This window comes from Triturus cristatus, chromosome 8 (assembly GCF_964204655.1).
Source record: "Triturus cristatus chromosome 8, aTriCri1.1, whole genome shotgun sequence".
Taxonomy (NCBI): Eukaryota; Metazoa; Chordata; class Amphibia; order Caudata; family Salamandridae; genus Triturus; species Triturus cristatus.
Window position 1 is genome coordinate 1,414,279,503 of NC_140591.1, and position 144,179 is coordinate 1,414,423,681.

Consider the following 144,179-nt stretch of genomic DNA (forward strand, 5'->3'; position numbering starts at 1 on the left):
CCCTACTCTTTTTTTCCAGTTATCATTCCTCACAATACCACTCCACCCTTTGTCCAACTCATTCAGCCAGGGAATAACTGCTGTGAGGTGTTCTTCCTTTGACCAACTATAAATGAGTTTTCTCAATCATCTGATTTAGAGACAATCAGTATGCTATCAATCTCTGTTGGAACGTGGATTATTAGAAGGGGTAAATATGCATCTACCACTGGAAGTAATACCACTAGCACAAAATAGGACTCAGGATAGGTCTTAGGAAATTATTCCCATGCTGAACCCTTAGTAGCTTGGCTGCGAGCAGGCAGGCTAAATTTCAAAGAATGGTATGTAAAGCATTCAAAAACACAAATTCTGTACATAATTAGGACACAATACACAATAAAAATCCAACACCAATTTATAAAATTAAGAAATATTTTTATCTTTAAAATAACAAAACAAAAATAATCCAATGTAGGGAACCAGAGATATTAATTTTGAAAGATGTAGCACTATATAGCACATAGAAACCAATAGCGCCTATTGAGACATCTGGTCGTTCCAGACCATGACAAAGTCAAAATTTCAGGCCAACTGCAATGGATCCCCTTGCGGTAGGTTTTGGCTAAAGTTATAACCTTCTGACTTTGAAACCTTTCTGGAGCTTTTCTTCCTGGGGTCACTCGAAGCTCTCAGCCACTCCGGATATGGTGAGGGTTCGCCCGATTGCCTTGCAAAGAGCTTCCAGTCAAACCTATGAAAGTCAGACTTCCAGAGCTTTCCAAGGGGATGATCCAGGTCGGCTTGCGGATGAAAGTGGGTTTCTTGACTCTCGTGATTGGTTCCGGTCACCTTTTCTATGTTCTGACTTAGAAACTTTAACAGAGCTTTTTCTCGTGGGGTCCCGCAATGTTTTCACCAGGCCGGATTTGGTGAGGGTTCACCAGCTTGGGTTTCCAGCAACTCCTGGTCAAACTCTGGAAGTCGAACCTCAGGAGCTTTTCAGCAGGACAAACATGGGCGGCAGACCGGCTCGCTGTTGAGGGTCCTCGGCTTGGCTGGTCAGGTCGAGTCAGTCCACTTATGGAGCTTTTTTCAAAAGCTGCTCCAAACTTCTTCAAACTTCAGGACCATCTTCCTGAAGTTACTTTGAGGGTCCCAAAGTGTCCAAAACTTTCCCCAAAAGTCTGGAATCTCCAAGATGGACCTTGAAAATTTGGGACTTCAATTCCCACAATCCACTTGGACAAAACCCCTTGCAAATCTTCTTCTGCAATGGACCCTTCTTCTTCTGTAGATTCAAGCAGCAGATCTGGCACTGCCTCTCTCAGATACTTATTCAGTGTTCTCTGGGGTCATACAGGAGGGACCTCCTGCCAAATGCGGTGCCTGACAACACCTCAGATCATGACCATTTCGTCCAAAGTGTGGCACAATGGTTTCCCAGACAGCACTACTTCTCCAAAATTCAGTATGGCAGAGAGGCAAGAGTTGGCTAAACCAACCTTCAGGATGGCTCATCTCCATATTCTCTCTACCCCTGGCATCCACACATTCCTTCCTTAAGCCTGCCATTTGGCTGGTTACAAAGTGTAGGGGTTTAAATGAAATTGGTTTCTCCTGCCTGTCTCCTCATTCTATTGAAGAATATTGTTTATGACCCCTCACCTGTGCTCTGGCACTCCTGTGTAGCAGGACCCTCTCCACCCAGGATGGCTTCTTCACCCCAGGGCTACTTATCACCTCATCAAAGCAGCCTGGCTAATCCACTTAACTCTGACCAATCACTGTAAGGCTGAGTTTTGGCTTACAGATAAGAAAGTCTAATAACTTCTTGTCTGTACATTTTAGGATAAATCCAAGAATAGTAAATTGTTGGATTTATCAATCCCATTTCAGGAAACCTTGATTTGGGCAATTTATAAGGACCCTGTCTATATCTTAAGGACCTCCAACACTGGAACACATAGGAGAGACTTTAGGAGTTCTAAATATGTAAAAAGAATATTGCCGATACTCACTCCATAGTGCTCGTAGCACAAAAGTTGATTTGGGGATGCACTTTACTACAATGTGGGCAGTGAAATGTGCAATTTCACTAAACCCACGGCATATAAAACCTGTTTTATACCTGACCCCCCCCCCCACCCCCACCACTGGGACTCCTAGGGGAGACCCTGGGGTTACTGAATATGCCAAACTATTGGAGTGTATTCATTTGTAAGTGCTCCAAACTCCAAAGTCGAGTTTGGGCACGATTTACATTTTATAATCAGTCCTGCAACCCAGGACTGCTTTTAAACTAACCTCAGGTCTCAGCAGTGTACACATGCAAGTGCAAAAAGGTCTTCTGGCCTCTAAACTGCCGTGGCCTATTATATACTAGGGACGTAAAGGTAGTTTTGATCCCCCACCTATTATGTATTAGGGCCTTATAGGGGAGGTCATACCAATCATGGGATACCCTAACCCATGGTGTACCTGGGTGGATGTAGATGTTTTCACTGTATTCTAAGGGCGTTTTCTGCAGCATAGCACTGGCCCTGGGCCTGGTTAGGAAGAGTCCAGGGACAGTCAGTTTCCACCAGTACCAGCCTGCAAAGAATCTGAGGGTGCCCAGGGCACAGGATGACCTTGCAACAAAATAAAACAGTTAACCTTTGCTAGCTGAATTCCTCCCTTATCTGTACTTTTAAATCTCCCCACTATACCATTCGATTCAGGAGAATACTGTGTACACTTACGAAAACTTATACCACATAACTTAAAAAATGTATCAAATTCTTTAGAACAGAACTGCACGGCATTGTTTGTCAACACTTCAAGAGGGAAACTCTCGATCTCCCCCTCTCTGAAATGTCTCTTCCAAGACACAAAAGATGCCCTTTAAACTGATTTTATTCACTGCTGGTCATCTGCCTACCGTGAAAAACATCAACAAGGACAAACAACTAAAGGTTGACAATCTCACCCAGCAATGGCCCAATTAATTAATTCACACTTCCTGCAAGGGCCACATGTTACCTTACGCATGTACATTGTTTACAGGTTTTCAAAATCTTATCATTACTTCAGTACTCACCACAATCTCTAATCCTACTCTCCACTTCAAGATCCGAACTGGACCACTGGTAAACTAATCTTAATCTTTTTTTTAGCCTAACCACTACAAGATACCTTTAATGTGCGAACTCCATCAGCGTATTCCTTAAACTCCCAAGAACCACTAATTGTGAATATCTGAAAAACAATCCACTCTGTTCAGACAGCTCATCCCTCATGCACCAATGGTTTTAATGTATCAACCCAACATTTTTCTTTGGGCCAGCCTGCTAAAGTAAACACCACCACCTCATCCAACAAAAGATTACTTACTTGTAAGACCACTCAACCATGACTCCTCCAAAATGCCTCTATGTATAACAGCACACCCTTTTCCATTAGACCTTCCTCACCTCCAAGAGCAGCTTCACCTCTACAGCTGGAACGATCTAATCTCAACGATCAATCAGCTGGCTTGTTCTGTACTCCCAGAATGTAACAAATGTGAAAAGTGTACTGCCTAAAACCACCCTGATGTGAGCCGAGACAGCATCTACCCCTTTTTTGTGAAAGATCGCACACAAAGGCTTCTGATATACTTTTTGCAGTGAAATTACTACCCCAGAGAAAAATCTGGCTCTGATTCAAAGTCCAACTGACAGCTAGTGCTTATTTCTCTGAGTAATTAAAGAGAGTAATTTAACACCTTTAGATGTGAACACAACAGCATTCTCATTACCACTGATGACTTGGGTCAAACAGCCCTCACACACAGAACCTTTGTCCATGCCCACCACAGACTCCTTACCATGTTCAAAGCCTGCAAATCAGGTGTTTTTAAGCCATTCTTTACATCAATAGATTCTTTCCAACAATCATCATCCCACAAAAACTCAACATTTATTTTAATTAACTTCTCATTTTATTTGTTTTTAATTCTTAATGGTCTCAATAGAACCATGTTCAGATTTTACACCTTTACCAGACTCATGCTAATAAGAAATTCCTTCTTTAGCAAAGCAACATTTTTCTGCAGGTTAAGTCAAACCATACTTTGACATTTTTCCAACAAACTCATAACCCATTCATCATGCTCCTTCTTTGTCTAACTGTGCACTAGAACATCATCCTCATGACATTTTACACCTTGGATGCCTTTCAGTAGATAAGTTATGGTTCTCTGAAAAAACACTGCTGCAGACATTAAACTCAAAGGTATGCGCATATATTTTAAAGTGTCCAGGGTAGGTATAAAATCTGTAAGACCTTGGAAATTTCCTTAAAGACAAATCTGGTGGTATTCAGAGGCCAAACCAGAGCAGTAGGGATTGTTTTTGTCCTAATTCACCAAAGTATAGCCGCTCCATCCGTAACGTTGTACAGGTACTGCTCACTCTAGACCTTGTCTGAATTCATCCTGTATCTGAAACCCGGAGTAAGGATCCCTTTTCCTCCCATAAAAGGAGGAGGGAGGGTTATAGAGCTGTTTGTTATGTAATCATCAGACTTTCTCTCCACATTACAAAATGTTTAGAAAATTCCTCCCTTAATTCTCCCTCAGTTTTCTTGTCTAAGTCCATCTTAGAAATTGGGTTTCTGGTCGGCAGAGGTATGTACACTGGCCAATCAGGAGCCACAATGCTAGTGAGGGAAAATCAGATACACACCCTAAATTAACCTGTGCTCACTCTCTGGTAGCTTGGCACAGAGCAGTCAGGCCTGACTTAAGAGGCAATGTGTAAAGTATTTGTGCAACACTTAATTCAGTAAAACAGTAAAAACACCATGCAAAAATAATCCACATCAGGTGTTGGACCAGTCATCCTTAAGGTGGTCTTCCCCCCAACATTCCTGCTTCCCACCACTTTTTGTTATACCTATTTGTTGGCCTTAGTACTCTGAGTCTCTTACCACTGCTAACCAGGGCTAAAGTGCATGTGCTTCTCCCCTAAACATGTTGACATTGGTGTATACCTGATTGGCATATTTAATTTACGTGTAAGTCCCTTCTAAAGTGGTAAACCATGTACCCAGGGCCTGTAATCTAAATGCCGCTAGCGGGCCTGCCGAACTGGTTGTGCCACCCACACAAGTAGGCTTTCAAATCTATGTCAGGCCTCCCATTGCAGGGCCTGTGTGTGCAGTTTACTGTCACTTTGACTTGGTTTTTAAAACTGCTTGCCAAGACTTAAACTCCGCTTTTATTGCACATAAGTCACTCCTAAGGTAGGTCCTAAGTGACAGCCTATGGGCATAGTGCTGTGTAACTAAAAGGCAGGACATGTACTTTTAAGTTTTAAATGTCCTGGCAGTGACAAACAGCTCAAGATATTTTTCACTGCTATGAGGCCTACTCCTTTCATAGGCTAGCATTGGGGATTCCTTAAAAGACCGTTAAATGTGTAATTCCTGATTGCAAAGGAGTAGTTACTTCATGTTTAATATTTTTGGAATGGTGGTGATAAATCCTCTTTAATGGCAACGTTTGATTTGACATTACCATTTTAGAAATGCTACTTTTAGAAAGTGGACATTTCTCTGCTCTTATCTTTGCTCTGTGTGCCTGCAGCCTGTGTCCAATACACATCTGGGCTAGGTGACAGATACACTTTGTGCATTCCCTCTAGACTGCCACAACAAAGGAAGGGCTGGGTGTGACAGGGGATTCCTCTGCATATTGTAAACCTCCCTGGGCAGGAAGGCAGAGAGGTGGCTGACATTAACATCTGACTAGGTTGTGTCCTGCCCTCACACAAAGGGATGATTTACCCCTCACTTGTGGTCTGGAGCCAGGGGTGGACTACAATTGATCCTTGTGCACTTCAGAGAGTTTCTTTGAAGTCACCCCCTACATGAAAGGCACTTTTGGGTATAAGCACCAGTACCCAGGCCCCATTAAATCAGTGCACTACTGGACCTGGGAAGAACTCTGCTGGAGTAAAGACTGCTGTGCTGAAGGATTGCCACTCTGCTGTGACTGACTGCTCTGAGGAACTGCTTCTCTGCTTTGCTGAGCTGCCCTGCTACCTGCTGATCTCTGCCCTGCTGAGGCCAAGGACTGAACCCAGAGTGACTCCAAGTGCTTGCTGTTTTGCCTCCTATTTCAGGGACACAAAAGACCCCCTATAATTCTGCTGCAGCTTCTGAACTCTTCCTTCTGTGACTCCTACCCTTGCCCGAGGGGGCCCCACCAAGTCCTGGGTGTCAGAAGTGGGTTCTGCAGCTGCTTTCATCATCTACAGCTCCTGGGCCCTTTAAATCAAGCTTTTGGGCTTTTTGCGATCACAAACGGGCACGTTCGCTCCACAACCGTGTCGCTCACACGAAGGATCAGCAGCAGCAGGCACGACTTTGTCTCTTCACACAGCATTATCGCCGCCCATGAGGCCCCCACCTGTCTGTCCGTGAAGCCCGGTGGCTGTTCGCCTATTGCGGACCAGTGACACTCACTGTGCTTTCAGTGAACCTCTTCCCGCAAACAGGACTCCTTGCCCAGCTTGGGGAGGTAAATCTTCAGTAGGACCTGTTTGGAACTGTATCCAACCTGAGCTTCATTGCGGTTGCCTTGACATTTCAGATTACCCCTGTCTAGCGCAACCTCAAATAACCTTTTGCGCTATTGACTTCTAAGCATTGTTTTTGTATTTATTCTTTAAAAAATCATATCTCGACTTCTACTGATTGGATTTCTGTTGTTTTGATCTTGTTTTACACAGATACATATTCTCTAGTTTGCTAAACCTGAGTGTAGTCTTTTAGTGGTGTTTTCATTAAGTTACTGTAATATAAGTGTTACACAAATGGTGGAGAAGTGTGGCTCAATGATTAGAGCGGCAGACCCTGATGCAGAGGTCTAGCCCGGGACCAGGGTTCAATTCCCCACCTCGGCGGGTCTTGGGTTCAAAATTCCACGGACCTGATAATTCTCACCTCGGTGCCATTCTAATCATGGAGTCCCACTCTGCAACTCTGGGCAATAGCTTGCTTAATCTCCACAACGGCCCCCACAACGCTAAGGATGCCTGGCCTTCACCTTGGGGGTGCCCAGGAGTGGACGCCTCACAGGAAAAAGCCAGGATGGGTTCCACAGCGGTATTCGTACAAGCGCCGAGAGGCCTCCGGGTAGTCGTGCGCTATACAAGTATCCATACATACATTTACAAATACTTTATGCATTGCCTCTTAAATTAAGCCTGACTGCTCTGTGCCAAGCTACTAGAGGGTGAGCACAGGATAATTTAGGGTGTGTATCTGACTTACCCTGAATAGGGTGGTGGTCCCTAATTGGACAGGATGCAAATCTCTGCCAACTACAGATTCAGAACCCATTTCTAACATCAGGTTAGAAACATAAGAGTTTAATTTGATGAACAAAACAAGAGCAAAATGACAAAAATCCGATTAGTAGTTATGATTTTTTAAAGAATATCTGCAAATATAGTGCTTATAAGCACAAAGCGTCAACAAGGGCTATCTGGTCGCGCTTGACAGGGTCATATCCAAAAGTTCAGGCCTAACACAATGGAACACGAGCTAGATACAGGGACCAACCTTGTCCCGCTGAAAAAGTACCTTGTTGTGCAGTCGATGGGGTCCAATGCGTGGACCAGAGGAGGAGATGTGTAGTTTTCAATCCCACTGGATGCAGGGGATGCTTCAGTTCCGAGCCAGTAGAGCAAAGAAAGTGGTTCTGTTGGGAATAACGTAAACCGATTTTGAAATGTACTTAATACATGTATTCAATGTTTCAATCATCTTTAAATGAAAATACACACACATATAACTACTTGAAAAGTATAAGGAACGCATTCCCTTTTTTTTACTGTATATAGAACAAGCAAATATTGTTTTAGAAAAGTATTTACAGGACTGACCAAAAACAACATAAAACAATTAGTGACTGATCGTGCTTAGTGACGTGACATTTAAACAAAAATTCACATGTATAATCATACACATATTTACAATGACGAACACAGTTTAAACACAATGGTCCAAAATCAAAAGCATAAACCACAACAAATGATATTATTCAATATTCTAATTGTGGATTTGCATGGACAGATTGAACAGGCAACGTCGACGTTTTGACCCTACGAGGAAATGTAGCTTTAGAAGCATCTAACACGGGTCTTCATCAGGACAGACAGGGGGGAAGGCAGCCTGTAAGTACAAAAATTCAATCAGAACTATGTGTGTGTAGTATGATTCAATATGAACTGAAAATTCAAATCAGAAGCAGAAGGCTCACCTGGTAACTAGGAAATATATGATTTAGATTCCTAGGGTCACCTGTGAGACGGTGTCAGCCGACACCTATCTCACTCGTCTATTCTGTAACAGAGACGGAAGATTAGACTAGTACAAAATCTTCCATACAGATCTACTCCGTATAACGTAAAGCAATTGAGACACGTACCTTAAAGATTATTTACTCCAGTCACAACAAACTGTGAAGGGAACAACATGGTTTAGAATCCTTCACATAAACGGAGTATGTTATAAAATTGACTAAGAAAGTCTAGGATAGGAATAGATAATTATCCACAAAGGAAGTATACGCAAATCGTTAGCGCACAGCTAAACATAATAAATAATCTGAGGCCAACGTGATAGTTTGTATGTACACGTTTAAATAATATTTGTTTAAAGCATTAAAGAAAACGGGTATTTAGCCAGAACAATTCCAGCCAAAGTTGAGATTACTTTGACAATGCAACGATCCTCACGATGAATTTTCTTTAAAAAAAGATTACGTGTAGTCACAAGGACACATTAGGTCCTAAAAAAGCCAAACGTCTTAATACACTGAAAGCGGATCAACCAGTTAGCAGGACAAATCATCTAGAACGTATTAGCCGGAAAGTAAGAGTGCGTATGTTACATACTAAATGGTTAATGTCAAGTGAGCGTTATAGCAAGCGGTAACTTGGCTCATCGTTATCTCATACAGCGGTTCCCACGTAGGGATTAGTCAACAAACTTACTTAATGCACTTCAAAAACACGTCCGGGTTCGTCAATTCCTCCGCAACTAATGACAGCGAGCGGGTAGTGAAGGACGCTATTTAACGTAATCACGAGGGGCGTGTACAAACGTGAAACTAAACACGCCTCTAATTGGTGCAAAACCTGGTTAGGATTCTATCCTCCCCCTTATTCGTGGTAAGAAAAACGATAACCACAGTCATTTATTAAAAACCAAGGATGGAGGCTTGGCAGAAGGGGATCATGAGGGGCGTGTGCCCACGTGAAACTAGACACGCCTCTAATTAGTGCAAAACCTGGTTAGAATTCCATCGTCACCCTTATCTGTGGGAAGGAAAACGATAACCACAGTCATTTATTAAAAAACCAGAGAATGAAGGCATGGCAAAAGGGCATCGTGTAGAGGAAAAACCATTTTAGAAACCGTATATAACGGAGATGTCTAATGTTGTTAATTGATCGTGTAGGTCGGGTCCCTTAATGATACAAAGGTGGTATATACAATATATTGTACTTGTATAGTCAGTGTCATACAATAACATGCTAGGAGTCCTTGATTTCACAGTGCAGCATGTAAAACAGTGGTACCTGAATTACAAATGCAGACCATTATTTTTGTATACAAAAACGATTCAACTTGTCATTACCACTAATGTAATACATTGGATTAGTATAGCTGAATACAGAAATGTACAGTAGCCCACACAAGGATATTCATTACACCTTAAAGATATAAGCAGCCAATGAATAATGTGACCATTCAAAGTACAACGAATTATACATATCAATAACACTCCATCATCCAATTGGCAGTATGCATAGGGTACACACACTATTGTATTTTAAACCCAACATTAAGGTGATCACAATTTGCTCATTTGAATGTATGTCTCTTCATGCTCATTGAGGCCATGGCTAACAGCCTCAAGGGCATGAATCCAACGGCATTCTTTATAGTTAAGGGAACTGGCCATATTGCCTCCCCTTCGATGCATTACAATTTTTTCTACGACCCACCATTCTAGCTGTTCATGGGTGTGTCCAGCCTCTATGTAATGTTCTACTAGGGGAGCTCCCTGTGTCTTACATTTAAGTCTACTCTGATGCTGAAGAATCCTGTTGAGGTATTCAGGTCATTATGGTATGATTAGCGCAGTATATCTAATGATGGTATGCTTAGCCATGGTGCATTCAAGGGATCGAAATCCCCGTTACGTTTAGCATGACAAAAGGGCCGAGAACCAAACCGCCTCCATCTTGGATTGCGGCTCTTTCGCTTGGGAGTCACGTGACCCTTTTGCACACCATCTGCCTTCCCCCTTCTTCGGTAATTATTAGGAGACAGACAGAGTTGCTGAGAAGCAAGGTCACATCTGCTAAAAGGGAGTATCAAGCGAATTCCTCTAGACCTGGGACGAGAAGGGAGTCACCCTTCCGACCTTCTCTGTAAAGATAGTAACCCTTTTTATGTGTAACCGAAACTAGAAATAGGCATGAGCTCATTAGGGGTGCCAGGACTAACTGGTACTTTTCCACATATAAGGTTTTGTATGCTATGCTGACAATGTATAAAAGTGTGTTACTGTCAAGGAGCCAGCAGTCTTCCTCGGCGCACCTGATGGGTGAGGATCGACGAGGCTCCTCTATATAGAGATCTATGGTGGCTAATAAACGTTTGAACCTTCCACGTTGCCAACTGCTCCTTATTTTACTCAATATTGCGGGCCAGTGGTAAGTGTGGCCCTTGGAATAATTATTTGGACACAACAGTTGACGACCACGAAGGGACCCCGTGACAGGGTCAACCCCCCCCGTATTCGGGTGGTGGGATTGGGGGCGTCCTGACCGGTCGACGGGAGAGGAGCCTGAGGATTTCTCCCACCCTGCGCGACTTTTAGGTACGTCCCCTGCTGCTAGTCACCCTTCACCGGGGTCCTACGGGCTTAACCCAGAAAATGGACTAAATTGGTCAGGAGGAGTTGGCAGCGGAGAATGAACATTCGTATCTGGATGCACCCGGTGAGTATAGATTGATTTGATTTGACGCATGCGTTGTAAACGCTGCATTATGTTTTGTTGAAGCACGCGTTGAGGACGGTGTGCTATTTGATCGATTTAAGAGCATTCGTTGAGAACGATGCATTTGTTTTGATTTGAACACTGATTGCATTTGTTTGAAGCTCGCGCTGGACAGCGGTTCGTTGACTTGAAGACACGCACCGGAGAGTGGTGTCTTGCATGATTAGGTCCGCATTACAGTGATTTGACTCGAAGTACGTACAGATGGTATTGATTTGATTAGAAAATAGCGCGCCGGAGGAATATAGACGGATTGCACGTGGAGGGACCTGTGACCTGGACTGGGTAGCCACAAGCCATACTCCCGACGGGGCAAGTCCTCGTGGGGGGGGGTGTTGGTCTTAGTGGTGAGCCAGGAGGGTGACAGGAATCCCGCGTGCAGTTTGAAGTCTGGACTGTGAACCAGAGTCGACGGGCTTGGTTCTCTGATACTGATTGTATGTCATGTCTGATTGTTGTTTTATGTGTACATGTCTGAAAACTAACCAAAATGTCCTGTTTCAGTAAATTGAATTGTTTTGGCTGCCGCACAAGTGACTCCAGGTTAGCTGAGAGCCAACCCGCCCCACCGGAGGGCAGTCCGAGCCATTTTATGTATGTCAAACATGGGATCTCTCCTTTATTGTTCTGCACTCTGTGGCATAAGTATACTAAGGGAAATGAGGAGTTACGATGGCCCAAGACAGGTTCGTTTGATGAGAAGAAGATTGCGTTCCTACAGGAACAGTTGTTTTCTAGGCGAAGTAGGCAAGCCATGTTCGATGCTCTAATTGCGTGGCAGAAGGAGGCAAAACAACGGCGAATAAGGGAAGAGAAAGTAGCTAGAGCTAAGGCAGGACAGAACGTTACTCAGAAAGCTATGGCCTATGACCGAGAAAGAGTAGAAGAGGGATTGGATTGCATGAATCGCGAATTTAGATTGAAGGTTGATAAGAGCTATGTGACCCGACCGAATGCGGAAGATGAAATAGAGGATTTGTTGGACACCAGGCCACCACCCCCTTATGTACCACAGAGGATATATCCAGAGGTGTCGGGAGCATCGGCCCCAGCCCCTGATATGTCTCCAGGGGCCTTGGTTTCGGCTCCCCCGGCCACTACTACCCCTCCCTCCCTGCCAAACCTCTCCCGGTTGTCGACATCTGTGTCTGACGTTTTAGCCATACTGCCTAATTTATTGACGGCAGCTGCAGCCGGGACCCCTCAGCTGTTGCCGGGGTCAACGTCTTCCCCTTCTGTTCTGCCCTCCTCCTCCGCGAGAACAACGCCGGTAACAGCTGTGACTACTCCAATACATCCGGCCAGCCTAACGGAGGGTAGAAGGTTGTTCACTCGTTCTGCTTTAGGAACGGAAGAAAGGGAAACTATTGCCACACAAGCATCCCAGTGGATGCGACATCCTATTTATACTCTTGCTGATATCTGGAGTACCATGAGAGACTATGAGCCAGTGATGCAACAGCATGCCCTGGAACATATGGCCAACCGTCTTATTTCTGTATGGGAACAGGTACACCAAGAAGGGAGAGCTCCGGCCATATTGTATGATATCCTTGATCAGATTCACAAATCCCAGTTGACGCCGGAAGAAGTGTATGGGAAGGTGCAGACTCTGGTCTCTTATAGAACTCGTTTGGAGTCCACCCTTCCCGCCGGATCCTCCCAGTTCCCTATGCGGGAAGTACACCCTATCTTCCATCCGGAAGTTGCCGCGGTGGTAGATGCCCACGGTGTTGTTACCCGCCCGGGAATAGACGCCCGGTTCCAGGAACAATGGGTCTATACCCCCTGGAAGCGGAGTGAGGTATTATCCCTAAAAAGTCAGTTGCCGGATCCTAGAAAAAACCCCACTGCATATTACAAGGAACTGACCGAGGCCGCCTCGTCAGCAGTGATGACGTTGGCGGATATTGAATTATTCTTTGCCTTATTAGTGCCGGTGGATATTTGGCGCCAGGTACATGACCAGGACCATGTTACAGAATTCGGTGGGACATGGGACCAACTGAGAAATTGGGATAGAGATCGTAAACCGGGGAACAAGCCCCGACCTGAGATACTGACCTTGCCGGAAAGAATAATAACCTATATGCACTCATTGATCCCACCCAGGAAAGTAGACTGGGATAAATTGACGGCTTGTAAGCAAAAGAAGGATGAGAGTGTATCCGACTTTTTCACAAGGTTTGAGGGAGTATTCATTGATTTCAGCGGACAGGACTTGGCCACTGAAGGGGGTGTGCGTATATTTGTTAATAGATTTGTAACCAATTTGTTACCCGAGGTATCGGCCCGGCTACAGGCAGCTGAGAGTACCTGGACGACCACCACGCCTTCCACAATACTAAGCATGGCTCAGTATTATGAGCATCGGGAAAACGAGAGCAAGGATAAGACAGAAAGAAAGTCGAAAGATTTGAAGACACGAGTGTTGCTACAGCAAGTGGAGAGGGGTAGAGGAAGAGGAAGAGGGTTGCAGAATTTCGTTCCAAGAGGGGCGGGGCCCACGCACACGACTGGGCGAACGGATCTAGGTATAAATCAATGTGCTTTCTGCAAGGAGGAGGGGCATTGGAGAGCTCAGTGCCGTTATTGTATGAGCAGAACACTGCTTCTAGGGGTCGTGGAAGGGGAAGAGTAAGTGGGCATCGAGGCGGATACACGAGACAAGAACAGGCGGTACGAGGTGAGAATAGTCAGAATTATTTCGATCAAAGTCAGGGTAAACAATACTACCATGACGGATGTGTGACGGACGGAGACACCGGGTACACTCAAGCATAGGATAGCCGAGGGCAGAGTAAGGGGCATGTGTCAATCCCGATAGATCAAGCTGGACCTTATGTCCATGCACAATTGCTGGAGGCATCAGGTAAGTTTTTGGTTGACACAGGGGCTATGAACAGTTCTGTTTCACGTGCCTTGGTCCCGGGGGCCGCTCTGTCTGGCCAGACTAATGTGTCCGTGGGGTTCTCTGGAACTCCGGTAGTAAGCCCCATTTCGAAGCCACTTCCCCTTACTGTGGGACCAGTAACAATCGAATCACCTTTCCTCCTCACCTCCCAGTGTGGGGAAAATCTCCTGGGTATGGATATATTAAAAAGATTACATGCCCGCATCTTTTGCTCCCCCGATGGAGTTTACCTGACCATTAGGAATCCCTCTATCCCCTCCATTCAATGTTTTTCAAAGACGGACTCCTTACCCCCTGAGCTTGCAAAACTTCCGAGGGATCTTTGGGCCCTGGGGGACACTGACGTCGGGTACCTACAAATTCCCCCAGTGTCCATCACTTTGAAACAGAATGTTAAATTGCCGAGGATCCCACAATACAAAATAGCCCCCGAGGGTGAACGTGCTTTACTGGCCATTATTTCTGATCTGATTAAAACAGGGGTGGTGGAGGAAACGGCTTCCAATATCTGCAACAGCCCGATTCTTCCGATTCTTAAACGAGCCCCTGTACCCCAGTCCCCTGATTATGCTGATACCTATCGATTTGTGATTGACCTACGAGAAATTAATAAGATTGTGGTACCCCAGTATCCTGTGGTACCCGACATTAATTCCATTTTGACCATGATTCCTCCCACTGCCACATTTTTCTCGGTGATTGATCTGAAGAATGCTTTCTTTAGTATTCCCATCCATCCAGAGAGTAGACATTTGTTCGGTTTCTCATTGGGAGGCCGCAGCTTTAGATTCTGTCGCGCCCCCCAGGGGTACACCGAAAGTCCTAGTATTTACAGCCAAGCCCTGAAGAGGGTATTAGACTCTTTACAATTGCCCCCAGGTAATGTCCTATTGCAGTATGTCGACGACCTCCTTGAGGCTTCTGATACAGAACATGGTTGCCGTGATGCCACGGTTACCCTGCTACGACATCTGGCCACTCACGGTAACAAGGTGTCGCTCTCTAAATTTCAATATTGACGACCGGAGGTGACCTATCTCGGTCATCTCCTGTCGAAGAAGGGAAGACGGTTGACTTCTGAGCGCATTGCAACCATAACTAACATGCCTGTTCCTCGCACGCAACGTGATGTCCGCGCTTTGCTTGGCATAACCTCCTACTGTCGCCAATGGATTGCTAACTATTCTCTCTTGACTAAACCTTTCCTGTATCTAACTACGAAGGATGTGCATGAACCTTTACCCTGGACTGATGAATGCCAGACTGCTTTTTCCGCACTAAAAGCTGCTCTTTGCTCTGCTCCTGTGCTTGGCACCCCTAACTACCGGAAACCTTTTGTGCTCTACGTGCATGAGGTGGACGGTTGTTCTCTTTCAGTGTTGACACAAGACTTTGGTGGTAAGCAAAGGCCTAGTGCATATTTCTCGGCGGTTTTGGACAACGTCGCCAGAGCACTTCCCAGTTGTCTGAGGGCTACAGCGGCAGTTGCCGTAGCAATCAGACAATCGGAAGGGCTAGTCCTGAATACGGATCTAACAGTGATGGTGCCTCATGCTGTGGACGTATTATTAAACAGGACACAGACACAGCACTTAACTAGTGCGCGTCTTACAGGGTACGAATTGACCCTGTTTGCACCTCATATAACGATCAAGAGATGTGTTAATTTGAACCCTGCCACGCTGTTACCCCTCCCTTCGGGAGGCGGTGGACAAGACGTACATGATTGTATCTTTCGAAATGAAGAAGAAACCAAGGGCCGGATAGACCTAACTGACACCCCACTATCTGATGCCCAAGGGGAATTGTATGTAGATGGGTCATGCTTCAGGTTACCGGATGGTACGACAGCTGCGGCTTATGCGATCACTACTCTGCAAACGGTAGTTGAGGCAGCAAAAATACCATACCGGTCGGCCCAGGCGGCGGAATTGATTGCATTATTCAGGGCCTGCGAGTTAGGGAAAGGCATCAGGCTAAATGTCTACACCGACAGCCAGTATGCGTTCGGTGTAGCACATAGCTTCGGGAGGTTATGGGCGGAAAGAGGATTTCTGACATCCCATGGTGAGAAAATAAAGAATGGGCCGTTGGTTGAACGGTTACTAGCCGCATTAACATTGCCCAAGACCCTGGCTATAGTCAAATGCAGTGCACACAAAGTTATAACTGATGATGTGGGGAGGGGAAATTTCTTTGCAGACCGGATCGCCAAGGAAACGGCCCAGTCTGATACCACTTCCATGCTTGTAGTAACCAGAATGATAGAAGCAGGAGTTTTTAACAACACCATAGATAGCGTGAAAGAGCTACAGAAAGAGGTGACCCCGGAAGAACTGACATACTGGCAAGAGCAGGTGGGGAGGCTTGATGAGAATGGATGTTGGACTGATCTGTCAGAGAGGTGTAGATGGTTACTGCCGAACGCATTTGTAAAGCGGTAGTGACCATGGCACACGGACCTTCGCATGTGGGAGTTCAGGCCATCTGTGCCATATTGGATCCTGTCTGGTATAATGTTAATATACATAAGACAGCTAGGAACTTGGTCCAGCATTGTATAATTTGTCTCCAGCATAATCCTGGGGTCAGTATTCCCGTCCTGGCGGGTAGTTTTGCACCACCCACTCTGCCTTTCGAAGTACTCCAAATGGATTACATACAGCTAGAGCGAGTTAACAATCTGAAATACGTGCTAGTGGTGATTTGTACCTTTAGTAAATGGGTGGAGGCGTATCCCACGAAGGAGAATACTGCTCTGGCAACTGCGAAAGCTCTGGTGAAAGAGTTCTTTCCTCGATACGGGTTGCCACGGGTGATTTGGAGTGACAACGGGACACATTTTAATGCTAACCTAGTTAAGTATGTATGCAAGGGTCTGTCCATCCGGCAGAAGTTTCATGCAGCCCGACATCCTCAGTCAGCGGGTTTGGTCGAGAAATATAATGGGATTTTGAAGTTGAGATTGGCTAAGCTTCAGGACACGACCGGATTAAAATGGCCCGATCTCCTGCCTCTGGCCCTGTTGTCTGTAAGAACTACTCCCCATTCACGGAGCGGTATCTCCCCTTATGAAGTAATTTTTGGCAGACCTGCCAACGTATGGGGAGTACCCCGGCCCAAATCTTTCAGGGACATTGACCATCCTATGTTGACTGACTATTTGTATGTTTTGACTAAAGATCTTCGTTCCATTCATTAACAGATATCTGCCGCACTGCAGCCCCTGCCGGAGGGTCCTGGACACAGCATAGAACCGGGACAGTGGGTCCTGGTCCGAAATTACCAACGGAAGTCGAGTTTGGATCCGCGCTGGTCCCGGCCGTACCAGGTGCTCCTGGCCACGCGAACAGCGGTGAAAGTCGAAGGGAAGCAGCACTGGATCCATATCTCCCATCTTAAGCGAGTTCCCCTCCCATTGCCCAGGGAGCAACTTGACCAGGAGGAAGGTCAGCCAACTCAAGGTGAACCCAGCACAGAAGAGTCGCTTTCCCCGGACACCCGCAGAGAGGCTGACGGGCAAGGGGAGAGTGCTGTGAGCGTGGAGACCCCTTTCTGTTGCCACCCAACCGTCCAAAGTGAAGCATCTGGTTGGGAGCCCAGCTCCTCGTCTGACCCCACTGTGCCCACCTTGTTTGTGAATCCCGAAACCCCTGGTCGGGATCGATATCACCTGCGGCCCCGGAAATAGACAATCCCAGGTCTGGCCCCGGCAAGTGCAGCTGGGGGCCGTGGCCGAGACTTGAGGATTATTGGAACACTGGACTGAACTCGTTGAGAGCATGGAACTTTAAGTAGAGCTCTGTTCAGAACGAAGATAGAGACATTGATCGGATGAACGGAGGGGCCCAGGTGGAGGTCTCTTTCCAACACGAGTTGCGTCAAGTGTGACTCCAACGCGAGAAGTTTTTGTCCTTTTTACCTTTTTGTTTTTTCTGAACGATAGGAGTCTGCCTGTGAGGCTCTATACGGACACAGGAAAGAAGCACCCTCCGGCAGGTCGTACTGCTTGTAGACCCCTTTTTCCCGAGATTATATTGGACTTCTAGTGAGGAAATGTACCCTTTTGCTCGTTTTGTCCCTGAAGATGGGCGTCCTATAGTACCCCGTGCCGTTCCCCCGCATTTGCCAATGTTTTCCTCATGGAGCTTGCGTGTTAAAGTTGTTTTTATTTCGATATTGATTGTATCATTTGCACTATGTTTAGGTTTGTTCATATATCTAGAGTTTCGTCATCCTGTACACACCTTGATAATGTCTACTCCTGCCCCTAAGGAACATCATTTCCAGACTTTTGCCCCCCATAAGGAAAGACACCGACAGACATATGTACATAATGCTTTCATTGAAATGCTGCACCAGACTCATAGCTCCACAAATGTTACTGATTGTTGGGTCTGTGGGCTTCTTCCTTCAGTAATGCATAAGCAAGATTTGTTTATATCAGTGCCCTTATCTTATTTAGGTAGTTGCGAAGCTTGGTTTAAAATGTTATCCATGTTGTACGAGCACTACGCTATAGATGGACGTCGATTCTCAGAGAAGGATTATGCTTTGATTCTAGCATATATAGAGAAACACCAAGGTTTTACCCCTAATGCTGAGGGAACGGATGGTAGCCTTGACCCCACCGCCTGCATGAATGTATACACTGATCATGAAAATGATACCTGGTTGAGGGATGAAGTACTGGATTTCATGACTTTTAACTTTACTGAGTATTTCAAATACTTCCAGGAGCGAAACGTCTCAGATGAAAAAATCATTCCGGTCCCGGTGTTGAATACATCCTCCTCTTTCTGCGTGCAGGGTACTGGACATTTGTTCGTCGGGTATAGTAAATGTAATTACATTTATAGACTGCAGACATTCAGTAGTCCCCCAACACTCACCCCTCCCAATGTTTATTTTGTGTGCGGTGAAAACGCATACACTTGGCTACCCAGGGGATGGACGGGTAGGTGTTACTTATCTTTCCTTTACCCACCAGTTTACATAGCTCCTTCTGATTATCATAAGTCTCATTCCTTAAATCGGCGGAGCCTGAAAGCTGTAGCCGCCAGTAATGATGCCACTGACCAGACTGACACTCCAGCCCAACACTTCGTTGATATCATAAAGGGGGCGTTGCCCATATGGGGACCCATCCTCAATAGTAAAGAAGTTAGGAGGTTATCCAGAGTGGTGGAAGGGGTGGTTAATACTACTGCAGGGATATTAACTAATATCACGGTGGAGCTCCAGGCGACCCGGCTTGTGACCCTTCAAAATCGTCTTGTTTTAGATGTTATCTTAGCTGATCGTGGAGGAGCTTGTAGAGTCATCGGCAGTTCCTGTTGTGTATATATACCTGACTCCGCCCCTTCCGTCCACCTAGCCATCCAGAAACTGCATCGACTGGCCTCTGAAATTCACACCGAGACTGGTACTTGGTCCTTGTCCGGGTGGTTTTGGGATCTGGTGACCACCTGGGGATGGAAGTTATTTATGATTCTCCTGAGAGTAGTGGGGTTCCTTTTCACCTGTTGCATTTGTCTACAGTGCGGGCCTGCCTGCTGTGCATATTGTGCTGCTCAGGTTCGCCGATCCATTCCTAAACCCACGCCCGTCCAAACCAGGATAGATGCTCAGCGGACTCAGAAGGAGATGCATGATTTAATTCAGATTGATGAGGGTATTTTTGAAGACTGACTTCGTTATTAGCTATGCTGCGCTAAAAGGGCCGTTCTGAGGTATTCAGGTCATTATGGTATGATTAGCGCAGTATATCTAATGATGGTATGCTTAGCCATGGTGCATTCAAGGGATCGAAATCCCCGTTACGTTTAGCATGACAAAAGGGCTGAGAACCAAACCGCCTCCATCTTGGATTGCGGCTCTTTCGCTTGGGAGTCACGTGACCCTTTTGCACACCATCTGCCTTCCCCCTTCTTCGGTAATTATTAGGAGACAGACAGAGTTGCTGAGAAGCAAGGTCACATCTGCTAAAAGGAAGTATCAAGCGAATTCCTCTAGACCTGGGACGAGAAGGGAGTCACCCTTCCGACCTTCTCTGTAAAGATAGTAACCCTTTTTATGTGTAGCCGAAACTAGAAATAGGCATGAGCTCATTAGGGGCGCCAGGACTAACTGGTACTTTTCCACATATAAGGTTTTGTATGCTATGCTGACAATGTATAAAAGTGTGTTACTGTCAAGGAGCCAGCAGTCTTCCTCGGCGCACCTGATGGGTGAGGATCGACGAGGCTCCTCTATATAGAGATCTATGGTGGCTAATAAACGTTTGAACCTTCCACGTTGCCAACTGCTCCTTATTTTACTTAATATTGCGGGCCAGTGGTAAGTGTGGCCCTTGGAATAATTATTTGGACACAACACTGTTCTTAACTTTCTGAGTCGTCTGACCGACATAGATCAATTGACATGGGCATATAATTGCGTAAATGACATTCTGACTGTTACAATTAGTAAACTGATTAAGGACATATGTCTTTCCCTGGTGTATAAACATAGTTCCAGATATGGTGTATTGACAAGCCTTACAGTGACTGCATCTATGATGTCCAGTAATGGGTGGCATATTGAGGTGTGATCTGATGTCTGGCTCGGGAGAAGGTTCTAAATATGAGGACACTACAAAGTCTTTGATATTCTTTGCACGTTTGAATGAGAACATAGGTGCCTCAGTCATACAGATTTCAGATCCAACCAAATTCCAATATTTTTTAATCACCTTTTTGATCTCATTGCTTCGAGTATTGAAGGTTGTTACACATACCAGTTTGTCCATCTTTTGGTCTCTCGGTTGTACTTCCAGTAGCGTTTCACGTGGTCGATACCAGGCTCTTTTTCTAGCTCTCTTAAGGAGTCCTCTGGGATACCCCCTTTCCTTTAGTTTAGTGATGAGTAAGTCAGTTTCTTTAAAATAATCACTTCTTCTAGTACAATTGCGACACAGTCGCAAGAATTGTCCGTACGGTAAGTTATCCCTAAGATTGCTGGGGTGATGAGAGTTGTATTGTAGCAGGGTGTTCCTGTCTGTAGGCTTTTTATATAGATTCATCACTATTCTTCCGTCCTCCACTTCTAATGTCAGATCCAGGAAGGGAATTGAGTCATTGCTGTGAGCTATGGTAAATTGAATATCCACACTGCGGGAATTCAGCCACGTCAAAAAAGACATCAGTTGTTCAACTGTGCCGGACCAAAGCATAAGAATATCATCGATATATCTCTTCCAAGCAGATATATTATCGATATAAGGGTTTTGGTCAGAGTAGATATTCTTATCCTCAAAGTAATCCATGAATAGATTTGCTAGGCTCGGCGCGAACCCAGCTCCCATGGCTACTCCTCTGCATTGGTAGAAAAAAACATTTTGAAAAATGAAATAATTTTTTGTCATCGCAATTTGTAACAATTGTACAAGAAATTCAGTAGGTATCCAATGAGGTGTGGGACGAGTGTCTAATGTGTTCCTGATGACCTCGATGGCTTCCTCTTGCGGTGTTCCGAGCCATGCATATCAATATGTGTTGTCATTGGCTCCTTCAGATGTAGGTGATGCATTGTCATTTAGCCGTGCAGCCAGCGATGCACTGTCTTCGACCTCAGTGGCAGCAGCAAATGCATGGGCGTCGAGGGGATATGCGTCCGTTCCGACTGGTGTAACGAATGCGATGCATGAATGATGCAGGTACAGCAAAGAAAAACCCAATTAGCAAGCCCCAGGACTGGATTGGAACTACTTGGCAAGGCAAGACTTACAGCTGGCAGAGTCCGGGTGCTGTAGCAGGGTTGCTGGAAGTAGTTGATTGATGTCCCTGAGACTTCAGAAGAAGAGGCAAGCCAGCAAGCCCTTGGAGTCACTTTGGTTCTGGTGATGTAAAGATGCAGGTACAGTCCTTCTCACTCCCAGGCAAGTTGGTCAGCAGGCAACAGGGCAAGCACAGCAGAGCAGGAGTCCTTTCAACAGCACGGCAGTCCTTCTTCCTGGAAGAATGTCCTCAGGTCTAGAAGTGTACTAAAGTGATGTTGTCTGAGTTACAGTACTTATACCTAGTTGTGCCTTTGAAGTGGGGGAGACTACAGACAGAGGCCCTGCAAGTCCCTGCCTTTCCTGCCCTGACTCCAAACTCACTACAGGGGCGTAAGCAGCTCTATGCGTGGAGACAGGCATAGCCCATTTAGGTGAAAGTGTCAGCACCTACCTGCCATCCTGCCCAGGATGACCCATTAGGATCAGTTACACCTAGGCTCCCTTTCTATGTGGCTGCCTGGAAGGAATGCACAAAGCCCAGCTGTCGCCCACTCCAGATATGTATTCAGAGACAGGCAGAAGGCACAGAATGGTTAAAGTAAGAAGATGACATTTTCTAAAAGTGGCATTTTCAGACTTGCAACTTAAAATCCAACTTTACCATAAGTTGTGATTTTAAATTGGGAATCCAGAGACACCAAACTTGAAATGTCCATCTTTTCCCAATTGTAAATTACACTTATAAGATGTATTAAGGTAATGCCAATGTTAACCTATGGGAGAGATATGCCTTGCAGTGGTGAAAAATTAATTTATTGCTTTTTCAATACTAGGGCATGCAAAACTTTTTCAGTACATCTCCTACTTTATAAATATACTGCATCCTGCCCTTAGGGCTGTCAAGGGCCTACCTTAGGAGTGACTTACATGTATTTAAAAGGAAGGTTTGGGCCTGGCAAGAGGGTTTTCTTGCCAGGTTGACATGGCAGTTTAAAATTGTCCACATAGGCTCTGCAACGGAAGGCCTGAGACATGTTTAAAGGGCTACTGAGGTGGGTGGCACAAGCAGCGCTGCAGGCTCACTTGTAGCATTTAATTTATAAGCCCTGGGCACATGTAGTGCACTTTACTAGGGTCTTATAAGTAAATTAAATATGCCAATTGTGGATAGGCCAATATTGCCATGTGTTTAGGGAACGATCATATGCACTTTAGCACTGAATGCCGGAAGAAATGAAGTCAACAAAACTGGAGGTCAGAGGGCAAAAAGTCAGGGGAACCACACCAAGGTTGCCAGGTCTAACATGTCCCACCCAGCTGGAGGTGGGGAGTGCTACCCAACCCTTTGTGAGAGCTCTTCACTAAGGCAGAAGGACCTGTTGGGGCCATCAGAATTGGTGTGGTCTGTTCCAGGACAGTGTGACCGTAAAATCCATTTCCCTGTAGGGAGATAGACCACCTCAACAGTTTGGAAATTTAACCCCTCATCTGCATCATCCACCTGAGGGGCCTGCGGTCTGTCTGAATATGAAAGTGAGTCCCAAACAGGTATGGTCTCAACTTAATCAGTGCCCAGACCACAGCAAAGGTCTTCATAGTCATTAGGCATTCACGCCTCCATTTTAGAGTTGGAGTCTAAAATTACCCCAGCTTCTCTCTGCTGCAACCAATGCAAAATGTCATATCCTCTAAAAGACAAATACACTTTTCTCACATTTATTCTTCTTCTAAATTTGACAGTGGCATGAAAATACCCATACATCTTTACCTGTCCATCATGGCCGCAAGGAGTAACATCTATGTGCATCTCCTTGCACTTAAACTTGAAAAAAGTGTCAAAATTCTCTTAGAAAAAAATGGTCAAATTTGAACATGAATCAAACATCATCATAATATTTTCCATCAATCCACATTCTCTCAGATGGATTTTCTACAATTACAGAACCTATTTGCAGGACAACTTCATCACAAATTACGTTAACATCTCTTTCCCACTAATGCTCCAACAACATTTTATGCAATGCCCTCGCTTCCCACAACCCTGGCAGAATGATTTTAGTGAAGGACACATTTTGGTACTAGCTATATGACATACTAGCCCACACTAGCTGTATTCCCGACTCAACAACCTGTACATTTTTGATAGATCTCACACACACACACATTTTCATATTTATTTATTTATTTTATGAGTTTCATATAGCGCTGGCTAGACCTGGAGGTATCAGAGCGCTTTATATGGCAATTGTTGAGTTACAAGTTATAAATTACATCAGTTACAAGAGCATAGTAAAACACAGGAAAAAGAACAATGTTACGGTAGTTCATCGGAGGGAGGGGGCGGATGGAGAAATATGCGGGCAGACGAGGAGAACTGTGTCTAATGTCCGGCTGGGTAGGTGACGGCTGAGGAGGTGAACCAGGGCCACTCTACTCTATAGCGGTCTAGCAGCTCCACCGGGCATCAGCCATGTTGCTTAGGTTTCCATGGTCAGAGATAACAAGAATACCAGTTTTGCATGGTTACATTAGTTACAGTTGCATAATCAAACATAGGAGAACAAGTCCCCAGTAGAGGATGGAGGGAATATGGGAGGGGCGTAGAAACAGCGGGCTGGGAAGCAGATCAGTTCTGGTAGACTCGCAGTAGAAGAAAAGTACTTTATGGGGGCCAAAAAAAAGTTATAGTAAGTGGGACCAAAACCCAGGTGGGCCCACATAGTTACTCGGTCCATTGCCAATTTCAAACATCATGCTGGGTCATGTTGGCATCTAATTTGAAATTGTTTGAAATGGGTCCCAGGGGGGTAAATCCTTAAGGTGTGGAGGCCATGCGACATACTTTAGGGAGATTGCAGGTAGAGTACAGCCACTTATGAGTCTTGCAGCAGCTCCAGTGCTGATCACGGATGATCACATCGCTCATCAAATACTCCAAGTTCCAAAACACAGGCGCCATCATAAGGTCAGGCTCAGCCCTCAAAAGAAACGTGGTGCCAGGTGAGAACAGCTCAGCAATAGATCGCACCCTACAAACAGGCACCACAACTGAAACACTTGCCCAGGACCATAGGATTCCAATGTGCAGCCCAGCAGGGGAAGGTGAAGCGTTTCCCGCACTTCTCAAATGGTTGCCATCTTAGGGTCAGGCCGTTCAAGCAATGATCACCCGAACGTTAAGATCATACTGTATATCTGCGGCGGAAAACTATACCTTAGCGAAGAAAAGTGAGGTCGCCATGAACCTCCAGCGAGGGGCACTCGGAATGTTAATCAGGCCCTTTGCTGTTTCATCAGTAATGCATATGCACATTCCTTTATGCCAAAAGCCAAATCTTACTCAATAATGGTACATCATTCAACAATAATTCTTCTTTGACTTTCTCCGAATGATAATGCAACCGGAACTGGCCCCTAATTTTCTCTTCAGTCTGAGAACCAGATTTACAAGTTGCCGCAAACTTTCCAACTTTTTTAAGGCAGTAATAATGTCTCCACCCTCAGTTTGAACCCCGTGCCCAAAATGGCAGCATTCCATAATGACGGGGCCCCTTGGATGATAATCATTGTCTAATTTGTTTAAAACAATTTGAAGTTCATTTAAACCCGTAGTAAAGTCTCTCTCTAAATCAGATAAATCATCTAAAATCTCTTGTCCCTCTGCACCTCAACAATGTTACAGTAAGCCCAACTTCCAGTCAACTGCAATGGTGGATTCTCATACATAATAAAGGAAAACCTTTTTCCATTTTCCCCATCTAATGGGTGGTTCTCCCAATGACTAAGGAAAAATGGTGGGGGTAATATTTTACATTTCTTAAATCTCATTGGTGTTTAAAAATATTTAAATACAAAATATAAAACAAGTGACTCTTAGATTAATAGAAATTTGTCCCCCTTTTTACCAACAAACCAACAAAATTACTTTTCTTAAATGAGTTGCCCAATCGGCTCGGCTTAATGACACAAAAGAAGCCAAAAGTTGTGCCAGTCACTATTGAAATATGATTCAAATGATTCAATACAATAGAGCTAGTGTAAAACAAGAATAATACTCCAAATTGCTAGGAAAACTATAATCGCCCCGTGAAGAGAAAAACATCTTGACCAAGAACTGGTGTAGAAGTACACAGCCTAGCTTCAGGATGCTCACTGGAACTGTGCCAAACATAGAATGCTGACTGCGCCTTTTGCTGAAAGACAGCACATTTTTCAAGGACACCATTGAACCTCCTTCTGCAAAGCCTCAAACAGACACTTCCAAAGGGCCAGTTGTATGACCGTCAGGGTTTGCGACTAGCAAATTGCAAATTATACCGACTTGCAATTTGCGAGTCACAAACCTGATGTACAACAGCGTCTGAGACACTGCGATTCCCAAATGGGTTGCAAGAGGCCTGCATCCGATTCATTAGGCAGGTCACAATTTGTGACCCATTGGGAATGTCTGACACTCACAGGGATGGTGGACTTCTGTGGTCAGAAGACCACCATGTCTGTGACTGCTTTTGAAAAAAAGCAATTTTTAAAGAAATGCAGCCAGTTTTCCTTAAAGGAAAACAGGATGCTTTTCAAAAATGAAAATGAAAAGTTTTCTTTTGACATTTTTAGATTGGGCAGTGGTCCGTGGGACCACTGCCTGTTCTGAAGAAATGTTGGTGCCCTGTTCCCAAAGGAGAAGTCCTAGAGGGCTGGAACAAGGTCAGACTTTTGGGATATCCACATATGAGCACCTGACATGAAATGCATTAAAATTGAGCTCACTCACATAGTCAGTAGCAATCCTTAAAATCTGGCCAAGTTCTGACCCCCTTGAAGCCATTTTGGACATCCATACTTTAAATTAAAAGTAATGGCTGGTGAGTTTGGAACCAACTGTTTGAAGTAAGCGCTGACCTTAAACTGGCCCACACAGATGACACAACTATGGGGCTGATTAGGATGGCGGGGAGACCGCCACTGACAGGCTGTCATTGGCGGTCTCCCCACCATCCTCAGCAACTTTTCTGCCTTGCAGATTTGATGGTGGGCGGTGTGCAGGGAGCAGAAAGCCCAACCAACATGCCTCCGACGGGCTCCTTAAGCCTGCCAGTGCTGCGGAGGGCCTCCCAATCCCTAAAATGGTGGCGGTGACTACCAGGCACCGCCATAGGGATTAGGATGGTCTCTCCCTGCCAGCCTTTCCATGGCGGTTCACCCGCCATGGAAAGGCTGGTGGGGATGGACATTGGGGCCCATAGCGGCCCCCCTTTCACTCCGGACCCTTTTCTTTTGGTGTGGGGGTCCCTGTACCAAGTGACAGGCACCGCATGGTACCTGTCATGTAGTACAGGGTTGTGTTACACATCCTTTTTTTCCATTGCAGCAGGTGCTGCAGCCAGCAGCACCCGCCGCAATGGAAAACCTGTACAATGCGACTGCCACGGTGGCGGTCTCACTGTAATTTGGCCTGTGGGACCCCCAATACTATGTTGGCCGGTCTCCGTCTCCGTTAGGGTGGCGGGTGGACGTGAGTCTGCCTGCCATCCTAATCAGGCGGTATGTTTTTTTCTAATGAGGTAATGGTCTCCAATGCATTATAATGAGAAACCAACAAAGACTAAACTGTTAAATTGAGAATTCGGCACAAACAGGACTGAGAGATTTTCTCATTTCTAGAACTACACTTTGTGCACGGATTGCTTAGTCCTTTATTATTGCAGCTGATACTATATTTCTTGTTGGTACTCTGCACACATAAATCACGATCGGAGTGATATGTAATTGAGATCCTACTTCTGAGGCAAAGACCCCTTTGCCACACAAAATATACTTCCACAAAGACCCCTCTCTAAACTAGTGATTAATGCGGATCAACTGGATCACCAGGGCTGAGATCCTGAAAGCCCATAAGCCATGATTAATTGCTCTAATTGTGCCTAATAATTTCTAGGCACTTTCCTTTGCTCACCCACATTTACACCAAAAACATACACCTACGTCTGTCAAGTTCTCTGCTTGAACCTCCCACATAAGAGATAGAAGAGAGGGTATTAAGTGGAAATCTCTACCTCTGCCTTAGTGATAGGCCGTTGTGAGTAATAACTACTGGTGTATCACTTCATCTACTGAAACATACTTTGGTGAACACACCCCTTTCAAATTCCTTTAGTAATAATTACTGCATAAAAAAAGTGTTTTTTGTTTTTTAAATAGAAAGGTTTGTGCTGCAATTGTCTCTACGTCCTATGCACAGACAAGTATTTTGATGTGCTTTCCCACATTTCCTGCAGCACTTACCTCGGGCCGTCCAGGCAAATAATGTGTGGTTGAGTGTGGAAAATACACTTCCAAATGTTTTGGAATACTTAAAAGTTATACTCTTGAGTGATTATTCACCTCACGTTTACTACATTTCCATTACCACTACTGTACCACAATCATTAAAAAATGACCACTTAACTAAAAATGATGTGATAACAGTGGGCCAGATTCACAAAGTTTACTTTTGTAAATCGGGCCCAAAATATTTAATACCCTATTTTGAATTTCTTTTTAAATACAAAATAGGTTATTACATATTCCATAAATCAATCATAAATGTGTCCCCATTTATGTACATTTTAGACTATTTTAACTAATTTAATTTAATTTAAAATTACAAGAGAAAGCACTAGCAAATCAGGTTTGTCTTTGTTATGTAATTGGATATGGTTAGACAATTCTAGAGTCTCTAAGGGGAGGCCCTTCAAGATCTGGGGTCTGCTGTCTTACTCTGACATTGTCACAGACCTGAGCATGGCCAACATTCTTATGTGGAACTATTGAGAGAGGCAAAAGGAAAGGTTCTGAACAGTGACAGTTGGAAGATGGCTGTGACTGGGGTGCTTACCAACAAACCCATCTTCTTCAGGGGAGGATCATCATTTGGGGCACGAGGTTTCTTAGTTCCTGCTTCAACGATTAACACTGTCCTTCCAAAGTAGCTACTGGTACCCCTGGCGTTATACTTCACTCTGGCGACTGCATATCAGAAGAAGGAGCACCTTAATATGCTACAATGACCTAAGTCTTAGTGACATGTGTCGCAAGGGAGGTCACTTGATATAAGTTTCCTCTGATGAGATAGAGGTGTGTTCTGCTGAGAGAGTTAATGTGGCAGAAATGACCTGCTGACGTTGGTGGGATGCATTTCAGCAAAGCTTTCGTATTGACCCTGACAGCAGCTGCAGTGAGATGCATATGTGCCTGTTACCTTTACCTGTGAGCACTTAAATGAAGACTGCTATTTGGTGGAAACAAAGTGCAAGAAAGTCAATCTTCTGTTTTGGTGATGTAGGTGTATGTGCAACTCAGCAGAGTTCGCTGGTGGGCATTGCCAAACGCACTCCACATTTCAGTAACGCGTGTTGGTTGAGGTGACACAGAAGATTAATGTATGAAAAGATCGACATAACAGGAACCTTGGACCAGATAGTCGATGCATTTTAGCAGTTGCAAACGACTCATCGGGCCGTTTGCGACCAGTAAAATGCATTTTGAAATGTGCCAACCCTATTTTGCGAGTCAGTAACTTATTATTGACTCACAAAATAGGGTTTCCAAGTTACTATTAGGAAGGGGTGTGCTGAGGGCATCCCTTTCTAACAGCAAACCGCACTGGTATGTATGAATTGTTTATGACCGTGAATACGGTCGCAAAACATTCACAGTTTACAACCAATTTCACATTGGTATTAGGCGATTCACAAAGGGGAAGGGGTCCCTTGGGGAAACACATCCCTGTAGCAGTAGCAGCACCTCCACACCCTAGTCCCCCTCAGCGCGTTGAGACCCTCACGGGTGAGTAGTGCGCTCTACAAATGCTCTGATTGATTGATTGATTGTATTACATGACAGGCACCACACAGTACCTGTCACTTGCAACAGGGATCTGTTGGGGGGCATCATAGGTGCCCTCCCACACACAAAGAAAAGGGCCCGAAGTCAAGGGGGCCCGCTGTGGGCCCCCAATGTCCACCCCCGCCAGCCTTTCCATGGCGGGTGAACCACCATGGAAAGGCTGGTGGAGAGGGACCATCCTAATCCCTATGGTGGTGCCTGGCAGGCACCGTCACCCTTGTAGGGATTGGGAGGCCCTCCGCAGCACCGGTGGGCTTAAGGAGTCTGTCAGATGCGTGTCGGTCAGGCTTTTTGCCCGCCTGCACACTGCCCACCATCAAAATCTGGCGGACATAAAAGCTGCATAGGATGGCGGGGAGACCGCCACCGACAGCCTGTTCGATGGCGGTCTCCCCGCCATCCTAATCAGCCCCATAATTGCGTCATCTGTGTGGGTCCAGTTTAAGGTCGGCGCTTACTTCAAACATTGGGTTCCAAACTCACCAGCCATTACTTTTAATATAAAGTATGGATGTCCAAAATAGGTTCAAGGGATCAGATCCTGGCCAGATTTTAAGGATTGCTACTGACTATGTGAGTGAGCTCAATTTTATTGCAATTCATGTCAGGTGCTCATATGTGGATATCCTTAAAGTCTGACCCTGTTCCAGCCCTCTAGGACTTCCCCTTTGTGAATAGGATGCCAAAATTCTTTCAGAGCAGGCTGTTGTCCCACGGACCGCTGCCCACTCTAAAAAAATCAAAAGAAAACTTTTAATTTCCATTTTTGGAAAGCATTCCGTTTTCCTTTAACGAAAACGGGCTGCATTTAAAAAAGAAATGTGCTCATATGTGGATTTCCAAAAAGTTTGACCTTGTTCCAGCCCTCTAGAACTAATGATGGACGCAAAGGATTTAAAATGTCTTCCTACATCCATAGTCATTGCAGGGTGGGATGCAAAATCCTCTCAATTTATGTAAAGGTGAAGGTCAACACAGCCTGTCTCCTTATTCTTCCGATCTCATTATTCTTTCAGATTCAAATCACTTTATGAAACGGAATCACTTCTCTTTAAAAAAAATTCAGGCTGCTGGTAAGGATGATTACATTACTCGTATAGTTGCTGCTAAAAGTTACCAAAAAGAAAATGTTTCTGAGCCAAACAGTAGTAAAGCTTAAATAATGATACTTTCTCAGTCATGGCAATTTAGGCGAGAAATGGTAATACAACATTACAACTCCCCCCACTTTTTTCCCCAGTCGACTTGCAAACAAATTGACTAATTATAAAATACAAATAAAATCAATTAGACTATGCAAAGATTAGAGTGAGGCTGGACACGTCACATTTGTGTTGTTTAGGAACAATTTTCTAGCCTACACTAAGATACTTTTAAAACCATTAAGGAATTTCCAAATTCGACAAAATTGGTTCCATTCTGTAATGCCATATCTAATTACTTCACAAAATCTCACAAGTGCTACTATAGTATATTAAGTGTTATTATGTGTCTTTCGATTCCTTACATCGTGTCATCAAGAACTGCCACTCAAGCTCGCCCTTACACCCAATTGCTGTAAACAATTTTCTTGGAGGTATTCCAGAACTAACAAATGTCATTCTTTGGATTGTAAATTTCTCTCTAGAAGTTCGGGCACAATCCCAACTGAACTCAAACAAGTGGCATTCAAACCTCCTCTGAAATGCCTATTTTAACCCTAAAGATATGTCTAATTATGGACCCCTTACCCTACTTCCTGCAGTTTTAGAAATCACTGAAAGCTTGGTGCCTAAGCACCTATCAACCTTTCCTAAAGAACATCATGTTCTTGATGATGCATCAGTGGATTTTTGTGGCAACAGACGCACTAAGTCTGCTGTTGTGTCCGTTATGGATGATCTCTGTATGGCATTAGATTCCAACAGTATGAGTGTCATGATTTCACTTGCTTTATCAATGGCGTTCAATACCATTGACCATAATGCTCTGATCTGCAAACTTGCCTTCCACTGGAACAAAGCAATTGCCATGTAATGAGTCTCCTCTTTTTTGAAAGATAGATCGTGTAGTTTTCCTAGACCAGTTTATGTCTCCTCTATAAACCATAAAGACACACTAGTGGCTCTGGGATCCATCCTCTCGTCCTACTTTTTCAATATTTATGTTGCACCCATTTGTGTATTAAACTAGACGTTTTGGGTAAAAATTCTACACATACGCAACTGATACTCAACTTTTTTCCTGCCTTAAAATAACTAATACAAATCATAACATACTAAAAAGATATTTTTAAAATGGATGGGTAATAACTGGCTGCTGGCCCCTTTCCTCAATCAAGGTCCAATGTTAAAAGCCTCAGACTCAAACTAGACTCTAAACGTAAGATGGACATTCAGGTTTCCTCAGTCGTCTCTTCTTCTATTTTTCAATGGCAAGCTTAAGCCAATTCTTCCTATTCATTCTATGGAGGGCAGAAGACCCACTATAGTCACTCTAACAGGCTCCGGATTGGACTTATCCAATACTCTTTACCACAACATAGCCAAATATTTGATACAAAGACTTCAATTAATTCAAATCCAAGCCTTAAAGCTAGTTATGTCTGTAGCTCATGTTACGAAAGCTAAACCCAGTCGGCCTGATTCACAAAGATAACTTACACTTTTTATTAAATTTGCACTTGAAGGAGCTGGGTTCTGTGTTCCAGATCAACTCTGGAACCCCAGGTCGATGGTACTTTTTGTCAGTATGAAACCGTGGAGGGAAGAGAAATCGTTAGCCAATCAAACATTTGAATTCGAATTTACCATGACTCCTAAGAATCACAGACTCCCAGTTATGTTTAATTAATTTATTACAAAGCCAAGAACAACTGGTCGTACAGGCACCTCAAAGTGAGGGTGTAGAAATACACTGAAACTAATACAAAGCCAAATCTACAGATGAGATTAAGCTGGTGCAGCATACACAGGATGATCAGTTTGAGAATCATGATACAGAAAATAACAGAGCAGACATCGAGATTCCCCTAAATTGTGCGCTAATTGGGGGATGGCTACAGAGAACCACGCCTCCGGATAGCCATAGGTGACCCGCGGCCCCTCCCCCGGTAATGGTGGCTCGTACCTGGCCGGCGTCTATGTGAAGGCTGTGGTCTGGGATACGCGATAAGGCGAAGCAGAGCGCCATGGCTGCGGATATGTTTTATTTTTGAGAGCACTTCCCTACGGCGCCCGAGGTCCGACGATATTGGAAGTAGAAGCCGATTTCGGAGTCAGACAGCGAGGTGTGTCCGCTTTGTAGCTTTGGAGTGCTGACGCCGCATGAAGCTTAGGGAAGCCCTCCGGAGCAGAGAATGACGTATTTTGCCGTCCAGGCGGTGGCGCGGAGGAGGTGAGGCGGACATTAGCTTCCAAGTTTTTTTGTTGTTGTCTGGCAGCTGCCTCGTTCCTGACTCTTGTGATTTTCCCCGCTTGTGGTCTGATTTGCTTGGCTGCAGTAATGGACTGAGGAGGACTGCTACTAATTGCCTTTCGCTTCGGGTTGTGAGGCCGTCGGTGAAACAGAAGGAACATATTAGTTACCGGGCGGAATCTGTAGGGATGGCTTTTGAATATATTGGGGGAACAAATAAACCTAAATAGAATGCTTTGTGGAGCCTTTTTTGCGGGAGAACACCTCTGATGGAGCCGAAGATTTCTAGAGTAATTATCAAATGAGGAAAAGGATTTCTCTCCAACATCAGAAGAGGAATAGATGGCGAGGGCTCATTAAGGCGCATTGAGGCGAGGAGGTTGTGTGTGTCCTCCATGTGTAGGAAGATCATTACGAGCCCGGCTTCTAAGCGCTAAAGTGACTTTGCTGGTTGTTTTTTTTTTGGAAAGGAAAGAAAAGGAAGTGAGGAGGGGTTTCTATCAGGACTTCCATTATGCCTGGGTAAGAGGGGTAGAGGGAGAGGGAAAAAAGAGGAAAGAGCAACAATGGGCAAACCCCAGAAAGACCCAGGTATGGTAAACAAATCCAGTAAAGTAGATGCTGTGGCAACGGCCCGCCTTAAAACTAAAACACGTCAGGCTCGGGCAAAAAAAGCTGCGCTTCTGATTAATAAGGAGAAAGAAAAGGGAAACAACTCTGGTCCCCCTGATCTTAACAGCACCCCCGAGACCTCTGAAGATGAGCCTTCCTTTACCGTCTCCCCACAAAGCGTAGGGTTGCCCGAATCAATGTCTGAACAGGTACGTGATATACCGGAGCAGACTGAGACTGCTGTCGGTATGTCTCTACAAGACAGCCCGACACAGGATGGCTTAAGAAATAGTGCAAAAGGAGTGAGGGATTTTCCATTGTTTATAAAGAAATCCACTCTACAAATGTCACAATCTCCCTCACCAACTGCGTCTTCAGCCCTCAAACCATCAGGTGCTCTGCTGTCGGAGTCAGGACTGGTTTTGATAGGACCACAAGAAGAGCTGACTCCCAAGGATCAGAGCGTAACTATAACTCAACGAAATTTGGAATTGGATCTTATGGGAGCCCGGCATGTTATGTTATGTTATGTTATTGGTTTTTATATAGCGCGACAATTACCCGGAGGCGTCCTGGCGCTGTCTAGCAGATCCTAGGAAGGCTGAGTCAAAGGCAGATGGTGGAGGAAATCAGAGTTATTCATTACGGAACAGCCACGTCTTAAGTTCCCTTCTGAAAGACAGCAGATCCGTTGCCGACCTAAGGTACAGAGGAAGTTCGTTCCATGCCTTGGCGGCCCCGTAGACAAAACTTCTGCCTCCCCAACGAGCTTTCTTAATTCGCGGAACCTTCGCCAAATTTGCTTCTTTGGAGCGTAGGTTTCTGCCTGGCATATACCAGTGTATTCTATTCTTCAGGAAATCTGGGCCTAAGCCATGCAGAGCCTTAAAGGTCAGGGTCAAGGCCTTGAACTGGATGCGGCTATTGACTGGTAACCAGTGCAGACTTTTTCTTCCTGCAGACGCCGAGGCGAACCGAGAAGCGCCCGTGAGGAGGCGGACAGCAGCATTCTGTAAAATTTGAAGCTTGTTCAATGCTCTACTTTGCGCATTTAAATACAGACCGTTACAGTAATCCAGTCTGGCCAGTACCAGCCCCCTGACCACTGTGTGTCTACTGTCCGATGGAAGTAGGGGTAGCACTTTCCTCAGCATCCTAATGGTATACATGGTTTTGGACGTCACCTCTTTAATATGAGATTCAAAGGTCAATTTGTCGTCCAGGATTATGCCAAGGTTTTTTGCTTTGACGACCGGGAGTGGAAGCGTGCCAAGTGAGTCCGGCCAGCAGGAAGGGGTCCAGAAGTTGGTAACATTTCCGAACAGAATAACCTCAGTTTTATCTGAATTTAGTTTGAGACAATTCTTCGCCATCCAGCTCCCCACTGCTAGCATACAGTCCTGTAAGCGCTTCACCGTGTCTAGCTCGCCCTCAGGTGTCAGAGAAACCACAATTTGGGTGTCATCTGCATAGGAAGTAATTCCAAATCCAAACGCACTGATCACCGGGGCCAGAGCACTCACGTAAATATTAAAAAGCGTGGGGCTAAGTGAAGACCCCTGAGGGACGCCACAAGGTGTGGCAAAAGGTCTAGAATGGAACTCCCCCAAGGTAACCACTTGTTCTCTATCTGTGAGAAAAGATCTAATGAGGTCCCATGCTTTTCCGACTATTCCGCACGTTTTTAGGCGATTCAGAAGAATAGAGTGGTGGACGGTGTCGAACGCTGCCGACAGGTCAAGCAGGATCAGCGCTGCTTTCCCTCCCTGGTCCACCGCCTCTCTAATTTCTTCCGTTGCTTTGATCAAGGCAGATTCAGTACTGTGACCTGGCCTAAAACCGTATTGTGTGGGGTCAAATGCTTGAGTTTCGGCTAGGTAGAGACTCAGTTGTTTATTCATGGATTTTTCAACCAATTTGGCCGGAAAGGGGAGTCTGGCGATCGGTCGGAAGCTATTGGGGTCATCTGGAGGCAGGTTGGTTTTTTTTAGAAGAGGTAGGATGGAAGCAAGCTTCCATTGCTTCGGAAATCGACCGGTTTCGAACATAAGGTTAAAAATGCTCGTAAGCTTCAATCCAATCGGAACGGATGCAAGTTTTGCCACTCTGCTGGGGCAGGGATCAAAAGGTGAGCCAGAGTTAATTTCCCTCATGCCAGTTTGAATGTCTAGAAAGGGGATGGTCCGAAATTTATCGAAAGTTGGGCTGGCGGCATCCACAGAATTTAACCGGAAAAACCATGCCAAGGTCAAGTTCCTCCCAGGCTCAATTCCAACCTCAACTTCAATTTCAACTTCAATCTCAGTTGAGATCTCAGGGGCAATTGCCACCAGAACCTGAGCCAGCTCTGCTCGATGTAAGGACGGAGGATACAAGCACTAGAGCTGAGGACCGACTGAGTAATCATGGTTTGGATGTAGAGACTGGGGGGGGGGGGTTCAGCTAGATATCAAAGAAATGCTAAATTTAATCTTGGAAGAGGTCCGCGAAATGAAAAAAACACAACACATGGAAATCGCTGCTCTGCATCTGAGACTGGGGAAAATTGAAGAAGTGATGTTGGGATTTCCGGCCAGGTTGCAGGAAGCAGAAGCTAAAATATCGGTATTGGAGGATCAGATGACCATGGCCATGGGACAGGTAAAGGAAGTAGCCAAAAGGAAGAACTACCTCGAGAATGAACTGGAAGAGCTCGAAAATCACTCACGGAGGTCTAACCTCCGGATTGTTGGAGTTACAGAAGGGATTGAAGGCTCCCAAGCTATCCTATGGGTAAATTCATTCATTAAACAGCATGTCCTTCCCGAGTTTGAAGGCGACCTCACGATCACAAGAGCCCACCGAGTCCCAGCGCAACCCTTTCCAAATTCTTCGATACCAAGAACCATCCTGCTGAACTTTGCGGATTTCCGAATAAAGGAGAGGATTTTATCAAAAGCTATCCAGCAGAGACAGTTCTCCTTAAATGAAACTAATAAGTGTTGCATATTCTCCGACATGACTGCTGTTGCTGCACGCAGGAGAAAAGAATTTGTAAAAATGTTACACTTGTTTAAAGCCCATGGCGCGCAAGCTTCAATCGCACAGCAGTCAAAACTCAGAGTTTTAGTCAAGGGAAAGTTCTTTATGTTTTCAGACCTTGAAGAGGCTCAGGGTCTGTTAAAAGAAATTTCAGCAGGGTCTGGCGGTTGAATATAGAAATGTATGGAGAGTTACTAGAACTAATGATAATATGTAGGGTTCCCTTTCCCCAAAAGATATAAGTTGGTTGGATAGGGAAAATATAATTATCATTATTAATCGAAATGAAGAATACTTTGTTATTAGTTTGTATTAAGATAAATATTTACGGAAATTATAGAGGGGTCTCTCCTATAATCTTTTTTCTGACATGGGAAGTCAGGTAGTATATTTAAAGGGGGAAAAAAGAAAGAAAGAGGGAAGGGAAGAAGGAAAAAAAAAAAGAAAAGAAAATTTCTCTTCTTGATTACTTTGAAACGTTTTTGTGGGGGAGGCTCATGGGTCGGCGGGGATCACCTAGGGTGTAATTTCATGACACCCATGAGGGTAATTGGGTATGGCGAAATGTGGGTAGCGTGGTTGGAAGGGGTTTCTCCACATTTCGGGGTGGGGATTGTTTTTTTTTCTTCAGGGTGGCAGGGTGGGGGGATATAGGGTTCACTGCAGGGGGAAAAAAAAGAAAAAAGAGCAAGAGCAGAAGATACTGAGAATGTACTATTGAAAATGTCGGTAGAAAAATATAATAATGGAAACCAGTAAGTGTAAGATCATATCTGTGAATGTAAATGGAATCTTGAACAAAAAGAAGTATGGTGCACTGATAAAATGGTTGACATCTTTTAACCCTCAAGTTTTATTTTTCCAGGAGACACATCTAAAATCTAATTCTCCTAAACTATTTGTTCCCAGGGTTTTCTCTAATGCTTTTTTTGCATCTGCAGGTTCTGCTATAAAAGGAGTCGCTATTTATTTTTCCAAACAGCTTCCTTGGAAATTTTTACAAGTACATAGGGACAAATATGGCAGATGGATTTGGGTAGTAGTAAGGCTGCAAGGAAAAATTCTAAATTTTATAAATTACTACGGTCCTGTCTCTGATGATACCTCAGCATTGGTCAAGATAAAAGAGCTTATGTTAGGGGCTCCTGGGCAGTTTATTTTTGGTGGGGACTTCAACTTTATACAGGACCTGAGAAAAGACACCTCCAATAAAAATAAAAAACAATTGAAACCTAACACTAAAAAGATAATGGAAGCCGTTAAAACAGAGTATCAATTGATAGATCCATGGCAGGAAATGAATCTTGATAAAGAATATTTCACTTGTTATTCGCACCGTTTTCGAAAAGCATCGCGGATTGATTTTCTTCCTATGTCTAGATCTCTTTAAATTCTTAAGGCAGATATCGGGTGTAATCCTTTTTCAGATCACGCGTATGTTGGCTTGGAAATGGTACTTTGGACTGAACGTAGCGAGCAGCCCAGGTGGCAGCTGGATCGTCTCCTTCTACAGGATCAGGACTGGGTCAAGGAATTCAGGAAGTGGATAATTGAATACTTTGATCTCAATGAGAACACAGCAGAGCCCTTTGCAGTCTGGGGTGGGTTTAAGGCAGCTGCTCGTGGTCAAATAATTGCTTTTACGGCCGCCCAAGCTAAAACCCAGAGGATAAAAATAGCCGAATTACAACTAAAGGTGGAAAAGTAATACGCTCTTCAACTTCAGTTGTTCCCTAACCATCTAAAACCAGCAAGAACAGCACTGAGGGATTTTTTTACTTTGGAGGAGATCTGTAGATCACAAATGTTCCATCAAAGGGTGTATGAGGAAAGCCAGTTAATTAAAAAATTCCTGGCCAACTCAACCAGAAAAAATCAAGAAGCTGCCATTATATCAAAAATGTACGATCCTTTGACAGGTCTGGATGTAGTCAATGGTAGTGAGATTCCCCAGATATTCCTGGAACACTTCCGCCGAGTCTACTCTACTGAATATTTGGTAGAGGAGGAGAAGATCCAGGAGTATTTTTTAAATATGGATATTCCTAAATTGTCAGAAAATAGGAAGGGTTTAGTTGGATCAGATGTGGAATTAGTTGAGATTTCAGCAGCCATTAAAACAACAGCGGGGGCTAAAGCACGTGGACAGGACGGATTCCCTATTGAATTCTATAAGGTTTTTTTAGGAGAGCTGATCACTCCTTTGAAAAAGTTATTTAACTACGTAAAAGGAGGTGGACTGGTTCCAATAAGCTTTAAGGAATCAATCATTGTATCTTTTGTTAAAAAAGATAAAAACCCGGCGGATGTTAATTCATATAGGCCTATTAGTCTTCTGAATTCAGATTATAAGATACTCATGAAAGTCTGGGCTGAGCGTTTTTTATCTGCAGCTCAAGAGACTATTGCTAGTGATCAGACCGGGTTTATAGCGGGTAGACTAATGAAGGCGAATACCCAATTTCTAATACAGGCTTTAGATTTCTTTAATATGAATTCAACCCCGGCCTGCATTGTTATGGTCGATGCAGAGAAAGCATTTGACCTCGTGAACTGGAGAACCTTGTTTCTCATTCTTGAGCAATTTGGTTTTCCGGCTCTGGTGGTCAATATGCTTCGCAATATATACCAGGGAGCCACGGCCCAGGTAGTCATTAATTTAAAACAAGCTGGGACTATAAAAATAAATCACGGGACTAGACAGGGCTGCCCAATTTCGCCTCTGCTTTTTACTTTTTTTATTGAGCCACTTGCAATAAAAATACGTAGTAATATGAGGGGTAGAGGGAGAGGGAAAAAAGAGGAAAGAGCAACAATGGGCAAACCCCAGAAAGACCCAGGTATGGTAAACAAATCCAGTAAAGTAGATGCTGTGGCAACGGCCCGCCTTAAAACTAAAACACGTCAGGCTCGGGCAAAAAAAGCTGCGCTTCTGATTAATAAGGAGAAAGAAAAGGGAAACAACTCTGGTCCCCCTGATCTTAACAGCACCCCCGAGACCTCTGAAGATGAGCCTTCCTTTACCGTCTCCCCACAAAGCGTAGGGTTGCCCGAATCAATGTCTGAACAGGTACGTGATATACCGGAGCAGACTGAGACTGCTGTCGGTATGTCTCTACAAGACAGCCCGACACAGGATGGCTTAAGAAATAGTGCAAAAGGAGTGAGGGATTTTCCATTGTTTATAAAGAAATCCACTCTACAAATGTCACAATCTCCCTCACCAACTGCGTCTTCAGCCCTCAAACCATCAGGTGCTCTGCTGTCGGAGTCAGGACTGGTTTTGATAGGACCACAAGAAGAGCTGACTCCCAAGGATCAGAGCGTAACTATAACTCAACGAAATTTGGAATTGGATCTTATGGGAGCCCGGCATGTTATGTTATGTTATGTTATTGGTTTTTATATAGCGCGACAATTACCCGGAGGCGTCCTGGCGCTGTCTAGCAGATCCTAGGAAGGCTGAGTCAAAGGCAGATGGTGGAGGAAATCAGAGTTATTCATTACGGAACAGCCACGTCTTAAGTTCCCTTCTGAAAGACAGCAGATCCGTTGCCGACCTAAGGTACAGAGGAAGTTCGTTCCATGCCTTGGCGGCCCCGTAGACAAAACTTCTGCCTCCCCAACGAGCTTTCTTAATTCGCGGAACCTTCGCCAAATTTGCTTCTTTGGAGCGTAGGTTTCTGCCTGGCATATACCAGTGTATTCTATTCTTCAGGAAATCTGGGCCTAAGCCATGCAGAGCCTTAAAGGTCAGGGTCAAGGCCTTGAACTGGATGCGGCTATTGACTGGTAACCAGTGCAGACTTTTTCTTCCTGCAGACGCCGAGGCGAACCGAGAAGCGCCCGTGAGGAGGCGGACAGCAGCATTCTGTAAAATTTGAAGCTTGTTCAATGCTCTACTTTGCGCATTTAAATACAGACCGTTACAGTAATCCAGTCTGGCCAGTACCAGCCCCCTGACCACTGTGTGTCTACTGTCCGATGGAAGTAGGGGTAGCACTTTCCTCAGCATCCTAATGGTATACATGGTTTTGGACGTCACCTCTTTAATATGAGAGTCAAAGGTCAATTTGTCGTCCAGGATTATGCCAAGGTTTTTTGCTTTGACGACCGGGAGTGGAAGCGTGCCAAGTGAGTCCGGCCAGCAGGAAGGGGTCCAGAAGTTGGTAACATTTCCGAACAGAATAACCTCAGTTTTATCTGAATTTAGTTTGAGACAATTCTTCGCCATCCAGCTCCCCACTGCTAGCATACAGTCCTGTAAGCGCTTCACCGTGTCTAGCTCGCCCTCAGGTGTCAGAGAAACCACAATTTGGGTGTCATCTGCATAGGAAGTAATTCCAAATCCAAACGCACTGATCACCGGGGCCAGAGCACTCACGTAAATATTAAAAAGCGTGGGGCTAAGTGAAGACCCCTGAGGGACGCCACAAGGTGTGGCAAAAGGTCTAGAATGGAACTCCCCCAAGGTAACCACTTGTTCTCTATCTGTGAGAAAAGATCTAATGAGGTCCCATGCTTTTCCGACTATTCCGCACGTTTTTAGGCGATTCAGAAGAATAGAGTGGTGGACGGTGTCGAACGCTGCCGACAGGTCAAGCAGGATCAGCGCTGCTTTCCCTCCCTGGTCCACCGCCTCTCTAATTTCTTCCGTTGCTTTGATCAAGGCAGATTCAGTACTGTGACCTGGCCTAAAACCGTATTGTGTGGGGTCAAATGCTTGAGTTTCGGCTAGGTAGAGACTCAGTTGTTTATTCATGGATTTTTCAACCAATTTGGCCGGAAAGGGGAGTCTGGCGATCGGTCGGAAGCTATTGGGGTCATCTGGAGGCAGGTTGGGTTTTTTTAGAAGAGGTAGGATGGAAGCAAGCTTCCATTGCTTCGGAAATCGACCGGTTTCGAACATAAGGTTAAAAATGCTCGTAAGCTTCAATCCAATCGGAACGGATGCAAGTTTTGCCACTCTGCTGGGGCAGGGATCAAAAGGTGAGCCAGAGTTAATTTCCCTCATGCCAGTTTGAATGTCTAGAAAGGGGATGGTCCGAAATTTATCGAAAGTTGGGCTGGCGGCATCCACAGAATTTAACCGGAAAAACCATGCCAAGGTCAAGTTCCTCCCAGGCTCAATTCCAACCTCAACTTCAATTTCAACTTCAATCTCAGTTGAGATCTCAGGGGCAATTGCCACCAGAACCTGAGCCAGCTCTGCTCGATGTAAGGACGGAGGATACAAGCACTAGAGCTGAGGACCGACTGAGTAATCATGGTTTGGATGTAGAGACTGGGGGGGGGGGGGGTTCAGCTAGATATCAAAGAAATGCTAAATTTAATCTTGGAAGAGGTCCGCGAAATGAAAAAAACACAACACATGGAAATCGCTGCTCTGCATCTGAGACTGGGGAAAATTGAAGAAGTGATGTTGGGATTTCCGGCCAGGTTGCAGGAAGCAGAAGCTAAAATATCGGTATTGGAGGATCAGATGACCATGGCCATGGGACAGGTAAAGGAAGTAGCCAAAAGGAAGAACTACCTCGAGAATGAACTGGAAGAGCTCGAAAATCACTCACGGAGGTCTAACCTCCGGATTGTTGGAGTTACAGAAGGGATTGAAGGCTCCCAAGCTATCCTATGGGTAAATTCATTCATTAAACAGCATGTCCTTCCCGAGTTTGAAGGCGACCTCACGATCACAAGAGCCCACCGAGTCCCAGCGCAACCCTTTCCAAATTCTTCGATACCAAGAACCATCCTGCTGATAGCTTATAGCAGAACCTCTTTAAATTCTTAAGGCAGATATCGGGTGTAATCCTTTTTCAGATCACGCGTATGTTGGCTTGGAAATGGTACTTTGGACTGAACGTAGCGAGCAGCCCAGGTGGCAGCTGGATCGTCTCCTTCTACAGGATCAGGACTGGGTCAAGGAATTCAGGAAGTGGATAATTGAATACTTTGATCTCAATGAGAACACAGCAGAGCCCTTTGCAGTCTGGGGTGGGTTTAAGGCAGCTGCTCGTGGTCAAATAATTGCTTTTACGGCCGCCCAAGCTAAAACCCAGAGGATAAAAATAGCCGAATTACAACTAAAGGTGGAAAAGTAATACGCTCTTCAACTTCAGTTGTTCCCTAACCATCTAAAACCAGCAAGAACAGCACTGAGGGATTTTTTTACTTTGGAGGAGATCTGTAGATCACAAATGTTCCATCAAAGGGTGTATGAGGAAAGCCAGTTAATTAAAAAATTCCTGGCCAACTCAACCAGAAAAAATCAAGAAGCTGCCATTATATCAAAAATGTACGATCCTTTGACAGGTCTGGATGTAGTCAATGGTAGTGAGATTCCCCAGATATTCCTGGAACACTTCCGCCGAGTCTACTCTACTGAATATTTGGTAGAGGAGGAGAAGATCCAGGAGTATTTTTTAAATATGGATATTCCTAAATTGTCAGAAAATAGGAAGGGTTTAGTTGGATCAGATGTGGAATTAGTTGAGATTTTAGCAGCCATTAAAACAACAGCGGGGGCTAAAGCACGTGGACAGGACGGATTCCCTATTGAATTCTATAAGGTTTTTTTAGGAGAGCTGATCACTCCTTTGAAAAAGTTATTTAACTACGTAAAAGGAGGTGGACTGGTTCCAATAAGCTTTAAGGAATAAATCATTGTATCTTTTGTTAAAAAAGATAAAAACCCGGCGGATGTTAATTCATATAGGCCTATTAGTCTTCTGAATTCAGATTATAAGATACTCATGAAAGTCTGGGCTGAGCGTTTTTTATCTGCAGCTCAAGAGACTATTGCTAGTGATCAGACCGGGTTTATAGCGGGTAGACTAATGAAGGCGAATACCCAATTTCTAATACAGGCTTTAGATTTCTTTAATATGAATTCAACCCCGGCCTGCATTGTTATGGTCGATGCAGAGAAAGCATTTGACCTCGTGAACTGGAGAACCTTGTTTCTCATTCTTGAGCAATTTGGTTTTCCGGCTCTGGTGGTCAATATGCTTCGCAATATATACCAGGGAGCCACGGCCCAGGTAGTCATTAATTTAAAACAAGCTGGGACTATAAAAATAAATCACGGGACTAGACAGGGCTGCCCAATTTCGCCTCTGCTTTTTACTTTTTTTATTGAGCCACTTGCAATAAAAATACGTAGTAATATGGCGATTAAAGCTCCAATTTCTGGCATGGCTAAACTGAAACTCTTTGCAGACGATGTCATCTTATACTTGACCCCAAATAAAGCCAATCTCAAATTGTTTTTAAGGGAATTTAAAAGATTTGAGTTAATTGGTGGCTATAAAATAAACGCTAATAAAATGGAAGTTCTTGCCCTCAATGCAGACTTAAGCTCTTTACCATCTTGCTTGAGGAGGCAAGCAATTAAATCAGACCCAATTAGATATCTTGGGATATATGTCTCTAGCCAATATCATCAGCTATTTAGATTGAACTATTTAAGGATGAAGGAGAAAATTAAGAATCTCTTGGAACAATGGCTTTTATTTCCCTTATCGATAGTAGGAAGAGTTTCGTTAATTAAAATGTCTATACTCCCGTTCCACATATTTCTTTTTACTAATGTTCCAATTAGGATCAATATGTCCTTTTTTAAAGAACTAGAAAGTTTATTTATAGAATTTGTTTGGGGAAAGAAAGTACCAAGGGTCAAAATGACAGTGGTTCAACTATCTACTGCACAAGTGGGCTTAGCTTTGCCTCATTTAAGAACGTATTATGAGGCAGCCTTCATAGATTTAATTTCGGGACTCATGAGATCTAAATGTATTAAAGATAGCTTTTTTTAGATAAAATGATTCAAGAAAGTGACTCGCAAATTCCAGTATTTTTAAAAACTTCTAAGCTTCCCAAAAAAAACAGGTATAAGACTTTGAAAGATGCGGCTGATAGACTCCAGTCATTTTTCAAAAAGGTGGGTTCTTCGGGTTTCCAATACTTAAAATTGAGAGAAATTTCCAGTTGTGTTCTCCAACTTCAACCTCAACATATTAGAAATTGGGAAAGTTGTGGATTACTCGAGTTAAGACATTTTATAATTCAAAATCGGGTGATATCTTGGCAAGAGGTAATGGCCCGGGCAGAAAGCCATCGAAAACCCCCTTTTTTTGAATATTTACAAATCATCCACTTTAAAAAAAAAAAATGAATGGTGTCTTGGACACCCCTGATCAACTGATGGTAGCTTTATATGGCGCCAGAGTGAGCGGGGTGGGGAATTGGTACCGGGTAATACATAAACAGGGCCAAGTGTCCGTGTTGGTGAGTCAATTGGCTAAAATAGATCGTGAGACCGGGTATACCCTTTCCCCGAAGGACTGGGAGACGATATGTCATCTAGGAAATAAATCTTTACGTGCGGCGAACTTTAAAAGGATGGCCTTCCTTTCGCGATGGCTCTCCTATTTAACTCCGGCCACTCTAGAAAAAAGATTTCCAGGAGCTGAGAATAAGTGTTTTCGTTGCCAGGCAGATGGGGAAGGTGGGTGGCTCCATATTTTTTTTGGGTGCCCTGAGACCCTTTTGGGAGGAAATTTTTGCTGATATTGAGTCTTCAATCGGTAAGCATGCTCTATTCGAGGCAGAGGCCGCATTATTCGGAATCTGTCAAGATGGAACAATCTTATCAGCGGCAGAGAAAACTTTTCTATTTATTTCTTGTACTATAGCTCGCTCATTAGTTCTCCAGAATTGGAAATCTAGTGAAGTCCCATCGCATTTGAAATGGTTTAACAAAATGAAAAGGACCCGGGAATTTGAAAAAGCTTATGCCAGACGGGTAGGGGCATCTAGGAAATTTGAAAAGAATTGGAAGTTTTTTATTGATTTAGAAAAATCAAAGGCGGGATTGTAGCATTCACTTTTTATATCGATGCGGTAGCTGTATTATATTGTACTGTAGAAGCACTTGCACTTTATATTGTCGCACTTTATGAATATTTTTTAGGAACATTTTTAAGTCCACTGGTTATTGCACTTAAGAAAAGTTTGAGGAGGGACTGTGGTACTTATTTACTATACTAATGTCCTAGTTATACTGTTTTGCACTTTAGTAGCATTTGCACTTTCTATAGTTACATTTTTTTCGTATTTTAGGAACATCTGTAAGCTTATTGCTTATTTTACTTTGGAAAAATTTAGAGAAGGACTACACTGCTTACTTTTCATATCAATGTTCTAGCTGATTTGTATTGTATTCTAGAAATATCTTGCACTTTATATTGCTGCATTTTTATCTAAATGTATTTATACTTGTAACCATAATGATTATTGTATTTGCATCAGATCAATACTGGACGATGATGATATGTGTCGTTGCCATCGGATATTAATCTTTCTTATATTTTAAGTTTTATTGTTGAAAATGAAAGCTATCAAATTGATTATATATTACTGGATTCTTTACTTTACTTTATGTAATCATGAACCTGTGTATCCTAAGCTCTGCTCAATTAATAAATAGAAAATTAAAAACAAGAGATTCCCCTTCATTGGAAGTTTGTGGGTATAAAGCCTTAATCTGTCACTAGCATGACATCCCTACATAGCGTTTCCCAAGGCAAGATTCATTAAGGTGTCAGTGTGGGAAGCCTTCCTAAGAAGTCTTTTCAGATCAGATGGCTCAAGTAGCATAAAGCTACAGAGCTCATTCTAAGATGCTCTCTCTCTCAAGGCAAGGCAGAAGTCTTCGGACACTTTCCCTAACTTTGATACATCAATACCGCAGATAGTATCCCAAGATGCATTGCAGCATCACACCATCCAGTCAAGTCGCCTCCTCGTAGATGATTTTCCATTAGGCAGCGATGCTCCCAGGCCTTGACGGTATGACCTTGATTACCAGGCCTGCTCCGATGAGAAAGTACAACAGTTCTCCATTATTAGTATCACAGCTCAATGCATCCTCTTCTCCCCGAGCCTAACTTCAAAAACAAAGACATTATTCTAGCTATCAAGGATGCCTTCTCCACCTGCAACAGAAATGTGAGAAAGAACAAATCCATCATGCACATAGAATTTGACTATTAAATCTAATGCGAGAGTTTCCAGGAAAAATGCATTTCAGGCCTACAGAAATAGGCCAACAAAAGAAAAAAGAACACAGGCCTCACGAAATTACATATAAAATGAACACTTTTACTTGAGCATTTTTAAATTAACATGTTACATAAGCCCACCAAATACTTGCCAATAGCATACACAATTTCTGCACGTTAATGTTTTCAGCTAAACATGTATGAATTCAACATATTTTTTTTCACATTTATATGAAATTATCCCTAATACTACGGAATTCACATTACAGTTCATGTTCTACTGTCCCAGGTTAATAAGACAAATGATTATAAGGGGGTGCGAACTATTGGTCATTATGATGCACCCCTAAAAATGAAAAGTGAAATTTGACTAGCAAAGGTGTGCTCTTAGACGTCTTTGAACTGGCCTGATGCATTGCCTTTGGTTTTGATGAGTTAGTACAGCTTTCCAGACAGGAGAAATAGGTTATCCCCTCATGAGATCCTCATGGGGAGGGCGATGTGCTTGCCTGCAGTGCCATCCACAGCATTGATTAACATCATCGATAATTTGGTTCTTGAATACTGCAAAGGATTGGCTGATGTGATTCATTCTGTGTCTCACCAGGTTGAAGCAGCGACTGTACTGACCTCGAAGGACCTCTGCCATGACCTGGGTCCGGGGGACCGGGTCCTGGTCTAGAAACATGTGAGAAAGATCTGTCTTGATGCACGTTGGCGAGGTCCATACCAGGTGATCTTAGTGATGAACACAGCTGTGAAGTGTGGAAGTTTGCATAACTTGATACATGCCTCTCACACCCGAAGAGTATCAGAACCCTTGGAAGAAGCAGCTCCTCTCCCTGAAGTTACTCCAGCTGTGGTTGCAGGACCACCAGAGAGCGCAAGCTAAGCTGTGGGGGTTCCTGAAGAGGCTGGATACCCACCAAGTCGAGCTGAGGAGGTTCACGCTACACAAGGCCCAGGTATGGACTCTGAGGGGGACGGTAACGTTGCGAGCAGTATAGAGTCTGACTCAGCTGAAGAGACTGGGGTGGAAAGTGGTTGTGTGCTGCCAAAGAAAACGGAGGTCGCACGAGAATGATGTGGTGAGACTGAAAAGGCAAAACTTGAGACTTGAGACTTGCGCTAGAAAGAGATCTTACTCCAATTTCCGAAATGTCTGAATCTGATCAACGTGTACCGGAACAAGCTCAAGGGAGCATGAGGAGATCGAGGAGAGCAAGAGTACAATGCCAGAGAAACGCCTCTCTGGAGAGGACTTACCTTGCTGCAAATGCCGGGGAGAGTGAGATCCAGGACGTCGGTACTGATAATTGAGATCAAACTGTTAGTGCCTGTAGTAGAGGCAAATGGAATTCTGACATTGACTGCACCATATCCACCGAGACTTAGTGGTTTACGGAGTTTGATTTTGGGAGAACTCATGTTTTCAACTTTCGAAATCAGCCATCAACTCAGGAGATTGCAGCATTTCGCATCGAACCTTTGCAGCATGTCATTGCTGAATTTGGCTCTGATCTCATAAGGGGTGTAAATAGAACTGTGAACTGTAAACAAGAATCCTTTTACTTAAGAAGATAACCTAGGCCGGAGTGGACGAAGAATAAAATATTAACTTTTCCGTAGAAGAAGAAAGAGGGCTAAGGAAGTCTTTCAAGCTGTGTAAATATTGTGCCAAAGACTGATAATTGATTCTACGATTTCAAGGAACTGTTTACGAACTTTGTTGTGCAACAGTGAGAGGCAGCGAAAGAGACACAGTTTAATCCTCTTACAGCCAAAATCCAAACTCAGTTGAAAATGGAGTCTGGAAATTCGAACCGTAGAGACAAATGTATAATAGGTACACTTCCTGTAGGGGTAATCATAGTAATAGCTGTAGTCATCATTATGTCCACTATAAGTTCACACAACGCGGAAGTAAAGGGAGTTGCAGTACCTGGGACGTCCACACCGACCACTTCTAGCACAAAAGAGGGTACATTAGGAGCTGACAATGCTTTGCTAGAGCAAACTAATCTCATGTTGCATGTAGATTTTTCCAAAGGTGATTATACAATGAATGCTTACACTAAGTTGCTGTATGAGTATGTGAATACCATGGATGTGAGAGACTGCTATGTGTGCATGCAATTGCCTGCCTCAACTGAGGAGGGTATCATCACCTGCTCTTGATGTAAGGCATTAGTTGTAGTTTGCTGCTTAGCATGTTTTATGGAAATGGTCACTATGAGTATTATTTCTCAAATTATGATTTAGTGCTTTTAGAAGTTCCAGTCTACATGCATCTGAACAAAAACGATTATTGCAAACAAGAAGAGAGAATGGGAAAGTATTTTATACCTACATGAGATACAGCTTATGCACATAGGCACAATTTAACATGTACATTAACTGAGATAGAGAAGAAGTTTGTAGATCAAGTAGAAGATAGACATAGGGTGTTAACAGTCAAACTTGATAGCAGGGAGGAGATTTTCAAATGGACCAAGGAAGAATTAGCTTCCAAGGCTAAGGGAAGTGATGGTCTGATAGCTTTAGATTGGGAACAGTGAGGGAAGCTTTTCATTCGACAAGTACAGATACGCTATGACACCATCTTTGTATGACAGAGTGCATGCAAACACACATTCCTGATGGATGCTCCCTCAAAGAAGTTCTTGCAGGATGGCAAGTGGTGCCATTTGTACTTTGTGTGTGGGAAGAATGCATATGTCGGCCATCCAAACAGTTGGTATTTCATGTGTTATTTGGCTGTTGTGTTTCCTAAGATATAACACGTAGAGGATTTGAAGAGTTTGGAAGGGAAGTCACTGCACAGAGAGAAATGTGGTACCAGAGCAGGAGAGATTGTAGGAGATGTGTTCGGAGCAATTATACCTAGTTTGGAAGTGGCCCTAAATTATGTCAAGATTAGAAGTTTGTCTACAATAGTAGATAAGTTGTCAGTCAATACAGCTCAGTCATTGTTACTCGTAGATGGAGAGATGGTTCCTATAAGAGCAATGGTGATGCAAAACCGTCTTTTAGACGTGTTATTAACAAACTAAGGCAGAGTCTGTAAAATGCTGAGGGTCTAGAGCTGAATGGCTTGGCAACTGAGGGAATTTGGGACAAAGTTGGAAAAGGGTTTGAAAAAATTGGAAGTTGTTTTGCGAATCTTCAGAAAGGAATCCTTTGATATAGTTTTAGACCAATAATGATAGCTGTGATCTGGGTCATTTTGTGGTGGGAATAGTGAGGGCCTACAAGTGGCATCAGTCTATACAAGCTGAAAGTGCCATTAGAGAGAGAGAAAGGAGAATGGAAAGACTGAAGGACAGTCATTATGTGAACCTTAAGCGCTTAGAGAGGTTCCGACAGGGAAAGCTGGCTACGGCATCTGTTTAGATCTGTCCTCTCTACAGGGAGTTGAGTAAGGTGTGATGATACTTGTCATCAGAGGGTAGGGACTTATATAGCGCAAATTTCACTTTTAAAGCCCCATTCATCCGTGCCACCAATCGTGACGCCTATGGTCTGTAGCTACAGTGCAGTCACTGATCGACATTTAAGGCAGTGCAAAACTGCTTCATGATCTCACTGTGAAAGTGAGTTCCTCTATCCGACTCCAATGTAGTTGGAAATTCCAAACAGTGGGATATGTTCCCTTAGCAGTAACTTAGCTACTTGAGACTATCACACCTTCCAGTCGGACAAGCTTCCACCCACCGTGAAAAGATGCACACAAGAACCAGAATGTATCTCAACCCATTGCACCTAGGCATGTCTATAAAATCCGGCTGTATTAAGTTGAAAGGCCCTCCTGATCTTCCAATGTGACTCAAAGCAACCACAGTTTTCTTTCCAACATTCATCATTTGGCATGTGACATATCGATGATACACTGCTTCAGCAATCACATGAAACCTTGGATTGAACCACGTTTGCCTGAACACTCGCACCATTGCATCTCTCACAATATGAACTGTTCCATGAATCTGTCTCACCATAGGACTCAGCAAGCCATCTGGCAACACTGCTCTGTCATCAGTCGAAACCCAAATGTCATCTTCCCTCTTTTCTCATCCTGCTCTGATCCAACCAGCCTATTCTTGATCTGATGTTTCTCCCTGCAGATGCCTGACCTCGTCCCAGGTATCTGTGATGGCTAGCATCATGCTGAGCTCGGTTCTCTCTTTGCTCTCACTAGAATACTCCCTATTAAAAATGTGTGCATGGGTAGCACAAAAGTGGGCAACTTCGTCCACATATCGGTTGCCCACAGTCACAAAATATTCCCCCTTTCCATGGGTAGCGCACTTCACGACCGCTACTGCCTTTGGTCACTGCAAGGCATTCAGCAGTTATCTTACATACTCCCCGTTCCTAATGGGAGATCCTGATTAAGTTTAGAACCCCATCTGTGACCATAGCTGTCCGAAGTCATGAACTAAACAGAACCCATACTAGCTATTGGTATAGATGGTGACTCTGATCTGATCAGAAGCAAAGCATGCACTTGTCAATGCAATGATTTCAGCTACTTCTGTGGCATATACTCCCTGTAAACAAGCAGCTTCCACAACTCCAGAAATATTAGAGACTGTGAAAGCTGCTCTCAGGTAACCCTCATTGTCTCTTAAGGATGGACCATCAACAAAAAGGATTTGGTCAGAGTCAGGCAGTGGTTCATTGACAATGTCGGGTCTCGGTTTGGTACAAAGCTCAGTCACATCCAGACAGTCATGGTCCTCACAATCATCCCCATCAATATTTGGAACAGGCAACAAGGTAGCAGGATTTAACAGAGAACACTGAATCAAGGTGACATTCTCAGCGGCCAATAAAATCTGCTTGTATCTTATCAGCCTGTTATTCGTCAAATGCTGTGTTTTGGTTCTCATTATCAGTAGCTCAACTGAGTGTGGAACATCTACAGTAAGTGGATAACCCATCACAATACTTTTCACATCTTTCAATGCTGACACCTGTGGCAGCAGTGGATCTGAGACATCTGGGCAAATCTGAAGCTACAGAATCTAATGCAGCTGAGAAGTAGGCCACTGGTCTACAGACACTGCCATGTGTCTGGGTGAGTACAGATATAGCACAACCCTCCTTCTCACAGCAGAATAGTGAGAATGCTTCATTGTAATCAGGCTTTCCCAGAGCTGGAGCATGACAAAGGCACTCTCTCAAATCCAAGAAGGCAACCAAGCAATCATTATCCCAAGGTACTGGATCGCTCACATCTTGTGTGACAGTCTCTGTAAGGGCTTCGCCTTCAAGGAAAAATTTGGGATCCATTGTTGGCAGTAGCCAAGCATTCCCAAAAACATCCTGACTTCCTTTTGAGTGGTAGGCGCATTCATTTTCATGATCACCTCAATGCCGTCTGGTGACACCTTTCTCTTGCCTTTTTCGATGCGATGACCCAAGTACTGAACTTCAGTAATTCAGTACTGAAGCTTGCTTGGCGACACTTCATGTCCATTCTCAGCTAAATGGTTCAGTAAAGCAATGGTATCTTCTCTCCAAGCTTCTTCTGTCTCCGATGCAATTAGGAGATCATCAATGTACTGCACAAGCACTGAATTCTGTGGCAGCACCAAGCTCTCAAGGTTCTTTTTCAAAATTTGGTTAAAGATAGATGGACTTTCAGTACATCCTTGTGGGATACGACACCATGTTAAAATATGAATCTCCAGTCAGAAACCGAATAAAAATTGGCTTCCTCGTGCAAAGGGATGGAGAAAAATGCTTGACACAGATCAATCACAGTTAAACCACTCAGCTTCGCAAGGGCTCTGAAACAAGATCACAGATGGATTCGATACCATGGGACAACATGAAATCACAATTGCATTAACTTTCCTCAAATCTTGAAATATGCGATATTTGCCACTCAGCTTCCGTAACCCCATGATATGTGAATTGCATTGACTCCCTATTATCTCCTTCAATATACCCTGTAAAATCATGGAATCAATCACAGGTGTAATCCCTGCATCTGTTTGCGGGGTCAGGTTGTCTTGGGGTGTTCTCAGAAATACTGCATTTTTCTTGATTTGTATATGGACTGGCTCAACTCCTCGAATCAACCCTATCTCGTCTCCTGTAAAGTCTCACACCACCAGAGAAATAGTGTCTCTTAAATCCAGCAGCATGTCTTCCACCACCAGTACGGGAAACATGACTACACAGTGTTTCCGATTTGCCAATTTGAATGCAATGTCATCATTATTAGTCTACAATTTAATTCCTTTAGGTGTGCAATAAATAGTACAATTCAGTTTACATAAGAGATCAGGCCCTAACAGACACACTGGACTTGAATCGCACACCACAAACCGGTATCGATCCGGAAAAGCTCCTATTTTCAAGATGTGTATCTCCTCTGTCAGTGGGTTTGTCATTTTCTTATTAGCAACTCCTACAACTTGGATCGCTTGTCCCAAGAGGGGTAGGTTTGGGACTACTGCAGATCTCACAGTAGAATGGGTAGCACCAGTATCAATCAAGAATGTAATGGATTCACCGCCCACATCTGCCTCCACATACAGGCCACTCTGGCCTACCTCTAAGACTGCTCCAAGGTTACAGTCTTCCTCCCCCCTCAGGCACCGTCATTGTGGCAAATCCTAATTGACTCCGTCCAATGCTTCCATAGAGGGCATTTGGTGGTAAGCTTGATTACCCTGCGGTACTCTCGGAGGTTGTGGCACCTGTACTAACTGGTTCTGACTTCCCCCATTGAAGGATCTGAGTCATGTCATGGTGTTTATCACATCCAGCACTTGCACTAACTCTCCCTCTTGCAACTGATTTGCTGGATTTAAACAACACTTCCTCTTCCAATGCCCGATCTTGTGACAATAATGACAAGCAATCGTTTTCTTTAGTGTGGCAATGTCTATACCCGTTTTGGGGTCTAAAGGAACACCTCTCCCTTTTCCCTGTCCTGAATTGTTGGGAGATATTTGAGCCCCTTTGTGGTTGTTTCCCTGATTTGGACCTATTGTTTCCCCATTTGTCTGCACCTGATCTACTATTTGGCCAGTCAGTTAGTCAGTCATAATAACTTTATTTCGCCACTACAAGTGACATAAAAAGTATTCTGCAATAACCAATCAATACTATTTAAAACATATTAAATATCAAATCACATAAAAGTGCATTAAACTCATTAGAAATACAGAAAAGATAAAATAAGTAATCTCGTAAAATCAATAATCCATATATATTACTATTCCTATGATATATACATTCAATCTTATAAAATTAATTTTCTCTTACTTATAGCAGAAAGCAAAAATGAGGCTACATAATAACATATATAAGGGTTGGGCAGTAATTGCAGAGAATATAATGCTGGAAGACATTGTTTAAAAGGGAATTTGCACGAGTGGCAACATAAGATTTTTCTTTCCTCAGCATAGAACTTGCAGAAAATAGAAAATGGAGGTCATTCTGAAAGGATCAGCCGTCACATGAACAAAGTGGCGGTGCATCAACAGAGTATATTTTAACAGGGTAACCTAACATTAATGAGATGTATTTCAATCAGAATCATAACAGACCATATAAATGTTGAGTATTAGAGACAGATGTCAGATATGAATAGGTAGAATTATCTATATGAGGTGTTAGTGAGTATTGCTTAACTATGCTCTTATTGCAATTTCTCTCCCATCTGTCTTTGCTCAATTTATCCAATAACTGGCCTTTCAGATCTTTTCTTGATATTTTTGGGCATACGGTAGGATCTTCAAACAAGTACCCCAGAGATATTGATTCCAAATTTGACTCAATGTATTTTAACCAACATATTTTTGACATACCATCTAGGTTCAAGCAGTCTTTTACAATATCTCTAAGTTCAATGGGGCTCATTTATGAGCCCCTGCGTCACTTTTGCGCCACCGGTGCGTCACTTTTTGTGACGCACCAGTGGCGTAAAACATGCGCCATGATGCGCCATATTTACAAAGTGACGCATCTACCTAGATGCGTCACTTTGTAAACCCCTGCGCTACATTATACCTGCGTCAGGTATAATGTATGCAGGGTGGGCGTTCCCACGTAAGTAAGCATCGTAGAAGTGACGCAGTGAAATCTACGAGATTTCACTGCGCCACTTCTAGGGTGCAAATGCGTCAATATCTTGCGCCTGCCTCAGAGCAGGCGTAAGACTGACGCAGGCCCTTTCACATGAGGCTTGCCCCATGTGAAAGGACACATTGCTGGAGTTGCGTCACTTTTGTGACACACTCCAGCAATGCGTCACTTTTGCGCCTACAGATACGTCAGAAATACTGACGTATCTGTGACTCCTTGCGACATGATGCGTCATACTGTAAATATGACGCATCATTGGAGTCGCAGGGAGGGCGCAGTGAAAAGTGACGCATCACTGTTTTCACACAGTGATGCGTCACTTTTCATAAATGAGGCCCAATGTTTCTTTCCATTAGATTGAGTGCCACATTAAAATAGGGGCTATGGAGAATTTGTCCGTAATGCAAGGGAGGCTAAGTTCAGAGTGACAGTTATATGATGAGCAAGACTGCGGGAGGCAGCCTAGTCTCTGCAGAAAAACATCCTCTGTACTTTAGAGTTTAAATGCCTCTATTAGACCCCCCACGGCTGCCCCATAAGTTGCGACTGAGACTACCTTTGCATGATAGATCTTTTTTTATGGTGTCAATTGGTTTTGATCCAAGTTTTTCTATAAAGTTTAAAAGCCCTCCAATACTTTTTTCTATTTGCCACCCCCTATTAATCACCATACTTTGGCAGTTACTCTCCCTATTGAATCTAACCCCTAAATAGATGAAGGTATCCACGACCTCAAGTTTTTTCCCTTCTATGTGGAATCTTGTATATTTCTTAAGCTTTGAGCCTGCCACAAGAACAAAGGACTTGGATTCATTGACTTTATGGCCTTAGTTCCCCATAAACTTTGTGTACCTGACTATGATTCTTTGCAGTGCATTGCTTTTGCATGCCAGCAGCACCACATAGTCTGCATAGAGGAGTATGGGAACAGCTAATGAATTTACAAATGGGACATCTCTGGCAGATCCCACCAAGGCCCTCTCGATAGCATTAGTGTACAGAAGAAAGAAAAATGGGCGAGGACTCATCCCTGCACGCACTCTACAGGTAATGGTAAGTCAATCAATCAATCAGGGAATTTTGAGCACGTTACTCACCCATGAGGGTCTCAAGGCACTGGGGGGGAGGGTTAGCAGTGCTGTTCAGCCGAAGAGCCAGGTCTTGAGCGTCTTCCTAAAGATGTTTAGGGAGGGGGAATGTCTGATTTCTGTTGGGAGCTCATCCCAGGTCTTGGCCACGATGTAGGAGAAGGACCTTCCTCCTGCTTTGGCTCTGTGGATGCGGTGGGGTTTCTGCGAGGACGAGGATGGCTGATCGGAGGTTTCTTTTGGGTACGTGGAGGGTGACTCTGTCGTTGAGGTATTTGGGTCCGGTGTTGTGTAGGCCTTTGTTGGGGTGGGTGAGGATCTTGAAGGTGACTCTCTTCTCCACGGGGAGCCAGTGGAGCTTCTGTAGGTGTTGGCTGATGTGCTCGTGTCGAGGTATGCCGAGGACCAGTCTGGTGGCGGTGTTCTGTATCGTCTGGAGTTTGCGGAGTAGGGACTTGTTTATGCTGGTGTAGAGTGCGTTTCCATAGTCCAGCTTGCTGGTGATGAGCGCGTGGGTGACTGTCTTCCTTGACTCGGAGGGGAACCATTTGAATGTCTTATGGAGGATGCAGAGGGTGTTGAAGCAGCTGGAGGCGATGGCGTTGACCTGTCGGTTCATGGAGAGGGATGAGTCGAGTACGATGCTGAGGTTTCTGGCATGGTAGGTGGGGTGCGGAGGGCTGCGGAAGGCAGTGGGCCACCAGGTGTTGTCTCATGCTGAGTGGGTGGTTCCAAGGATGAGGACTTCTGTCTTCTCGGAGTTGAGCTTTAGGCAGCTGTTGGTCATCCAGACTGCGACGTCCTGCATTCCTTTCTGGAAGTTGAGTTTGTGTCAGCATTCAGTAATCTAGGACGAAGCAATTTCACTGCGTCGCCATCACTCCCAGTGGGTTAATACAAGCACCCTTACCGGCTCACCGTAAACTCCGAGTGATTATCACAGCCTGCAGGGTCTTTGGAAGAGCCCACAGAAGATGGAGGAATGCCACTGAGGTTGTCGCTCTAGTCTCTAACGGTTGGCTCAAGGCCCGAGGACAGAACCGGCAGTGAAGTGTGCTGTCAGAGTTCGAAGCCCCGCACTTCACCAATGATTCTTTCATGTGAGGATCTCCCGAGCAAGCGCGTAGTTTAGTCAGGTGTTCGTGTAGCCTCATTTGTCCTGAGCATGCGTAGATATCTAGTTTAGGGTAGTGTTTGTTACGATAGCGTCAGTTAGCAAGAAAGAGAGTTTTCAAGCCATTTCCCACAGAGTTTATGAGTGAGAGAGTTTTTTCAGAGAAAACCTTGAAAGCTGAGAAGTTGCCAGAAACCTGGAAAAGTACCTACCTGAGACTCGGTTGAGTTCTTGAATTCTCCGGTTCCCTTCCGCAACACAAACTGCAAGTACAATCCTGAAAGAAAGGAATTACGAAATCTGTAAATTAAATATCGAGAGAAGAATACGAATGTACTTGATTTACTGAATTAAATTAGCAGCATATATATATATATCCATATATATATATGTGCTTCGGAACGAGACAAAAAGAATTGACACTTGAGTATACATTGTTGAGAAAAGTAGAGAAGCAAAAGCCTTTAGCTTGGAGGGTAATCGAGTGGGAGAAAAAAGAAATAATGAGAAGTCTCTAGTTATTTTATGAAGGTGAACTAATGGTGTTCCTATTTAATTAACAGTTCACAAGAGAAAGAGAGAGAGAGAAGTCCAGCACAAGTGAGACGCAGTCAGATGTGCGTAGCAGAAAGAACAAGAGAGGTGAACCAAGTGAGGCCGTCTCTTCTCTGTCCCCTACCCCTTTCCCTTCGCCTGCTGTTCAGGTGCTTGTGGGAAGACCTGGTTAGGGAATTAGGAAAAAAATCAGCATTCTGCTCCTGGGAGTGTCGCAAGTAAAAGTACCATTGTTGGGTTCTGACTATTTGGCGGTGGTGGGGTCTTTGGTGAGGGAGACGATGAGCTAGTAGTTGTTTGTGTAGGATACAATGCTGAGACCGTGTTGTCACACGACGATAGAGAGGGGGGCCATGTAAATGCTGAAGAGGGTCAGGCTGAGAGATGACCCCTGTGGGACTCCGCAGGTGATTTCCGTGGGATCAGAGAGGAAGGGCGGCAGTCTGATTCTTTGGCTTCTGCCGGTGAGGAATGACCAGATCCAGTTGAGGGCGGGTCCTTGTATGCTGGCACCGTGTAGTCTGGCTACGAGTGTACGGTGGGAGACTGTGTCGAAGGCTGCTGATAGGTCGAGTACAATGAGGGCTGCGGTGTTGCCTTGGTCAAGAAGGGCACGGATGTCATCTGTGGCGGCGAGTAGGGTGGTCTCGGTGCTGTGGTTGCTTTGGAATCCAGATTGAGATGGGTCGAGGACGGCGTTGTCTCCAATGAATGTCATCAGTTCCGGGTTGACTGTTTTCTCTGCGACTTTAGCGGCAAAGGGGAGAAGCCAGATTTTCCAAATGCAGTTTTAAAGTAGACCACCCAGGCATCCTCCATGACATACATTTCTAAGCTAATATCTGTGTCTTCTTTTAGAAAGGGGGCATTGATTATAGTCCAAAATACTTTGCTGTCTCTCCTTACTGCTGCACTTTGTAATTTCTCCCATGCCTCCTCTTTCAGTGCTCTCAATCTTGCTAATCTCGCTAATTTATATGTTTTACAGAGTTAACTCACCAGGATACTATCAGGTGGAGTAGATCGTAAAGCAACATGAAGTGATCTTAGAGCTTTGAAACAGGCATCATCAAACCACTGTATCTTCCTCTGTTTATTACGCAATTTTGGAAAAAGTAGGTTCTCTTTAATTTCTGCTAAAATACTGTTAAATGCTAATGGTATGTAGGTACCAATTGGGTCTACATCTAAACATTTGTCAATTTCCTGTCTCCTTTTGAACACAACATCCCCAATGAATTTTTTTATATTAACTTTTTCCCATTTAAAAATATTCCCATTTTTCCTACCAATGGTAGGCTTAAGTAAAGGGTTCTGCGGACGTTTTACTCTCTGACCATAATACATATAGCAGGTTATTGCCAAGTGATCATTAAAGGTGGTGTTTTTATATTAGAAAAGTGCCCTCTTATTGCTTCGAAAACCAATATGTAATCAAGCACTGAAGAATAAGACCCAAAAAACGTAGGACGTAACTCGTTTACAGAATTAATAATTTCAAGGCTAAAGGTCATCAACAATCTATTCAACGAATCCCCGTAATTAGTGTGTTGAAAATGATGGGGACAATCCCCATTGCCCTCCTTCATATCACACACAGAGGTAACCATCCTCCTACAATTACGGAAATTAAAATCACCCATCCAAACTACAAGATTTTTCTGATTGGAATTCATGAGGTGATTAATATCCCTTTCTAGGGGTTTGAGTGCTGTCGCCATATTGGGACCAAATTGACGCTACCTCACACATTTGAGTACGTTTACTATTTTTCGGTATTTCCAAAGTGTACTTTTGTGGTAACTTACACTTATGTCGTAACATACTTTCTAGTGAGTCTAGTGCTACTCGTGGCCAATCACTGGTGCTGCAACAACCGCCCATAAAAAATAATGGAGGTAGGATCTCAAAATAAGACACAGCAGGAAATAATGTACAATTTAATTTAAATTATTTAAAATAGTGAAAAATGTAAATAAATATGCTTTAATGTTAAAAAAGATATATAAACACTACCTACATATTATATATATTTTTTTAAACAGTCAACAAAGACCACTGACAGCTGTCACTGTCAGGAGCCCCGCCAATGGCCATTCATTGGCAATAGATCCTTCCATTTTGTGCCCTGGGTAGGCTTCCTTTTCAGCAGTTGAGCAGGCAAGGAGTTGCCCACTTATTTTTGAGGTCCTTTGGGCTTCTTAGATTTTTCAGAGTGGGGACTGCAGCTTCAGGTTGCAGACACCCTCCTCCCACTCTTACTTTCACCATCTCAGGGGTTGCACCCTGAGACTGGGTTCTCACCTCAAGGTCTGTACCCTGAAACTGAACAGGTGCTTGGCATTCCAGGATTTCTAGGATGGACACACATTCCTGCTCAAGGGTTGCACACTCTTTCAGTATCATGCTGGGACCTTCTGGGTGCAGGTCCACTGCCTCTGTGCCAGAACAGGCAGCACCTCCAGGTCATAATGGGCCTCACCAGGGTCAGTCTTTGTGGAGCTTTACTCTCAGAGAAGGTAACTTCTGACCCTCTGGTCCGCCCACTGTGGATGGCATCCACCTCCTTCCCCTTAGTTCTCATCTAGGCCTCTGTACCCTCTGATTAGCAACAGTATTCCTAGGAATCTGTGATTTTGAGGCCCCCTAGGCGGCTCCCCCTCCAGGCTCTTTTCTCGCCAGCGGAAGGTCATTGCCAAGAATGCATTCAATGGGCAATTAACAATTACCCTTCCCTGCAAAAGTACCCCCTCTCATTCTAAGGATACCAATCCATAGGCTGTAAACCTTCCTTCCCATGGATCTTTGTTACCTTAAATACCTGTCCAGGCAGATGCAGGTTTGGTGTAACCAGTTTTGCTACCAACAGGGTGTGGCTGCCACAAGCCTCCTGCCGTGCAGTCACAGAGACCTCCTGGAATGATGTTTACCACCCTCAGGGTTCACCAGCTGTACACACTAAGCTAAGGGATTGTAGGGAATGCTCTACCCTATCCTTCCTGGGAATAACTTCCCCCCAGAACTACACAGTTCACCCCTGTGAAGTGCCCACCTGTCTGTAGACAGTCATAACACCAGACCTGATGATATGGCACCATAAGCTTCTTCACACCAAATCTCCCCTTATTATGCTTGGAAGGGGTCTCGGAATCATTCCACTCAAAGTTCTTTTGAGGCCCTTTGGAGATTTTTACTTTATTATCCTGCATACCCCTTCCCCTTGCAGAAAGGACCGGGGACTGCCTTTCTTTGGGTCACTCCAGGGTGCCTTTATAGGTACTCTGATGTTGGGCTAGAGGTCAGCTTCTTTTCCAAGCTCCCTGGGCACAGTGATCTTCGAATCTATGGTGTGCTGGCACATATTGATAAAGCAATTACTCAAGATCTGCTCTAACAATCAAATTAAATGGTCCATTAAAAACCTTTACTTTACTGCCTTCCGCACATCCATCTAGAGCCTTGCAAGATGAGCCCACAAAATACAGCCCAGACTGAAGTGACTGTTTCTGGCTAGCCCTAAACTTTAGGCAATACTTTCCTGGGGTTAACAAATGTGCCTGTGAGGTTATCCTTAATAGAGGCATACCTAATCTGGTCAATTTAATCTAGGGTCAATAGTTTATGCCTCCCTATAATGAGCATGTGCTTCCGTAGGCTGATCCTCTGGTCTGAGATGGCATTGTACATACACAATGCCACCTTATACGCTACAAACCATTTATCAATGTCACCCCCGCACTACATTACTAGGCATTGGGTCTTCTTGGATGTGGACTCTTTGTTTACCTCTACTTGGCACATCTGAACTGTTGCTGCCTTTTCTCCACAGCAGCCAGGGCCAACTGGTTTTTCCTCAAGGAAAAGGGTAGTCATCTGAAGTTTTTTTTTTTTTGCTGTCATTATTTTTATTGATGCCAAAAATTCCAAGCGAAACAACAGTAGTAATGTCATGCACATCCATCGCGGTCACAAAAGAGAGATACAACCTTTAATAATGTTACATGCATATCTAACTTAACTAACAAAGGGGGGGTGCGACAGATACAATTCTTTGTTGGTGGGCTGGGTGAGCAGTGGCGAGAGTAGAGCAGCCCCCAAATGAAGTGAGAGAAAGAGAAGAAAGGAAAGAAAAGAAAAAGTGAAAGAGAAATGAGACAGGGAAGAGAGGGGAATGGGAATCGGAGGACGGAAGGGTGGCATGAGCGGGTGGTGACCGCGGCAGCATGGAGAAGGGGAGACAATAAGCAAGAGAGGGGTGAAAGGGGTAGGGAGGGTGGGAAGGGCATTTGGTAACAGAGGAGAAGGATCAGAGTCAGTTCTCCTGCAGGAAGGTGGACCATCAGGTTATAGATCATTTTCTCATCAGGAGGCAGTTTTGTACATGGCCGCAAGGCATCCCTCAGGCGTCGGCAATTGTGGGGAGCACCAATGGCCCAGGATGAAGATTTTGGCTGCTGTGAGGGCAGTGGTGAGTAATCGGCGAGCATGGTGCATCAGCAAGAGGAGGTTTACCAGGTCATGGAGAAGGGTCAGTGGGCCTGGGAGTGGTGTTGGTATGTCCATGGACTCCCGTAGTGTGGACCCTACCTTGGTCCAAAAGGGGTGGATGGCAGGGCATTCCAGTAATATATGGATGATGCCACAAGGCGTGTGATTGCACCACCAGCAGGAAGAGTGGGGAAATAATCCTGTGGCCTGAAGAGACGCTGGTGTCTGGTGCCAGCCATGGAGAATCTTAAAAAGGCTAAATTCATCCGAGCTTCCAAAACTCCCCAACCCAGGCCCTCCAGGAGCTCCGCCCAGTCCTCCTCCTCATACTCCACCTGTAGATGAGCCTGCCAGGTCGCCCTGAGGCTTGGCACTTATGGTTGGGAGTAGAGGTGGTGGATCAAGCGATGTAGAATCCAAACATCACACCCTTAACCTAACCCCCGGATATATTCAAGCACTGGTAAATGAGGAACGGACCAGGGCTGTGGGCCAGGTTTGCTCATCAGGTAATGACGTAGTTGCATGTAACGCCACTGTTGACTAATTGCTAGGCTAAATTCTTCCTGCAGCACAGCAAAGGATTTGACCTCACTGCACGAGACCAGATGTGTAACGGTTTAGATTCCTGCTGCATGCCAGGGGCCCCAATTACCTATCGTCCCCTGATAGGAGGTTTCTGTTGTTGTTCTAGATGCGTGCTTTATCATGCAGGTGTGCGGTTACTGAGAAGAGCTTGTGGGCTCTCATCCAGGTTATGTACATTGCCGTTTTCGGAGTCCCGTGTTGAAAGGATTGGGTAGGTAGAGGGATTGAAGCCCTGGCCCTTCATAAGCATGTTTTCAGTTGTGAACCATAGCGGGGTGTCTTGGACCCAGGTGTGCATGTATGTCATTTGTGCTAGGTGCAGGGCCATGCAGTAATGCTCCACGGTTGGGAGGACTAAGCCTCCTGCGGATCTTTGGGCAATGAGTTTCCTGATGGCCAGACAAGACCTTGCTGGTCCCCAGATGAAGGTTTTGATGGCCTTGTCCACCTGAAGAAGTGCAGAGAGGGGCACCAGCTGAGGGAGCATGACCAAGACATATGAACCACGGAAGGGTTACCATCTTCACCGCTTGAGTCTGACCCCACAGTGATAAGTTCAGTTGGGACCACTTCACAAAATCCAAACACATGGGCTCCATGAGTGGGTCCAGATTGTCCGCCATCATGTGCTCTAAGACTCTATTAACAAAGGTGCCCAGATATTTAAGACGGGCATTTTCCCCCTGTAATGGATACCTGGCAATGACGACATATGTGGTAATCCTCGATAATGGGAGGACCTTACTCTTTTCCCAATTGACCTTATAGCCAGATATGGCTGTAAAAGTGCCAATGATGTCCTGTGCCATGAAGATAGATGAGGGTAGGGCCGACAGGGTGAGCAAGAGATCATCCTCATATGCTCACAATCCTGTCTGACAGGGTGCAAAGATGCTGCCAGAGGCTACATAGTGAGGATAAATAGCAGGGGGGGAGAGCGCACATCCCTGGCATGTACGCAATTGAACAAGGAAAGCATCCAAGAGGAAGCCACAGCAGTTAACCTGCACCTACGGGGAATCCTAGCACTTGCGTACTATGGAGATTAAATCTTCACCTTGGCTAAATTTCCAGAGAACGTTGAACAGGTAGTCCGACTCTATCCTGTGGAAGGCCTTCTCGGCATCCAACGACAGTGCCAAGGCCTCCTCCGGCAAGTCCGCCGCCATCGAGATCACGTGAGCCAGTGTTCATAGGTGGTTGGACAACAAGCAGACTGGGATGAACCCCACCTGTGTGTGATGGTTAAGGGAGAACCTGTTTGAGGTGGATTGCCAGTATGCTGGCCAGTATCTTAAAATCCCTGTTGAGCAGGGAGACAGGACGGTAGTTGTTGCAGAGGAGGGGGTCTTTCCCTAGTTTGGGAAGGACCAATACCAGTGCCCTGTTGGATAGTAGGCTCAGAGAGCCTGATTGGTCAGCCTCAGTGAAGTCCTCGCGGAGGAGATCTACCACCTCGGACTTGACTCACCTGTAGAACTCTGTCAAGGAGCCATCCTTCCCTGGGGCCTTGTGATAGGGTAGGTTTGAAATGGCCAGTGCGATCTCCTCCTTGGTGGTCGCACCCCGGAGCCGTTCCCTGCCTTCATCTGTCACCCCTGGTGTTATTTCTAGGGAGTAGAAGGCCCTATACTAGGAAGAAAACGCATCTGTGATTTCCTGCGGTTTAGTGACCAGGTTCCCCGAGTCAGTGGTGATGGTGGGTATAGTCATCCCTGCCTCGCTTTGTCTTAGCTGTGCTACCAGAAGCCTACCCGCTTTGTTTCCTTGTTTGTAATGCCTGTACCTCAGTTTCTGGAGTGCATATTCAGTTTGGTGGTAAAGAGGGTGTTGAAGTTCATGCATGCTCTCTCAAGGCTGTGCCTAGTGGCATCAAAGGGGTGGACTGTGCAGGCATGTGTGAGAAAGGCTATATTCCCTTTCAATGTCTTCTGCCTCTCTTCTCTCTGCGTGTTGAAGAGGGCAGTATCTCTCATCAGCTGGCTTCTGATGGTCACTTTCGCTGTCACCCATAGGATCAGGGCTCAACCACCCTTGTTCTCACAGGAGGTACAGGTGTGGGTTTTGAGTGGTTCATTGCATGTCAGGTGATTGTAACAGGATAGGTTGAGGCCTCAGTGTTTCCGGATCGACTGTGCCAGCCCCATATCATCCTGCAAGCTGATCGGGGAGTGGCCAGAGATTGCACCCTGTAGAATGGGAGTCTCCCATATGAGGGGGAGCAAGGGTGGACCAACAGAAAGAAGACTAACCTCAATTGCGTGCCATGGACCGGGGATAGGTAGATTAATTCTCCATCCCCAGATGTAGAAGGCGCCACACATCTTGGAGGCAATTGTCTTCTCTAATGTCCACTGGAAGAGCCCGGTCTGCCTTATGGATTGTGTCAATAGGACCTGTGAGGTCCAAGATCGCATCCCTGGCCATGTTTCAGTCACCCCCGACCAAAATATTAGCTGTATTTATTTCCATCAAAACTCGGGAGAGCTGGAGAAAGAAGGGTCACTCCAGGCCTGTTGGTGTATACATAGAGTCTACGCATAGCACCTTCCCACTGATATTCAGCTTGGTGAATGCATACCAGTTCACAGGGTCAACTCAGGTTTTGATCACCATGTGGGGCAGGCAACTACTGATCAGAATAGCCACTCCGCATTTCTAGGAGGCTGGTAAGCTGTCTGCTGCCCCTGGGGGATAGCAACTATGGATCACCTTGCCGACCCAATCCTGCCGGAGCTTCTCTGCCTCCGTCATGGTGAGGTGCGTCTCCTGGAGGAGGGTTATGTCAGCGTGCTTGGAATTGAGATATATTAGCACCTTTTTGTGCTTAACGTAATGTGTGAGGCCATTGACGTTCCAAGAGATGATAATAAGGGCAAAGTAAGAGCATCATGGACTGTGAAACCTTGAGATGGAGCAGTAGCCTGCAGAGAATGTGGGGAGGTCGGACCGACTTGTAAGATCCTGCAGGCTAATCTGTTAAAACTGATACTACAGAGGGGGGTGCTCCCACGGGTCCGGAAGGAAGAGAAAGGGAAAATTGTCAGTGAGGGCAGGCAGAGTAGGAGAGGTATCCGACCAAAATAGAGAAAAGGAGTAGATCAAGGGAATGAAGAAGAAAACCAGGGAGAAGTAGGGAGATAACAAAGCACTAATAAGCACAACAATTACGACGGAAAACAATTACCCATGCAAAATGGTACGGCAATGTGCCCTGAAAACTTTAATCAGCTGGTCTAAACCTGAGGAGTCGACATGTCTGGGAGGCCCTAGCGCACAAAGGACATGGGAGAGGATGAAGCAGGGAAGCAATCTAGGAGGATTGCAGAGGAGATGCCAGGGAGGGTGACAGTGGGTGATCAAGGGAGCTAGGAGATCCGACAGGGGAGGTGGGGGAAAACCATTTCTCTTTGACAAGCTCAGGGTGGAGCTAGGCAATTGGTGGACTGGGGGGTGGTCACTGGCTGGCCAGAGACAAGGTGTCGGTGGGACTGCGGCACATCAGGATGGGGGATATGGTAACTGGGCAGGGGGAGGGAGGAAAGCTGCAAACAGCCACACCTCCTGGTACCAGTGAAATTAATGAGAAGGAAGTGAAGGATATGGTGCACCATGTCTCAGCACCAGGCAAGACGCCATTCTAGTGGGAGAGAGGAAGAGACCTCTGTGGTGCATACAGTCATGGAGCAGCGGGGCACTGGGCAGGGAGAGGGGCAGATTGTACTAGAGATGAACAAGCCCTATTATCAAACAAGCAGTAATAAACAGTCAACCAGTGAACCAGCAAGGGCTAACATGCAGTATATACTCAGACTTCAGGCCGTAGGGTATTGAAAGTCTAATGCGCAGTGGCTGGTACAGAGTCTTTCAGTCTGCAGGAGGCCCCAGCTTCAATGGCAAGTGGGATTTATTGTGCCCTGTCCCATGGGTGCTCCACCACTGCTTGCAGTGCCTTCTCCTTGCCAATCTGCATACGGTACACTTTGTTCTGGTGCCAGGCCCTCAAGGCTGCGTGTCCAGGATCCCTGAAGTGGGTGGATCCTTTGGCACAGCGGAAAGGTCTGGGGGCACAGGGGAGTATCCATGGTCCCTTCCCACAGTCTATCCAGAAAGACCTGTAGCACCTCAGGGTCATAGAATTCTTTGGATTTGCTATCCATGGTACTCCAAATACATGCCGGATCAAAGAGGCCAAATTTGATGTCACATTGGTGAAGTTGTAGCCAGAGGGAGAGGATAGTCCTGTGCCAGTCCTTTGTCTCCCTGAAAAAGACCGCTGCTATTTGAATCTTGTGACCTTCGAAGTCATAGGGCCAATGCTCTCCAGCCACCATTAGGATGCCATGTCTGCTCGTGCTGGACGAAGCAGGCTATAATGAGCCTTATGGCCGGTGGGGCCAAGGGTCATCTCGGCCATATTCTGTGTGCCCTCTGCATTGCCAGTGGGGGAGAGAAGGTGATTCCAAGGAGGGCGGGTAGGAAATCTCGGAATAAGCATCTGACATTGGTACCCTCCGCCTTCTCTACAAAAAGCGTACATTGTCCCTGAGGCTCCGATCCTCGAGGTCCATGATTTTTTCATGCAAGGCGCAAAGCTCTTGGTCACTATCTGGAAGGAGTTCAACCCTGGATTCTAGGCTAGACAGTCGGTGGACCAGAGCCTCCACCTTGTCATGGATGCCAGAGATTTCAGCACTGATTGATTTCAGATCCACTGTTAGGTCGATCATCTTTACGTCCATTGTGGTCTCCAAGGAACCTGATGGAGGGGTGAAGATTTGGCTTGGAAGACCACCTATGTGAAAAAGCAGCTGTCTTGTTGGCTTCCCAGACACCATTGTGGGCTGAGTAGAACCCTGTGCCGGACAGAGTCTAGTGGCCAATCCAGGTTTTGGTCTGTGGAATGGAGAGCCAGAAGGAGGGTAGAAGAGGGTAGATCACAGCCCCCAATGAGGGGGAGGGATGGCCCAGGCTTCATGACGCAAGTCAGCCTTAGAGAAGGCCCCAGTGTGCCAGCGCTGTACGTGGGTGGTGGAGTGGAGCCCACGTTTGGTCCCCTGACATCAGAGAGTACCTCGGATGGAGGAGGATAAAGCTTGGAAAGCTGCTGCCCCAATCGCAGCTAGGCCCACCACTGGGCCTTTGTTTTCACTGCCTGAAAGGTGATGATAGGACATCTCCAGTGGGCATGTTCTCAAACTGCCCTACTAAGCAACTTCCATAATGGGTGTGGTTAGTGTTAGCTAGTGTTGATGTAGAGGCAATGCCTGGCCAGTGTGCAAGAATCCTTAAGGCAGAGGGGCAAGGCATAAGTGAGAAGTGGGGCCTGAGGTCCCCCTAGGTGCGAGCGGGCTCAGCAGGCTGGGTGGAGGTAGGAAGTGGAGACAAGGTGCCGACTTAAAGATCTCCAATGCACCCTGTGCTGGTTGTTTTGCCTGGAGGCTCCCCATGACGCTTGTGGCAGCAGACCGTAGGGAACCACATAGGGGGCGGCAGCTATCAGTGCACGATGGTCAAGGTCTTTTACCCTCAGGCTCTGCACCTTACAGTTTTGGGGCTGGAAAATGCTTAAATAGGTGTGCCCCCCCTACAGATGCATCTCAGGTGTTCAAGATGTTAAGGTGGCAACCCACGCCCCCCAGTGCTAAGTGTGCTACGTGCTGGTGAACATGAAGGGCCAGCGTCCTGGGGCAGCATTCCAGGACATAGGCACGGACCAGAGGGAAGCAGGGTGCAATGGCCTGTGCACGCCCAAACCCCTACAGGATGGACGAGGCCACCAAAGCACTCCGCTAGCATCTCTGCTCAGTGCGTGGTTCCATGTAGGCCATGCAAAGTGGCTCTCGAGCAGTCCCGACCCCCACTGCTGGTGGACCCCTGCCCACAGAGAGATTGTCGGTTGTGATGGGGAGGGTGGCGTGCTGATGGATATGGATGTCCCCAGCACTGTAGGGATGGCTGCCAGGGATCAATAGCTGTGTGGGTAGTGGGAGGTGTGCTGCTCTGATTCACTGCTCCTTGCAGTCACGCGGGGACTTCTGCCTTCAGGACAGGTTGGGTCCCTCAGTGCATGGATCCAGGTAGGCTGCGCACTGTGGCTCCTGAGTTGCCCACGCGCCCAATGCTGGAGGACTACCTGCCCACAGAGAGAAAGTCCCATGTGTTGGGGTGCAGCTGGCTGTGGATGCCCCCAGCCCAGTAGGGACTGCCGCGAGGGGCTCAGTAGCAGTGTGGGTGGAAGGAGGTGTACCGATCCAATATGCTTCTCTGTGCGGTCACATGGGTACTGCCGGATTCAGGGCAAGTTGGACCCGTCATGGATATTGGTATCAGATTCAGGACCACTACCATGGCTTCTCTACAAGATGGTGTGCATCCTCAGAGAGAATGGCAGCCAGATACTGTAGGATGCCAGCATTGTTCTTCCTGGGGCCTCCCAATGCAGAAGAGCTCCAGGAACAAGAGGCCATTTTCTCTGGCGGCCAGACTCCTTCCCCAGTTGTTGCAGTTTCAAGGGTGTCTCTACCTGCCTGTCCTCCATCTCTGCTGTGGACAACCTACAAGGAGACACAGTGCTCCCTGAACTGGCCAATGTAGGGGATGCGCCAACCGAGTGAAAACACTCCCCTGACAATGGGACCTCTCAATGTAAGCCTCTTTTCCATTTTCAATTTCCTCCTTATTCTGCTCTGAGGTGGACTGAGCAGGTGAACCTCCTCCCAGGTCAAGAGAACAATGTGGTAATTCTCCTTCTTGGACTACTTGTGTGACTTCAGTGATCATTGCTTGCATATCTTCCTCAGCTCTGTCATGGTAGCCAGATCCATGTCCATATTCCCAAAAACGTAAGGTGCAAAAATCGAGTGCAAGTGCAAATTTGTCAAATCTGAAATGTGACCCAATTAAAATCCAAAAGCCAATTAAAAATCCCAAAATGAAATATTTGCGGTCAGTTTCGAGAGGGCTTTTCATTTCAGCTTACATCACTGGGGGATATCACAAAACACAAGTCCTGGATCCCAGCACTGCCATCAGTGTAAGAAATTGGATTATTACTTGCAGTAAGGACTGCCCACCTCAAGGAATAATCACATCTCTTGTAAGCCACTAAATAAACCTAAACTCAACCCCCTGGTAGCTATGGCACAGAGGAAGAAATGCTGAGCAATGTGTAAAGTAAATATACAATACCGAAGCAGTAATAAAGTCAAAACATCAAGCAGTAAAAACATCCCAAAGTGAATTAGAAAAATAGAGCTTCTTGTGGCCCTGTAGCTACAAGGAGGAACAGATCGAGTCCATCATGGCTCCTCTCAGGTAGCAGACAGCAGGTTCAGTCCTATTCTGTTCTTGCACTGGTTCAGAAGTGTTCTGAAGTGGGTGCCTGGGGTCGCCAAATTTATGCCTAGCACCAGCTAGTGGGTGGGATGAATCCTTGCTCCTCTGTGACCGATCGTGTAAATTTTCCCAGGGGTAACCCTAACCACGTTTGCAGTGGTTCTTGTTTGCCCTACTGCAAACAATCTAACAGTGCCCCTCACTCTCAAAATCCAAGATGCGGAAACCCTTCTCTCTTTGTGTGGAGTCTCTGTGACCTCCCATGAGTGTGTCCAGGGGAATGGGCAGTCCCCTCCTCTGTGGTCCCTTCAACCTGTTTCTGGGAGCAGATTTCCCCTACTGGGGTTGCTGCCAACCTGACTGGAAGGGCAAAAGCTTTACAGATCTCTCTTAACTTTTGCTGGTGACAAGAGAGGTCCCTTTGAAGTAAATAAAGTTTCTGGGGCCACCTCATCTTGTCGTTCTGCTGGAGCAACAAAACACCTTCCCACACCAAAGCCATTGCAGCTGCTCTGGGAACAGTTTTCAGACCTCACCAGAGCTAATCCTGGCTGGGCTACCAGCAAAGCCACAAGAACCAGACCACAAGCAGCAACACGAACCAGACCACAAGCAGGAAGGTAAATGGAAGAGCTCAGGCTCACCAAATGCAACTGACAACAACTTAAATGCACATGAAGACAAAGTCAGAATGACACCGGCAGGAGCAGCTACAAATCCATATCAGACCACAACATCAGAGCCCCCACATTCTTCGCTTTGACTGACTGCATCAAAAACAACACCAACAGCACCAAGGAAATCTTTGTCATAATGAAAGATTTCTCCTGTCCAGCCGCAATCTCCACCAGTGTAGCTCCCTCTCAGACCTCTGCACTCAACTGTCCCTATTCTTCACAACAAAATCACTAGCATATACAAACACTTTGAGCCCTAACCAGACTCTTGCAGCCCTCCTGTCCATCTCTACCAACGCCCAGAAGACCACCTTGACCACCTGGCCCACTATCACCACTCAAGAAATTGCACTGATCATGTAGTCCATACATCCTGGAGCACCGTCAGATCACTGCCCTCACCATGTCTTCATCAAAGGACTAGACCCCATCAGCGCAGTCCTCACCCCTATCCTGAATGAATCAGTTATCACAGCCACCTACCCCGATGCCTGGAAACATGCCACAGTAATCCCCAGCCTCAAGAAGCCTTAAGCAAACTGAAGATACTGGCCTTTCTCTGCTACGTTACTCAGCAAAAGTCATAGAAAAGATGATATATAAACACTCGATCCAAATTCAAACCCAGTCCAAGTACAGAGACCATCCTCATTGCCAGCACAGATTACGTCTAAATGATCATGGATAGAGGTGACACCACGGCCCTCATCCTACTAGACCTTTTGGCATCCTTAAGCACCATCTACTACCTCATTCTTATCCAATGAGTGCATGCTGGCAACCATGGTCCCACACTGCACTGGGCTTGCTTCTTCCTGACAGCCTGCACCCAGTCAGTCAGCCGGCCCCCTTCACCTCGGTCACCATCTACCTCATTTGCAGTGTTAAACAAGGATCCTTACTCAGCCCACTCTACTCAATGTCTATATAACCTCACTCGCCACAATCATCTACAACCATACAATCAATATCCCCTGTTGATGACACCCAGATCATTCTCTATTTTTCTGACAAGACGCCAAACACCTAGACCAATTTCTCCACCTGAATGACCAAGGTCGCTAAATGAATGAACACCAACTGCCTCCAGTTTAACACAGACAAGACAGAAGTAGGTCTTAAGGCACCCTGTGTCTCCCCAGTGCCTTCGGAATAGTGGATTTATCTGGCAGCTTGTGAGCCCTGGACCCCTAACCATTGCTAGCTCCCATTTGATAGCGGGAGGGTGATGCAGTTGAGCATATTGAGATACAAGGAGGGCGTATTCTAGATTTTGGGCACCTGTGGCTGCAGGATTAGACCGCTGCGGTGCCCTGAATGCTACTGATGACTCCAGGAGTGAGGGGCGGTCACAAGCAGCCCCCACATCTCCTGCTGCGGGTCTTCTTGAGGAGGCTTGAGACCCCGACCGGTCCTCCTCAGTGCTGGTGACGGACCTTCCCCCCATAATTTGGAAGTCTACAGAAATTGTCACAAAAGGGGAAGTGACTGGATTATCTGGTTGGTGCCCTGGGGTGCGGACGTGCTTGTGACCACCCTCCACCCCGCCCTCACTCACATTGGCCCTGCTGCTCCCTGGCACGGGACGTACAGCAGGTTGTGTCCACCCTGTCTTCGGCACCCAACTGTTACCGCAACAGTGGAGGCGGTGACCCACACTCTAAATGACTGGGCTCGAGGGGCAGCATCACTGGATAACCTGGGACTGGGCCTGATGAGCAGGGGGACACCTCCCTGCCTCCCCACCAGACTCGACCCACGAATAGGTCTAATAGACCAGAACATGAAGAAGCGATGTGACACCTTGGATTTCCTGCTTGTGCCCATATTACCTCAGCGACTGGAGACTGGGGGGACCGCCTACCTTGCCTCAACCTTCAGAGTGGACCCGACCCTCTGGCCCCAACGGATACCATTTTGCCTCTCATCTCTGTTACTAAGGTTGGCCCTTGGCTGCCCCCCCAATATTCTTTGCAAAGCATTCACTGTGCCTCCACAACACACCTGCTCCCTGACCCACCTTCTCTGTGCACCTGCTGCTTGCCGGATTGACTGAGTGCCCACCTCAACCCAGGTGGCAGTTATTTGGAGGTCACTCAGTATTGCATGGTTTTAGGCCCCTCTCTAATCGCTTCCCAGGACTTTTGCTTACTTCCCTCCAAGAGACACTGAGCAGTCCACCACAGTGTGCATGATCATCTGAGCTTTTCCCTCAGTGTTTCACGCTGGCTCCTGGCCACAATGAAGCTCCAGTGTGCGGGAGGTGGCACTGCTGAACCGGACTTGACTCATGGGGACAAGACCCTCAGTAGCCTGCAACACCTTGAGCGGGCTCTCCAGATGCACTAAGCACAGTTCGACAAGGTGTTTCAGGCCATCTTGGACACCAAGACCTCCCTAGAGGCTTGCATTGACTTAATTTCAATAGAGGTAAAACTATTACGTGCTGATCATTGTAAATTGATGGAGCATGTGGAGAAAACTGAGTCCGTATTGGCAGCCCTACATCCCTCGCATAAGGATTTACAAGAGTGTCTACAGAAGATGGAAGTAGAGGTCACTCTATTGCACCGCAGAGCAGAGGACTTTAAGGCAGGTCCCGGTGCAACAACCTGCCTGATGGGCCTTCCCAAACGCTCAGAGGGCCTCAGCGTGGAACTATTTTTAGAGGAATGGCTGGTGCAGACTGTTCTCGGTGGCAAGGCCCTGAACTTCTTCTCGATTGAAAGGGCACATTGCACTCCAGGTCGACCTCCCTACCGGGAGTCCCCTGCATCCCATTATAGTCCGTCTCCTCAATTACCGAGACAGTGACTTACTACTGCAGTGCTTCCAAACCAAAGGCCAACGTTCCTATCAGTACACACAGATAACGGCACATCCCGATTTCACCATGGAGGTGCAACGTCGCCATGGATCATTCTTACGAGTCAAACAATGCCTCAAAGAAGTGAACTTTAAATATGCGCTTTCGTTTTCTGCTAAACTGCATGTCATTGATGGAGACATAACTCGCATATTTCAATCACCTGAGGATGCCTGGACGTGGCTTCACGCAAAAGACCTGATGAAACCAAAATCCCCAGAACCGACCGAATATGCTTGGCTGCAGCCCAAGCCAAGACGGAGGAGGCGTCGGCTTTCTGGCATATGACCTACCAAGGACCAAGATGCGGAGGAACAGGCAAGGGGGGTGGCAGAGGTATCTCTTCATGCTGTGAATCCCTTTGCCCCTCTCCAAGATAGGGCCTTTCGGAGTCAGGGTCGGGATTGGGCTGCTGACACTCCTCATCAGGCGGGGGATCATCAAAGGCCGAAAGTTACTCCATGGTCAGCTGATGATCGATAGACCTGGGCCTGGAACTGAGTCATGGGTCTAGAGCTGGTGGGTACCCTATCATACATGACAACACTGCAAAGGTAAGGCCACATGGACATGAGACTGTGAGGAGTTTCACATGCAGGGCCCACATCAATGACTTGCTAGACTCTGTTATTATAGCCCATGTGCCGAAATCTGTTCCCTAATCAGATGTCATGTCCCCACGAATTCCAACGTGGACTTTATGTTTTCCTGTCTTATTGCTTATTTGTTTGTATTTACTTTACTGCTAATCTCACTGTGGGGGGAACTTGGGGATGTTGTACTGGACGGGGCCCAGAGTGGAAACTGTCCGGGGGGGGGGGGGGGGGTTTCTGTTCTTTGTTATTATTGTGATTTTATGAGCTGCTCTTCTAATGTCCAGGATAATACTTGTTACTTGCCGACACGCTTCAGACCCGTCCCACAAAGCATGGTCCTTAATGAGGGGGTTGGGGGATGGTGGGTGGACTGTGCATCCTTCCTCCTTGTTGTATGGCATGTTTTGAATGGATAACATACAGACCAACACACAGGTTCTCCATTACCACATCGTGTCTTGAAGCATTCAGGGTATGGTTACGCCAATGAAGCGCTATCGTATTTATGCCTATCTCAAAAGACGTCATGTCCACATAGCACCGCTCCAAAAAATACACCTCACCGCCCCTAAATTACAGAAACTGCAGGCCAAGTGGCGGGGACAGGTGCATGGCAGCGTGTCCTCCTCCTTTGCTTGTGGGGTCCTCATATAGATTGCGCCAGGAGTCCCATATGTCATGTTCTCTCAGAAGATAGATGCTGGGGGAAGATTTGTGGTGCTGGAGAGTTGGCTGGATGATTCACCCTTAGCACTAGTGGCGGTATACACTTCCAATACCCACAAGTGTGGATTTCTTGACGGACTTACCCCGGCACTCTTTAGTGATCTGTTCTCCCCGCTTTTTGGGGTGGATATTTTATTTGTGTTCCTGATGTGGTGCTAGATCAGTCCACGCCCCCTCTCCAAGCAGCACCATCTGGTCACATCGGTTACCCACATGCACATTCATGAGGCTTGGTGGCTCATACATCCGATGGGCCAAGAATACTACTATAATTCTCCTGTACATGACATTCACACCAGAATTGATTCCCTATTTTGCACACCCTGTCTTGGCGCTCAGCTCACCGGGGTGGAATACCTGGCATGCACTCTCTCTGATCATTCCCCAGTAATGCTCATTGCACGATGGGGGCATGCATATTCCCTCATACTTATGTGGCACTTACAAGTGGAGACATTGTCCCATCCTCCCTTTCGGGCGGACCTTGCAGAATGCATAGCAAATTATTTTACGCTTAACACAGGCATTACATCCTCCCGAGCAGTAGAGTGGTACGCTCACCAGGTGGTGGTGCGTGGACACTATCTGGTGACTTCCTCGGGGTGCATAGAAGGTTATTACAGGACCTTCTGATCATTGAACGTGACCTCGCTCCTTGGAAATCCGGGTGGCCATTCAGGCAACCACCACTGAACTACTTCAACTGCTGTGCAAGCAGTGCTTAGAGGCGGAATGCACCCTGAGCACACACTATAAGCAGCACTTGGCCCTGCAGCACGCCGAAGGGGACCGCGCGGGTAAACTGCTGGCATGGTTGGTACATGATGATCAGTAGCGTACCCCCCAAAGGCACAATATACTTGGCCGAAGGCGTGCTGCTGACCACAAACTAGTGGCGGTATACACTCCCAATACCCACCAGTGTGGATTTCTTGATGGGCCCTCTCCTTCCGTATTCCCCCTCGATCCCTATTTGGCACTTTCCACTCCTGCAGTGGTCGCCAAGGCGCTTCAACCAGATCCCTTGGAGGGAGGCTGCAATCACACAGGCAGGTGATCTCTATAATGAAGGGAAGCTAATGTCCTTCCAAGAACTGGGCGAGTTGTATGGACTGAACGCTAGTCCATTCTTAACATATTGCATAGTACACTGTGTGGGCCACGAGACCAGGGGCAGTGGTGAGGCTGAACCACCTACGCTACAGGTTTTAGATACTCTTTTATGTCTGACACCACACGCCATGCTACCATGTTTTTGTACACCGGCCTCAATACTACCCCACCCGATCATGCCTTGAGAGCACGAGCCAAATGGGACGCAGTGCTACAACAACCGCCAATGGACACAGCAAAGCCTTACAGATGACCAAGAATATATCCTGCAATCCCAGGTTCCATTTCACACAGTTTAATTACATTCACCACATTTATCTCTCCCCAGATCGTATGCAGCGTATGCTTCCGGTGCTTTCCCCTGCATGTCCCAGGGGCAAATTGCAGAATGCGGACATTATGCATATGGTATGGGTTTGCATGTCAATAGCACAAGTATGGAATGAAGTCACATCCACAGTAGTGGAACTGTCAACACACCTCACCCCAACCCCAACCCCTGAATCCTGCTTATTGGGACTACGCTCCCAGGTGAAGGGTGACAAACACTTGCACAGATTATTAATATGGCCTTAGTTCTATTTAAAGGAAACACAGCCATGGCCTGGAAATCCCCAGGTCCTCTGGAGATTTGTGTCTGGCTTTGTGTCTTGCGAACGTGGACCGGAGAGGAAGCTCATACTCTTAGAGCGCTACACATGAGGGGCGACTCTCGCATGGAGGTGAGGAATGGGAGACATATCGCAGTTGAAGCCAAAACTGATGAATGCCCACTCTGAATACATAGAACATCAAATGCACTCGCTCATACTGTAGTAACAGACAACACTATGGGGCTCATCCTTATACTCACTGCTAATGTTTCCTAAATTGCTCAACATGCATCCCCCCTGGTACACCCCTTCTCCCCACATACAGTCGCCCGACTGCAAACACCCCCACAAGTGGCCCATCATGGCCTGCTGACTCCCACCCCGTAGCGTGCCTGCTACCCAATGGGGATGCATGCCTGCCTTCGATCGGTAAGGACACACACTCATATTGTCTTATCGCACTGTTTATCGATACACATGTGATACGAACACGAACAACTTTAGTACACTATAATTTGTGTAATACGGACTGGAGAGCTCCCATGTTGTTGGACTGTTGTTCTCTTTATCTCTTTTCATTATCCTAGCTTCTCCCTTCCCCCTCCCTCCTCTCTGTTTTCCATGGACAGGAGGAGTCCACTTGCTTCATCTTACCTTCATTTCTGCAGAGTGCCTATTAAAGTAATGCTTAAAGTGTATCATGTTACATTAATCTATGTATAAATGACACGGCATGGGCTCTACTCTTAATTGTTGTGCATTACATTCTATAAAATCAATAAAAACAAATTATTAAAAAAAAGAAAGAGAGAGATGCCGCAACATACCATACTTACTAAGTCTGGGCGGAGTTCGTCGGGTTCTGCTATGCGGAACTCTGCGAAGTGCAAAAAAAACTACGCCACACTGAGCAGAGCTCCGCAAGTGGTGGAGTGCATTAGATAAATGACATTCGCGGTGATTTTCAGTGCCGGGTGTTTGTCAGCACTGTGCAATCATAACAAATGGCACCATGCACAGTGTAAGTAGGCGCTGCTTAATTTGCACCACTCAAGTAGATTTTGCACTCGAGCGGCAGCTTTCTCAAAGCGAACGAATGGTTACTCAACACGAGCGGTCACAAGCATATGCCCGCATTGAGAAATCTCACCAGGAAGTTGATTTTCCTCACTTGCGCTCGCCAACTTGATGTTGACGAGTGCAAGCGAGGAAAAAACTCCACTCCGCATAGCTCCGCGTAACGCGGAGTGCGGAAAACTCTGCAAACTCCACGAGCGGAGCGGAGTCCACCACCAAGACTTAAGACTTAATTGGGCTTGTTCTTGTTTTCCAAGGGACTCCGGATGAGAAACCTCCACCCTAGGAGATAGAAAAAAAGAAAAAATAAGGATACAGAAAGAAGTAGTATTTTATCCCAGCCACCGCTGAAATGTAAAGAGTCCAATAAAGAAATAGAACCACGTTTGCTCCTGAGACTTCATTATATTTCGCAGAATCCCGCCTACAGTTTCTAAACCCATTTTGAGATTGGCTAACATGTTACTGAATTTTAAAATGTATTCCGTACATAACAAAAAGCCTTTTTGAAGTCTCAAACTCTGTGAGTTTGTGAATCGCAGTCGTTGGGACTGCAAAATGGCTTTGTTTATCATCCCTATTGGACCTGACATCCTTGGTGTAGTCTTCTCTCAGACCTTTTGCCTTCACCCACTCTGTTTTTAATTAATTCGTTTTTATTTGGCATTAGGATTCTGGGTAATTTTTCACTGCTAACCAGTTCTAAAGTGCTTGTGCTATCACCCTAGAGCATGATAAAATTGGCCTACACCTGATTGCCACATTTAATGTACTTATAAGGCCTTAGTATATAGGGCTACATTGACCCAAGGCCTGTGAATTAAATGCTCCTAGTGGGCCTGCAGCACTCATTGTGCCATTCACTAAAGTCCTTGAAAACATGTCTCAGGCCTGCCATTGCAGCCTGTAGTTCAGTTTTAAAACTGTCATTTGAACCTGGTAAAATAAATCTTTTGCCAGGCCTAAACCTTCCTTATACATATAAGCCAACCCTAAACTATGCACTAAATGCTCATAGGGCAGTAACCATTGTGTTTCAAAGTATGATATGTGATCTAAAATGTGTTTTTCACTATTGTATGACCCATCTCTTCCATTGGATAACATTGGGTTGCTTATTACGTTTAAGTGCTAACCTTCTATTGGGAGCAGGTGGAAATGTCATATTTAGACTCAAATGGATTGTAATTTAAAATTCACTTTAATGGGAAAGTCAAATTTTAGGTCACAATTTTCAAAATGCCACTTATAGAAAGTTGACATTTTCATGTGCTAACCATGTGTGCCTTCTGTCAGTATCCTGGGTGACATGACTGTGAATGGCTTATATCTGTAAGGATAGAAGTCTTAATTGTGTACATGTTTTCAAAAGATTGGTGCAACTTGGCCAAGGTTAAACACAGTTATGAATGATGAATAAATATATACAATCTTTTTTAACAAAGTGTAAGCAAAGTGAAGGTTATTTGGTCCAAGACTACGCCTGAAACTAAAGTATATTAGTTTGTCGGATTTGATAATTTAGAACAAATGTGGCATTCTTGATGTACCCTTCTGCTACACTGGGAAGATGTTTTTAAGCTTTTTATTCTAAGTTTTATAGATACATGCATTCATACAAGCAACTTCTATATTGACTTTGTAAGATATTCACATTAATCACAAAAGCAATTACAGCATGAAAGCACTTGATTGTTGTTTAACTGTGTACCTTAGCCAAGGGCTAGCTGATGACAAATCAAGCTATATTTTATTAATGGATGCCAGAGCTAATTAACTGATGTTCCTCTGAAGGGATTGGGAATTGGGCAAAAGGTGACTTCGCTGGTGACAAACCAAACTACATGTTATCAATGGGCACAAGAGCTAATTAACTAATGTTCTTCAGGAAGGATTGAGAATCGGGTCAGAGGAGACACTAATACATTCAATGAATGCACGGGTAATTAGGATCTTCTTCAGAGTTTTCTCTTCGGACTTAAATTTCACAACTTGAAACAATGGAAACTAAGCTTGGTTTCCCTGTTAAAACGAAAATAGGGGTTATCTCCCTTGCACCAGCTTTTTGGACAAAGGATCCAATGGAATGCAAAATATTTAACTGGACACCTAAATTTAGTATCTAGACCCATCTCGATTCGCAGGTTACACACTCTAAGGTGATCCATGTTCAATGCCACGTCATTTATCCATTGATCGGACAATGCCATGAAGTCGAACGGACAGATATTCTTACCATTTCTCAAGACTCATCACAGGGGCAACATGTTGATATTTCTGCATACATTCAGCCAAAGCGAGAAACATATTTTTTTTGCATTTTTACTTCATTTGTCAAAATTTTTACAATGAAATAAAGACTTTGGGGCCAATTACGACTTAGACGGTACTGCGCTGGCTCTGCGCCAGCTCAGCACCCCCAAAGTTGTGCCTGGACCGTCCGCCAGACTACGAGTTGAGCTTGTGTCTGGCAGGCTTTTCCTGTCTTTTCTTGTGCCGTTCCCACAGTGGTGCCTGAAAATGGGCACCACAATGAGAACACAAAAGAAGTCCCAGAATGGCATGGATTGTGAAGTACATGCCGCTCTGGAACTTGGGGTGCAGGCAAACAGAGGGGCACACATGCGTCCCCCAGGGATCAGCAGTTCCCTGGTGCAGCCAGCGCAGCAGTGGCAGTCCAAAAAGCCGCCAAGTAATAGGGCGGACGCAGGACTGCCACTGCTGCGACACCGCGAGTCTGGCGGTCGGAGTCCGTCAGACTCGTAATCGGCCCCTTACATTCTTCTCAATTCAAGGGTAGCCTGGCATCCTACACCCACCTTTGACCCCTTATGATAAAACAATGTTGACCCCATCTGCCACCCACAGCCTTTCCAAAGCCACTCATTTAGCACTGAGGTACTTGGGGGAAGAGAAAGGTTTGGAAACTTCAGAATGTAAACATGGGCCTTAGAGCTCTGCTTACTTTTGTTCCTATTGCTGCTTCTGTGACCCCAGACATTAGGGGTAGCGAGGACTCTGTCCGGAATACCAAAAGGCAAGCCAAAGGTAGCTGCTGCTACTCATAATTGGCATCAATGCTGAATTATGGCATTTGGATGTACGCTGATACTCTGATCAAGAATGAACTCAATTAGAAGTTTTGACTAAGATCTCTTCTGCCTTTCCAGGTGTTATAGGACAGTTCTCTCAACACACATCTAACCTACATGCAATGAAGTATGGAAAATGGGTATAGATAAATAGCGATCCTTCAGCAACAACATAGAGGTGAATGCCCATTGTGTGACGAATTGGGCTAAGAATATTCAATAGATTATGCATTTTCCGACTATATTAATAAAAAAAAAAACGTAGATGTATTTTATGACACAAATGGCCAGATTTGTAAGAGAAGCTTGCTTGCTTAATCCATCTTTATTGACAGAAACGATAAATGATGCGTGAGAACATTGTGTTTTAATGTTTTAAGGCGATATTCTGATGGCAATATGCAATATGTGCAAGAAGCTGCCATAAATCATGTGTAAAATGTACATGGCCTCTGAGAAGTGCAAAGCAAAGGGTAGAGCTACACTTTATATTGCTAAGATAGTTAATGCGAAGAGCTACGTAGATGTTTTGCTGATACAAAATAAAAGTAGAACTTAAGAATGAAAAAATACAGAGTGAAAAGGGTTGGATACGTTGCTTATAGCATTTGAAGTCAGCTGTGCGGTGACAGGACATGTAAAAACATAGATATTTCTACTCTGCAGCAGTCTGAAAATACATGATTGATAAACAAAATATCCCAAACTCAATTTTTTGTTTACTGATGAGGGTTTGTTGCAGAACATCATTAAATCATATTACGTGGAATGCTGCAATATTTGTAAGAATACACCTGGTTCGAATTTCCTATTACAGTCCAGGTGTAATACTCGCTTTTAATACATTCTTACAGCTGATTTGTGAAGTTACAGTACCTCCTGGCTGACCCCGCAGTTAAGCCACGTCATTTTGGTGAATTATAATTGCATATTAAATAATGAAGTAGGTAAATATCTTTTTAGCACTTTCTTCTGAAGTGTACCTTATATAGTTAAAAAAATTCGCTGACAAGATGACATTTAGGGCAGTATGTTTACTAATTTCGCTGCTTGCGATAAGTTTAAGAAGGTAAGCACATAAACTTGCTCCCATACATTCAGAACTACCATGCCGCATGTTGGAGATTCCATTTTCACACTACTGATTCCACATTTATTCTCCAAATGTGCAAGCATATAATCGCTTCGATTATAAGAAGCAAGAAACCAATGAATTTAAAGAGAGCTAAAGGAAAGGTGAAGGTATGACCATATAATATGAGGGATAAAATATTTCCCACTGTACTTTCTAAAGCAATTGCAAGTCACCTTAGAATTATGTATCTTAAAGGAGCTCAGCATGTGGTCCTAATGCCCCTGCGTGGGCACAAGAATTCTCAGCGAATTGCACTATCCTTCAAGGGCATGGTGGAGGGTACGTTATCTTATAAACAATGCATTTAATAATGACACATGGCTATAAAGCCCTGCAAGTAACATCAGTATTTCAAGTGAGTGCTAATACTAACAAGTCTCCTGTATAATGGATTACAAGCATCCTGGGATGTCTGTATAACCACAAAACTCGAATTAGCCTGTTCATTTAATGTCATTGAGGACATGGTCACCAGCAGCATGCATCTTCCCCTCTAACAGCAGTTGACATAGTTTCAAATCTAATGTTCTCAGTATCATTTTCTGGGAAGTCACTAATGAAGTTCCAAAAAGTGAGAGAAATACTTTTGTCTTTGAGAAGCTTTACACCAAACAAACAAAAAGAATGGCATTTTTGTGAGAGAGAGAGAGAAAAAATGACCCGAGGGGAGCGATTAAACACATGTCGATTCCGATCCGTTAAAACCCAGGTACGAACCGTCGGACGGAGCGTTTTCTCCGTCCGATTCGTACCCTGGAAAAACACCATACAAACATGCAAGTACGATTCGTACGGAAACACCATTTCCGTACGATTCGTAAAAACCACGACCAACAAAAAAATACCCACAATTCTGATCTGGGACACCGCGGACGTGACGTCCGGACGGAGTCAGGCAGCGTTTCACGAACCAGCAAGTACGATTCGTGCCCACGTCACTCCGCACGGACAATATTTTACGGCAGCCAAAAACTGCCGGGAAATCAGGACGACGCGCAGAAGGAGCATCTGCACGCGACGGACAGCCATGGACCCCAACCTACGTGTCATCCCGGCTCTCATAGCAGTCGACCTGGTGTACAGGAACCGACGCAGATGCCGCAGAAGGTCAGAACAACACCCAGGGGCAAAGGGGGGGGCAGGGGCAGGGGCAGGAAACATAACCCCCACCCAAGTTCAAAATCATATATGCCCTGTACATACCTGACCCCCAGGGCCTGGTCACTTCGGGGGGGTGTCCACCAAGGCCTGCGTCCGCCACAACGGAAGTGGACATGGACGCGAACCGTCAACACAACAATTGTGGTACGCACCGTACCCACGCCTTAAGAGCGTGGGTACGGGTCGTACCACGCCCACCCCTACGTCACCCCACAAATGGTGTTACGGCCCTTACCCAGGCCTTTGGGACGTGGGTATGGGCCGTACCCCCATTGTTGTGGTGACGCCATTAATCGACCGAAAGCCCTCTTCTCTACGGTCAAGAAGTTAGCTGGCTCAAATACTGTCCCCATTCCACCCGCGTTAGGGGAAGCGGAATGCAATGAAATTGCTGACTTTTTTATATCTAAAGTCGAAACTATCTACAATGCCCTGTCTCAAGCTTCCCTATACTCCTGCCTGACTCCTCCACCTGGTCCTTATCGAGCCCACCACCCCAGGACACACTGATCTCCGAATGGCCTCTGATAGATTCCAACTCGCTGCATGCCTGTTTAACTAAAGTCAACTCAGGCTCTCCTCTGGACCCTATTCCTTTGAGCATCCTTCGACAACTTTCCCCTGATGCTCTACTAATTATTCAAGAGCTCCTTAACTCCTCATTGCGGGAATCCATAGTCCCGGATGAATGGAAAAGGGCTCTGGTAGTGCCACTTTTAAAAAAACCCGGTGCAGATCCTAAAACGCTTGCCAACTTCCGGACCATCTCTTTGCTGCCCATGTTCTCAAAGATCTTGGAGCGGCATATCAACTTACATCTTACATCTCATGTGGAGACCACTGGTTTTCTACATTCATCCCAATCAGGTTTCCACTCCCATTTTTCCACTGAAACAACCCTTTTGGGGGTTACGGAGAACCTACGTATCAATCTCGATCATGGCGAGACCGCGGCGCTTATTCTTTTAGATTTAAGCGCCGCATTCGACACGGTCTCACATTCTATCCTTCTGAGAGCCCTAAGAACTGCGGGAGTGACTGGCTCTGCTCTCGACTGGCTGGCCTCTTTTCTAGATCATCGCACCTTCCAGGTTGTCTCGTCCGGTTCTTCCTCCTCTGTTCGCTCATCTGCGTATGGTGTTCCGCAGGGGTCTTCACTTAGCCCTCTGCTCTTTAATATCTACGTGAGACCCCTAGCTACCATCGTGGAAGACTCTGGTCTTTCCCTTTACTCATACGCCGATGACACTCAGATTCTCTTTTCCCTTTCATCGGCCGCTGCTAACTCCCCATCTGCTCTTAAACTAGGACTTAGTCGAGTTGCAGAGTGGATGCAGGCGAATCTCCTGAAATTGAATGGAGATAAAACAGATGTGCTCATCCTGGGCAAGCAAAAGCACCTCTGGGGCCCTTCACACTGGCCGGCAGAAATGGGCCCATTGCCTCTTCCAGCGATTCAGTTTCGCAATCTTGGATTTGTTATGGACGAATCACTCTCCATGCGACACCAGATGGCTAAGGTAGCGGCCACCTGCTTCTCCATTCTGGGGTGGCTGCGCAAAATCTTGTGGATGCTCCCAGTAGGGTCAAGACGCCAGGTGGTCCAAGCTTTAGTCACCTCTTGCCTGGACTACGGTAATGTGCTCTACCTTGGCATTACCGAAGAGCTCCAGCGGAGACTTCAGCTGGTACAGAATTCAGCGGCTCGCCTTCTTTGTAAGGTCCCGTGGAGATCTTCAATCTCTCCTTTTCTTAGAGACCTTCACTGGGTCCGTATTACAAACCGGAATAAATTCAAGGCCCTTTGTTTTTTGCATAAAATCAAGCAAGGGTGGGCCCCTGGCTATCTTAAGGCCCTGGTTCAACCATACTTTCCATCCCGCACACTTAGATCTTCAGCTCAGGGCAACTTTGTGATTCCCCGTTTCAAACTTTCGAGAATGGGCGGCTGCTCCTTCTCTTGCGTCGCCCCCAGACTGTGGAACTCTCTTCCGGTTACATTGAAACTTGAATCATCTCTACTGAAATTCCGCAAAGACCTCAAAACCTGGCTCTTCTCTCTTTAACAATTGCGATGGGTAATCATTGAATCTATTGGCGCCGGGAGACCCCTTGTGGGTAGCTGCGCGCCCTACAAATTCGACTACAAATACAAATACGTAGGGGTACGTACCGTACACATGCCTATAGGACATGGGTATGAGTCGTACCATGCCTACCCCTACGTCACCCCAACAATGGCGGATACGGCCCGTGCCCATGCCTATAGGATGTGTGTATGGGTCGTACCACGCCTACACCTACGTCACCCCAACAATGGCGGTACGGCCTGTACCCATGCCTTTGGGACGTGGGTACGGGCCGTACTCCCATTGTTGGGGTGCCGTAGGGGTACGTACCGTACCAATGCCTTTGGGACGTGGGTACGGGCCGTACCCCCATTGTTGGGGTGCCGTAGGGTTACGGCCCATACCCAGGCCTTAGGACGTGGGTACGGGTCATACCACGCCAGTGGACAGACACATAGGGGTGTGTGGCCATCAGCCCCAGCAGTGCTCAGACATAGGAGGGGTGGGTGCCTAACACTCCCAGCAGTGCCCAGACATAGGAGGGGTGGGTGCCTATCACTCCCAGCAGTGCCCAGACATAGGAGGGGTGGGTGCCTATCACTCCCAGCAGTGCCCAGACATAGGAGGGGTGGGTGCAGAGTCCTCCCAGCAGTGCCCAGACATAGGAGGGGTGGGTGCCTATCACTCCCAGCAGTGCCCAGACATAGGAGGGGTGGGTGCCTATCACTCCCAGCAGTGCCCAGACATAGGAGGGGTGGGTGCAGAGTCCTCCCAGCAGTGCCCAGACATAGGAGGGGTGGGTGCCTATCACTCCCAGCAGTGCCCAGACATAGGAGGGGTGGGTGCAGAGTCCTCCCAGCAGTGCCCAGACATAGGAGGGGTGGGTGCCTAACACTCCCAGCAGTGCCCAGACATAGGAGTGGTGGGTGCAGAGTCCTCCCAGCAGTGGACAGAGACATGGTGGTGTGTACACCATCCTACAATTAGCAAAACTCCATGGGTGCATGAAGGCATACACAAAGTGCGACTATATTGAGAGTGGCATGCCAACACATCACTGACAGCAGTGTCCTACTACCATGAGGGTGGATGTCCATCCCCACTGCATGACACACCACATGTGGGTGTGATGACAAATGACACATGCATACCCACCCCTGGCGCTGGAAGCACAATACACACACTGAGAGCATGCAACAAGACTGTATATTCATGTGCCACCCTACTAAACTAAGAGACCCAAAGGGAACACACACTGTCACGCACATTCCAGGACTGATAGGAATGTACAGGTGCTGGGGCAGCCAACAAGTTGTTGCCTCCCATGGAAGGAAAAGGGTGGAGTACCCACAGATACAATGCCCACAATTGTCAGTCAGGTGACCAAATACCCTGCAGAACACGTAACACATGTGTGCGAGGCTGGGAGTACACACATGCATAGTGCGGAAAAGGGAACATGTCCACATGAAGTCAGGTCAATATACTCCATACACAAGTACAGTGACCACCAAGGATGCCACAAATGATGCAGGTGGAGACATTGCTGAGCATGCATGGCCAAAGTTGAAGGGATCCGTCAAACACCCAGGAAATGTAGACACAGCTCAGCACAACAATTGGGAAACACCCTGCAGGGAAGATGTCAGGGTCCACAGAGGAAGGGACACACCTTGGGACAATGTCACCATACAGTAAGAGCTTACATGACCAAAGATTATTTGCAGAGACCTTGTGATGGCACGCAGTTACCAGGGTCCACCCCATGAGCAGCACACTACAACATTTCCCAGACACCTAACACATTATCACCACCCCAAATCATGGAGCAGCACCACCAACAGCAAGACCAGAAAAGCATTAGTGTGCAAATGGAAAATAAAATGCTTTATTCAGCATAAAACATAATTGCAAAATAAATGTCCACTATAGACAGGGCCCATAGGCCAGGCCATGTGCGAAGTCCTGGTGGGGGACACTTTGGGACGCGTATCCCCTAGCTTGCCTGCACAGTTCACTGTTCCATATCATCCACAGAATGGGGGGCATCATGTGGGGGGGAAGGACCAGGCACCACAGGGACAGGAGGGGCAAGGGTAGGTGTTGTGGGTGCAGGGACGGACGACTCCACCACAGGGGGTGGGGCAGCGCCAAAGGTGGTGGTTAGGATGGCGCTGCACACGGTCGCAAGCTCTCCCAGCGTCTCCCCTGCACCCGAAGGAACCACAGGCCCCAAGGAGGGGGGGGGGTCAGAGGGATGGGTTGCAGCGCTACAGGGGGAGGGTGTGGACAGGGGGGGGGGACTCAACTACCCTGGCCGGGTACTGCCTCCACCGCTTGCGGGGTGGTGTCACACTGGGGCTGAGGGACACACTGGCAGTGAATGACTCTTTGTCCGACTGTTGGGCAGGAGAGCTAAGGGGAGTGGTTTTGGAGGAAGTGGGTCGTGAGGACTGCATACTCCCACTGTGGCTGCATGTCTGCCATTTGCCCCCCGACCCAGTGGGTGTGCCTACTTCCCCCTGTGCGTGCGTGACAGGAGGTGTGCGCTTGCCCTTCCCTGATGGTGTGCTGCCTGTGTCTGGTGGGGTGCGTGCATGGGGACGTCTGGGTGTGCTTGGGACAGGCATGGGAGTGGGAAGTGTGGATGGTGCAGGGGTGGGGGGGGACGGAGCGCTGCAGGAGACCCTCTGCTGCAGTCAGTGACGAGTCTATGGACCTCAGCAACCTCCGTTGGTCAGACATTGCTGCTGACATGCCCTCCATGTACGACACCATCTGTGTCAGCAGTCTGGTGTGGCCATGGAGGACATTAAGCTGCGATGTCTGACCAACCTGCAACTGCCGCAGAATGTCCACAGACTCCGCAATGACGGCAGCAGGGGAGACAGGGGCAGGGGATGCGGTGCCTGGCACGAAGGAGACATGTTGGCGCCTAGCACGAACGGAAGGGACCCGAGCAAGTGGGAGGCCGGTGATGGGAATCGAGGGGGTGGCGAGAGATGGAGTGCTGCTTTCAGCTCTGGGAGCAGCCTCCGCCCCCTCTGGGAGCTCAGCCTCGGACCCGTCAGCGTCATAGCCGGTGGTGGGACTGGACAGGTCCTCCGCCTCACTCTCCTCGGCCTCCGTGCCACTCGCTGCGCCAGACTCCCCAGCACTGGTGGCACCGGTGCTGGATCCCTCCTCAAGGTCCGTGCCAGTGTCTCCCTCGGTTTCCCCCGACGATGCTGTGGGCAAGGTGAAGAGACAGGAAAAATCAGACACCTGTATACATATGACACATGATTCAAAACTACATAGGTCACAGTGCATAGCATGAAAAACAACATGAGTAACATCTACAATACTACGCACATATGAGGGCCCTGCACCACACAGTTGGTTGACCCACCATGCCACTGGGAAACAATGGAGAGCATGACACAACAGCAAATAACTTGATATCAAATTAGACAGAGGAGCCAGTCTCTGGGGACAGTCGAGCACAGCATCTGGACCACACACCGTTGCCAAAAAAGGGATGAGCAGGAACCATGTCTCCTAACTTTTGGCACATGCTGCTTAACAAATACATTAAACCATGCCCAACATGACTGGGTCACTGCATGTTGAGTGTATGTTCAGACAATCATCACACATGGGCCAGACCTGGCAAGGAGACATAAGGTTTGACCATGTAGGCCTTTCCCGCACAAACCCCCCCTACCTGAGACAATGTGATTGAGACAGAGGAAGTACTTACACCTCCTCCTCGGGGATTACAAACATGCCCTTCAATAAATCCTGAGTGTACACAAAGTACCCCTCGTGAGCCTGTCCACACATATAATTGACAAACAACCATCATCAGATAGTTGTACCAAGACACACAGGCACTGGCCACTGTGAGTATGCACAAGCCAAATTGGGTCACCCTGTACAGTGGACACATGTAGCACACTTTACGTAAATACAAATTAGGCCAGGGTACAATGCCACAGAGCCCAACCTATGCTGAAGACACAGAGAATGTCCACATTGTTGGATGACACACATGATACCTAGGAAAAGGTGCCCCAGGGGACTGTAGTGGCCACACTCCTCCATGGTCCTGTATGGATATGACAGCAACAGAAGCGACCGTCCCTGCACTATGCACATCTCCCACTCATGCACATCATGTCTGAGGGCACAACATTGGTCATGGATGCTGTAAGGCAGTACACTTGTAAGAGACACTCCTATGTCGGGACTCAGCATCAGTGGCAACTAACATGGACCCCACAATGACTGAACTGGCCAGGGCACAGGCAAGGTCCCAACACATGTCACACACCACCCCCACACATGATGCTGCAAGCATTGGGCACTTGGATTAACTGGCAGCCTAGATAACCTTGTGCAAGAGTGACTACACACAGACCAGGGTACACATGTCAAGGAGGGGAAGGGAGGAAGAACAGCACGGGTTGACTTGGGGGAACAGGATATGCACTGCACATATAAACCCTGGCTGTGTATCCATGTGACTGGGCACTTCCAAAAGCTGGTGACACACAACAAACACACATGTACCTACCCCCTTCCTGCTGCTGCTTCTCCCGTAAGCGCCTATCCATCTCTGGGAAGACCACCGCCAGGACACGCTTCATTATGTGGAAGAGGCGGCGGCACCCACGGTTCTTATGACCTTCTGGGGAGTCCCCCAGCAGGACCCGGGCGATCCTCCTGGTCCAGCACCGGATATCCTGCCAGCGTTTCCTCACCTGGGCCAGGCGCCGCTTTCGTCCCTCCACCGACCTCACGGCCCTGACGGCCTCCTTCCAGATCTCCCCCTTGGCATAGGCGCCTACCTGTGAGGATGAAAAAGTGAGACAACATCAATACACCTGCTACATGTCACAGAGACACACATTTAAACAATTTGGCTGGTGTGAACAGGGCATAGTATGCAGCCAACTCATTGCACCTTTGTTATAGGGACATTATCCTCTGGGGAAGGCCAAATGCACTACGTGGCATTGAAAGTACACAGGTGGAATGAGGAGTGCCACACAATCAATGATCCTGGCTCACACTGTGCATCACAAGCTACACCAGGATTATGTGCAGCACCTCAAAGCAGTCACATGCCCCAGGCCACTGACGCAACCTCAGCAGAGTACACAGACACACACAGGCACAGGACAATCACCTGCCATTGGCAACTGCGGGTACAAACCTCACTCTGCACATGTGCCACTTGACTGGGGGGTGTCACAGGTGTTGGGCTAGCCCAGCACGTCAGACCCACAGCACTGCTCCCTGCTCACATCAGATGGGTAGGGTATATGCATCCCTCATGCATCTGGGCTGCAACACTCCACATAGACACTCACCCACATGACAGGGGACTTACACACACACCAATGTCCAGGGGACGAACACATCATTTGGACACTCTCACCACAGGTACACTCAACTCACACACATCTGTGGGTACAGTCACCTGTCACACTGGGGGGAACACAGAATCACATCAGGACTGTAGAAACAACATTCCCAAGAGGATTAACCAGGCTGAATGTGGCATGCACCATGCAGTGATTGTCACAGTAAGCACTATGCAAGTGAGGAGTGCAGACATGCACTACAGCATGCCCTGCATGGGAGACATGAGCCATTCCCCCCGGGACCCACTCTAAAGAACATTGCATGTCTGTCACACCTGGACACAATGCCAGAAGTGACAGTCACAAAAAAGGGGCACAGTCTAAGCTAGTGGAGTCAGCACTCACCTGCTACCCTGGTCTCCCATACAGGCTGGGGTACTGTGGGAGGATGACATCCAGCAATGCCACATTCTCCTCCAGGGTGAATGGCTGGGCCCTCTCCACAGACCTGGACATGGTGCCAGAGGAATCACAAGCAGCAGCAGTGGTGTGGAATGAAAGGTTGCGCAGGCAAGTGCTCTCTCATGGGACCTGGCTGCCTTATATTGGCCTTGCTGGCCTGTTTCATTTACAGGAGTACAGAGTGATTGGTCAGTCTCATTTGCATCGTACGTTTCCTCCAATCCCTTTAAACCTTCCCCAGTGAGGTCCTTTGCATGATTCAAAAATTGAGCATGATGTCAAGTCAACAACCACTTGGCAACATTGTATATTGTCTCCAACCGACTTTTGCTGGCCACCTGCTGAATAATTTGAACTGGAAACTCGGTCTCCATGACAACCAGCATGCATTTAGGCCCTTATACTTGTCCCTCATGTCCCACCTATGTAATTTCACTATACACACACAGGTACGGTGCGTTCCACGCCCCTAGGGCACCACTACTCCAGTGATACGGTCCGTACACACGTGTGTAGGGTCCGTATCACTATGGTAGTGTTGCCGTAGGCGTACGACATAGGGATACGGTCCGTACACGCGTGTGTAGGGTCCGTATCACTATGGTAGTGTTGCCGTAGGCGTACGCCATAGGGATACGGTCCGTACACGCGTGTGTAGGGTCCGTATCACTATGGTAGTGTTGCTGTAGGCGTACGCCATAGGGATACGGGCCATACACGCGTGTGTCCGGCCCGTATCACTATGGTAGTGTTGCTGTACGCGTACACCATAGGGATCCGGTCCGTACACGCGTGTGTAGGGGCCGTATCAATATGGCGTACGCGTACGGCTACACTACCATAGTGATACGGACCCTACACACGCGTGTACGGACCATATCACTATGGCCTACGCGTACGGCTACACTACCATAGTGATACGGATCCTACACACGCGTGTACGGACTGTATCACCATGGCGTACGCGTACGGCTACACTAGCATAGTGATATGGACCCTACACACGCGTGCACGGACCGTATCACTATGGCGTACGTGTACGGTAACACTACCATAGTGATACGGACCCTACACACGCGTGTACGGACCGTATCACTATGGCGTACGCATACGGCTACACTACCATAGTGATACAGACCCTACACACGCGTGTACGGACCGTATCACCATGGCGTACGCGTACGGCTACACTATCATAGTGATACGGACCCTACACACACGTGTACTGACCGTATCACTATGGCGTACGCGTACGACTACACTACCATAGTGATACGGACCCTACACACGCCCTCAGAGCGTGTGTACGGTGCGTTTCACAGCTTACACTGGTGACAGGCGGCACACAAAGGAATTGAGCTGTCATACTTGGCCAAGGCTGGACATAAATTCATTGTCAGTGCAGTCCTACATGTCTCGGGACCAGGTGTGTCAGGCTGTGATGTGGCACATATCGCCTCATGTTTGAACCCAATAGATGTGTGATGAGCTGTGTACACATGTCATGTGTGATGGTGCACTATGTGCCACACATCCCCTACACACCTTTGACATGTGTGCATGTAGTACAGACTTGTTGAGCAATGCATCACTGGCATGGCACAGTCACCAACACCCGCAACTGTCCCCTGATGCCAGGAACACGGATAATTACACCTGACATGTAACTACCGGTGTTGCACGATGTGACTGTCATGTGTGTGTCATGTGTTCCCATAAGCTTGCTGTTGGTGTTCCGTCAAATGCATCTGCAGTTACTGCATCCAAGATGTGTCTGTGTGTAGATGGGCATGGCACACCATTATGCACACCAGGACACATGTGGAATCAGACGTAATGTGTGTATGTATGCATCGAACATGGACTTGCGAGACAAGGACATATCTGCATAGTCTCAATGTATGTGTGATCTGTCTTGACATGTACCCCTTCATGGCAAGGTGTGTGGTCTGTCCTTTTTTCACGGACATGTGACCTGTGCCTCTAGTGTTCCGCAACCTGTCTGTATGATAAACATCATTATTCTGCACATATGCGGATGCCTGTCACTCCTGTAATGCGTCTGCCTGTTCACTTACACTGGCCCACAGCTAGTTTCATGCCATGTCATGTTGACCTTGAGAATCCACGTTTGTAGCTGGCTCTTGGTAGGAGTGTCACCTGCCTGGCATACGTGTCCAGGATATATTACACAGACCTGACTCTGTATGTAGCATATGTGTATTGGCTGTTGAACATGTGCTCAGTACATTGACATTGTTGTTGTACTTACTCACTCTTCGTTATCCCTTCCAAATTACTGCAGGGCTCCGCCTCTCCCCCGACCAATGCCAGACTTGGCTGCCCTGAGGGAACGTGACTGTATACGCCGCTACCGCTTCTCCCAACCGTTGATTGAGAACTTGACCGCAAGGCTGGCACCACACCTCCAACCGCTACACAGGTATCCTACTGCTCTGACACCCAAGATGAAGGTGATGGCAGCCCTACATTTCTTTGTCACGGGTACGTTTCAATTGACCATAGCTGATGTTGGTGGCATGTCCCAGACCATGTTCAGCCGTGTCCTGCATGATGTTTTAGAGGCCATGTTGGTTCACCTGGATGAGTTTATTCATTTCCCAACTCGTGAGCAGTTGACAGGTGTGAGACCGGCCTCGTGGCGTGGGCCCTCCCGACCAGCAAGTCACACTACCAACACGCCGAACCCCGTGGGCACGACCCTCCGGCCTCCGTGGACCAACATCCCGAGGGCCGACCAGATCCCCAACACGCATGCCCGGCCGAGGGAGAACGAAACCCCCCCCCCCAACCAGACCGAGAGGCGCCGACTCTGTCACACCTCTGGACTCTTCCCGAGGGAGGTTTCGATCGGCCACCCGGCCCCCGGCGAGCGGGCGCCTCTCCTGCTGGGTGTCTGGGTCCCTCCCGGACACATCTGAACAGAGCAAGGGGCTGAGCGACAGGAAACCCCGACACCTCGCCCCCCAGGCACGAGACCCCTCTCCGCGAGAACTCCGGACTTCAAAGAGGAGGGGGAGTATAACAAGAGGTGCTGAAGGGACGAGAGGCAGAGAAGACCTGGACTGACGAGAGCCTGCAGACCTGGTCGCGGCTCGATCGCTCACCGAACAGAAGAACCGCTATCCGTACTCTGAACCATCTGAGCGCTGCTGACGCCGTTGCGGCTCCTCGAATTCTGAACCATCTGAGCCCTGCTGACACCGTCGCGGCTCCCTGAACGCTGAACCATCTGAGCCCTGCTGACGCTGTCGCGGCTCCTCGAATTCTGAACCATCTGAGCCCTGCTGACGCCGTCGCGGCTCCCCGAACTCTGAACCATCTGAGCCCTGCTGACGCCGTCGCGGCTCCCTGAACGACGACCCTCCGGTGCCTGCTGAGTGACTCGCGGCCCGCTCCACCAAGAGAATCGGCAGAGATTGCCGAAGAGACGCAACATCCCCTCAGCTCGAGGATTGAGAGCTGTGCGCCGGATACCTCGCAGAGACACTAATTGAAAGACTGTCCCGCTACCCCTTTCCCATCATCACAAGATCGCTGCCGCTTGTGGCATTCATTCTGCACCTGCCTACCGGATCATAAAGATCCCTGACAACTACCGATAAAAGCTTAATAACGACTACTGTGTGGTGTCCCTCTATCCGAAGAGAGAGTAAGCGCAGCGCGTGCGATCCTAGGTGCGAGACCCTTCCAGGAAGGGCCTCCCTGCTCTTGCTCGGCCTAAATCTGGGAAGGGTGGGCCTCAGGGTGGTCAGGAACCCATTCCGCAACCTCCCCGGGGAACCCCTTCCAACATTTGGTGGCAGGCGACGGGATCCGAGCCAACACCTAGAGATCGTGCAGTAGACGGCTTACGCACCACCAAGAAGAATGGAAGGAGAAACTTCCCTAGGTGCCGCAGGCACCAACCCAAGCACGGCATTTCAAAAGGACCAGTTAGAATCGTATACGCACCGAGAACTGAAACAATTTTGCAAAGACTTTGGAATCGCTACCACCGGACTAAGCACGAAAGAGGACTTCCAGGGGGCATTAAAGACCTGGGTCGAGGCAGAAACTCCCCGGTCACAAGCAGAAGGAGAGCACCCCAACGAACCACGAAGCAGCCCAGGGAGGAACGGCGCCCCCGAGGGGGGCCTATCCCCAGAGGAACTAGCAGACCGAGAAAGAAGTCGCAACCACGAACTGGAACTAGCAAAACTAAAAATCGAAGGAGAGATAAAACTAGCTGAGAAAAAACTAGCAGTGGAACAATTACGCCTACACGGAGAACTAGAAGAAAAGAAAAGACAGAGAGAACACGAAGAAAAGAAACTCCAACTAGAGCACGAACGTAGCCTGAAGGAGATCGAGCTCCAGGCCAAGCGGGCGGAGACCCGACCCTCGGAAACGCAACCCATCTCCTCCTCCGTGGAACCGAAGGTCCAAATCCCCAAAGATGTGGTGAAAGAGTACTATAAGAACGACGACATTCAGCAATGGTTCAAGGCCTACGAAGTCGCCATGACCTCTCACCGAGTCCCGCAGAAAGACTGGGGGGCTGGGCTGTGGGGCCGGTTCCTGAGCGAGGGGAGAGATACCCTGCTGGACCTGCCCTCCACCGTGATGAACTCCTACAGCCACATGAAAGAGGACCTGGTAGCCAGATATGGGCTCACCCCTGAAATGTACCGACAACGGTTTAGAAACTGCAAAAAGATACCCGGTACCACATGGGTGGAGTACGTGAACTTTTACAGCCGGGCCTTGGACGGATGGATCAAGGGCAGCAAGGTCTCCACCTTCGAGGAGCTGTTCGACCTGATCACATGGGAACACTTGGCCGCCAATTGCTTCGTAGAGCTACGCCAGCACCTCCTGGACAGCAAACTCACAGACCCTCGGAAACTGGCCGTCGAAGCTGACCGGTGGGTGAACACCCGGACCTCCCGCGGCCCCGTGGGAGACTACGGTCGCCACAATCAGGGACCCCCCGCCAGAGGGGCGGAGGGTACCAAAGCCGGCAAAGGGAGCTCCTGGGGGGATCCCCGCTCAGCCCTCCCAGAGGATAATCTCTGCCCTTTCCAGCTCCGCCTCCGGCCAGCACCGGGCCCCCAGGTAGGCCGGGACCCCGAGGGAGGATCACATGTTTCCGCTGCCAGCAGACCGGACACTATGCCAGTGACCCTCAGTGTCCCCTGTACCAGCGGACCACCACCACAACCCCGCCGGCTCGACAGATGGCCTCTGTAGCCCTGGGGGAAGAGATGGAAGACTCCGAAGAATGGAAACCAGCCGCCATGGCCTTGGTCTCCCTAGGGGACCGGGAGATGGTCCCCGGAACGCCCCTGCCCGCCAACACGAAGAAGTACCGACAGCAGGTGACGGTCAATGGTCACCGCATCGATGGGCTCCGGGACATGGGGGCGAGTGTCACGGCGGTCCACTGTCACCTGATTTCCGAGGATCAGATCCTGCCTGACGCCTTTTGCCCCGTCATCTCATCAGACAATTCCGAGAGCCTCTGCCGGATGGCCCTAGTCCCCTTCGAATGGGGGGGAGTCACCGGCAAGTTAAAAGTAGCGGTCAGAACCTCCCAGCCCGTGGACTGCCTCCTGGGCAACGACCTGGAGAACTCCCCGTGGGGACAAGTGGAACGAAGGGCCCACCTAGGAATGATGGGCCTACCCGAGTGGGTATGCGCCACCACGCGCTCGATGACTCTCCGGGCACCTTCCTCCGAGGGGGGAGAGGCCATGCCCCTGAACACCGCCACCATCCCCGAGAGCCAGGATACCCCACCAGAGGCCAACGACCCCCTTCTGGACGAACCAACCGCTCCCGGCGCAGAATCCGGGCCTTCCGACCCCGCAACACCGACCCAACTCGGGGACTTGCCAGAACTGGCCCCGTGGCCCTGCGAAGGGGGCCCCTCCCGTGAAGAGTTCTGCCAAGAACAATCCACCTGCCCGTCCCTCATTGGACTCCGACAACAGGCCGAGGCCCAAGCAGCCGGCGACCAGACTGGCACCCACTGGGTATACTGGGAGAACGGACTGCTGTACAGTGAACAGAAGTCGGCCGAGTTGGGATCGGCCCGAGTACTAGTAGTACCCCTACGCTTCCGAAGTCTTCTCCTGGGCCTGGCCCATGATGTGCCCCTGGCCGGACACTTAGGCCAAGATAAGACATACCAGCGACTCGTCACCCACTTCTACTGGCCCAAGATGCGAGCAAATGTGGAGGCCCACTGCAAGTCCAGCCCCACGTGCCAGGCCAGCGGAAAGAGTGGGGGCAAGCGCATGGCTCCGCTCCAACCCTTACCCGTCATCAGTACCCCTTTTGAGCGGGTAGGAATCGACATTGTCGGACCACTGGACCCTAAGACCGCCCAGGGCCACCGGTTCATCCTCGTCCTGGTGGACCATGCCACCCGTTACCCCGAAGCCATCCCTCTCCGCACCGTAACGGCCCCCGTGGTGGGCCGGGCCTTGATGGGGATCTTCTCCCGCATGGGCTTCCCCCGCGAAGTCGTGAGTGACCGGGGGACGAACTTTATCTCCCGATAAATGAAGTCCCTCTGGCAGCAGTGCGGAGTATCGTACAAATTCACCACCCCGTACCACCCCCAAGGAAACGGCCTAGTCGAGCGCTTTAACAAGACACTGAAAGGGATGATCATGGGCCTCGAGGAACCCCTACGCCGGAGGTGGGACGTCCTCCTCCCATGCCTCCTGTTCGCCTACCGGGAGGTCCCCCAAAAATCCCTGGGGTTCAGCCCATTCGAACTATTATATGGACATCCCGTCCGAGGACCCCTGAGCCTGGTCAAGCAGGGGTGGGAAGCAATCCCCTGGGGGACCCCTCCAGACGTGTTCCGATACATCCTGGCGCTCCGCAACCAGACCCGAAAATTCAGGGAACTCGCAGAAGCAAACCTCGAGGCCAGTCAAGAAGAAATGAAGCGCTGGTATTACCAGAATGCTACGCTGGTCGAGTTTCAGCCGGGCCAACAAGTCTGGGTCATGGCCCCGGTGAGACCCTGCGCTCTCCAAGATAAATGGACTGGGCCCTTCAAGGTGGTCGAGCGGAAGAGCCAAGTCACCTATCTCATCGATGTGCAGTCCCCGCGGAACCCCCTCCGGGTTCTCCACGTGAACCGCCTCAAGCCCCACTTTGTGCGGACCGAATTAAGTCTACTCCTGGCCACCGACGATGGGGCCGAAGAAGACACCGAGCCCCTCCCAGACCTCCTGGGGGCGAAGGAAGCCGATGGATCCGTGGAGGTGGTGAAACTGTCGACCGCCCTCACAGCCCAACAGACCAACGACTGCTGCCAGCTACTTGGGCAGTTCGCGGATCTCTTCTCCCTGACCCCCCGGGGTCACCAGCTGGTGTGTCCATGACGTTGACACCGGAGACAGCCCGCCAGTGAGACATCGGGCCTACCGGGTCCCTGATCGGTCCGGACCTGCATCCAGACCGAGGTGGCAAAGATGCTGGACCTGGGGGTGATTGAACCCTCCGACAGCCCCTGGGCTAGCCCGGTAATCCTGGTTCCGAAGGCGACTACCCCGGGTGTTGCCCCCGAGTTGAGATTCTGCGTGGACTACCGAGGCCTCAATGCGGTCACCCGAGCAGACGCTCACCCCATCCCCCGTGCTGACGAACTCATTGACCGCCTTGGGGCCGCCTGCTACCTCAGCACCTTCGACCTGACCAGTGGGTACTGGCAGATTGCCCTCACCGAGGGAGCCAAGGAGCGCTCCGCCTTCTCCACCCCGGATGGGCACTACCGCTTCAGGGTAATGCCGTTCGGAATGAAAAATGCCCCGGCCACCTTCCAGCGGCTGGTGAACAGGGTCCTGGCCGGACTAGAGGGGTTCAGCGCAGCATACCTTGACGACATAGCGGTCTTCAGCTCCCAGTGGACCGAGCACGTCCAGCACCTCCGTCAAGTCCTGCTGGCTCTACGCCGGGCCGGCCTCACCATCAAAGCTGGCAAATGTCAAATTGGGCCCGGCTCCGTAACTTATCTGGGGCACCAGGTGGGGAGTGGGCAGCCGAAGATCGACACCATCTTGTCCTGGGAACCCCCTACAACCCAAACGGAAGTCCGAGCCTTCCTGGGCCTCACCGGCTACTACCGCAGGTTCATTAAAAACTATGGCAGCATCGCAGGCCCTCTCACAGAACTAACCTCCAAAAAACACCCCAAGAAAATACACTGGACTCCCGCCTGCCAGAAGGCGTTCGACACCCTAAAGGCCGCAATGTGCGCGGCTCCAGTACTCAAAGCACCCGACTACGCCCAGGAGTTTGTGGTCCAGACGGACGCCTCGGAACACGGCATCGGGGCAGTCCTCTCACAGTACGACATAGATCAGCCCATAGCCTTCATCAGCCGAAGGTTACTGCCCCGGGAACAGCGGTGGAGCACGATTGAACGTGAGACGTTCGCCGTAGTCTGGGCTCTCAAAAAGCTACGGCCCTACCTGTTTGGAACACACTTCCGAGTGCAAACGGATCATCGACCCCTGCGGTGGTTGATGCAGATGCGAGGGGAAAACCCCAAGCTGCTACGCTGGTCCATCTCTCTCCATGGGATGGATTTCACTGTGGAACATCGCCCCGGGACGGACCACGCCAACGCGGACGGCCTGTCCCGATTCTTCCGCTTCAGCGAGGAGAACTCCCAAGTGGATGGGTAGTTCTCCCCGCCTTTCAGCTGGGGGGGCATGTGTGAGACCGGCCTCGTGGCGTGGGCCCTCCCGACCAGCAAGTCACACTACCAACACGCCGAACCCCGTGGGCACGACCCTCCGGCCTCCGTGGACCAACATCCCGAGGGCCGACCAGATCCCCAACACGCATGCCCGGCCGAGGGAGAACGAAACCCCCCCCCCCAACCAGACCGAGAGGCGCCGACTCTGTCACACCTCTGGACTCTTCCCGAGGGAGGTTTCGATCGGCCACCTGGCCCCCGGCGAGCGGGCGCCTCTCCTGCTGGGCGTCTGGGTCCCTCCCGGACACATCTGAACAGAGCAAGGGGCTGAGCGACAGGAAACCCCGACACCTCGCCCCCGAGGCACGAGACCCCTCTCCGCGAGGACTCTGGACTTCAAAGAGGAGGGGGAGTATAACAAGAGGTGCTGAAGGGACGAGAGGCAGAGAAGACCTGGACTGACGAGAGCCTGCAGACCTGGTCGCGGCTCGATCACTCACCGAACAGAAGAACCGCTATCCGTACTCTGAACCATCTGAGCCCTGCTGACGCCGTCGCAGCTCCTCAAATTCTGAACCATCTGAGCCCTGCTGACGCCGTCGCTGCTCCCCGAACGCTGAACCATCTGAGCCCTGCTGACGCTGTCGCGGCTCCTCGAATTCTGAACCATCTGAGCCCTGCTGACGCCGTCGCGGCTCCCCGAACTCTGAACCATCTGAGCCCTGCTGACGCCGTCGCGGCTCCCTGAACGACGACCCTCCGGTGCCTGCTGAGTGACTCGCGGCCTGCTCCACCAAGAGAATCGCAGATATTGCCGAAGAGACGCAACATCCCCTCAGCTCGAGGATTGAGAGCTGTGCGCCGGATACCTCGCAGAGACACTAATTGAAAGACTGTCCCGCTACCCCTTTCCCATCATCACAAGATCGCTGCCGCTTGTGGCATTCATTCTGCACCTGCCTACCGGATCATAAAGATCCCTGACAACTACCGATAAAAGCTTAATAACGACTACTGTGTTGTGTCCCTCTATCCGAAGAGAGAGTAAGCGCAGCGTGTGCGATCCTAGGTGCGAGACCCTTCCAGGAAGGGCCTCCCTGCTCTTGCTCGGCCTAAATCTGGGAAGGGTGGGCCTCAGGGTGGTCAGGAACCCATTCCGCAACCTCCCCGGGGAACCCCCTCCAACAACAGGTGTCAAGGGTGAGTTCTATGCCCTGGGAGGGATGCCCCATGTCATTGGGTCTATTGATGGGACACATGTGGCTTTGGTACCACCACAGGCAGAGGAGGTAGCCTATCGCAACCGTAAACATTACCACTCCATTAATGCCCTTTTGGTGTGTCTTGCTAACATGGTGATTTCCCATGTATGTGCTCGTTTTCCAGGATCAGCACACGATGCCTACATCATGAGGCGTAGCAGGGTGCCTGAAATGATGCTGCAGCTGCGCAACGAACTAGCATGTCTTGTTGGTGGGTATACTCTGTTAGTCCTGTATTTCGCGTCAACTTCATGTCTTACTGCTTCTCCTGACCCACTTCTGTCCATGATGTTTCCATGTAGGGGACTCTGGCTATCCCAACATGCCATGGCTGATCACGCCTCTCCGCAACCCCAGAATGGCTGCCGATCACCGGTACAACAACGCCCATGGGCAAAGATAGAGAGGACTTTTGGCCTCCTGAAGAGCCGATTCCGGTGCCTCCACAAGACCGGTGGGTCCCTCCCATATGCACCGGTGAAGGTCTGCAAAATCGTCCTCGTGTGCTGCATGCTGCACAACATGGCAGTGGAGAAAGCTGTGCCACTCATCCTGGATCCAGATGAGCAGGAACATCCACCCGTGGAGGATGAAGGGCTTGGTGACGAGGCAAGTGATGTGGAGGAGGAGGAGGAAGAGGACATCCGGAGTCGGCTCATACGCAACTTCTTTGCTTAGTGGTGAGTTCCAGTGTCTGAGTGTGCACGCATTGAGCCTTGTGTGGCATGTGTTGCAATGTGTGGGTCCATCTGCATGTATGCTAAGTGACTCAGAGGTGTGTTTGGATGTGTCACTGGAGTGTTGGTGTAATAAAAGAATGTTTTTCCTGAGACACTATTTTGACCTAGCATGTTGACAACCTTATACGTGTCGAGTACATGCCCATGCATGCGGATGTGCTTCTTTTGGCTGACTTCTTGTGTGTCTCTCATCCCCAGGTATTTGCGCATGCTGTCTGCTGGTGGCATCGTTGTGCTCCTGCTATTCCTCATGAATACAGCAACGTGTGCTGAATCAGCGTTACATGCACGGACATGTTGTAAATTCTCCTTAGGGTAAGGGATGCAGCACGGCTTTTTGGGTGTGGTATTTGTTTTGAATGTGTGTGCACTGCTCCTGTTCATGTTTGGTTACTTTGCATACATGTGGAATCACCATGGGGCACATGACATGGAGCTGGATTCACATGAATTGATAGTCACACTTGGTGACAGTCATCTGTAATGGGATTGTGGATTGTGATGAAGGCATCAATGTGTGTAACACTGCCCTCGGAAACATACGGGATGCACCGGGTTGACATAGTGTGGGACATCCCCATTAGAGGGTCAATGGTGAATAGCAGCCTCTCCGTGAGCATCACAGGGTGATTGCCTCAAACCTGTCACTTGTGTGCCCGTTCTATGAATTTCCTGCATCTGTGGTGCAAAGGGGGGTGCCAGTGTAGGTCCCACATGTTCATCCACATGACCTGTGCATCTGTTAATATAGATGCATTTGCCTTCCGGCAAACATGACTAATAAAGGTGTCCCTCAGCCTCCAAGGTGCCTCATCTCGGTCAATGCAGGTCTCTTGCCACTGTACATGCGGCATGTCTGGCATAGTTATCACAGATTGTACATATGAGTCTATGTGTAGAATAGCAAGATGCAAGCTGTTTGTCAGGGATTATGATATGTATTGTGCATGATGTACATGGCTGTGTAGGTATTTTGGCATCTCAGTCCCCACAACGGCCACTTTGCTGCATGTGCATCCATTGTCTGTTTGTGTGCCATGTTGAACCAGACACACCTTCCTTATCAAACACCTTTTGCAGTAGTCCTTTCTGACATGCTTGTGTTTGTGTGCAACTTGTGGCATGGTTTTCAGGACATGGCGCCTGCTGCTGCAGGCCCTGCAGCAAGGGCACACAGAGTTTCTATATTTGCCCTCACACAAGCCTCTAAGACGCACCCCCCTTCCTCCCTCCCCCCATTCATTTTGGTGTAATCTGCTTGTGTGTGACACAATTGCGGTGGCAAAGGCTGGACCGTCTGCACATGCTACGCGCACATTGCACGTGCCTCATGTCCTTGCATGTGCCACATCACGCTACACCATGATGTTGAGGCCACCCACCAAGCAATGTCCATCCAATACATCTGTTGCATGCACTCAGGCATGCACTCATCGCCCACACAACACCTTTGCATAATGAGTGTGCAACTCCAACTGCCTACACAGCGCTGGCACGCCTTCCAGGCCCTGTCACACCAACCAGGTCATGTCCCTCCTACTCCCCACCGGCTCTGTACCCCCAACAAGGCCATGGGAGTGGTACTCCAGGCCTCTGAATGTAGTATGGTGTCGTTGTGGGACACATGGCACAGGTATCATGTCTCAGCGTGTCAGTCTACAATGTGTCCAGGATCCCCCTCTACACCATGACATGCGCACTGCATCTCATCATCATCTGTTGTCCCATTGCCAGCCAGGTGCTCCTCACCCTCCCCAAAGACGCAGTCCTTGCTAGTTCTCATATTGAATAATGCATGGTATCCATTGGCAGATGGCTGAACATCGGCCACCTGATGCTGGACTTGTACACGACTGAGGTGTTCATCTGCGGATTGTCCCCTTACAGCTGGGTCAACTGCTTATGTCCCACCCGCAAGGGCCCTGCACAGGCACACAGTGTCCACGCACACAAGCTGGTGTGCATCATGGATTGCTTGCTCACATGTGCTATGTTGATCACCAGCATCTGTACCTCAGGCTTCAGCACACTCTGCATTATGCACAAGATCCACAGTTCGATCCACCTCAAGGCAAGACAGACCATCCCCCAGGTCAACTACAACATCCGTGTCTAATCCTACCCTGCACTCTACGGAGACGTACGTTACAACTCCCATGATACTTGTCCACATCCAGGGTGCATCTGCACAGCTCTGCTTCAACATCCGGCAACCCAGCCACATCACCGTCCAACAGAGATAGCTGCAATGGATCACTGTCAGCTGCAGGATGACCTTCACAATCCACGCCCACACTCAGGATGCAGCCCACGACCACAACCCCAACACAACCTTGTGGCACTGTCCTCCAAGACCCCATTGTGCCATCTCCATGCATCCAACCTTGGCCTGGCCACCATTCTCCACATCCACCTGACTCCAGCATGCAGGACATAGTTCTCCCACCTGGCTACACATACCTGGGACTCCCACCCCAAGACACTCCACATGATCCCTGACCTCTGCACATGACTGTTGCTCTTCGAAATAGGTCTGTCCTCACAGTTGTGCAGGCACCCCCTCAGCTGGTTGGGCCCATCACGGGTGAGTATGGTGCTCCATGTCTGTATTGGATGATACATTGTGACCCATGAGTGTCCTGTGCCAGACTCAGACCTCAGGGTATGCATGGTTGGAGTTACTTCAAAACTCAGGCATGGTTTGACTTTCCAAAACACACATGTTATGGAATAATGCAAAATGACGGCATCATCTCGTGATTTTTATGACTTTTATTGGTGGTGGGGTACGTGTTTGGGGGGATATAAAGAGGTGCTCGCCGGCTGTCTGTAATCCAAAGTTCACAGAAGGAGTTGGAATCCTTGCCATTGGAAGTCATCAGAGTCCATGCCACAGTCTTTGTCAACATTGGTCAGACAGTCACCAGCAAGTCCATGTGGCAGAGAATGTCATTGGATGAGGTGATGCTGTTGCGCCAGAGGGCCAGGTGCCAGGCCAGGTGACCTGGGAGATGGTGATGGTCCGCTGACTCTCACGGTCTTTTGCGTGGACGACCCACCTTCCTCCGGGGACCCTCAGAAGCAGGCCGTGACGATGTCTGTGATGCTCCGTCGGACGAATCCTCCTCCTCCTGATCCCTCCCTGTGGCTGGTGGTGATCTTCGCCTGGTGGCACAGGGAGGGTTGCCCATGTTTTCGGCAATCCGACGGAGTGAACGGCTCATGTCCGTTTGCACCGCCACGAGCTCATCCAGTCTTGCCTCCATCCGTCCTTGGTGTTGCTGTTGACTGGCATATTGCTTGGCCGTCAGGTTCTTAATCTCATTGAGGGTCTCCACTACCTGGACGATGCCCCTGGTGTCACGCCGGTATGTGTCCAGGATGTTGCGGACGTGTGACATAACAGGTTCCTCAGCTGTCTGGTCAGGTTCGCGCCTCCGCCATCCTCCACTCCCACAACCCCTGCCCACTTGAGCCTGGCCTGCCGTTGTGGGCACATCGGGTCTCCGGGACCCCTGAGGGATGGCATTTGTGGGGTCGCCTGCCTCCTCCTGCGTTGTTGTGTGTGAGCAGGGCTCCTGTGTGTATCCTGGGATGTGGCAGGAATGGGGGTGGTGGTTGGCACAGTTGTACCTGACGCAGGTGCTGCAGGTGCTTGGGCACCAGAGGGGCCAGGTTGGTCGGGGTCATCCACGGAGTGGTGAGAGTCGTCAGTGCCAGTGGGATCATCGCCACACCGAGCCTGGTCCTGTGACTCTTCTCCCCCAGTGTTGGGGGGAGATTGACGACGTTGCCCTGTGTGTGAGAGAGAGACAATGTTAATGGTGTTTCATGCGACATCCATGTTTCATACATATTCAAGTTGGCACAGTTCCTCTGGGTAGTTGGATATGTCTAGCATTCCCCTCACAGTGCACTTGTGGATGGGTATGTTGCGGGGGACAGATTGATATGTACTCCTAGTTATTTGGCCTGTCTAATGAGTGTTGGGATGCTTATTTGGCTATGGATTGGTCTTGTTGTGTCACATATCCATTGTGGGAGTGCCAATTTGCGTTGGCTGCCCCGGGGGTGTGTGCTTGTGTAAGGGGGGGGGGGGTGTGACCGGGCATGCTGTTGGGTGTGGTGTGATTTGTCATTGGGTCTATCAGGTGATGTGTCTATCCCCTCATGGTGCATGCTGGCATGACAGTGAATGTGAGTTCCTGTGGTAGGTAGGTGGCATGTGGAGTTGGTGTTTGAGTGTACAGTGGTCACAGGATTGCCTTGAGCTATCTACAGCAGGGCCAAGTGTCATCTACCTTGTCTGTACTTGGCAAGTCCCTGTGCATGGTGCATTGGTATGTCCCTTGGCCACAGCTTTCAACACTTTTCCTATGTGTGACACACTCTTTGTTGTTGCATCATTTTTGAACGCAGTGAGCAGTGTAGCGAGCGTGCGTAGCGAGCGATGCAGAACCGGCTTACGTGTTGCACTGTACGTGGCTAAATGGTGCTTTTTCATATCTATTGGAGAATGCAGGTAGGTAACTTATGCATTTGTGACTGGGTTCTAACAAACACAGTGAGTGGGTATACTGGGTGTAAGGTTAGGTTTGTGCCTGCAGTAAGGATCTACTCGTGCACAGTTTGACACATGGCCCAGTGATTTCCAAACGTAAAACGGGTGTTTCACGCACTGCCAGACCTTGTCAACATGCACACAGTCCACCTGCTGACGAGCGGACATGCCCACACCACCCAAGGGTGATTTTGTCTCCCTCTGTCTCCCTCTCTCCCTCCCTCTGTCACCCTCCTCCCTCTGTCAGTCTCCCTCTGTCGCCCTCTGTCTCCCTCCCTCTCTCTCCCTCTCCCTTGTCTGTCTGTCACCCTCTGTCACCTCAGCCCAGCTTCCTGGCCACACACACTTTGCAGGTCTTTCAAAGGCCATTGGCTTGTTCATGTGGCTTTGTTTAGAATCTCCCGGCACCCATTGGGCAGAGTGTCTCTGAGTCTGCACTGCTGCGGCGGTGTGTGCTGACACTCTTTCACAGTGATGCCTCTTCATTAGCTGCTGTTATTTGCAAATTGGGCCTTCATACCCATGTCATCCTGTGACGCGGCCACCATTTTCAGGCGACACAGTACAGTGTCGGGACACACTGTTTGTATAGCTCTGCCCTAGGCCATATGGGCTGAGGGCATTGGTGTCTGCTTCTGAGTTGCACAATGTTTTTTTGGAGGCCCACCCTCCCGGCATCACGGACATCCTGTCTTGTGTTGGTGTTTTGTGCGGCCTGTGACTTGGCATGGCCTTGCTTGGTGCATGGGGCATGGAGCCGCTAGTGGCATGTGCGTGTTTTTGGAGTGTGGTTGTGTCCGGTGATGGCTTTGGGCTAGTTGCGTGCATTATTGGGAGTTGGGTTGTTGATGCGGTTCCCCCCATGTGAGGTGAGTTGTTTGTGTACTCACCAGGCTCGGCGACTCCTTCTACTCCGTGTTCTCCCACCGGCGGCAGCGTGCGCATCACCTTCTCCTCCCAGGGATGGTAGTGCACTGGTCTGCGAGACGGGCCACCTCCATTGATGTTCCCCTGGTTATATTCGTCAGTCATTTTGCGGCGGACCGTCCTCCGCAGATCGTACCACCTGGCTTGGCATTCATGCCTGGTCCTTCTGATGGGCGCAACAGCATTCACCCTCTCGACGATCCTCTGCCACATGGCTGATTTTGCTGCTACGCTGGTCTGTCTGACCAATGTTCCAAAGAGCTGTGGCTCGACTCTGATGATTTCGTTGACAAGGATCTCCAGCTCCGCTGTTGTGAACTTTGGATTCTTCTCTGTGGGCATGGTGTGGGGTGTGTGTGTGGATGGTTGTGGGTGTGTGTGTGTGGTTGTGAAGGTGTGAATGTGATGAGGGGGTGTTTGTGAAGGTGGTTGTGTGAAGGTGTGCAAGTGTAAGGTGTAGTCAAGGTTCAAGTATGGTGCTGTGGGTTGTCTGTGGGGTCTGGCATCAGTGGGTCTGTTGCAAAGGCTCATGGTTTGTCTGTGTGGGCCCTTTTTATTGGTCCATTTGTGGGTGTGACTGTGTTTGAACTTTGGGTGGGTGTGTTATAAGGAGTGGTTGTGTTTTGGGCCTCTGTTTACCTGTTTGGCTGTTGCAGGTCAGTGTATTGGATGTATTTGGGCTTGTTGGACGTGTTTTGTGGTGTTGTGCGATTCAAATTGACTCTCCTTGTGGTGTTTTGCAGTGTCCTGGTTCAGTACGTGTGTTTTTCGCGTCTGTAAGGTGCGTACATCGGCCATGTTGTTGTACAGTGCTCACATTTGCTATGGCTTGGTACGACTCGTACATGCGCAATGCTGGGTGAGGGTGCTGGTGTAGGGGCCTGGGGTAGGGTGCGTACAGGCACGGGCAGGGTGTAGGGGCCTGGAGGTACATGCCGTACATACGGGAACCGAGGGTACGGCGCGTACATACGGGGGGACTGGGGGTACGGCGCGTACATACGGGGTGCTGGGGGTATGGTGTGTACCCCCACCCCTGTATGGACGGTGCGTACCCCCACCCCTGTATGGACGGTGCGTACCCCCATCCCCCCTATGGACGGTGCGTACCCCCATCCCCCCTATGGACGGTGCATACCCCCACCCCGTAGGTATGGAGCGTACCCCCGCCCCCGTAGGTACGGTGCGGACCGCCAGCTCTACGCGCTGGGGGTCCGCACTGTACATACGGGGGTGGGGTACGCTCCGTACCTACGGGGTGGGGTGGGGGTACGCTCCGTACCTACACGGGGTGGGGGTACGCTCTGTACCTACGGGGTGGGGTGGGGGTACGCTTCGTACCTACGGGGTGGGGGTACGCTTCGTACCTACACGGGGTGGGGGTATGCTCCGTACCTACGGGGGTGGGGGTACGCTCCGTACCTACACGGGGTGGGGGTATGCTCCGTACCTACGGGGTGGGGGTACGCTCCGTGCCTACGGGGGTGGGGTGGGGGTACGGTGCGTACATGGGGGGGCTGGGGGTACGGCGCATACTTGGGGGGGTGGGCTGGGGGGGTGTTCGGCGCGTATGCGGGCACATGTTTGGACGTCCCCATGGTTGCTATGGGAGTTCGCTCCGTATGTTTTTTTTCTCCATACGGTTGTGCATTCGGACGGACGGGGCGGATCGTACTTGCGCGCTCGGACTTCAGTTTACCGATTCGTACGTAAAACTGTCCGGGGACATGTCGGACACTTTTTCCGACCCGAGGACGTGTCGGGGAATTTTCCCAATGCGATTCGTATGGATTTTTTAACATACGAATCGTACTTGCCAGTTTGTACGGGACTTGTACGATTCGTACGTAAAAAAATCCGGATACGATTCGTACGGTGAATATTTTTAACGGATCGGAATCGGCACCTAAATAGGCCCAGTTATGGGTATAGTATGGCACAGAGATGCAGCAGTATACATTGGGTAGGTTGCATTAGGGGGCATGACCAATGTAAGATGGGTAAGCATATTTAGGCTCCCAGTATCACCGCTCTTCCTCCAAGTATAAGCTCTTCTGACGATAGGATGGCACTCCCCAGATAAGCACAAACCCCATGCCTGAGCTTTGTTTGGCATCTCCCACTTCCAACGGTTGACATGAGCTGAATTTGTCTTCTTTGCTAATGTACACCTCCAGTTCTTTTGCTGTAGTCGCATATGATGTCACTGACTCTTCGTCTACTAGAGGAATATGGGATGATTAATAATTTTTATCAAGTTGTATCACTTATGGAATGGAAAATGGGTCATGGCCTCATGAGAAAACTGGTCGAAAAAAATCATGTTGTCCCACTTTACAAGGTGGTTAATCCCTTAATGTCTAAGTTGATTAATTATATTTGCAGTGATATGATCAAGTACAAAACCATAACCAACCTATGTTTTTAGTTCAAAACTTTAGAAAATATCTACTTAAACCTCTTCATCTCTCCTAGATCAACTCAGAGACACACTCCATCCCTTTTGGATCTTCATGCTACTTCTTCCTACATCCCCTTTGCACCTACTACTCCCACTCTGAATATAGTGTAGAATACCATTATCCACAAAGCTCTTTTGCAAGCTAGGTTTTCAAAACATAACTCTCACACATAAATACATATATAAATACAATGCTTACAAGTCATTGTGTGTTTTATTAATTTAGAGTTATTTTAAGTTGGCATTATTTTTTAAAATGTGTAGTTAAGAAGCATGCAATACATCAATCAGACAATTATCATATGAAAATAACAACAATATAAGAAACAGGATGATATTTTATAATGTTACATAATAATTTCTGTTAATGGTTAATAAAACAATACCAAAGCAAACTATTTATCATCTGATAACAGGGAAGACTAAATTAAAAAAGAAAGCCGAATGGAGAAGAGGGAAAGGAAGAAGGAGAAAAAGGAAGAAAAAAAAGGATAATGTCATGGTATATTCTCAATCAGAAAAATAACAAGACATAAAAAGTTTAAATTATACCGATTCATTAGTATAGTAATATGCAATATTGAACATTAAAAGAAAGCATTAATGTATAATTGTTAAACATTGAGGGCCCGATATAACAAATGCTCTTTGCAGTACAAACAAACTGCAAAATGCTGCTGACATATTTCCTGTGAAGGTCTGCTTCTCCTCCTTTCCTATCTTTTTTCTGTGCAGAGTTATCCATCCGACTGCAAGGCCTCAACACACATAGGTTTACATGTTGATAGTAAATGTGGGAAGTACGCAGGAATGGCTAGAAAATTGAGAATATTACTACTGATGAGTAGTGGTTTACAGAGTAAATAGGGGGTGCGGGCGGGCTACGGATGGGTAGTAGGTGGGGCATGCACCCATCAACAAAAGAGTAAGCCCACTCCAATTCATAAATTGCACTTCCATAGTTGATACTGCAATAAAGGACACAAAACAGTAGAAAATATAGTCCAACTTAATTGAGATCATTTACATGCATGCCTTTTATTATTTTCTATTATATTAAATAAATACACTATAAACTCTAGTTGAGGATAGTAATTTATCTAAAATATTTTCAAATATATTATTTATTTAATGTAAAATAATTAAATATATTGTTCAATTAATTAATAATAAAGTAAATGTGCTGTAATGTTTAAAATAGTTTTTATATTAATTGAAATAAAACTGAATTAAATTAATACTTAATATAGAAATATTTCCATACATTTTTAAAACGTTTTGTAATCTTTTATATTTCTCCCTATATTTTACCTTAGGGATTCTTCTGCTCTGGTGGTGGGGTGCTCCGGTTGGTTATGCATGCAAATTAAGATATATAACAATTCAATTTCAAATAATTCTTCATACATAAATAGTAATTAATAAGAATGTATACATATTTTATCTACCTGTTTCAATTTACAGTTAATTGTAAGTTAATGTTTTTAGTGAACATATTTTTATTATTTTAAAGTAATTCCAAACATCATTATAAGTGTTTTAGTGCTTAATGCACAGATATAAAATTCATATTTTAGGTAGAAAATGTTTTATTTATTCAAACTTACAAGTAAAATGTCTTTTAATTTAAATATAAAATATTTGTAATAATTATGTTTTAAGTTAAAAGTGCAGTAGCACTTTTATTATTTTGGTCTATGTTTTAATTAAATGTATAACATATTTAAAATCTATATTTAACATATATATATATATATTTTACATTTTAATAAACTTTAAAACTTTTCCATGGGAGATCTCGGACAAGATCGCAGCTGTTCCGCAAAGTGTGTGTTGCATCAAATATGTTTGCAAATTCCTTATTAGTGGTACATTTACAGTCGTATATGACATTTCTACTGACTCCACTGTTTTGAGGGGATTGGGAAGTGTAAGTGTAAGTCTACCAACTCACAAAGTAGTGAAATTACTCAAAAGTATAGGAGTAAATTTACCTTTGTAAATAGGCCCCTGTGTAGATAATGAAAGACCGGTAGCTGCTGTCTTACAGAGAAGAACATGTGATATCTAATCATTATATAATGAGATACATTTAAATGCAGTGGCTTAGAAACTTTTACCAAATATTTGTTCATGTGTAGTATAAATTCTGGAACCTTTATAGAGAAAATATGTTATAGCAGACCACTGGTATTCTCTCTTAAGAGCCAGTGACATTGGATATATATATGCTCTATCACACCTATGGTGATAGCAAACAGTAAATCACTGTGCTTTAAAGGAAATATGTGTGGCATTTTTACAATTGTTTCATAGTTGTTGAAAGGCAACCACTGATAAAAGACTTAAAATAGAAACATCAGAAGAACAAGAATTCGAATCTTTTGAAAGGCTACATTAAAAAATATTTTTGGAACTAAATTAAATGCTAGAATGAAAAATCAAATTAATTTTCAATTCAAATCTGTTTTCCAAATTCAAAGATAGGAGCACATGAGAATAACATATGTTGGAGAGCTGCAGAATTTCCTTTACAGGGTTGAATTGGTACCTGTTGTTGCCAGAGAGCCTTCTGGATCACGGTGCCTAAACGGTCAATTCGTCTACACTGTAAGGCAGAAACACAAAAACTGAGACACATTAACTCAGCCTCAAGTAGAAGCAATAATTGTTTGAAAATCATGGGAATGGCTCAACTATGAAACTGTATACTGTGCCTTTAACATTGCGATATTGCACACAACAGTTAAGAGAAAGGAATTCTTCAACAACAGAAGTTAGTGCTGTAATTGACTTATGTGTTTGCATTTGCGACTTATCTGGGTTTTTTTAAGGCGAGGAGACATTCATCATTGTCTGCTAAGGAGGTACTGATTTGTTTCAAAACTTCAAGACTGAGAGATTCATGTAAACACCTCTATTGTATGATGATGTAAAGACTGGAGTTGTGGTATCTACAACAGTGCCAAGAAAAGTATGAGGTGATTTTTTTTTATGTACGACATGTTTAGGTGATATTTAATACAATATGACCTTTTTTTCCAGATGGCAAAATTTCAGATAGTAAACCAGATTAACCACAAACAGAACAAGGGGAAGAACATAAGCCCAATAGAAATGAGAGAGCAGAAATAAGTCTCCTTTTCATCATTAGGTGAATAATACATGTTTTAAGCAGTGTAGATTAATTTTAATGTATGAAGTAAAATTTAAAGTTAATCTTCGCACAGAGCCTCATTCCTGACATATAGAAAACATTTTTTAAAGTGTTTGTGAAGTCATCCTCATTCGATTGCACATAAAAACAAAGGACCTGATTTAGGTTTTGGCAGGTGGATTAACCGGTCACAACGATGATGGATATCCAGTCTGACGAAATATAAATTCCATAGGATATAATGGGATTTAGATTTGGGAAGACGGGATATCCGTCACAGTTGTGATGGTGTAACCCATCCCCCAAGATCTAAATCAGGCCAAAAGTTTGGGTTACACTAGCAGCACATGAGGATTTATGAATTGCCATCCATATCTTATTCAGTAAAGTCACAGGCCAATATGAATTCAAATCTTGTCCCCATAATAATTACATTTTTGATTTTGGCCTATCAGCTATGGAATTCTTAAGAACTCTGTAAAGATTAGCTAACTAAATGGTCACTATGCAATTATGTGGTATTTTTGAAGAATCTGTATTATTCAATTTTATATATACATCAAATACAGCTTGAGACAAATTTTACTTCCTCAAACCAGTTTGGTAAGTTTAATTTGCTTTGAAAATATAGAAAAGAAAGTTGGCATCATTTCTAATGATTAGGTGAACCTAGAGTATTTCTTTATCTCGCAATGTTTTTCAACAAACAGTTCTATCATTTATCTTAATGTATTTAGTGTGCCTTATCATTAAATGTAGAACCACTGTAATGTTCTGGAATCATTTCTAATAATTTGCGACATCATATTGAATGGTTTTTGAGTGAATAACAAGTATTATTTAAAAGGGAAGGGTTTAATGAACATTCTTTCAATATCAAGTTTACATCGTTGGACAACCAGTAGTGTTTCATTTAGTACTGTTTTAAATGAAAGGCATTTTGATATGCTGAAAATCCATATAGATTACCTCTCCTTCTATTTTATTCAATTCCAGCCTTGAAAGTGAGATACAGGCTTTTTCTTGTTCAATAAAAAGTCAATACTAAAGTATAAATGTTGGTAAAGTTAGAAACTGGAAAAATAAAGGGTGTCATCAAGCATACAAAATTCAGACTAACATTAGTTTCTTTATCAAGTCTCAAAAGCTTAATTTGAGTGTCTTTCCTTGTTGTTGGAAACCATTATCCTAAGTAGTTGATTTTATTTGAAATCCAAGTGAAATTAGTGTTATCAAACATGTGTCTCAAACAATACCTATTCAGCAGTAAGGTTTCCGATTTTCCTATATTCCATTTATGGCCAGAGAGCAAAAACTAAAAGTGATCTTCTTTAAAAAAAGTAGATATTTAAGTGTCTGGGATAGAAATATGTAAAACAATATCATCAGCATATACAGACATTTTTAAGTGAAGCTCTATATATATAAAAATGTGTGCATTTGCATACTGTCTTATTTTAGATGGGAATGAATTTATAGCTAAAATTAACAAAAATGTTCATAGAGGAGAGGACTATCTTGTCTCACACCTCTATTTTATATAAATAAAAGTATTCAAACGAGGTACCATTAAGAAAAATGTATTCTTTGGGTGAAGAGTAAAGCAGCAATATCAGAATAATAGGTTTTAGACCAAAACCAGACCAGTTGAAAGTTTGAAACGTAGAATCCCAACCCATTCCACCAAACATTTCTCAGAATTTATTGTTACAGCCAAAGGATGCTTCTAAATATTGGACTTCTTAATTATATTAAATGGCACTCTTGTATTATCAGATAATGACCTACCCTTGACAAAGCCTGATTGCTCACATCCAAGAAATATAGGTAAAAACTGTTCTACTCATAGATCAATAATTTGGGCAAATATTTTGTAGTCCACTTTTACCAAGCTATATATGTCTATAATTTTTACTCAGCTTAGGATCCTTACTTTCCTTTGGTATAATACAAATTAGAGCATCTTGGAAGAAAAATTGGTAAAGCTTTATGTCTAGCAAATATTTCACTAAAGCAGACAATGTAGGTGTTAAAAGTTTAGCAAAATGCAGAAAACCATCCGAGAACATGGAAGCATGTCTGTCATCAGACTGGGAGAAAGGAAAAAAGGTGCAGGGGGGCTGGCTTGTCAACCTAAAGAGCTCAAGTTTGTATTTCCTTTACCACACATTCACTAGGCATGTGAGGTGTTGAAGAACGGTTCAGCAGAGAGCTACGGTTACCAGCCAAAAATTGTGCAGCTTACCAAGTTTGAGACTCAATGCGCAGAATACTGGCGGCTTGGCACAGTCCAGGCATAGTTGGTGCAGGCGGGCTTGCTTGTGGCACACCTTTTGCATTGATGGCTGCAGGTCCTATTAAATACCCACCTTCCCACCTTTGGGCCTATTCCGATGCGGTCCGATTGCATCAGAATCGTCTGTTCGGATTCCTTTACGACGGACCAATTTTGATGGGGTCGGTCAGAAAGGAATCCAAGCCAGATTTCCGAATGGCTTGTGACGGGCTCGGAGAGCCCGGCTGCCATTCAGAAATACTCCATCAATCCCTCGTCTGCTTTTTCAGGCAAGGGGATTCCGATGGAAGATTCCCACAGCCTTTCTGTGCCAGCCTTTATGACAGAGAAAGGCTGTCATAATCCTACTTTGGGGGCTCCCAGAAGGGCCCACATCGGTGCAAGGCCTCCAGATGGCGGCATAGGCCTGTTGATCTCTGCACCCAGTGGCAGGCTTCTTGAGGTGCCTGCCACGGGGTGCAGGGATGAACTGCACCTCTGCTCTTTGTAAAGAGATCATGCATTCCATTCGGAATGTATGCTCCCATTGTAAAGTACAGGATGGTGACCGAACAGAGTTTCGTCTCATCCTACTTGCGGGGCTGGAACCGACGACAGGAGGTCGTTCGGTTCCAGTTCCCAACCGATGTCAGACAGACTCTTGTCCGTCCGACATCGGAATTGGCCCCCTAGTTGTAACAATTCAGCCATTACACAAAATGGTGACTAGCTAATGGCCAAGTATGCTGAATCAAAAATTATGGTAACTACTGATTGAGAGATACTTCATAAAACTAGCCCAGTGTTAAAAACAAAATGAAACACTTAAGGAAATTCAACTTTGGAATAAAAAAAAAATCCAGTACCAAAAAAATGTCCAATTAATGAAACAGTTCTTCTCAACAAACAGAAAACAGGAATGAAAAGTACTTTCTGCTTAATCAAATTCTAGTGTAGAGCGTGGACACATTTAAGGGTCAGATCACATACACTTGGCGCTGATAGGCAGTGCCCCAGTATGCAGGGTCTAAAAACCAATAATAAAATTAACCAAAAAATGGAGGTGGCTAGTCAAAAAGAGGCATTTTCTCACATTACAAAATATAAGATGGGGTTTTAACTGGAAGCGGAGGGTATCCTCAGGTCTTGTACTGGTAAAAGAGCCGGTATTGGGAGATGTTTTAGCTACTGAAGTGGCTGACATTGACAGATTTGGGAACACAGGAAGAAGCATCTTGTGTCTGTGTATTTGGGCCCTTCATATTATCTAAATCAGATGATGATTATATAGGAGGTTTAATTTTCAAGTCAGTGTGTGATATAGTAAATGTTGTCATGAATTTTAACCTTCTTATCCTTCCCTCAAATAAGAAGGGTTAGACATTATTCACATTTTACAATGAAAAGAGGGATGTATATCCCAAGAAAATAAACACAGCTGGAATGGGGCTTACAAAAATTAAAAAGTATAGTCACTGACATTCCTAATATTGCAGATAATGTAAATGATTAGGAGTGGTTGTAACAAATAAGTCTTATATAGTGTATCACTAATCTAAAGTCCATGAAACAAAAATGTGCAGGCATATTACTTTTGAGAAAATATACAAGTCAAAATGTTCAGGCAAGATATAGACCTAAAGACAGCACGCATTATATTTAATGCATTGAGGTGCGCATTTGACTCAGATACTGGTGCACTATAACAGGTTTACAATAGTGGATGGCTGAGGGAAAACAGTATATCGCATAATGCCATCTATAGATACTCAAAGCCCACCTTTTAAAAACAGGATGGCCGCTATATGCGTCATCGCATGTGCTGACTAACCTCTGTTATCTATATTGGTGTGTTCCACATTTATGCCATACAACTCCGTTCATAATTACAGGTCCATCGTGCAGCTACAAACCATGGCAGCAATCTTCTTTTAGACCTAAACCATGCCCCAAGCATTATGCCTCTATGATCAGTTTGCATTTCATCCTTACATACATTTTGCAATCTTGTTATGCAACAGATTTTTTGTAAAAAGTGGGAGCCTGCTAGGTCTGACTGTTAAAAGCTTTGTGGCTCTTCTGGTGGCCAAGCGTACCCCAACATTTTGAAGACAGTTGGGTGCATATCTAGGAGGCTCTTTCAACTTCAAATAAGGGCAACATCAATGTTCTTTAAATAGTTAATGCCAACATTCTTATTTAGTTTTTGCTTAGGTAACAGTTCTTTGAGTCAAGGAAATTCTTGAACTACTGAAGATTAACCTACCAGTGAAAGAAGTGTGCTTTTCAAATACCAACTGGAATAACTTAACTGTTACTGTGCTTTCTGAGAATATATTTTGAAGAGAGGATTCTGGCTATGCGCACTGAAAATACCTTAAAGCAAATCATGGTGTTTTGGCATGGCGCTGTCACCTTCACAGCTTTGTGTGCCGTGTATCACATGTCTACCCTTCATTTTATTTTGTTAAGCACCTCCTCTCCCACCATATCACTCTCACTCTCTCAGGGGATATTGTCTCCTTTTCCACTGTAGTATTCTGGGCTTCTATCTTGAAGCAAAGCGGGTGAAAGAGATCACTTCCTCCTTTGCAAAAACCTTTGATCTTCCATGGTATCATTTTGGTAGGGCTGATAGTGACTCCCAAAATGTGAGCAAATGAAGAGCTAAAAAATATAGATGAAATCAGGATCAAATATGCGTCACTAAAAAGCACAATAGATCATAGTCTTGGATACAAAGGTTTCAGACTCCAGCCAGGATCAGAAGTCACAGTCAGAATCCACCACCCAGCCATGTTTACTATCCAAATACTAAAAGAGGAGACTAGTTCGCACTGTGTTGCATATACAAATGTTTACATCTATGTTATCTGCATCCGGCTTTCATGCTAATAGATAGTTTTTGTATTTTGTTTGCTGAAAAGCTGTGCTTTGAAAATATATTTTAAAGCACTATGCTATATGATAGGAACTGGCTCGTTTCTTTTTCTATTAATATTTTCATATTAATAGTTCTCCTGTAAAATGAATACATCCACATTAAGTTATCCAATAATATCCGTGGTGTTCACGTAGGAGGACAGAACAAACAAACATCTTTGCAAATTTCTCAACATTTGCTCTGATTTTCTATAAACTGTGATGAGTGCAAAAACATAGCCAGCAACTTCTCACATCCTTTCTTATTCAAACGTCTTAGCTGCCTTTTTGACTCATGTATACATAATAATAAACCTTACCCAGAGTGCCCAATGAGGCGTATATCAACTTTCTGGGCACTCAGCACAAATATCAAGGTAAGTGTCCTTCTAGTGTTTTTACAAGATTTGTGCAAAATTGGAGATAGTGTATGGAACAGGTGTGTGCAAAGAGGTTAATTACTTCTGACGGCAGTATGAATTCTCAAAGGTTGTACTTGATGTGATCAGTTATAAGGAATATGTTGCTTGATAGCATTCAAAGACATAGCATAACATAGCATACCATACCATAACGAAACATAGGAAAGAGTAAATACCAGTGGTGTGATGGCTAAAATGGAGTCTGGGGGCTGCTCTCTCTAGACAAGCTAACCATCTGTCTTCTTCATGCTGCACGTTGCAATGGATTTTGAGAAAATCTTTCCAATTCTTACAAAGTCTTCTTGTCGAATAGTGGTCCAGGTGACCATTCTGAGTCGCCTGGATTACTGAAACTCTCAGTTTTTGGGTCTGTCTGTGAGAGTGCTGAAAAAACACCACCGCTTTTAAAATTTGGCAGCCAAACTTGCTATGGGCCTCTCATGTGGCATTACTTCATCTGCTGCATTGGATGCTGTTAGAAATGGGGGTCTCTAGTTGGCAGATTTGTACCCTGTCCAAGTAGGGACCCTTCCTTCTTGTCAGGGTAAGGGGGATTACACGGCTCAAATACCCCTGCTCATCCCCTTGGTAGCTTAGCACGAGCAGTCAGGCTTATATCAAGGGCAATGCGTAAAGCATTGTAAGCACAGTAACACAGTGAAAACACTACAAATCGACACCACACCAGCTTAGAAATATTAAGTATCTTTATCTAAACTAAACAAGACAAAAACAACAAAAATCCAGCATACAGATATCAAGATATCCCTTTAAGAACAATTATTGCAAAAATAACGCTTGTAAAAACATATAGCTCCAACTGGGGATATTACGACATCATGACAGGCACAAATCCCAAGTACGGCGGCAACAACAAAATGCTCGAGCCGGACACGGAGTCACACGGACCCCCAAGTAACAGTACCGTAGAAAAACAAAGTCAACGGATGGTCCCTCTGTGCTGCGTCAGGAAAAGGCCATCATTGTACTCCCCTTAGCACCATATCGTCATCTAGTTGTGCGCTGAGCTGGTGCACAAGGGGTCTGTTTTTCTTCTTTGTGACTTTGACCCATACATTAACTCAAAAAATCTCTGAGTTAGTGCATGGACTGCGGATGCAGAGTTAGGAACAACAGGGCAGTAATTGCCTCTTTGGCCTAGATTTACAAATAAAACACGCAATGGGAGAGAGCAGAAATGTGCCATATCGCCAAAGATTTGGTGCTGTTCTGCTCTTTCCCTGCTCTGGTGCACTTTTGCTGCCATGTGCCAATGCAGACAGCTTTGCCCCATAGCACAAGGGTGCTAGCATTGTGGTAATGCTAGTTCTTGTGCAGGAAGGCACCTTCCTATACAAAAACTCTTTGTATGTGTGCTGTGGAATGCAGTACACATGCAACGAGAAAACATAAAGGAGAAAACATTTTTTCTCCTCTTTATGCCAGCCTCGGGGAGATGCAGGATTTTAGCATAAATTTATGTCTACAAGTCTTTGTAGAAATGGATTTGCATCAAAATCATTGTCTGGATGCACAGAATGCCCATGCACCGCCCATGGAATGCTTCCTTGCCGCAATGTAATGCAAGATATTAGATTGTGTTGCGTTGTGCTACTTTGGGTTACAATCCATCACAAATCGTGATTTACGTTGGATTGTAAATACCAATCCACAACCACCACTTTTTGTAAGGTCTGCTTTAAAAGGATAGTAAAACCTTGACATTGTGGGCATTATTGCGATGTTGGGTGGATGTGCGTCTGCCCGACAACGTTGAGGATACTGGTCCAATCGACCTCCAGTCAGCGTTCCCGACTGCTGAATTATGATGAGCTGGTGTTGCGGTCGGAAACTGTATGCAGAACAAGCTCCCATACAGAAGATGGAGTTTGTGTTCATCCCAGCACCGCGTGGCAGGCACTTCAAGGGCCCTGCCTCACAGTGCAGGGATCAAAAGGGGGACACCGTAGGTGCCCCCTCGGCCCCTTACCGGAGGCCACAGGAAGAAGGGGGCCCTGTTACAGGCCCCCAAGCTCACTTTCCAAAAGGCTTTCTATGTCGGAAAGCCTGGCAAGGGAAGCCTGTCAGAAACCAATCATCGTAATCTGGACGGCGTAAAACGATGTCCTTAGGGATTACTTGCTGGTTGTTACTGGCTGGAATGTCCGTCCAGTTTCAAAATATAAATCAGCGATGAGGCTCAGAAATCCTCCGAACTCAGGGGCAGATTTACAAGCCCCTTGCGCCACTTTTAACATGGGAAAAGTGCTGCAAAAGTGGCGCAAGGGGCTTGTAAATATGCCCCTCAGTTTTGAGGCTTTCCGAGCCTCATCGTAATCAGCTCCAAAGTGTTTGTAAATCTGGGCATTTGTGTTTACGAGCTCTGTTGTCAGAAAACATTCACAAACTCAAAACATTTTCAAAACAATGTCTGTGCTGAAGACACACAGAAAAGAAACACGCAGGTACCATCTCCGCCAGTGCGGAAACCTGAATCACGATATCAACTTTGGAATACTTTCGGAAGGCACATGCAACTTTTTATTTTAGGCTGTGCTACAACTAACTCTAGGTCTAAGTTTATTAGCTGCTGTGTGGATTCAGCAGTCCATCCAGTCTGAGTACTCACACTCTTACCAAAATCTTGGTAGCTGCAAGTTGCTAAAAGGATGATTAACATGCCATACCATTCCTCAGAGAACATAGCATGTATTCAAATTCCCTCACCTGACCACACTGTGTGATCCTGGGCAAATACCTTTATCTCCCATTACGTCAAATTTTAAAAATTAAGGAAATGCTGGTATTATTCCCACAGTAATTCAACATTTTCTTTGTAGATTTTCACATATTAAAGGTGTTTCTTGTTCTGTGGTGTAAGGCATTTGGTAGTCATACTTTTCTTCTAATTGCTATAATATTAATTTCCTGACTCTTTGCCTGACTCATTTGTATTAGTCATACCACTGTTCTCCAGAACTGTTCTGTTTTTTTATTATTGGAAAAAATGTGCTTTGGGTTTGTTGCAAGTGTTCTAAATGTCCCTGCTGTATTGTCCTAATTTGAAAGTATAATTCACTGAATAATGGAAATACGAAATCGCAGCAGGGCTTCCTGGACGCTGCTGACTACTTATACATTTATGATATAAAACCAATTGCCATCCAATTCTCAGTTCGAGAGTTTTGTCTGAATCAGCAGTGTTTTAATGGAACCTCTTTTCCCTTTTCAAGAGGGTTTTAGGTGTTTTTTTTTCTAAATACACTCAGTATTTATGATGTACAAATTTTAACAACTTACAACTCTTTTTTTTCTTCCATATCTGTCACGCTGTCTTTTCACATTCAATTAGCATCAACACATGGTTACTCTTGTTCTTCATCCTGCTGTATGTTTAGCCTGTTTCATCAAGAGATCATTCAACCCACATTCCCTTAGGGCCCAATTCCAAAGGCATTTTCAATATAACATTTCATTAATGACTGTAATTACTTCCATTTGCACCAATTAGGAATTACCAAATGAATTCCTGGATTCCTGTCTGCCATAAATTATTTTAGCACTGTAGGCCCTCTACATAACCATAGCTGTACAACCCAAACAGAGTGGTGGATGTGGGATGGTTTGCCTTTTAAAAGTGTAAATTCCTAGAAAGGTATTTTTGTGGGCACTCTCAAACTTAGATCAAGCACCTTTCCATCCCTGAAGTCTTCCAGGATTGGAAGGGGAGCTCATCAACACTGATTTTTGGGAGGGAGAGTGTTGGGAAAGGACTTCCCACAGAGACAAAAGAAAGGAAAGGTGCATTTGCACTGAGGGCCCCATTCCACTATGCTTGAAATCTACATGGTGTAAAAGGAGCATCCGTGAGATGTTGGATGAGATCATCTCACGGCATCAGGTCCATGAGACCTGCACCTGATGCCGCTTGCCAAGCTTACTTCTAGGTCAATTTGTGATTTAAAAAATGGCGAATGTATATTTAGATGGTGATAAAACAGTCCACACAGACTTTAACTTTTTTTTGCGATTTGTATCCTTCATGTAAGGCGCTGGTGCAAGTCCAGCGCCTATCATTTGCAGGATTTAAAAGTAGATCTGCCAAGGGTCATTTGTGTTGTGCAAAGTGGCAATGTTTTGTGTTCAAATTCCAATAATTCATGAAACGTAACCAGACAGGAGCCATCCACGCAAATGCAACTTTGGAAGGGATACTTACTTCTGCATATTTATGGATATTACTCTATGTTTATCTACCAATCACGTTTGTAGTTAGTGCCAAGTTTTCGAGGCTTTCAAAAAATGGGCAATAATGTGGCTGCCATAACCTCCACACTTAAACATCCTAACTCTTAAAATTAGCAGAGCAAGCAACCATTAAAGAGCTAATGCATTGGCATGGGAGGAAACTCAGGGAAAGGACACAGATGGAAGGTCACATTGGGTGATCTAGAGGATGACATCATTAAGCAAAGTGCAATCATGAATTTACAAGCTAAACAGTGTAAAATGTCACTATTTCTGGGGGGCCCCTACATGACGAGTCCCATGCAAATCCACTGTATGCCGCACTGCTCCTTACTGAGCACATGTGAGCATGGGTGGTTGTTTAAGACTCTCCTTGCCAGTAGAGGCCCATCGATAAGGGCAGAGGGGCCACCACCCGGCACCTTTTTGACATAAAGAGTGCCTGTCAGGCTGAACAAAGAACTTTTCTGGGCTGAGGATGTCACAGCTCCTGTGGGCATGCTCTCCTCAGCTCGGCAGTGATCCTCGAGGCCCTCCACCTCGTGACGGGAGGTAGCATCAGTGATAGCGTTGTACTTAGGCGCTTCAGTTTTAAACCCTGAAGTGCCCAGAGCCGAGGGCCAATCACTGACACCTCATCACAAAATGGGTGGGGTCATCAGTCTCTCTGACCCCATCCTACTCTGTGACCAGGTAGGGACTGCTGCCTCCTCTCATTGGCTGACCTAGGGTCCCACCTCTCCTGGCACCTCCAAGGTCTTCCTTCCCCGGGAGCTGCAGCAGGTAAGTGTTGTGTTTTAATTGACTGATGCATGCGTGTAATTATAAATGCATGTGTATTTGTGAGTGAGTGTTGTGAATGGGTGTGTGTGTGTGTCTGCATGTGAATGCATGGGTGTATTTGAGTGTGCCTGTGTGTTTGTGTGTGCTCTCCCTCCCCTCTAGGTTGTACTGGCAACCACTGAATTCTTTTAAGTTCTGTTTTGTAAGCAATAATGGTCATTTCCCTACAGTATTTGCGACACCCTAAATCAGGACCCAACATTCAAATAGGAAAGACTACCATTATTTGCCCCTTATAATTGTTACTGAGGATTGTACACATCACGTTAATTCCACTTGCTGACACGGCACACACATAAAGGAGCACCCATTCTATTTATTTATTTATTTTTGGTTGTTGATATAGTGCAATCAAAACCCTGGAACAGTCTGACAGATTACTTTTCAGTTTTTAGTTTTTTGGTTGATCAATGAGGTTAATGGGACTAGTGTCAATATTTTATATATGCTTTAGGCTTTGTTGGAACTGAAAAATGTAATGTAGGGAATTCCAGAATATTGAGCATGGTCTGCAATTTGAGAGAATGACTTAGATTGTGGTAATTAGGCTTTAAGCCGTTGGTATTTATTGAGAGAGAATATAGGTAATCAAAAGTTGTCTTGGAATGCGGAAATAGAAAGAAGACCAGAATAAGAAAAAAACTGACTCACTGAAACAATACCCCTTTGTAATCAGTCTTTCCAGTAAGGAACTCTACTGTTTATTTTAAGACATTTAATATACCAAAGTGGGGACATCATAAAGTTTTCATTGTCAGCTCATCAATGTGTGATAAAGAAATGGAATAGGCACTAAGAGGTGAATTAGAGGAATTGGGAGGTTATGAAATGCAAACCAAATTGTGAAAGGAAAATTGGGTATATGGGGTAATGTTCGAATAATTGCCGTATAGTGGGGGTAAAACCTAAGTCCTCAGAGACAGAGGCCTAAATCTGTTTAAGAGTAAAAGCAGAGTGATATTGCTTACAATTGGGAAAATTCACCCCTCCATGTACTTTGGGTTGTTGATGCTTAAGGAAATGCAAGCTTTTTGTTCTTCCACAAAAATGTCATCATGGAACTACTTAGGGATTGAAAAAAGATGAAGGAGTTTCACTGGGAGCATGGATAAGTAAATGTTAAATATAGATAACATCACCTTTGTGGTGCCCAACCATCCTGACCAGGATACAAATAGAGAGGACCATTGTTTAGAGAGTATGAACATTGTCTGCTTGACTGTGGCCATATTGACCTGAATGGTATCATGTAAAGAGGAGAATATTTAATACTTAAACGTTTGATATTTGAATAACTCTAGTAAAACCCATTCCTGAAACATTACTGTACCACCGTTTTTTTTAAAAAGAGCTACTTCTAATTTATCAAAATTATGTTTATAGTCTGATACTGATGAATATTCCAACAATAAAGTTTACAATTCTGGAATAGGTTTATGGGGTCAGAGTCAAACAGAAGGACGTCTTCAAAATATTGACCTCGATATCTTTCTGTTTATAGCCTGGGAACGTTTATGAGAGACATATTTGTGCAAAAAATCATTCCAGAGACAAGATGAAAAATAATGGAGAAAGATGACAACCCTGCCAGGTGTCTCTTTGTAATTGAAAATAGGGGATTGTTGGCTATTAATAAATATGGATGTAGTTTGTGAGGAGTAGCTTAAACCTGTGTATTTAAAAATTTCCAGTCTTAAATCATACCACTTCAGTGATCAAACATAAAATCCCAGTTAACCCAGTAAAATACTTTCTCTGCATCTAAAGTAATGACTGCAACTGGGGAGATACATTTGGAGGCTAACCGAGTAAAGTTTAAACAGGTTCTGGAGTCATCAGTAATGTGTCTCCCCTTGACAGAGACAGATCATTCCACACAATAAATTCTGAAACAATAAGGTTGATACGCGAAACTTTTTGAAGCTCCTACAATCTGTATTAATGAGTGAGATGGGTGCTCGTTTGCTCATTTGGGGAAATAATAGAAGCTGCACAGACCTGCCCAGCGTGTTGCTGCCTTAACTGTCTTCCCTCCCGCTGCCGCAACCTGACTCACAGCGGCCGCTGAGAGGAGGGAGACTCCATCCCCCAGCCTGCCCTGCCTCACGTGCCGCTGTTCTCGCGCCCAGAGGCGATTTAAAAGACCACAAAGGCCGGTGGAGCGGTTGCTCGTTTGCTCATTGGGGAAATAATAGAAGCTGCACAGACCTGCCCAGCGTGTTGCTGCCTTAACTGTCTTCCCTCCCGCTGCCGCAACCTGACTCACAGCGGCCGCCGAGAGGAGGGAGACTCCATCCCCCAGCCTGCCCTGCTTCACGTGACGCTGTGCTCGTGCCCAGAGGCAATTTAAAAGACCGCAAAGGCCGGTGGAGCGGGTGCTCGTTTGCTCATTTGGGGAAATAATAGAAGCTGCACAGACCTGCCCAGCATGTTGCTGCCTTAACTGTCTTCCCTCCCGCTGCCGCAACCTGACTCACAGCAGCCGCCGAGAGGAGGGAGACTCCATCCCCCAGCCTGCCCTGCTTCACGTGACGCTGTTCCCGCGCCCAGAGGCGATTTAAAAGACCGCAAAGGCCCGCGGCGCGGGATCGCGCGCGGGTCATGCCGGGCGAAGCCCGGGCAAAGGGCGGGCCGTCTGAGGCCGTCGGAGGACGAAGGAGGTGGGGTCGGGCCACCGCTCTTGGTCCGGTCATATAATGGTTATTTGAAACTCATATTATTGTGTTATATCTTGTTGACTATATATGATATTACTGTGATACTGGTGCTAATCAGGGTAAAGGAGGAATCTCCATAATATCCCCAGTCATGGTTAGACGTGGAGCCAAAGCATCAGCTGATTCAGCATGTAATACTATCGATACTTACTTGGTAAAAGCAGTTAGTGCTCTTACCCAAGAAATAGATCGCACAGAAAAAAGATTATCCATGGGTTCAAGCTCACTATTACCAATAAACCAAGGTAGCTTTAGCAATTCGACCATACACAATAGTGAAGCACCTATAGCCTTCACCCCTTTAGAAGGAGATGATGTTAATGATAGCATTCAGTCGAAAATGTCGAATTCTCCTAGACTGTTTGTCACAGAAGTTAGTCCTGTTTCATTAATATCTCCATCGGTAAACCCAAATGGTGCACGGAAAAAAACTACAGGGCAGGGTACCGCATCAAAGAAAAGGGGAAAAAAGTTACCAATAATTGAGAATAAGGTTATTACACGCACAAGGGCTAAACAAAATCCTATGGAAACTTTTAGTTTAGAAGCAATTTTTGACAAATTAGCTGAGCTTATCAAGCCATTACATGAAAAAGTGGATAATTTGGCCAGGGAGGTCGATAAATTAAAAGGATCTATTGACAAATTTGGGCTGCGTGAATCACAGATAACAGGTGTAGAAGCACCTATTATATCAGGGGGTACTGTTGAAGGGAATATAGGTATACCTAATGTATCCAAATGTATGACCCCCATATGTCAGCCTCGGGGTGGCTCACTCATAAGACCTCATTTTCCGGCGGAAGGGAACTCAACAATAAGTGCTAACCAGGGAGGACAACTTAATGCAAAAACGTTACCTACGGAACAATTATGTAGGGACAAGGAAGTTTACACGACATCAACAAATATTAGAAAGCCCCCACCTCGTATCAACTTGCCCCCGGAATGTAGTCCGTATGTAGCAGTGCTTGCGAACATCCCTAAGCTAAGAAATGGGCAAGCAGAGAACCATGATACATTGAAGAATAAAATCCTTCACTGGTTGGCCAATAATTGTAACTTCCCTATGGAAGGGGCCAACCAGATTATATTAGTGCAAAGAGTGTGATGGGTAGGTCCCGTGAGAAAAAATTTCGAGGGGGATTGTGTCGTAATAAACTTTAAAACCTGTTCCTGGGCCAAAAACACCCTTAAAAATGCACCGTTACCTTCAGCCTGGGAATTCAACACTACTTTACTACCATTGGGCTATTTTTATAGGCATTTACTGGAATCCAGCTACCCAATGAACACTAATTTTGTAAATACTGTGAGACCTTGTTACAATTTTCCTATTCCAACACACAACAGATTTAACGCCCTCGAATCCCTGGAGGATAATGATTGACACATTTCGTCAAAAGGCCCTATTCAAGCTAGCTACCCTTTAAGCCCTATAAAAAATGCAGTACTTAATGAACGAAAGGGAGAAATGAGTTGTGGTAATCAGGACCCCTGCTATTTATTTAATACAGTAGTAGCTGCACTATTACCCACTACACTCGAACTTAATATAGCAGAAGCTGGTAGTGCAACTGATGGACTTAAATCCATTTGCACTACAACTAAGCTATATATGGAAGACACTCCTTCCAATTTAGGAACTCCTGAAGATGTGATAAATGGCTGTACAACTGCTAACCTTGATCTGGTTTCAGGTTATAGTGTTGTTACCTGGAATATAGCAGGCTTAAATAGAAAATTGGACTCCTCCTTTTGGAGAGATTTCATTAATATAGGCTATGATATAATATGCCTTCAAGAAACTTGGCGTGTGGAGTCTATTTTTATTGAGGGTTATACCTCATACTGCTTGAATGCGGTCAGCTCAACTACTGGCAGGGCTAAGGGAGGTCTTTTACTTCTAATATCTACCAAACTCAATTCCTGCAAAATCAGAAGTTGCATCTCAGTGGATGTTCACTCTCAGGTGCTACGACTTGAGTTTGACAAAGGTAAAAATTTAGTCTTGATCAATTTCTATAATAACGTCTTTACTGCTGATAGAGGTAAAATCCTGACCCCGTTAGAAAAGGAAATAGAGAGGGCGCAGGCGCTTTCAGGGAACCAGTTGATTATTTTATGGGCGGGCGATTTCAAAATAAGCCCATGCCTTTTTGCTATGAGCGATTCGTGCGGGTTAAGAAGGGAGAGTGGAAATATGGAGGAAGTTGATTACTTACACTTTCCACATTGTGCCTATGGCACGGCACTAAATAATATGATAGCAAAGTTTGATTTGGATATGTTAAGTTGCACAAAAAACAGAGAAAATATTAACTGTCCAACTTTTACAGGAAGAGATGCTAATACTCACATTGATCACATTCTGCTTTCTAATAATACTGCTTACTCTAATCTATGGGTTAATGAGCAAGCATTAAGCGATCATAATAGCATTTCCATATCGTTGCATTGTTGGGGTAACAAACAAAAAATGATAACAATGGTATTAATCCTGTTGAAGCTGAAAGACCAAATGGAATGAGGATTAGGTGGTCGAGGATTATACTACATAAATTACTAGAGGAGGTGTTGAAAAAATGTAGCAAGGAGATAGACTATTGTCTTGGTGAGGAAGTTAATTCGTATAATATATTAAATAATTTACTTACGATTAATGAAACAATAGATAGTTTACTCACCAAGAAACACAAGGGGAAAAAAGAAATTATTTAAGGATGCTTTGATAAAAGTTGTACCCGCGCCTTGCAAGATCTAAAACAAGCTTTGAGTACCAAACCACGAAACCCCACTAATATTAAAAGTTGTCGTGTTAACTATAAACTATCCCTTGCTAAGAGGAAAAGAGACCTTCAAGAAGAGGCCTGGAACAACCTCAACCTAACGGCAGATACAAATGACAGCAAACTTTATTGGGAGACTATAAACAGCTCCTTTTTGAAAAATGACAGAGTGCCTGAATTATCCTCACATGTAGATTCGTGGATGGAACATTTTTTAAACATTTTCAATCCCGGTGGGATTGTTTTAGATTCTTCAATGGATAACGATTGCACATGGCCAAGGTTACCCTTAGACATAAGTCTTGATGAGGTTTATGAGGGATTAAGCAATAGTAAAGGGGGCAAAACCCCCGGACCGGATGGGGTCCCGTTGGACCTTTATAAATCCGAACTACATCTGTGGGCCCCTATTTTGACTAGATTTTTTAATGCAACCGTGGAGGGTCATTTACCTATTTCTTGGGGCCAGTCTTTAATTATTCCCCTTTTTAAAAAAGGCTCCAAGTCTGAGGCAAGCAATTATCGCCCCATTTCCCTATTGGACTCCTCAATTAAAATCATGAGTAGAATAATGTTAAAAAGACTTGAATCCTGAGCCTTGGACAATTCGATTTTATCAAAGGCACAATACGGCTTTAGAAAAGGTCTGGGGACATTGGAGCAGTGTGTTAACCTTGACCTTCTTATCAACAAATACACCGTTGCCAAGGAAGGCAACCTGTTCCTCTGTTTCACATACCTAAGTAGCGCTTTCGATCTTGTAGATCATGAAATTTTGTGGGCTATCCTGTTAGAACTTGGTGCCCCAAGGGAGTGTGTTTATTTTTTGGCACGGCTCTACTCAGGATTATCATGCAAAATTCGTTATGGACCATTGGGGGAATGTACACCCTTCTTTAAAGTTGCTAGAGGTATCCGACAGGGTTGCGTTTTGGCGCCGTTTTTATTTTCATTATTTATTAATCAAATTAATTCAATTTTAAGTAAGCTACCCTTGGATGCCCCTATTATAGACGGGAGTGCTTCCCCAATTTTATTGTACGCAGATGACGCTGTACTTTTATCGCGAACACAGGTTGGATTACAACGCCTTATAGATAGATTTGTGTTATTCATCAAAGATAGAAAATTGGTAGTTAACAAAACTAAGACTTTTGCTATGACCTGTGGCAAGAAAGTAAAATCAGCCACTACTTTCTACATTGATAAAGCCAAGATTCAAACGGTCAAAAGTTTTTGCTACCTAGGAATAACATTTTCTGGAGATGGGAAATGGATACATGAGGACGAGAATGTTAGAATGAAGATGAGCAGAAATACTAATAGCATCTTTAGATTTGCCGCCAAATTGGGTCAAAGGAGGATAAAAGAAATGTTGGCCATTTATAACGCCAGGTGCGTTTCATCTGCATTGTATGGGGCGGGAGTGTGGGGCCACCATTGTGTGAATTCACTACAGAATGATGAAAACAAGTTTTAAAAAAAATTATTATGTGCCCCCCCCCTCAGCATCTACCATGTTAATCCATGAGGAAGTCGGTATTGACTTCGTTGCGGATTTGGCCGCTTTACGCCCATTATTACTCTGGCGCTCTATCTGGTCTAAAACCGAAACAATATTTACACAATCAATTATTAAAGATTGTTTGAGGCTTGACAATTTATCATGAATACCTTGGTTGAGGTACAACTATTATTGGTTTAACCTTCTATATGACTGTAACATCCGTCTGAATCCAGAAGCCACTGCGTTGATATCTAAGAAAGACCTAAAATTGAGGTTCCTATCATATAAGAATGCTGCTAGAGAGAGGCAGTCTAGAAATTTAACAACTTCAGTATTTTATAATGATTTAAACCTGAGGAAAGGTTTTCAGGCCTATCTTACTATTGTTACACGTAATTCCCATCGATTTGTTTTAACTCGTCTAAGGCTGGGGATTGTCCACCATTTAGTTTCATTCCCGCATATGAAAATTAGATCTAATACAATGTGCCCTTGTGATAATGTTTCGAAGCAAAGTTGTTGTCACTTTTTACTGTTCTGTAAATTTTATTGTAATTTTAGGAAGTTTTATCTTAAACCTATTTTTTTAAAATACAATGTTCGGTCCACCAAATTAGCAATGAAGCTACTAATAACCTTGGAAAGCCCTGATATCTGTTTTTCAACTGCATCTTATGTGTTAAAGTGTGTAAATATAAGGAAGTCTATCATTTGTCCTGTGTAGCTTCCACTGTTCTGCGTATTTTGCACATTTATCATGTACTGTTAGTAATCCATTATGTATTCCTAACCCTGAGTTGTCTACGGATGCATATTGCACTTTAATATTACCTCTTTGTATTTTGCACTTTTGTGCACAGCCATTATACACTTGTCACTTTATGCGAATTTTGCACTTTGCCAAATAACTCTAATGGCATACCAGTTTGGTATGGAAAATGGCTGAATTTGTATACATAAATATATTGTGCATACAGCAGATGTTAACAATAATCTTATTTTAATTGTTTTTATTCTCTGTCTTGCTTATATGGTTGTATTTTACAAACCGAATAAAGCTTTTTGACTTGAGTGAGATGGGTCAGTTATTACCATATTGGGTTAAATCCTTATATTTTTAGGGGGATCTAACAAAGCATAGCATCTAGGAATTAACCTTGCGCCTTATTTGTGGAAAGAAAATGTTGGAAGAATAATAGGAGTTTGGGAAAAAGTATTCTTCAGAATTTAGAGTAGAGTTCTGCAGAAAACCTGACTGGGCCAGGCGAATTGTCTTTAGGTAATTTAGATAGAGCATACATAAGTAAGCTCTTTGACTGAGATGTCCTTTCCTAACGAAGAAAGATCACCCAACTTGTCTTTGTATCTTGAATTAGAGGTAAAACATGTATCTAATGCCTCTTCTGAAGGGGCGAACACTGAACTATATAGACTAGGGTAGAAATCAAGGAAACTTTTTAAAATCTCTGAGTCAGTGTGATGGCTTGTCCCGTGTTTATCTTAGATGACACTGATTTTAGACTTTTGGTTTTTGAACTTTTAAATAGTTAGTTAGACATTTGCCTGCTTATTGCATCACCCAAAATATTTGGCGTTAATTTTTAAAAGACTGCATTTTGCACTTTTAATAGAGTTTGTATAATACTGTAGTGAAAAACTCATGTTCTAAGTCTCTAATGTGTTTCAGCAATGTAGAAAAATCTTTAAGTGCACGTTTTTTCTTAGAGGCCACATAGTGAATATCAAACTGGCAGTTGCCTTATAATTGTTCCATACATAAGTCATTTGAAAATTAAGATTGATGAATTGTCCTCATTTTTCTACAAATGTAATGTGTTTTAATAAGGAATTATTGAATCTCTAACTGTTAGTGTGTGTATGTTGTAGTGATAAATCTATGTCAACAATGAATGGCGCATGGTCAGAGATAAGGAAGAAGCTGATTTCAGCTTGTGCCAAGGTTTGTTATATATTATGGGTTGTGAATATCTAGTGTAACCCAGATCTAGAATGATGTACAGGAGAGTAAAAGGTCAATTCTAAGCTGTCAGGGTAGAGGGACCTACAGACATCAATCAGACCACAGGAGTGAATAGCTTTTGTAAAAGATTTTAGCATTTTGTTTGGAATATATTTTGAATGAGAGCTCCGGTCTATAAAAGGGTCCATGAGTTGATTGTAATCCCCACCTACAATAAAGTTATCTAGTGAACAAGTTTGTGACAAAGTGAAAAAAGTTCCCCGGAATTGAAAGTCAACACCATTGGAACCATATACTTTAAATATAGAAATAGGTACGTTGTAAATTTTTAGGGTCTTCAGCTTTAACTTCAATGTCAAGGTCTAAAGATTTATGAATTAAAATGATGACACCATTTTTGGGATTGGTGTTAGGAAAGCACAAAACATGTCCTAGACAATGTTCTTTATGGAATTCATATCTTTTGCTAAAAGATGGGGTTCTTGTGACAGACCAAGCTGAGACTTAAGTCTAGATAAATGTGTCAGAACACTTTTTTATGAGCTTATGAACACCTTAGACATTTCATGAACCTATTCTTAGATAACACAAAGGGCCACATGAATTAAGGCAAAAACCGGTCGTAAAGGGGCAGATTCTCAGAATCTGCCCCTTTACGACCGGTATTTTTGCATTTGGGATGCATCATCCCAAATGCAAAAATCACAATTTGCGATTGCATTTAAGGAATCGCAAATCGCGATGCCTTAAATGCAATGCAAGATTGCATTTAACATAGCGATTTCGCTATTAGGGTCCGCTAAATACCGAAAATTTAACCCTGATGGTATTTAGCGAATTCTTTGAAAAATGCACTAAAGTGCATTTTTCAAAGTTCCAAGTTACACACACATGTGCGCAACATGGGTGCACATATCAATTTCAGGGGTGCAACAGGGTGTCCTTTTGACACCCTTGCACCCTTGAAATTGCATGCACAATTTGCGAGTACCTATTGGTACTCGTAAATTGCGCATGCAATTTCCCATACATTTCTATGGGCCTAGGCCCATAGGAATGAGTGGGTCGCCATTCCTTAATTGCGACTCGCAATTTGCGAGTCGCAATTAAGGAATGTTTAGGAATCGCTATTTTAATAACGATTCCTACATGCATAGGCTTTTGCGAGTCCTTAATTGTGATTCCTTTATATTCACAATTAAAGACTCGCAAAATCATGGCTTGATGCATGTGCCAGTTAATGTACAATCTGAAGGCAGACAGTACACATAAGCATGAGAATAATGACCTAAACTAAAGCGAGAGATTATCTGAATAGTAATCTTAAGGAAATATACAAGAAGACCATAGGAATAGGCTATGTAAGAAAAGAATAGAAGAAACATGAAACAAAAATAAATTAACAGAAAGGGGTGAAACAGAAGGGGAAAAGCAAAAGGAGGTAGATCCACAAACTCCCATTGTGGGATATAGAGGAGATGGTAAGAAGACCGAAGACTTTATCCATGAGTGAGACCAGTAACAATATGCTGAGAAGTTGGCTGAGGTCAAGGGCAGGGACTGTAAAAAGGCCCGCCCCAAGAAAGGAGAAACAGTAAAAGAATAAAGAAAAAGTATTATGGCACACTTTTGGATTATAAAATATGACATAAATGTACTAGAGAAAGTGAAACAGTAACACATCAAATATAGAATAGAACACTTACGATAACAGTAATGGACTAAACAAACATTCCTGGGTACCGAGGTGGGGGGACAAGTAGACACAGGACCACAGGAAACAGCATTCAAACTTCTGTGACAGACAGGGGACCTGCAGAGAAAAATAGAAGTCATGCCACATCTTATATACCAGAACAACAGCATCATCAGGCTGAACTCTAAGAAGTATACAATAAAACATAACAATAAAATGATGAGGGAGTTCAAGTTTTCCCAAGGTCCATCGCTTCTCCCTTGTGGGAATGAATCAATTTCTTTTAGTCTTCTGGGTTGTCATATGTGTAGGCACCTTCCTGCACAAAACAGTCCTTCCTGTAATGCAGACACTCTTGCACCATGGTGCATTTATGCCTGCGTTGACACTAGGCAGCACTGTGTGTGCCAGAGCGGACAGAGAGCAGGAATGTTCCATATCTAAGTAGACCTGGCACAGTCCTACTCTCTCCCTGTCACATAGTGCACCGCAGCAAGTTGAATTGCTGCATTGCTTTGCAGGACATTTTGACAAATCTGGCCCTTTGTTGGAGATACTGGATATTTTTTTGCTTTCTTTTTGACATTCACAGTTTGATCCTTCTGGGGTGCAGCTGAGGGCGAAGGAGAGGTAAATTGCTTTAATGATGACGGCACATGATGATCCATAGGGAATGGTGAGAGCTCAATGCGAGAAAATATCTCTGCGAAGCAGGTCGATGGTGGGAATGAATAAAATCCTTAATAAAGGTGAGTGCACTGCACTGCTAAGCTAAATTAATGTCCGTTAAGGCATTTTAAAGCTCTCTTTCAATACTCTGCTCTACACCAATGAATTCTGGTCCATGTACCTTACCCAACTAAGTGAACTTGGTTTCGATGAATCTGTCATGTAAGAGGGTGGCATCAGGTCTGTCTGGATTACATCATGCATGCATTAGCTTTTGTCAGAAAAATCAGAGACCTGCTTATCAGGAAATGCAGAGGCATTCATCAATGCCAAAGGACGATAACCATCTCTCTACATCATCTGCTTTGACCTTCTCTTATAAAGTGAAATCACTTCAGCCTGGAAACCGTACTCTTTCTTTATCAGTCACAGCACAACAAAATAATGCTAGCAAATTCCTCAATCTCAAAACAGGGACAATATTAATATTGTTGTTTTTGCTACCTGTATCAAATACTATTACTAATAGTTCGAGAAATATTACAACCAATAATAACACATATTATTAATATTAGTCTTTGTATAAATAGAGTAATTGTTCAATAATTCGAATAGCCTAGATTTACAGTATCAATCATACTGAATACTCACAATGAATGGTGATTTTCATCCCATTGTATTTCATAGTTGTTGGATGGGGTGCTGGTTTCTAATTCCAATAGGAAACAAAATGCTGGCATAGCCATGTTGTCTTTTTTTTAGTCATGCATAGGCTACTGCCCAGTTAACATAATTAAATGAATAAATATAAAAAAATAAAGTTGAAATAAATAAAAAATAAATAGCCTGCTGCATATCAGTCGACCACAAAGGTGGAGCCATACCCTAAGGGACCTATTCACATAGGTGCCATGTCACAAAAGCATTTATGACTAGTACTACTGCAGTACGCTTACATCACTTTTTAAAAGGGCCCAAAACATTGAAGTTTATGTGCAGGGAAGGCATAGCTCTTCCTATTTGTGCTAATTGTGCTTGAATATGACCCAATATTACTATTTTACTCACAGTTTAGTTGGTCGGGGCCTCTTCACCAAGGTATTTATGACTAGGCAGAACAGCAGTGCAGGCATAATCTTTTCTATACTCCTTTATGCCTTTGTGAAATGACTCTAAAGACCTAAAATAGCACCTATATATACATACTGTTTTCACAAACGTGAGGATGCAGATCTCGTCTTCTGCCTCTCCTATCTTCACCAGGGAGGGGGAGATCTCCACACACATAGGTATTTTTTTTGTAATAAATGAGGGAGGGACCAGGTGAGTGGTGGTTTAATAGGGAATAATTACTACAAAATGTGTGGTGTTGGACTTTGCCCTCTCTACAGAGTCACCCCTAAAACATTGTCCCTCCAACATCTGTTTTTTTCCAAACTGTTATTGTGGGGTTTTAGGACTCAGTGCACTTTAACACTGCTAAAGTGCTAGTACTCGCTCCTTCAAACATAGTAACTTGGGCTTCCAATCAATTGTCACATTTAATTTTCTTTTAAGTCCCTAGTAAAGTAGAATTGCCTGTACCCGAGGCCTGTAAATTAAATACTACTAGTGGGCCTGTCACACTCATTGTGCCACCCAATTACGTTGCCCTTTTAAACATATGTCAGGCCTGCCATTGCAGCCAGTGTGTGCAGTTTTAAACTGCAATTTTGACATGGCAAATAAACCTTTTACTAGGCCTGAACCTTCCTTTTTAATACATATAGGTCACACTAGGGTAGGCCCTACACAGCCCATAGGACAGGATGCTGTGTGATTAAAATGTTGGATATGTACTTTCATCTTTCATATATCCTGGTACTGAAAAACTCTTAGTCATTTTTCATTACTGCAAGGGCTTCCTATGCCATAGGATAACATTGAGTTACCTTATTACATTTAATAAGTGATAACTTTCAATTGGCGGCAGGTAGGAAAGTCAATCTGTGTTTAAAGATCTCCTAGGGTTTTCCCTCAATTTAATTTACTTCCTAAGATTCCTTGATTCTGCGGGGAGTTCAGCTTTTTTCCTTCTTTTCTCCCTTCTACATTAACGTCCATCATATTATTAATGTAAGTCCCTTACTTCTTTTCAGCACAGAGTTGATTTTGGGTGTTCATTTGGATTGAACTATCTAGGCAACTACCAACATGTTGCACATTTTAAGGCCATAACTAAGCTTTTCTTCCTCAAGCTTCTTAATTTTCTTAGATTCAGAGAATTTAAAAAGTTCCTTTCCTCTTGTGGTATTGAAGTCTTGCAGTGTGCCCCAATATTTTTCTTTTCAACCTCTCAAATTTGATTCTATGGGCCAACATAGGGAAACTTTAGGGAGCTATGCTATATCTGCTATGCAATAGCCTACTTAACCCAAAGACATTCAGGAAGCTATTGCCGCTATATGAAGAGGAGTTTTTACTACTAGGTGGAGAATCTAAATTACCATATTTTTCAATTTAAAACCCAGACAGTTGCTGTGCTGTCTCCTGAACTCTAGCGTTTAGCTAAATAGATAACCATATAATTATCTCTGCTGTGTCTAATCTACTAACAACATTCAGTGAACCATTTAGTGCATATCTATCATCATTTCTAATATGGCTGCTGGAAAAGATGGAGCTGCATGGAATACCCCTTTGTAGACTGAACTATCAAAAGTCTGCAAAATGTTTTCAAATTGTTTCTGTCTGGCTCAATGCTCCACCTAAACCATACAGCTTATCAATATTTCTCATTCAGCTCAGTTATTAGCCATACTCCCTTGCTGAAACTCTTTCATTAGAGGCTATTCATCGTCAAAACATGGAATCGAACACTAAGGGCCTGATTACGATGTCGGGCGGACCGCAACCGACTGACTGTCAGATGCGGTCAGCCCGACATCTGTCCCTGCGGTCCACCAGCCACATTATGATGCAGTGGGTGGAGGCATTGGGTGGAGGGACTGTCCGCTGCTGTTCTAATGGGCTCAAGCTCAAGGAGCCCGTCAGAGCATCAGAAAGAATCTCAATCCCATAATGATGGTGAAGCAAGCCTCGGCTCCACTGTTGGGATTATGATGTCACTTTCCAACAGCCTTTCCATGTTGGCATTTCTGACATGGAAAGGCTGTCAGAAAGTGCCATTCGGGGCCCCTAGCAGGGCCCCCTTTTCGCCTAGCCCTCTGCTTTAGGGTCTGGGGGGCACCTATCGTGCCCCTCTAAACATCCCTGCACCACGTCTTTTTTTTAAATTGTTATCACTCAATGCAGTTGGGCGGAGAAAAGGAGGCAGATTTCTGCCTGGTCTAAATATGGAGACTTTATCAGCTCAGCTACGTTAATAGAGGTGAGACGCACGGCAAGGCCAAGAGGAGGCTCCTCAGTTTTCACCGCTCAGGCTCCTCCTCACCAGAGCGACTGAGCGCAGAGTGGTCTGAACATGGATGGCGTAGACAAAGGGAGACGCAGATGGGCAAAACACTAAGAAGGAGCAGTTCGAGGACTGTAAATCAGAGATATCAACCAGAAGAATATTTACCTCCTGCTGAAAGGGCACAGCAAACATCCATTTACTACTGCCCTGTGCCTGAGAATTTAAGGTCCAGCTTGGGCACGTAAAGCTATACTTAGGAAACTGGTCTTTTAATGGTTGCATCTAGGCATTTGTGGCTGTGCTGCCTTTTAATAGTTATATTAGGTCATTTGTTGTTGTACTTTGGAATACGATGGCTGTGACCTATTGTGGTTTTGTTCCTAATATAGCCAGGCTGTTCTAAAGGCATGTCATTTCTGATGGTATTTCATGATTCCCCCGGGAGTATCATCTCAACACTCTCTTATATAGGGGTATGGTAAATAAAATTACCTTATAGTTGTTTTTTAATATGTTAATCTTAATTTAGTCGAGTTTTTTTCTCCTGTGGTATCATTTCTACAGTCGTATCCTGGTCAAATGTCCCACGGCAGCAATTGATGTGTTGTTATCAGACCCAGAGGTAGCACAGTCTCAGTTCATCTGCTGTCATTGGTGCTGGGGCATTAGAGGGTGTATTATATTCCTTATGGTACCCTTGGAATTTTAGGGAATTATACTGCCATGCACTATGGTGGGAATAGTTGCAGTTAGAGCAACCAAAGGCAACATGTGACACGATCCAATATCCCAGGAAGTGAATTCACAAAAGCGCAACTGAATTACATGTTCACCTGAAGTGGGGATGTTCACAACCAAACCCAGCCCTTTGGCCCAGTGGAGGCCCTCATCCTTTACAGAGGATAGGCTTGGGATTGTGTGCACCTTTTACCACTTGGTATTTAAATGTGTATGGAACACAGCTCTGCAGGTTGATATTTTGGGGTTTTGTGGCCATGGATTTGTTTTGGTTTGCTCATTAGAACTGTTTCCTTAGATGTGAACAGAACGTACAATGAGGATGGTTACAATTTTAAACCATAACACAACATTTTATTGTGCAGTATTTTATGCTGTTGTCACATTTTACATATTTGCTGGGCGCAGACTTCCTAAACCATCAATGTGATGGCAGCATTGTTAATATGAGGTAACCGTTTCTCTTCTTGGCTTTGTGCTGGTGCTTGGAAGAGAGTTTATTGTTTTCTAGAACTTTATCCACACATAAGTACTGCAACGCGTTTCAGTAGGTGTGTTACAAATTCATACTGCACGTTATTGTAGTTGTTGGCCAATTCATGTATTCTTTCATCCTTGTGTACATGTTGGCTACCTGGCTGCACTCATGTTATGTTCCAGTACACTTAATACCACATAATAACTATCGACATAATTCCAGTGCACACTTTGCCATATTATTCCACTACACAAATCCACACAACACCACACCCACTGTACACAATTCAACAACTAACGATTCCAATCCAACCCACATATTAACACTCCACACCACATATATTCACTCCAAAAATAAAACGTATAGGTAAAAAAAATGTCATTTACAATGTCAATAGCTATAACTCACAAATGCGAGACCTACATCCTGGGGATTCTAAAGGTACCCAGAATTTGTAGATTACCATGGAGGGAAAAGATAAAATATCCTAAATACAGTTAAGTTTTGTTCTTTGTTGGAAAAATGGCAAAAGGTTATGTGCAAGAATGTGAAAGTGTGTTCCCTAAAGATAGCATTGGCAAAAGATACTTTTGAAATGTGCACAACATGCTTCCTTTAGAAACTTACCGAAGACGAGCTGCTCGAGAGAAAAAACTCTGATCCGTATCACTTTGCATAGTTTTTTTGAACTCCGCACTCTGCATGGAGTACGGTGAGGAGAAAACGCCATGAACTCCACCAGCGGAGCGGAATTCTTGGCCCACACCTATTTCTTACCCACAATACCCTTCCTACCGCAAAAGTTAGCAAAAAGATTTGCATTTTCTTCATATTTCTGGATTCTTGCAGATTCCAGAAATGTCCGACCACCCTGCATTCCCACACTGCAGGTGTGGGATTTACCACCACTCAGCATTCTAACACTTGTCCTGATAAAAATAGTATGCACACTTGCAGGTGTGGGCCCAGTTCCAAAGCAGGAAAGGACCTAAAAATGCAACATGGATAGATAACATTTTTCCATTTGAAACTAATACGTTTTTTGAAATGTAAGTAGATACTGTTGATTTTGGGCCTAGGCTCAGCCACCACCCAAGGAAACCTACTAAACTCAGATATTTATAAACCTTAAATACCCGAAAAGTTCAGGGTAGTCTAGCGATCATTGATCCTCTAAATTTCTTTGTACACAATGGCCAGCAAACCTTAAACATTGCTTGAAATCACACATTTTCCTCACATCGCTGGAAGAGAAACCTTAATAATCTGTGCAGGTTTTGAGCCAAGGCTCAGTCGCCACCCAAGAAACCTACCAAACATAGATATTTACAAATCCTAAATACGATAGGTGTCCAGGGTGGTCTAGACTACATTGATCCCCCTAATTTTCTATAGACACAATGACCTGCAAACCTCAAACCTTTCTTAAAATCACACATTTTCCTCATACATCTGTGAGAGAAACTACTGGAATATGCAGATTCACAAAATTCCTTTCACTTCACATTTCCTCACGTCTTCTGATAAAAGCAATACCCACTTGTGTAGCTCAGACTACTGCCCGCAACAGGAACAGATCAAACCAGGGACGAGTCCAACGTGAGGGTGCCACCAAGGGCACTGGGGGTTGATATTCTCACCAGACTCAAGCAAAGAAACTCAACTGCACCTCTTTGCTGCTCTACTAGGGTTTGTGATATCTGTGTGCCATACAACATTATGAGAAAGTGGTAGCACAATCAAACTTAAGTGTGTCCCCCTGGGCACACTGGTAGGTCTCCTGTTGGAGACTTAATTTGAAAAAAATGGGTTCAGTTGTTCATGTTTATAGCAATTTTATTCATTGCATTTCTCAATATATATATATATATTTTCATTGATGCTTTTAATTCATTCTTTTCTTCAAAACATGTAGGACATCTTGTGACTCAGATGTTTGCTTGTGGACCAATGCATTTGGAACACACTCAAGTTTGATTGTGCTACCACTTTCTCATTTACACGACCGATACGTCACCCCAGGAGCACCTCTAAATCCTTCTTAAAAATACAAAACTTTATCAAACAACCCATTTCAAATTGTTGGCGCGCGCACTATCTACTCATCCATACAACATTATGACATCACTGATAGACAGCATTAGATGTGGTGGTTGAAACATAAGGGGTTCTGCTTCAGCCTCTGCCAGGGAAATTGAAGGGGGAAACCCGGTTCTTGCATCGGAGGTCCCCCCCAAGCTCCTAGCCAGTTTGAAGCCATTGCCAGTGGGCACACCGGAGAGGCAAAGTTCCCATCTGCAATGGTTCAACACCTGCACTGAAGGGGTCAAGGTGCATGTGTATCTAGGTTCAATGTCTTTGAACGTTTTACCAGCAACAAAAGTTATTTTTTCAGGCAACTGACCATATATAAAACATTTTCTTGTCCCCGTACATTTGGACGGTCAGCCTGTCTGCATCGCGCTATGTTTGCTGATGTGTCAGTAATGCTCCATGTCAGTGTATGAGGATATTGAAGTGACCTGGTTCCATAGGTGTTGATGTGACACAGCAGAGGTAGCCAGGATAGATCTTAGGCGTATGTATTAAGTTAGTAAAGTCCATAGAATAGTCCCACCAGGAGCAGCCTGCTAGCTGCTCAGCCCATCCTCTCAACTGTCTCACACCACACCAACCTCCAACATTCCAGTCAGGTCAACATTCCACATGGAACTCTCACACTGGCTGAGCAGCTAGTTACAAGATACAGGAGAACAGTAATAACCTTACATGAAGATACTACAATATCTCCCTTCTTTACAATTGAAAATAAAACAAACAATACTAAAAGTTCAAAGCAACTATACACAAAATATAAACAAGAGATAAATAGTCCAAAACCCAAGGATAAGATGAATAAACTATAGCACGAAAGGGACCCAGACTATAAAACGGCAGAAAAAGGATAAGAAAAAGGATGAAAAGATAAGAATAAACTATCACCTTCCTCCTCTTATAATAAGACACGAAAGAGAACATTAAACTCACTCACTATCACCAACCTCCTCTTTTAATAAAACACGAAAAGAACGTTAAACTCCCAAACAGAAATAGAAAAGACACCACATAAGATACATATGGAACAAAAAGCCAATAATCACAGTAGAAAACGACAACAAGTACTCTACAGATTTATGAAACATACAGGAAGAATCACTCCCAAAATGGGGGAATAAAACAACACTAAAACGTAGGTGGGACTATCACCCCCTAAACCCTGAGTATATGGGACTAACACCCATTAACAATGACCTAGGTGGGACTATCACCCCCTAAACGCTAAGTATATGGGACTAACACCCATTAACAATTTAATAGGTGGGACCATCACCCCCTAAACCCTGAGTATATGGGACTAAAGCCCATTAACAATAACACAGGTGGGACTAACACCCCCTAAACACTAAGTATATGGGACTAACACCCATTACCAATAACACAGGTGGGACTAACACCCCCTAAACACTAAGTATATGGGACTAACACCCAGATCTACAGAATACAAAAATGGGACTAAAACCCACAGACTGTGCAGCAGGTGTAACAGAAACGCAGCACAGTGAGGCAACGAAAGACAGCTACCCACACACACACACACACCAGCTAATAATTAAATGAAGGGACTAAAACCCAACACAAGCATGACAAAGGTGGGACTAATACCCATTACACATAACATAGGTAGGACTCTCACCCCCTAAAACAGAATAAAATGGATTGACACCCATCACAAAGACCTATGTGGGACTAACACCCCCTAAACACTAAGAATATGGGACTAACACCCATCAACAATGACCTAGGTGGGACTGACACCCCCTAGACACTAAGTATATGGGACTAACACCCATTACTAATTAAATAGGTGGGACTAACACCCCCCCCCTAAACACCGAGAAGTGAATCACAGAATGACCAACAGACAGAGTAGTAGACAACGTGCAGCACAAAGTGACTGATACACACTACACGACCAACTCAAAATGAAAGTGGTACTAAATCAGAACACCAACATAAGTATGCAAAAACATTCTCAGTAGTAGTGCAATCTCAAAAACATTCTCAGTAGTAGTGCAAACATGAGAGAGAGAGAACCCAACATACCAAATATGATACCAGCGTAAATATAACATATCTGAGGAAACACACTCATATCTTTAAATGATTAAAACCATAGCATGTTAATTAACCATAGTCATAGGTGTGCCTGTCACCGTGAAGATAGACAGGCGTGCTACAGTTCTTGGTGACAATCCAGATGAAAGAACTCCGAACAGATACAATGTCAGTTGACAGACATAAGCGCTTGAAAGTAACAAGGGACTTGGCCACTTAACAAAGTACTTTGCAGCAGATCGAAATGCTGTGCAGCAGACATCATGCCCACCGAGAACGAAAACGAGCCTGGGCACTAAGACAACAAAAGAAACTCACCACGAAGAATGTAGGCACTGTTCAGTGACAGAAAAAGAAAGTCAAACTTCTTAATGTTGAAACTGAAGAGAGTCCGGTTTAGAATGTCCAGTTTCCTGAAAAGAAGAATACTTTGCCGAAAACGAGCGCACTGAAGACAAAAGGCCAGCGTCGAATGTCCGTTGACTTGGGTTGACTGAATGAACGATGAATTGAAGAAGCGGACACTTGGGGAAGAGATCCTCACGTTGCGACGCAGACATAACTTTATTGAGCGTACAAATGAACA